Consider the following 116,795-nt stretch of genomic DNA (forward strand, 5'->3'; position numbering starts at 1 on the left):
CTCTTATTCCTAGCTAAGGTTTTGGATTTAAGATGCAAGTTCAAATTTATCTTCAACCCTAGAAGCTCAGGATAACTTGGGGCCAATGAATGTTAGTCTTACTTAATATGGGAGATAGAATATATGCTCCCTTGGAACTCCTTGGAGGGAAGGCAGGCTATGCATCTACTAATGCATAAAAAAACCCTTCTTTATATCAACCTTGTGAGGAATGTCAGGATGAAAGATAATAACTAGTGACAGACTTTATAGTGAGCTGCAAGACTTGGTGAAGACTTAAAAGTGCAACTCTCCAGTCTTACTTCAGTTTCTTCCTCACTCATCTTAGCGGGGATGGTATTAATTACTCCAGAAGTCCAGAACACCATTTATATAGATTAGGTCAGTGCAGTGGTGGTATGCTACCAGTTCGGCCCAGTAGTAAAAAAAAGCCTCTGATGATCACCTAAGAGGAGGGGGGAAAGCCTCCCTATTAGCTGAGAGGAGAAAGAAGAGAAAAAACACAGGATCGGCCCTCCCAGCCACCCCTGTGCTTTTCTCTTCTTTATCTTCTCAGCTGATTGGTGTTGCAGGCCTCAGCGGGTATGTGGAAAGCTGCGCGCATGCGTCAGGTGCACACCCGCGTGTGATCACCAAACCGGTAGTGGAACAGATAGGATCCCACTGCTGGGTCAATGGTTGTCAACCTGTAGTTGGTGAACCCCGAGGGGGGGGGCAATGCCATTCGAGGGAGCTTGAAGAAATGATATGATTTAAATCTTAAGTTAAGACTTGAGGTTCTGTGGCCATGGTCCTTTGGCCACAAAAGGTACTTAAAAGGCCCCATGGTGAGGAAAAGGTTGAGAATCATTGGGTTAGGTAATATAGACTGGATAGGAAGGCAGTGTAGCATCTCCCCATTGTAATACCTCTAGAGCAGAGCACTTAATGATGTCATGGTTCATCATATTTCCACATTATGACAAGTAATAGAACAGGTACTGTTTGCATGATAAAATATGCAACGATCTGCTTGCTTCTAGCCAAAAGCATTAAAGTTTACTCTGAATCAGTGACGAATTAGGAAATATTAAACTAAGACCATATCCCATCAGTGTGTTCCCTTTCCTTCTTTCTCTCTCTCCCCCTTTCCGAGACTACTTTTAAAAGCCGATGGACTCTACAGTATTTTATTGGCCTGTGGCCACTTAGCCATACCAGGCCTTGAGTTAAAAAGTGTCTGACAGTGGAAGATTAAAAACAATCCCAGGAATTTGTTGCAAACTTCCTGGATGATTCCCCACACGCAGTGGCGTTTTCTTGGCTGCTTGGCTTATAATCAGCAGAGTGGAATGTTGTAAATTAAATATTTTTAAACAACTTTGCTCTCTCCCTGGTTAAACATTGCAAAGATTGCTCTTTCTTGTCTGTTTCATGCTGGGTGGTCTCTCTCTCTCGCCCCCCCTCCCCATTTGCTGTATGTCTTCCTCAAATACAATTAACCATTTAGATGTTGCACAAAGGATTAGTTTATGCATACAAGGCCAGCCACTAGTCCTTTTCGTTGGGGGGCTGAAAGAAGTGATGAGTAGCAAAGAACTGGGGACAGATCTTTTACTTTCCACTAAAAAACAAAAGCGAGGAAAATCCACTAAACTCTTCAGTTTTCCTTGAATGATAAAGACTCAACTATAACTTCCCACATGTTTTCAAGTCTGGCTTCATAAGCCAACAACTTTCTTACCTTCCTGGTTAAAATGTACCATTTTTATGACATTCCAGAAATTTTAATATCTTTTCAACCTGAGATTGAATTAAACAAACTGTTTACACATTTTGCAAGATTCCCTAGATTACAGTTATTCACAACTTCATTCATTGTATGGGTATCTTCTATTCTCAGTAACTACCTCAAGTAGCTAGAATATTAGGGAAAAGGGAAATATGGTATTTCTTAAGATATGGTGATGAAATTAATGTTTACACTTGTGTACTTTCTCTGTTAAACAGGAACAACAGCTGAAGCATGGGAGTTTAGGCTAACCATGAAGTTTTGCTTCTTCAAGATTAGCCATATTATTAACCTGAGTTACCAGCACCAAAGAACAAAAGACTTCATAGGACATTATAAAAGAAAGGTGTTTCTTTTCTAGAGAATTTGACAGTAGCTGATAAATCTTATCCTAACTTTGGCTTGGCATTAGTCTGCAGGCGGCAAACAACTAAATTGACAGCTATTGTATAACGAGTAAAATCTTTACCTAATACTCTGTGCAGGGCAGGAAAATGAGAACGCTGACAAAACAGGTTGGCTTACATAGCATTCATAGATAATGGAATTCCTATGAAATCATGTGGGATCTACATTGAAGAGGATATCATTCTAGTCTACTGGCTTGCTTAAAGCAAATGATATAAATGTATGAATGAGTGATACCCAGGCAAGGCTTGCAGAAGTGCCCTGCCCAAGCATGTGGGAATAGAGATGTGAGATGAGTCATTGTTGGCCTCCATTGTTGATTTGTATAGGGAGACACACTGGAATTGTGAAGGACAGGAGGAAATAAGGCAGATGGCATTGGATAGGCTGTTGCAAGAGAAAGAAGACTTGTATACTGATGAGGTTCTGTTCTTCTAAGCCCCTTGTTCCAGTTCTGGGAATTAACAGGTGTCTTGGTCCCCAGCTACTAAATGCCAGATGAGTAACCAGATTGTTTCTGTCTTATGACATGGTGCTAATTGAGTGTACAAACTTGATTGGAGAAAACCTAAGACTTTTAGTTTTGGATGATTTAAACATTCAAGTCTTGATGGAGGGGCCAAGTGCACCTCCTGAATTCAGGGTATCCATGTTGATCATGGGTTTGTCAAACTGCAGCTCCAGAACATGTTGCTAGCATGCAATTAATCTGGTCTTTGCTTTGGAGTAGATATGAAATACATTAACATTTTCCTTTTGCTGTAAGTAGGTCACTTGCTTTTCCTACTGGATGCTCTTTCATGGATGCCCTAGACCAGGGCTGTCAAATGCGCAGGCTGCAGGCCGGATGCATCACATGCTGGCCATGCCCACCCCCAGTTTAGCAAAGGGGAAAAAAGTCACGATATGTCATGTGACGATGCTATGACATACGAGTTTGACATCCCTGCCCTAGACCTATAGAAAGGTGGTAGGCTTATTGCAAAGGTTTACATAAGGTACCCAGTAGTTTTAGAAGGTTTTTAAAGCATGCTTTGGTATTTTCCCAACAATTGGGTGGACAATTCCTTCATATCTTTGGTTGATATCTAGAATGAGAAGATGGTCAGGATATTGGATCAGGTTGTTATCTGCAAGATTTATATCGGCTTGCTGATCACAAGCAACTCCTTGTACCATAAGAAATGAAGCAACTGGAAAAATGTTAGAACAATATTGTACAAAGCCACCAGCAGACATGTCCAAGCACTGCAGATACCTACTGCTTAAAGCAATCTGAAGACTTTTTTTTTTAAAGGACAAAATGTTGCACAGGCCCCCAACAAAGTGCATAATTTGAAAGTTTCTTGTAGATAACGTTGCTCGTGCCTTTTCTGGTCTGCATGCTAGCTGAGCAGAGTTGATTGTGTTGAATTAAACACTGTGACCATTTGGAATTCTTTCAAGCTTATGAAGTATACTTTGAATATTGCCATCTGTGAGCTGGCTTCTTCAGGCAGTCAAGTGGAATGTGAGTGGCAAGATTTGGGAGAAAGTAAACATTTATTTGAGGGAAAGTACAATGCCACCTGCTTTGAAGGAAGTAGTAGTGTGAATATCTTTTCTTGAAAAAAACAGTCTATGGATGAAGGAACTGTTGATAATTTTTGCCTGGTTTCCAAACTTTTGGTGTCATCAACCATGCCATTCTTTTGGACCACCTGCCAAGTCCAGAGCATCATATTATGATTATTCAGATCCTTCCTGAATGAGTGATTCTAGTTAGTAATCTTGGGGGTGGGGGTGGGGTGTTTAAAAATATTTTTTAAGTAAAAAAAAGTGAGATTAATATTTGAGCCCTATTTATTCCAATGTATGCTTCCACAGGGCTTGTTGCTCTCTTCTATGTTATTTAACACCTAATTGAAACTCCTGTGTAAAGTGCAGGATTATCTTGACAGAAAGAAAGCAACAGATAAACATGGCTTAAGCTCATATGAAAATAGATAAGTACCCCCTTGATTTATTATTTTATTATTAATTAAAGCAGTATGAGATGATATATAACCGTGTTTCTCCCAAAATAAGCACTAAAGCTTATTTTCGGTAGGCATCTCCCTCCTGTATGGGAGGCCCATTTTTTCTCCTTGCTTGTAGTGGGGCAGGAGGCCACACGGTATGTCAGTGCCATCGCCATGAGATTGGGGGTGGCAGTGGAGTGCCCCATGTGCCTGCACCGGCTTACCTCAGGGCCCCCACAGCCAGGCCACTCACGCTGCGACACCTGCCTCAGCCTCGTGGCAGCAGCTCCAGCAGCCTCATCCAGCAGGACCCCACACAGCCATCAGCCCACTTCTTCTGCTTGCTCATGGTGGGGCAGGAGGCTAAGTGGTGCACTGGTGCCACGACCATGAAACAAGGTAGGGGGGGTGGAACTGCCCCATGTGCCCCATACTGGCTTACTTCAGAACCCACACAGCCAGGCCATCCATGCCTTGACACCTCCCTCACCCAACAGCCATAGCACCAACAAACCACTCTGCCTCCTGCCCTGCTGAGCAAGCAGAAGTGGGCTGGCAGCCATGTGGGCTCCTGCTGCACATTGTTGCCGGTGCTGCCATTGTGAAGCAGGTGTCAGGGCATGGACAGGAGCCTTGAGGTAAGCCAGTGCAAGAGGTGTGGGGCAGCTCCACCACCAACTTCAGCTTGCCTCGTGGCCATGGCACCATGAGCAACCAGATGGAATGGGCAGCCAGCCAGCTGTGCAGGCTCCTAAGTAGGGGTTATTTTTGCGGTGTGTGTGTGTGTGTAGGGCTTATATTAGATGCACACATAAAACATGCTAAGACTTATTTTCAGGCTAGGTCTTATTTTGGGGGAAACAGGGTATTTATAAGCCCTAAGTGCTAAAAGAGGGAGGATGAGAAGCACATTCAGATTGTAAAATTCTGTTAACTATAGCCATTGTAATAAAAGTAGGCCTAAACAGTGTCTGTCTCTTGATTTGGTCTACCTTGTAAGGCTGACACCTGAGGGAGATCTTCTGTCACTTCTATAACAGTTCAGCGTCCAGGTGCCTGGAGAAGGTTAGGGACTGGGTGGGGTAAAACAAGCTGAAATTAAACCCTATCAAGACAGAGTTGTTAAGTGGTAAACATCTGGCCAATCTGGTAACACTGGCCCTGGTAGTTACTCTGAAGGTTTGTGAGCCCTCTGAGGGGAGGTAGTTTGTTACTTACTTTCTGGATTTGTAGTTCCTACTTAAACAGCAGCTGCAAATCCAGAAACATTAGTAAGTCACAAGGTACTCACATAAACCCTGAGCACAAAAACCCTCAGAGCAGCCAAAAAGACTGTTACTCAGCTCTAGCTGTGGTATCATTAACATTCCTACATAGGTCATTCATTTGGACAAATGTAATACACTTCATGTGGGTCTGCTTTTATAGGTGACTCAGAATTGCACTGGTACAGTGGCAAGAGTGTTGGTAGTATAATCCTGTCACTGTAGAACCAAACAAAGGCTCTATACTAGAAGCCAGTAGACTTTTGGGACTAATTCATTACCTGTGATACCAAGATCCATCTTACCAAAACCAAATGTTACCCATCCAGTCCAAGCATTGATTGAGGACCTGTAGAGAATCCTTTTTAAGAGATAAATGGAGTGTGGGCTAGGTAGTAGGTCATTTAATAATGGCGCTGAACCTGTAGTATATGTTTCCTTTAAATGTATATTTGATCTCATCCCTTATTATTATAATTTTTCATTGTTTAGTTTGTACAATTGCTTTTATTCCTGCTTAGTTGTTCCCCACCTAGAGTCTTAAAAGATTAGGCAGTTTAGAAACATTGTAAAAGTGAACAAAAATATATGGACACATTTGTATTTAGATATGTATATGAAACTTTTGTCATTTAACACAAAATATGTGAATTTGGCAATTGATGCTGCAACCTTATTTTGTTATGCATACTGTAACTGTATATATCTAATTAGATTTTGTGCAAAATCATTAGATTGTTTTTTGGAGGAGGCTAAAGCTATGGAGATTTCTAGACCTCCAGCTATAACTTAACAGTAATTAAAAATAAAAAACCTACATCTCCTCAGTAATTAGCCTATTTAGAGAAAATGCTATTTAAATGTACCGAAATTACAAGAAGTAGTTGGCAAGGCTTTGGCCACACACCTGGTTAGACCAAAATCACAAGATTTGTCTTGGATCAATTTTTTAAAATTACTATAAAAATGTTGCTTTGTATTCAGAACAATTTTTAAAATTAGCAAATAACTTTTTGAGATGGAAAATTGACATTCCATACAATATTGGTGTCCACATAACATGCTAACTGCCTAACAGAAATAGAAATCACAGCCAAGAGCTCTGACACAATATAAACTGTAATTTATTGCAGTTCGTAAGAATACAGCAATCTAAGCCAAGTTATTTTTTTTCCCCATTTTCTGATTATTAAAATATTAGACTCTCCAGATACCAACAAAAACTACATTACAGGATGAGTCTTGGGGAGGGTGTGGCTGGAAGACTGGAGGTTAGGACAGAACAAATCAGATGAGGTAAGTTACATTTATTCAATCCCCAACCTGATAATCCCATTTGGAGATGTGTTTAGAGGGGATAATACAGTGCAGTTTTGGCCTGATGAAAAGGAAATGTAACAGGATTTGGACATGTTGTTCCATGGAAAGTACAGTCCCTTATACAGATGAGGACAAAAGGTAATGAGTTACATAGAAGAAAAATGCGCTTAAATTAGATATGTATTTGAAAGAAAAAACGATTAAGCCTGTATGAAGAAGAGATGTGATAATAGCCAAAGTCGTATTTTGCAAGTAAAGGATGCTATTTTCAACCCTGGCATCTCTAATTAAAAGAATCAAGTAACAGGTTATGGGGGGGAGGGGAAAGCTTGAAGAAACCCTACCTATTAGAACAGATAACCTAATACTAAGTCATAATTCGAAGGAGTGGTTTGTTATTAAGCACAGAAGTCTACCACAGCTTGTTCAACGCAACACCAAATGAACCATGGAAAAAATCTCAACTTAGCTATGTACAAATAGAATTAAACTAAATGGCCAAAACGATCTTGTGTAAGATACCAATCAAGGAGAATATTTGTAGCTCAGGGTTGAAATGAGGGGTCCTTGGTCCTTGCAGCCTGTTAGGAAGTATGGGGTATTTTTGATACTTGCCAGTTATATAAACTTCAGGAGAATTGGGATGTATGAGATATATTGAAGTTATATGCTTATGCTTACACCCCATTTCTAACTATGGATCAATTTTAAATTTTAAGTACTAGAATCCTTTGTATGTAATAATTCACATAGATATATATTTCTAGAGGGAGGTTGCTTGAAGCATATGGCTTCTGAGGTATAGTAATTATATATCTGTAGTTAGTTGGCTTGTGAATTTTATAAATTACAGAGTAAACCCAAGTCTGCCACCTCCTATACAGTAAATGGAACTATCCGAGGACTGCCTTTCTGATAGCAACAGACATGAAGGAAAATGCTTGTTCAGAACAGGGTCCAGAATATCCCATACTTCCTTACTACCAGACCATTCAAGGGTTAAATTCCTAGCTATGATCCTGCAATTTCTGAGGGAAAACATTATTTGGAGATATTTTTCATAATTGCAGTACTGCCACACACGATGTCTACATCAAGGATGAATCTTTGCTTTGATAATCTACTTTTATCTTGCCCCAAACACCTGCAGGTTATAAAAGACAAAAAGGAAAAGCCAGTACCACTTGCAAGCTGTAGAGTGCATGGATTAAGGGCCTTGGTTCTCATTTGCACACTTCATCTTTTTATGGCTTTTCATCATACTACAAAACAAGAGCATAACGACAGGATGACTCCTCAGATATGGGAAGTCAGTACAGAAAAACATTATAAAAACTATGCAAGCTTCCTTGTGGAGGCAAAAGGAAGCCATTACTTTCCATCCTCCTAATGCATGGAAAATAGGGATTACATCAAAGATTGCAATATCTTCTTGAAGTTATATTCCAAACTTTCATCCAAAGGTGACAAATTAAATACAGTCTATACACTGGATTCAGCCCAGGGGGTGGGATTCTACCAGTTCGCACCTATTTGCTAGAACCAGTTGTTAACATTCTAAGCAGTTCGGAGAACCAGTTGTTAGAAGAAATTACTGGCCTAATCCTGTAAGGAAGGCAGAAAGGAAACATTCTGGTGTTGCTTACAGAAACTGCCTCTCCGTTAACCCTTATTACATTCTTGGCAGGACTAGACTTCCTGTCTCAGGAACCTCTCTGGAGTTTTCTTTCCCTCTTTTGCTGGTACTTTGCTTGTGTGGAGTGACCATTCAAAGTTACAATGGCACTGAAAAAAGTGACTTATGACCATTTTTCATACTTACGACTGTTGCATGACCCCCAGTCATGGGAGGCTAGGCAAGGAGTTGCGTGCCTCAATGTGAGTGATATTGAGTTGACCACGCCCAGCCAATAACATGACAACCAAGCCACGTCCACCCAGTCACGTGACCAAGCCACACCCACCAATTAAGCCATGCCCACAAAACAAGCTGTTAAAAAAATTTGAGTCCCACCCCTGATTCAGCCCCTTCACTTCTTCAGGTTTATTACTGCATATATATTTTGATCTTGGGCCCAGATACTTGTACAAATGTTGGCCACCTTGTATCATGTGAGTGGCAGTCCTGTTGAAATCACAACTTTTCTAGGCAAAATTAACATGTATTGCATTGTATGATGTTGGCATTATTTTGTTTGCTGAATAATGTTAAGAGTATTAACCAAATCACAGAATATACAAGATGAGACCTAGGTCATTTTGCCAGTGTGAAGTGGGTTACAAGGGAATAAAGAAAGCATGAACTAGAGTCTTAATTTGTAAACTGAAATATGTAAGGCATCATCTAATATGCTAGTCTAAATTTAAAATCTTATGTTTTATAATAGCAACTGGGTTACGTAAAGATCAAGACCCCCAAGTGATAATATTCTTTTTCAGTAATAGACTTCACTTTATGAGAAATTCAACATGAGAATGCTTTGGAAACCTTAGTTTTCCCTTCAACTGAATAAAGAAAAGGGGATGCAACTTCATTTGATGAACTTTTTTTTCTGGGAAATTTAGCAGATTTTCCACTTAACAAATGTCATGCAAACCAGGCACCAGAGAAGCTTGTGAGGTTAATTTGGGCTAGCACAAGTATGTACAGTATTACATTTGTATACACATACACACATGGAGAGCTAAGAAACCTTTCATCTGAGAAAGCTGCTACATCACATTTTCCCAGTCTAATCCAGTTCTTTAATGTGGTTTATTTTTCATTTATGAAGGATTGGGCAGGGCTGGTTTATAATTTTGACGCTCCTGTGTGAAACAAAGGGGAAAAAAAATCCCCTCTGGGAGGAAAAAGATGAGGAAGATGTTTATCACACCAACTAATGAAAATGAACCAGTATACCTCTGGGTCAACAGCTGGAGGCCTTTACAGGTGCAGATATGTGTTTTAGAATCCTACTTAAAAGATCCCTGCAAGCCAAACATTTTAGGGAGAAAACTATGTGTTTCCAAGAACCTTTGGTTCATCATGCTTCAGGCATATTTTACATTGTTCATTCTTGTTTTTCATTATTTTCTTCTAATCTACCTGTTATTGACTAGAAAGATAAAATGTAATTTCATTGTAAATAAAATACTAAATATAACTCAAGACAGGGGTGGGATTCAACCGGTGTTATTACCGGTTGGGTAAGTAGAATTATTGCACTAGAATGCCTGTGTAAAATGTGGTCCAATGTAATATTTTAAATCTAAAGAATCACTCTGTGTGTTGAAATACTATAAAGGTAATTTGGATCAAGACTGTTCTCTTACATGGGCCCCCAACCCTAAAGTTTTGGATTATAGATTCAACAACATAACTGCATGGTTATATTTTTATACAGTGGACTTCAGAGTCACAAGAACTACCAAACTGACCTGGGGATCTCAGAAAAGCTGTGCAAAAACCAACAGTAATTGTTTCCAAGTAATTATTTGTCTATTACAAGTAACTGTCTTAGTGGTCAGGACACACTTAATGGTGATCAGATAATGGTTATCTGTGTCGTTATGTGCTTGCCACAAGTTGGAATGAAATGGCGTTTATTATACATTTTTGGCAAAATCTAATACTCACAGTTGGCTTACACATGCATATTGTCTACAATGATTTTCTCCTCTTTTCCAGACTTTTTTTTTAATTTTTGGAATTACAGACAACAGAAGCTGGTTACTACTTCCGCTCAAAGAAAAAAATAAGCACTATATTCACAGTCCAAACTGATAAGAGAGTATTTTTCCGACCCTTCCTCACTTTGTACCCCGTTTCTTCTCCCCTTATATGATGTTTTTTAACCTCATAGGCAAAGTTGAACCAACATGCACTGCCTTCCTTTTCTAATTAGTGGTACTCAGAGAGCTGGCACTTTCATTGCAGATACTTTGGCTCAGCTGTTCTTTTGGCGGAACACAATCTGTGTGGTCCTCGCTCTTAGCTTGGTTGGCAATAAAATGCGTTCACTGAATTTACAGGAACCCATATCACCCTCTGCAAAGCAGCCTGCCTGTCAATGAGAAGAGGAGCGGGGAACTAGTTAAATGGAGGAGACAGACAGATGCCATTGTAAATATTTCTTTATTAAGAGGTAAAGAAGAAGTCTGAGCAGGAGTGGCTGTCAGCGTCAGTGATGCCAGGAGAAATTCATGTAGCACAATCTCCAGCTGAGCTATTGGTTCAGGTTGCCAGAAATCCATCCTTCAGTTCTGCCAGTCTCAGATTTCCATCAGCTGTTCCGTGCCCATAATAACTTCATTTGCATGTTTAGCTGCAATAGAGAGGGAGAGAGGAGGAGAAAAAAAGGTAGCATTTGGGAGAGAGAAAAGTTTAAAAGTTATGCTTTGTCTACTGTGACACAAAAGGGACTATATGGTGTATGTGGCAGTGATGGGGGTAATGTAAAAAGGCTCACATTTAATATTCCAAACAGAGTCAAATACCTGGTTTCAGAACTCGAATGAGAAAATGTTCATGTCTGTATCTCTGCGGCGGTCAAGTAACACAGCTGGGATAGGAGAAGCAGTTTTTGCTGGCAGGTACAAAATCACATAAGCACAAAAGGAAGGTAATGCTCTCCAATCCTAAGCACCGTTCAACTTTCTTGGGTTAGCCCTACATGGAAGTGGGCCGAGAACCAGTTTTCAATCCCTGGTTGACAGGCAACGCTTCTTCAGCTGGCTTCATTCTGTTCTCAGAGCCAGATAGGAATTTACAAATTCTTCCACCTCCTCAGAAATTTTTGACCAGGCTGTCTTTTATTTGCCATTGGCAGGGCTACAGATGCATTCAAACCACACAGAAAAGAGGGATTAAAGAAGGTACTTTCAAAACTGTCCTAGAATTTGTTGGCATGACTGTTTCAGACCAAGAGCATCTCTGCCAGACAGATTCGGAGCCACATCAGAATGTGAGGGAGGCAGGATCACCTGGCCCAGAGGTCCCAGGAGCTCCCACCTGAATGGCTTAGAGAATGCGGTACTTAATTTTATAAGGAGTGCGGGAAGAATCAGACCTTGGAAAATCTAGGTGTGACAAGCTTACAGAAAATCTGGGCTCCTGTAGTTTATGGATTATAGTATTGTATATAACAGTGCAATTTAAGTAAACATAAGGACAACAATTACTCTGTTCCCACAAACTCCCCCAATGGATAGCGGATATCTTCTGGCAGCATCTCTCCTTGAGAACACTGCCTTGGGGGGAATATGAAAGCATCTCCTTGTTATTTGATCAATTAGCCCCAGACAGATTGCTGCTGCTGGTGGCAAAGCTAAGCCATAAAGGAGGAGGAGGAGGAAGAGAAGGAGGAGTGTGTGGGAAGAGAAGAAGGGGTTAGGGCCAAAACCCAGGACCACCACGAAGCTCCAGCCCTCAGGGGCTCAAAAATATTCAGTTTATTCATTCAATTACACACAGTTTCATAAATCCTTTTAAATAAAATACAGTACAGTCCCTGGCACTAAATTATTCTTCTATTACACACCACTGCCGAAAGACTTTGCTGAGTATGAACACTTTTTAAAAGCTGGAGATACTTTTAATAATAGCATTTAAAAAGAATCAGTGTGTTGAGCATGGGCATGAAGCAACAGAAATGTAGACATATGCAGGATCATGTATGCATCTCCATCAATGTAACCTTGAAGTGCAAGTCTTTTGGTCCCTAATATTCCAATGAATATTAAGGTAATAGAAAGCATAAGAGCCTTGAGGACACTAAGAGCACATGCAAGAAACACATCTTTATTTATTTATCAAATTATGAAATTGCCCATTGCACTCACAGAGTGCCAGGCACAAACAACCAGATCCATATGTGCAGAGTTCAAGCTAACTATGCTATTTTATTATATTTTCCTTATTATTCAAGCATTTCCACAGACTGTTCTGCCTTCCCTTGGAACCAAATAGACAAGGTTCTATGGAACTTTGGGGATGGGGTGGGGGGAGGGGAAGGTCAATCCTGGATTTCTTGTGGTTGCATAAGAATTCAAGGCTAATTCCCCACTTGAGACCTCCTCACTGCCTGGCTATGTCCCAACACAGGTCTCTGGGTGGTATACTAGGAGAGAAGGGTTCTGGAAAATATGTAGCTGGAAGAAAAAAAGGAAACAGGCTTTTTAGCACTGACAACAGGAACGTATGGCAAATGTGTTCCACTCATAGATTTTATTTTGACAATAGATGGAACTCAGGGCATTTTCCTATTAGCAGCAAAGCAACAAATATTGGCAGTTTTATTGTGGGTGCAATTTGGCATGCTTTACCAACTATTCTGCTGATGTCACAGCCAGTGTTTTTTTGGCCATGGGATCAACTCATCACTGTTTGACCAGTTAAAGTTGGTGTGGACATAGCCCCACTCCTCTGGCCCTTACCCTCCATTGCTTTGGGCAATAGGGAAGTTTAATTTTTTCAATCCACGCCAAACCCTTACACTGGTCCTGAGACCCTGGATCAGCCTCCTGAAGAGCAGCTGACCAGCAGTGAAGTTGGGGCAGCCGGGTTGTGCGGTGAAGCAGAAGAGAAAGAACCAACCTTTTCTCTGATGTTTATGGCATGGAGCCAACCTCTGCCCTTCACATGCTTGATGGCTTCCAGAACAGCACTAAGCCCATACCCCAAATCTGCTCATTACTTATCAACTGATAGTCAGGCTCCCTTTGAACATACCTGCATAAAACATTTCTTCAAAACAACAGTGAGTCCTGATGGACGCCTAAACCAGCCAGACCTTACTGTATATTTTGGCACCAAGCAAATACTTTTTCAAAATTCTCCCAAGCCTCTAAATAATGTGTTAATGCTATCATGATTTTAAATTTTTCATTCTTTTATTTGTAAGTTTCTGTTCTTTGACTGATTTGATTTTCTCTTTGTTCACTGTTTATATAGTGTCTAGAGAGCCAGTTTGGTGGAATGGTTAAAACATCAGATTAGAAACCAAGAGACTCTGAGTTCTAGTCCTATTTTAGGCACAAAGCTAGCTGTGCATCTTTGAGCCAGTCACTCTCTCAGTCCTAGGAAAGAGGCAATGGAAAACAATTTCTGAAAAACTTTGCCAAGAAAATAGCAGGGATTTGTCCAGACAGTCCTACTGGACAAGATGGAATAGGAAAAAAAATACAGTGCCTTAAATTATGTTTTTGTTAAATGTTTTAACCTATTGTTTAAAGTTAAACTGTAACTTTTGATTGTAAACCTACTCAAGATTTCTATTTCTGGAAAGCAGTAAATAAATGATTTAAATCAATTAAAAAACTTCCTCTGACATGAGGAATAAATACCAATTTTTCTAACTATAGCAGGAAACCACTGGCTCTGCTCCAAAACCTTCACTGTCACACCTTCCCATACTTTTGACATGATATCTAGGCGCTATAATTATTATGGACGAAAGAACAACTACAGTAACCATTTGCTGACCCAGACTGCCTCCCACATACTTCAAAGCCAAGAAAGCATGAGAGGCTTTCGGTGGGAAGGAAGACCACTGCTTATGTCTACCAAAGGTCTGATGTGTCTTTCTTTTGTTGAGAAAGAAAACATTCAGTCGGTGCCAGGGCAAACTGGAAGATTAATCCTCTCCAAGGATTGCAAGCCAGGATAGAAGGAAAGAGAAGCAATATTCTTAGGAGAAACAATCAAAATGGAACAACTCACTGGATTCACTAGAGAGGGGAAAGGGGAAAAAGAGATTTCTTACAAAGGGGAACTTTCATACAATGCACTGTGAGAGGGAAGAAGCATATGTATTTAAGATATTTTCCCACAAACTCTCTGATACCTTGGCTTGAGGAATGTAGTTTCAACTCCAGATAGTTTGCACTACAACTTCCATAATGTTCACCCAGGAGGGAATGTAGGATATTATAGATTTTAGTCTATGATATCAGGTGGTCTGCATCAATCTAGGGGAAATGTGTCTTTCTGTGTGGCTACTTGGGAATTAATATCTTCTGTAGAATTTTGAGTCCTGATCAGTCATAAGTTTATCTTCAGAATCTGAGCAGGGAAGCTAATGTTTTAGAACTCTCTCTTTCCAACCGGATAAGTAAAATGGATATTTTTTTAAAAAAAGAAGTTACTGAAAATTGCTGTTTTTCAGAGTCCCCCCACCCCCGGTTCTTTATTTTAATTATCCTATCATTTATAGTTTGCATTTGTAACTGAAGGCTATCACTTTTATACATTATAATTAAATATTGTATTTTAATGCGGGAGTTTTTGTACTATTTGCAATATGCTAAATTAGACTAAATGCTGCTTTGCAGATAAAAAGCACACAAATATATCTCTGTATATAAGGAGCTGAATAAAAGACGTATTTGTGGATACATTTTAAAATTAACTGTAGTGGTAAGCAAGATGAAGAGAAGATTTTTGCATATCAAATATCTCTTTTATATCTTTTTACAGTTATAAAAGATTGAATAAATAGATTGCTTGCTGAAGAGTCTTACTGAACTAGGAAGAATTATTTACATGCCAGAACATAACCTATATTTTTGTAATGCCTTTTCTTTGTCCTACTTTAGTTCGCTTTCTCATAGGTAGGTGCCACTCTACAGCAAAAGTACTTCTATCTTGTCTGCCTAACTAGTTGGTCTTTGTGAGGAACTTTCTAAATGACGTCATGGCAGAGAAAAGAAAAAAGCAAGTTGTGCAGCAATGCTCTAGAGTTGTTACTAGTGAGCGTAAAAGCTGGTGGTCTGGGAAAACTTTAATGGTTCTCCTTTCAAATGCATGTATGAGAACACGCACTTGAAGGGCTCCCGGGCCCACCTTAGAAGGGAAAGTAGGAAGCAATAACAGGAGATGTATGCAACTGCAGATTCTTGGCGAGGGCTGTTTTCATATACAATCAGAGAGTCGGGTCACATACAGATGCCACTTCATGTACACAGCCAGTTCCCTAGAGTTAAATTTCTAAGACCTTCCAGATGCACAGTTGCTATTATACAAATGTCATATGGTGATTTGGACAGCTAACAACAAGGTCTCTGACTCACATAGGCTGTTTACAAAGAATCTCAGGCCACACAGAACAGTTTCCTGTTATGGTGGATTCTAATCCAGGATAGACTTCTGCATTCAAAGCAGCTTTCTCTCGACCTCTTGACTAAAGGATAATCATTATTTCAGAAGAATTATGAATTTTAAATCTCTAGGTGACAAACAGTTGGGGCATGGTTTCTGTTGGAATTTGGATTAGGACTACTGACAGCTACTAGTTAAAGAGAATCTGATTAAACATAATGTAGAAGCAAACTATGTATGTTTGGACATCAGAAAGCAGAATATATATCAACATGAATACCATCAATTTATCTTGATTATTATGTTTCTTTAACTTACAGTGCTGTAATAAAGCAACTTCTCAAATGAGCAACGATGGTTTATGTACAATACTTATTTCTTTTTTTAAAAAAGATCTTAGATCTTCATTTTTTAAAACTATTACATCGTAAAAGGTGTAGTAACATTCGTAGTTCCAGAAACACTTTTTTAAGGAGGCAGTGTTCCAGCCCCTTGGAAAAGAAGGGTCAGAAAAATGTATCAGAATATAAATGAGAATTTGCAATGAAAAGATTATAAAGTGGCAAAGTGAAGTGATTTAATTAAACATAAAATAATTAAATAATAAAACATAATACTACAATTTTGTGATACTTTAGCTAAGTAGGAATATTCTGAATATTTTAAACGCCAAAAAAGAAAAAAAAATCCAATAGAAGCCTCAAAGGTAATTCAATTTTGTTTCTGGCTCATATGAAGACAATAAAAACTGCTGATGCTTCATAATTTGAGATATTGTTTATTATAGGGAAAAAAGAAGGGAAAAGAAGTTACCAAATATTTAATTAAGAGAGAAAACATATGGGGTAAAAAGACAAGCTGTAATTACTTTTATAGCCAAATAAAGTGAAGATAGAAAATAGTTCCTTCTAGCTATAAAAATAGCCCAGCCACCAACAAATTACTCTGTAATACTAGGCCTATATTTTCCTGAATTAGCATCCTTTAGGTCTATATTAAGCCTTAAGGATTAAAGAAGGTTACTTTATTCTTGAACGCCGATGTTTAAAGGAAAAGAGAGACGGAAGCAAGCTATACTTTGATGGCATAGCACACTTTCAATATCAAAAGAAATGATGACAGCTAGACTTCCTGGGCACTCTGTATGTTTGTGTGTGTGCTTGTGTGTGCACATATATGACTATCTTTCAAAAAGATGTTACTAATTGCTTTAAAATATTATCAATTTCTAAGTTTCAGACCCACAAATTTAGGGATCAATTTGTTCAAAAATCCAAGATACAAAAAAACCCTGCACAGGGCTTGTTCATACTCTGGAGAGTTAACTGCCTTAGTGTCCATCCAAATTAAATGACAAAACATAGTGTAAATACTTCTGCCATAAGCGTAAATACAGTGTATATACAAACTCAGCCAGTCTTTCCATTACAAATTTTGAAGACCTTAGAAGCGCATCGCTTGCGGGGGGAAAAACATTAAACATTCTCTCCACCCCATAACTAGCTAGTGCTATAGTTTTTTCACAGGCCCACATCTAAGCAAAGGAGAACACAACATTTCAGATATTCCTTACAAAGCTTCAGGGTGAGAACCAGATAGTTTAGATAGCTGTGCTTTGTCAAACTGGACCTCATCAATTCACATGGGACAGTTGCCAACACTCCTTGAAATGTAAATGAAGGAAATCACTTAATCCTTAAAATAAGACTGTTGTGGGCATGCTTTTAATCTGAATAACTCTGTTTCACCTTGATCCTAGCATGAACTGCTTAGATCCCAACACAGAGCATCATGTTGATCAATGAAACTATGCCACAGTTGCTAAGGCTGCACTGCGTAACTTGGCAGAGCGAGTAATGTCCGGGCATAGGCTCACTTATATACACAGGCACACACATAGATTAGCACAGGATTAGGCAAAAAGTACACGTGTAAGTGATTTGCAATACATTGTCAAGAGGTTGTCTCTTGATTTTCTAACAATAATAATTAAACCAGTCTGCTGAAAAAGAACATTGGTAGACATATATGTTTGAATCTGACCATGTTCTCACTTGAAATAATGTTTTGCTCTTGGCTCCAGCAAGTACAGTTAGTAAACAGATTCTGAAAGCCTGAATGGCAGGTATCATTTCATAAGGGACTGGCATAAACTATTGGAATTAGCTTTAAGACAGGGTTTTAACAATTAAACTCTCTCTGAAGATCTATCCCAGCCTTCTTACTTTCTGCAAATATTCAAACTGTCTCATAAAAATGGTTAACTACCAATATTTTGTGCAGTTTACTACTGTCTACTGTCACACTCCCGGCCTGTGGGCCAGATGCATCACGGGTTGGTTACACCTACGCCTGCTTTAGCAAAGGGGGGGGGGGAAGTCCCAACGCCGCCGTGACGACATCAGTTTGACACCCCTGGTCTATATGATATAAGTTTTCTCATTTTTGCAGTGAGTGAGTAAAAGTGCTTCTACTATTTTAATTTGGGTTGGACTTCTAAAAGTTTTGCTTCTGGCAGTTCCTTCTACAATTACTGTCTTATTAAATCTATAAAGTGGATTAAAATGGAACTAGTTCATTTGCATAGCTTCAGAGGGCAATCCCAGGAACACAGATGGATTACAGCAATGTTTCTCAACCTCAGCAACTTTAAAATGTGTGGACTTCAACTCCCAGAATTCTCCAGCCAGCATTGCTGAGGTTGAGAAATAGTGGATTGCAATACCAGCCCTTTTAACAATCACTGGTGAGATTCTACTTACATTTAGCTTCTAGGTGCTGCCCATTTCCAATCAAACAGTCCTTGAGGTCACTTCCTTTCTCTATCACTGCATGATGGCAAACAACACAATTCTGTATGCTGCACCTGTAAAGATAAATGAGGATTTAAAACAAATGTAGAAATTAAACTAACCATCATTACTGTAACCAAGTAAGTGAGGAAGTGATGGGGAAGCAGAACGTTTGCAGTGGATCAGAAAGTCAAGATAGCACCTGTGACTTTGCAATTGAAGCCCCTCCCCTTTTACATATGGTGAATCCACAGTGCATGGACAAAAGGGGCCAGGCTTCAATCCCATGGCTGCAGCTGTCATCTTGACCATTCCCATTGCCCCTGATGGAAGTCCTGTGGGGAAGAGATAGGCAATATATTTAAGTGGCAAAGTATAATTATGGTTTACAGAAAATTAAATCTTTCTCTCCATTTAAACTAGAGGTATCAAACTTGTGGTCTGCAGGCTGGATATGTCAGGGCACTGGCCACGCTCACCCCCATTTTAGCGAAGGGGGGAAAAGTCACAATACGCCACGTGACGACATGACGATGCAAGCTTGACACCCCTGATTTAAAAAGTACATAAACGAGAGTATGAAAAATCTTCTATCCAAAATTCTGGTCAATCACAATTGACAGCTTTGGTGGGCACAGTTAAATAATTTATATTTACAAGAGATATCATAAAGGAAGCACACAAAAGGAAAGCTCTATATAAAAAATATAGTGGGGAAGTTTAAGGAAATGCAGAAAACTATTATATGGGTTTAGAAAACCTAGAATAGGTAACACTGTGGGAGAGATCTATAACCTGCAAGCTGTGAACCTTGTTTACTTTTCTGCCCAAAAACAATGTAAACTACCTCCCAAGAAAATGGAATTTTTGCCTTCTGCAGGAAAAATATTGAAGGAGATTCAGGTATTTTTCTCTGTATGACCCCCATATACTGGATGAATGAAAGTCAGGGAGAAGAGACACAGGGCAAAAAATAAGCAAGATCGCCATATTTGGACTGCAAAAATCCAAATGGTGAAAAAATGGCAACAAAGACCTACTAATTGTCATCTGATGTTTGCAGTCCAGATATGGTAGCCCAGGAATTCAAGAACATGACACATGAATCAAAACAGTTCGGGAGGCATTCAATGCCATTGGAATTCTATAGTAGTATCAGGTATCTTTATGAACCTTGATTATTTGCAGATAATAAATCAAGAAACGCTAATGACAACACTCAGACTCACATAGAAACACAAGTGTATTGATTATCCCTCACATAAGAGGAATGAAGGCATACCCATTGCAAACATATCCTCATGACTGATGTTTGGTTTTTCAATGCCTGTATTCAACGATGTGAGTTAACACAAACAGCTGAACACTATTCTTTATAGCTCATCTATGTTGGAACAAAAAACATGCATATGAAAATTTCTAAAATTTATGAGGTTTGAAGTAGGAATATTGAGGAATTAAGAGTTATTAGCATGTTTTAATTATTCCTTTCTAGAGAACAGAAAAGGAAAGGGTAAAGAAAGGGAAATCTATCTGGGTTCAAAGAGGGTATCATCAACAAAAAATATTTTGGTAGATCTTGATATCAAATATGAGGGGTTCCTTCAAAGTGATGGGGTATAAATCTAAAATATTGGAAAAGTACTTTTATAATTAACAATATTGGTTCCTAGGAGCCAACATTGGTTTGTCAAAAATAAGTATTGCCAGATTAAACTCAACCATCTTTTATTGGCAATCAATAATTTGATGGGTACTGAAACAGTAAGAACAAAACGTATTTCCTACAGTATCCTTATTGAACTAGACAGTAAGCATAATGAATGAAGATTGAATCTTGGAAGATGAAGCAGTAGCTTGAAACTAAATTAGAGAATTGACTATCTCAATAAAATGAGACTAAATTAAACAAATATGTAACATCTAACATTTAGATATAAAATATCAAGTATTCACATACAGATATAGCAGCATAACCAAGAAGGTTTAGGTATTTCTGTGGATGACAATATGGAATAAGAATAGTATGAAAGTGAGTCAGCCACACAATATGAAAAGCTAATGCAATTTATCCCAAATAACACCAAATGACTGTTTTACTCCACTTTGTGTTAGTTATGCTACATCTGCAGAACTATGTTCATAACTAGGTGCTGTATTTTAAGAATACCATTGACATATCCAAAAAATAGCAGCTTAGGAAAGTTGGATGTCTACAAATCCTATTAAAAACAAGAACTTTTGAATGTTTTACAACGCAAAAGAATTAAGGAGACATGTAAAAGCAGCCTTCCAATACCTGGAAGTCTATCTTGAGAAAAACTATTCTTTGTTGCTCTAATTCTAAAGACAATGAACAGGAGTGGCTGACAAACATATTTTAATTAAACATTAGAAAAAACTTCCCTTGAATAAGAGCTATTAATAGTGAAACAGATTGTCCATGTGGGCAGTGAATTCTCTTTCTCTGGAAATAACAATTAACAGGACAGCTATCTTGATATAGAAAAATAAAAAATCAATTCTTATTCACATAGATCATGTTGTATCGTACTGTCTACAATCTTGCGTTTCTAGTCCACATGGAAAAGGAGAGCTTTTGTTCTTTTAATCTGCAGGCAGAAATTCAGAACTATAAGGGGTTAATGGGTAGCTTCCAGTTGGCCGGACCACAAAATAATTTCACAGGCCTTCCACAGGGGTTTCATAATGATGGACCACAAGGCTACTTATGCTAATACTCCACATTTTCCATCTGAAAGCTCCCAGAATAATTAAAAGCAGGCAGTTCTGTCTTCAGGGTTATAATCTAAAAAGACATGGTAGAGAAGGAAAATACAATGGGAATGAGAAAGAAAAACAAGGTACAACTTTTTGCAATGACTAGAATGATGTTCTGGAAAGTCCTCCTATTGGTTGCTATGGTTATTCTTCTACTGAAACATTGCTGATAAATTAGGCAGGTCATCCATAGTTGGTTTCAAATATCACAACAGAGATCTTGACTTCTTAAAGCTTCAGAAATGCAAATGGATTTTGATAAGAACACCAATTTTTGTCCTACACCTAGAAACTGGTCTTCTATGATCACAGCCAAATTGATGTCTCCTACAGACTAGGGAAGAGTAGGTCTATGGTATGAAAAGGAAGAAATACTTTGAACAGGAAGGACTTACTCAATCTTAGGCCAGCAGCCTCCCCTTTCACACAAGATAGATTTATGCATGATGGAGTCATCTAGCTCAGGTTCCCTTGGCAAAGCCTCTTATTGAGATGTTAATTCTGAGGGGGAGTCTGAATAGACAGCTCTTTCCGTGGGTTTCTTATTCCTGCTGCACTGATACAGCTGTTACCTTTCCAACTGCTCCAGCAGTGATAGCAGGAAGATTAACCACCCCTTCACATGGGCAACAGGATAAAAATGTAAATGATCCACTGGTTTATACACATTTTCTAATCTAATGTGTCCAATAAATGGGAAAACACCTGTTGAAATTATCTATTCTTATGATTGGTTGATTTAATATTCTATTCAAAATAATATACATTTGGAATCAACCAACCAAAACAAATTTCAGTGCTGATAATAATTCAGGATAGAGATGCTGCTAATGCATTTTGAATAAATTGTGAAAACCAATTATGTTTGATTGAGTATACTGCAATTTTCTATAGTTTTGGACAATCGGAACATCTCTTGCAGTAAGTTGAATGGTTTAAAACTTGGCTAGCTAATTAATATCATTGTTACTACTGAATTTACAAGGGTATAGTCTTCAAATTTCAGACTCAGATTTCCCAATGTATAAGTCTGTCATGAGAATATGAGTCAAAGTTACATTTACATCCAATGTTTTCCAAATATGCCTTATACCATGAAATAAGAGTTTTGACTAGAAAATAGGAACCAAATTTCAGTCATATTAGAAGCTCCATAATAACTTTCATAATTATGTCCACTAGGATTCTATAAAGAAATAGAAGTCAAAATGTATACATAGTAAGAAAACTGAAAGTTGGAGAAATTAAATCCTCATTATTACATTGTATTTCTTTACCTGTAATTTAGATAAAGAAAATATTGGGTGCTCTCCTCTTAAAAAGTTTCTTGGTAAACCATTTAGATGAAATACCTTACAGGTATTACCATGGGAATCATACTAATACTTATATAAATCTTGAAATAATATTATTTTACTACATTAATCCTTCTGTAATAAAGTCTCTGAGATTTATTTATATAAATATTAATCTAAAATAAAAAAAATTAAGAATTACATCTAAAACTAGGAATTGGGGTGGGGGGAATAAATATTCAAAGATATTCTAAACACTAAGTAAATACATTTTTTTAGATTTCCGTGGATACGTTACAGTTTTTAAAAAGTATGTGAAACTTACTTCAATGAATTGAGTAACCTGGTATTTAAGAAACTGATGGACTATGTCTATAAATCTTGATATAGAACCTTGATAATTATGAGTAAAACATAATATTTCATCAGTATATAATAGTGATTTGTGTTCATCTCTACTTTTATACCCAGGATATACTTCAAATCCTAATAAGAGAGGCCCAGGATAAGTGAAATTAAACATAAGAGGAAAAATATCTTTGATGAGTTCCATCTTGATAATTTACTTTGTAATAACTCTGTCAAAGGAATAAAAATTTTAATCCGATTAGCAGGAAGGAAATAACCAGTAGAAATCCTAGAATGGTACATCTTAAATATACAAGTAAGCAAGATTTCTCACCCTTTTTCTGATACTTGATAGTACAGGATGGATAGTGAAACATGATACAATCTTATCTGCTAGTGCTGTTGTCAGATTCTGAATTCAACAGTTAACTAGAATATCTGAGAACAGTTTGTACTAAATTAGCAAAATTTTTACCAACCTTCAAAAACATTTGAAAAAGCATAACTATAAACTTCCAACAGTACAGGAGCAAATCCTATATATTAATAGTGTATAGATTTTTTTTGTCATTTAACAGGATAGCTATTAAGATTCAGCTTTTTTTCTAGTTTGACAGATGACATAAGGAACAATGATACACATAAAATGCCAGTATTTCGATAGGTAAAAGGGGGGAAAAAGAACTTTCATTCACCTGAGATAAACATTTCAAAGAACTAAAAAGAAAAAGATAAAAACCATAAATAGAAAAAAGCACCAAAATAATACAGTTAAAATAATATAGTCCCTCCTCCCCTAAAAAACCCTAACACTACAGGAATTTCTCGAACACATATGCCGAAAATACAGTGCAAGAATTTCAATAAAAATGGTATGGAAGTAAACCACTTCTTTTTTGTCACTGAAGATTGGCCACAGCTGTCTCAAAGCTTTGACAATAAAAATATCCAAAGTTACTCCTGAATTACATATTTTGGGTGCATAACTTTTTTATATCAACATTTTGACTGGCAAAACCAATCCTAATCAATCTACAAGTTAGTTTGAAATCATTGTGAAAGGGCTTGTAATATAATAACCTCTCCATCTTTTTTAAAACACTGAGCCTATGGAACTTTTTTTTTAAAAAAAATATTTCAATAGCTATGTCAAAGTTGTGTGAGTTTCAGTTTGTTTTATAAAAACATACAGATCATTATTGTGTTAGGAATTGCTGGAATTAAAAAAAATCTATAACTGCACACATTTATTGGAGTTGAAAGAACCATTCCTCATTTGGAAGCTAGCAAAACTGGAGTAACATCTTCTCTGACAACAGGATGATGGAAGCACATCAGGGCTGGAAACAGTTTAGAGTTCAATCTCTGTATGTAGGATTTCAGGCACACATTGATAATTCTAGCTCCCGCTATGGCTCTGCCACACAACAGAGCAATTTGGCTAGTATTTACCACAAGAGCAGAAAACAAATTGAAGCACATTTTGTGGGTGTTCCTTCCACTCACTGACAGCTGTAATACAGGCATTTGGAAATTACTTGCAAATGCTTTTTTTGTGCACTTTTTGAAAAATCAAACCATAAAGACTGCCAACAGAAGAACTGTATGTTTGTTCAATTTCAGCCTCATTTCTGTTCTTCCCTACCATCCAGAATAAAGAACTAGAAATATTTATATTCTATACAATGTTTATATTCTTATACAACAAGCACTTTGTGTTGGGGCCGTCTAATTTTCAATTTTGAGCAGTGCAGCTTTATAAAATTACAAATATTAAAATTTGTTAGCTGTTGTAAGTGTGTTGATAGCAGTTATCTTTACAATAATGTATTTGAAGCAGTAGTTTCTAAGATTAATAATATATTATTATAATAAAGTTTTAACAACTGAAAGGCACACCCCATCATAAAGTTTAAGAGTTTATGTTTTGAGCACCTCTGTGACACATTAGCTTTATAGACAGCGTATTTTGCAAATAACTTTTGGGTATGACTAAGTCTGCCACACACATCCTGCTGTGCTCTGCCAATGGAGCAGCAGGGACTACTCCAAGGAGGGATAAGTGGAGAATGCCAGTAGTGCATGCCAAGAGTATCTCCTTGGGTAGGAGTATTGGGTAGGAGAGTATCATCTTGGGTATCAAGAGTATCTCCTTGGGTAGGTGTATTCAACTCCTACCCTCAAAACGATGCTATAGAGCATTATACACCAGAACAACTAGACACAAGGAGTTTTCCCCCGAACTCTGCTAAACAAATAATTCCCTCAACACTGTCCAACTATTTACAAAGTCTGCAAAGTCTTACTATTAACCTTCTCATCACTCCTTATCACTCATCCCCTCCCACTTGTGACTGTATGACTGTAACTTTGTTGCTCATATCCTTACAATCTATACTGACTGTTTCCTAGTATGATTTGATTGCTTATTGTTCCCTATGAAATATCATTAAGTGTTGTACCTTATGATTCTTGACTCTTGACGAATATATTTTTTCTTTTATGTACACTGAGAGCATACGCACCAAGACAAATTCCTTGTGTGTCCCATCACACTTGGCCAATAAAGAATTCTATTCTATCTTTCCCAGCAGGATATACGGAGGCCAGAGAAATCAAATTGACTATATTATTGGTAAAAGAAAGTGGAATAGATCAGTTATAAATGTGAAGTTATATCCTCTCAAGTATGGAAAGCAGATGTGCCTTGGCATGACTCCATCAACTGACAACCATAACAAGGGACCAGAATTTCTGTTGCTAAGGAAGGCAGTTTTAAAATGACTTGCACCCGATTTTACAACCCTTTTTTGCATGGTTAAGTAAATTACTCTGACTGTTAAGTAATTCACACAAGCGAATCCATTTCCTATGTTGAGTTTGCTTGTCAGACGCTGGCTGGGAAGGTTGCAAATCATGTGATCCCAGGACACTGTAACTGTTGTAAATACATGCCAGTTGCCAAATGGCCTGAATTTTGATCACATGATGTGAGGATGCTGTGATGGTCGTAAGCGCCAGGACTGGTTGTAAGTCACTTTTTCAGCTCTGTTGTAACTTCAAGCTTTTGCTAAACAAATGGTTGAAAGTCAAGGATGACCTATAACCTCCATCCAGCAAGAGTCCCTCAGAATTATGGGATTTATAGCCCCCAATTTACATCTATATTGCAGTAAAATATGAATTCTAAAACCTCAGTGTAAAATTGATACATGAAAAAGAGAAATATATCCAACAATATTTTCAGCCCAAAACTTCTCTCAGTTGAGAAATGCCCCCCCACAAGGAACTACTTTAATCAATATGGAACTAATTTTAAAATGAAATATGAAAATGTTTGGCAAGACAAAGAGTCTGACTGGGTTTAAAGCCTTCTTAAACGTTTGGATAATTTTATTAATATTAATATGCAAGAAACAGTTGTTTTACTTGATCTTTTACAAATGAAATAAAGTGATAATATTCATAATGGTTTTATACATTCAATACATGTTATAGTATGCTCTTTTAGGGTAAGCAAAAGTATGCAAAGTGCAAAAAACAAACTAGAAATAGCAATTAAAGGAAATTATGCATGGGATTAGAAAAAAGAAATATTGCTAAATGTCATTTATACCAATACTATTCACTATATTTCTCCATATTTTATCAATTTGCATTGTCTTGATGTATTCAATTTTTTTTGGAAATGTGATCAAACTGCCTCAACATATTTCTTACTTTACATAGTGATCACTCAATTAGTATTCAATCCACAATAATTCATTATTGTTCATTTCTGGCATGTCTCTTTTTGTTGTTGTGTTTATGTGCTCTAGTCCCACTGCATACAATTTAATTTTATGCTTCATCTAACATAACCAATTCTCACTAACATATAAGAAAATAGGCAGAGAGGTACTCCTAAATGTTGCCAATTTTACTTCCTGACAAACATTTCATCTGTCTTTATTAAATATTCTATTATGGTACATAATTCATCAACTTCTTTTAATTTTTTGCCATTTTTCCATAAGCCATATTTCTTATACTGGTATTTACACATGTATATTACCTGATGAGAAACAAAAATCTGCATTCCCCTGCCCAACATAAAGCCTTACTGATGTTCACAAATTTTCTTTTTTTCATTTGTACCTTTTAATCAGAATTCTGCCAAACATTTTCCCATACACATTTAATAAACTTACCCCTGTATTTTTTGTATTTCTTTTTGCTATCTTTTCCTTTGCATATGATATTAAATGGTATTCTTCCAGTCATCAGGCATGGTTGTAGTCTTCCCACACTTGTTAAACTAAACAGTCATAAGCAAATCCCATCTATAGTTTAGCCTTTCTCTGTTGCAGTGTCTACTCCTGCAATCTTACCATTTTTTAACATTCACATAGCACTGATGTCTTCCTGTTTGTCATTTTTTCCTTAGGCCCTAATATTTGTAGCATTTGTTTCCATTCCATTGTATGCCATGTGCCTATAATTCCCATACATAAATATAGCTTTCAGCGTTTTTCACTTCTGTTTCATTTCAAATTCTTATTTCTTTTATTTTTAATTCTATTCATTCTGCTGGAGGCTCCTAGTTTAGCTTTTTTTCATCTATCTCCAAAGCAATAATTTCCATCAAAATTTCTTTGCATTTTTGGTCTGTGTTAACTTAACCATTCCTTGCTCTCTCTAACATTCTTTGCAACTTTCTCTATAGAAAATCTTCCTCTCATCTGCATTTTTTGCACTCATTCTCAATTTTTAATTCATTCACATGTGCCCTGACGTAAGCTCTTAAACTATGTATTCAAAACAAATAAATTGTTTTTTTTAAGCACATCCTCACCAATTATCATTCTCATTCGTTCTTGGATATCTGAATGGCCCAAATGATCCATTTGCTTTTCCTGTCCTCTCTCATCTTGTTCCCAGCATCCATGCCAACTAACAGAATAAATTTTCCCTGGAATGTATTTATTGAGAGTGTTGTGCAACTTTTTCCAGAACTTATCTCTGATTCTTCCAGATGTCACTTGTAACGTGATCTTTTGTATATCTAATGGAAGTATTCTAACGTTACAACATACTGGCTTGAATTCAACTGTGTCTACTGATCTACATGACTGATAATGTCGTTACACTACCTTTTTTCCCCCTCCTGTCTAGTTCCTAGGGACCCACCAATGTGATCCTAAAAATGGGGGCAATAGAGACCTGATTTGGCAGTGTGTATAAAAGAGTTACACAGGAAGGAAAGGGAAAGGAACTTCGATCCTGTGAACTGAAGTATATGTAATTCATTTGCTTTATTTTGTTGAAGCATGTCTACAAACAGAGGGTTGTGAAAAAACATGCATTCATTTATTAAGCAGCATGATGTATCTGCCAAAAGAGCCAGTTGGCATCCACAGAATTGTGATGTCAAGTTCACAGGAAGCGATAACATTGCTCTATGCCACACTGGTAAACCACAGCTGGAATACAGTGTCTAGTTCTGGTCACCACAATACAAAAAAGAAAAAAAAATGTTGAGGAATTAGAGAGTTCAAAGAAGAATAGGAGATGGTAAGGGACTTGGAGGCTAAATTCTTCCATATATGATGGAATAGCATTGGACACAGGATGCATTTATTCTCCAAAGCACCCAAGGATAAAACATGAACAATCAAAGGATGCTCTACAGAGAGAGATCCAAAGTTGAAATAAGGATGAGTTTCCATTAAAAAAAACATTTTAATTAAGTTATAAAATACTATAAAATACAACACAGAAAAGTAAGTAAAAGAGCAGTGAGGAGGGAGGGGAAAGGGGAAAGAGAAGTGAAGAAAGGTAGGGAAAAGAAAAGAAAAAGAAGCATTGACTTCCGACTCTCTTTGCTGCTGTAGACTAAAGCATTAGCATCAAATCACAGCTTTTTGTTTTTCCATAATAATATGAACAAGTCATTTCTATAAAGATCAATCAATCTAATCCATAAAACCCAAAGTCAAAGTTACATTCTTTTCTACATCAAGCACAAAATTCAGAAGCAGTTTCCATGTGGAAACAAAAGTACTTTATGCTCTTTTCTTTAATCAGAGTAGTCAGTTTTGCCAACTCCATCAACTTTTGCAACCATTCTTCCATGGTAGGTATTGAAGTGTCTTTCCATTTTTGCACATACAATAGCCTTGCTGCTGTCAACATATATAGTAAGAATGAGTTTCCTGACTGTGAGAGCTATTAAAGCTCTGTAAGTAAGTCCTGGACGCTCTGTCACTGGAGGTTTTTCCAGAAAAGATTGGATGACTATTTGCTCAGTATGGTATGAGAATACCTGCAATGGACAGGAGGTCGGACTAGAAAACTTCCCAGGACCCTTCCAACCCTATGATTCTATGATTTTTTTTAACTCAAAATTCAGGTATAAACCTTAAGATATATGTATATAACATGTTGAATATTTGTTCAATGATTTCAATTTTTGAAGAATGTAAAAGTTCATTTTAAATTTGTTTAGAGCAGAATTAAAAGTCGACAATCTTTTTCATTCATAAGAGAGAGAGAATATATACCCACTTTTCGGTTAGAAGCAAAAGCATAGTTAGCATATTGTTTAGATATGATGAACAGAAAGAGGGTTTGGCTTCTCTTTAACTGAGGGCACATGGAGAAACGATGACCCAGAAGACAAAAGGGAAGGCAGTAGATTTAAGTCTTTAAAGCACAGACCACCTAACAAGATAACTCTGAAATGCTTCTAATTTCAGTAAGGCTGCAACTTGCACCTCCCTCTCATTGTAAACAACTAATCCCAGCAGAAAACAACAGAGAGTAAAATGTATACTCATTCTGCAGCATTCCAGACCGTGCTTTATCTTTTATTTATTTTTCTAAGAGGTCAGAGATTGGGGGGTGGGTGGGTGGGAGGAAGCCAAAGACACAGGCCATCTCTTGTGTGGCCTTAAAGGAAGCTGTTTTAAAGGCAACGTCCAAGAACACACAATCTGGAGTTTTTATAGCAGAGCAATTCCAGGCTGCATTCTCTCCTCCCCGCCACTCTTTTTGTGGTAAAGCTACACAGCTTTAAACCAAAGGACAGGGTGGTCGATTGCTTCGGAAAGAAATGTAAAGAGTTGGGAAATAATTCCTTTTCCTGTTGAAACTATAAATAAGAAAAGCTGATTTACACAGTGCCAGGACTGCTGACTTTCAGAGCATGCTATCTATCTATAAATCAAGTGTATTGAGCAAAGTTAAGGAGAGTGGGGGTGCTCTTTTGCTTAAAAAACTGCATTTTTTGCATTCTCTTTAGTCCCAGAAAATAGAAATGGACGAAAATGAACACATAGGAAGAGTCAGAATAATCAGGGAGGCTGAAATATGCACTGTTCGCATACAAGAAAGAGAGTTCAGCAAGGCAAAGAGGATCCATAATTAAAGGCTATATTCCAATTATTTAGGATTCATTGATTCACAGCCCTAGGTGGGTGATCAGTCCTTGCCTTATAGTCAGTCTGCAGATATTAAGAGGTAGAATATATCTGCTACTCTATCTGGGCATCTAAATGCCAATCTGGAATATCAACCAACTCTTAAACTGCATTTCACAGGGAAAATATTCTGGTCCACCTACTTATGGTTGGCTATGTGATAAAGCATTTGCTTGAAAAGGCAAAGAGAATTGGGGTTAACCAATTTGTAAAACTGAACCTTCCTGGTTGAATATTGTGAATGTGAAATTGTTATCTTTTCCATGTTTGGGATCTGAGACAGTTTGGAGGTCTTGTATGAGATCTGATACTCATAGATTTTGGGTTGACCTCTCCTAGAGCTGCCGCCATTATCTTCTGTTTTTCTGACATTACTGTTTACTCTGAAAAAGAATTAACACTTGTGCAATGCTACTCTCTCTAAAGCGTATTAGGAACTGTTTCGAAGCAGTGAGAGGGGTAATAAATAGAAATGACTCAATTTTTCATGCTGGAATTTTAGTGTTTTGGTAGGATAACAGGGAGACATGCTATCATAAAAAGCAACACATTTCACTCAGTGGGCATTTCCATTAGGTCACAGGGCACAGTGCCATAGTCCTGGGTGGCCTGCTTACTTGGGTGTTCCATAATGGCGAAGGACACTTAAGGTGTCAGTGACCGACATTGTCTATTAGTATAATGCAGTGCAGAACTCATCCTGGAGCTCCAGAAGCATAGCTGTCCAGGCCCAATGCCAAAGCAAGCATCTTGCTGGCTGTTTTTTGTCGGTCTCTGGCAAGAGCTATTGGATTTAAATATAAATCTTACAAGGAGAATATTTTCTGTATTGGGGCCCTTTTTAAATAACAACCAACTTCCACACAGACTATGGAACACACCTTCATATTCATGTGATGCCGTATCTTCTCAGAGTGGCTAATTTGAGATCCGTAAGGATAAAGTTAGTATCTTTGTTTAACAGAGTTTCATCTAATTCTTTATATTAATTCTGAAACACATTGCTTAGTAGTGCACATTGCCTACATTATGAGAATCTGTTCTTTTACAGGATCTAGTGCTCATGGTCCTGCACACTGGGATAAATGTGGCATGCATGGCTAATATGAGAGGCATTCAGCAAGTCCTGTGAAAGGAAGATACCATCCCAAGAGTATAATATAATGTATCTGATCATCTCCACATGAGTGCCACATTATTTGCAGCTTTGCAAACTATGAAGTTGGAAGCAAGCCTCTTTTCTCCTGAGGGAATGTCTTGTAAAGTCTGTTATGATGGTACAGTATATAAATATCACCTTGGAACCGGTTTGCTGTAATGCATGCATTATATAAGATGGACAGTGAATGAAAGGTTTTGTGCTGTAGTCTATGAATCCCAAACTGCCCCCCCCCTTGGGATTAATTACAATTTTTTTTCAGCTCTGTACATCAGGCAATATTAAGAAAATCACCTAATCACTTCATGATCCATCTTCAACTAGTTCTATTACTTTCTTTTTAACTTCCCCTTCACTTGGACATATTCTCACAAAAAAACAGCATTAAATTGGAGACATGTGGTAGGTGGCAGCAGGGTTTAACTAGACACACATGCTCTCCCTCATTCATAATCTTGCTGCAAGAACAAGACTGTATCATTTGCTAAGGCAAATTCACCTGGTTTATGCATGAGGTGCGGAACAGCAGCTCTTGTTTAAGGGCCCAGATTTAACAGGTTCAGCTATATGTTTTGTATTCTTTACATTGCTATTTCACATATCTATACCGTTTGTGTTCCAAATGGCTTACAAATTTGTGCTAAAACAATTCACAATAATAATTTCAGCAGCAGTGATATCTCTAGACAATGTGAAGAAATAATGTGATGAACTTGTATTAAGTGACTATAAGAGATCTGGTAAATCAACTTAATTAAATATCTATGGAGATGCTCAGTCATCCAGGTCATGGTTGTCCCAAAGGTGCTTTTTCAAAAGGCAACTGGACTTTCTGGTTTTTCTTTGAAGACATTTTGCTTCTCATCCAAGAAGTTTCTTCAGCTGAATTAAGTTGCATAGAAATCTTGTAGTTATTCTTCTTCATTTCTTTCAAAATCCACCATTATTATCCAGGATTGCCATCCAAATTTGGGTGACCGTTTTTCACCTCATTAATGGCCATTCATAGCAGTCCTCCCAAGGTGGAAGGTGATGTGACAGTTCTAATTCAAACTTGACTTGGGGCTGGAAAGTAACAGTTATCATCATCATCATTTTACCCACTATCTATCCACTGCAGGATGAAGGCCTCTTTCACATGTTTCCAACATCCATATGGACCTGAGCTTTCTTTTGCCTATTGGGTCCATCATGCTGATGTTGTTGATCCATCTTGTTTTAGGTCTCTTTCTTTAGGACACTTTTCATCAATTGGGATCCATTCTATGACTGCCTTGGTCCACCTGCCATCAGTTCTTCTTGCTATGTGACCAGCCGATTTCTATTTCAATTCTTTTACTCTCTTGATATTGTATACTTTCATTTGTTCTCTAATCCATGTGCAGGTGTTTCTATCTTGTCTTTTAAAAACCGAGCATGTATTTTTCCATAGCTCTTTGCGCCATCTGTAGCTTTTCTAACAAATATATATGGTACTATTAGAAACAAATGCCAGTTGAAAACAAGTTGGTCACTCCTGTTAGGATTCCCACCCTTTCACTGCAGTTGACCTGGAAGAACTTTTCCATGGATTATGACATTAGGATCCGCTGTTACAGGTATCAAAGTTTCTATTGATATTGTTCTTCCATCTCCATATCTATTCCCAAAAATCTTGCACAAATCCTAGTAGTGGATCTAAATGAGTCCAATTGAAAACCTTAATTTGACAGACACCTGGATCATATTACCATATCTGGTGGACATGTACAGAGGCAAAAAGATATTGGACAAAAATCCACACACGATAAAGCAACACATAGATTTTAAACCTGAAATATTTTTATTAGGAATTATACCTGAAGGTTACAGCAAAGAAAAAGTATATTTGATTATTCACATATTAACAGCAGCTAGGATTGTATTTGCTCATAATTGGAAAAGTGATAAAATGCCGGCATAGGGAAAAGTGATAGAGAAAATATTTGAATGTGCAGAGATGAACAGATTAACACTGGCAATTAAAGAAAAAGAAGAAACCAAATATTGCATGGTATGGGACTTATTTTATCAATGGTTGGAAAATAAAACAAGTTAAAACTAAGTAGATGAATATATAGAGGAATAAGTTAAGATTATTATAAAAAGTAATAGATATAAGAAATAATGGCTTATAAAGAAAATGTGATTATTATTATATTGGTAAGAAAAGTATTAACTATAATTGTTAGCACAAAATATATGTACCCAGTCAACACACTGTATGAATGAAAGATGGAATTATTGTAAATATAAAAAAGAAAAAATAATTAAAAAAAAGAAAACCTTAATTTGAACGGATTATGACATTAGGATCCTCTGATACAGGTATCAAAGTGTCTATTGATATTGCTCTTCTATCTCCATACCTATTCCCAAAAATCTTGCACAAATCCTAGTAGTGGATCTAAATGAGTCCAATTGAAAACCTTAGACCAGGGCTTAAAGTCATTTGAGACTTCCCTGTCTTTAAATGTTTAATATATTCCAATATTACTTCCCATAAAATAATTTCAAAGCTCTTTACAAAATAAACTCTTTAAGCTATTCTTGAGGCAATATGGCAATGGCAATTTACCAAGCAGCATTGTTCAAACTGGTGTGAACTGGCAATGAATAGCAACAATTGCCCTAATTCCCAATCAATATGGCTTTTCAATACATCTGAATGATACAAGTTGAAAGTTTGTCTTAATTATAAAAAATGTCCTCTTATAAAAGAGTAGCAGCTTCTAACTCACTGTATATTATATCTTACTTATGAAGCTCTGCCATAAATAACACCATATATCAGGAAGAACTTACTTATTTCTTTGATGGTTTGAAGTGCTACAAAAAATTTGGTCTCCTTCCAAATCATGTAAATATAAATCAAATATCATCTTCAAAGATAGTCTAAGAATAATATCTTGTCTTATGTTGGCAAGGTGAGAATTGAATTAAGATGCTCACAGAGAACTTATATTATACTTTAGCAAGTGTGTATTTATGTGCGTGTATATCTTTGAGACATTTTACATCCCATAAATCGGAGTTTAATATCGATTCTATCAGTATTGATTGGTCTAGAGAGAAAACTATATTACCATTAAAGTTAGATCAGAAAGCATTTTGTTGATTTTATCCATTTTATCTTTAACACAATGGACTATTCACACAGATACAGAAGCAATATTTTCTGTGCAACTCAACAAGTTTAAATTCATGGCTTCTGGGAACAAAACTGAGTATATACTCAAAATAAAGAAGAGTAGCAATCTTGCCAAACATGTTTCTATTACGAATGACATCAGTTTTACTCTGACATCCACTGCTACTTTAAGCTTGTCATCTAGCCAGCTAACTTTCCAGATGTGCTATGCATGCTATTAGATACATCAAGCCAACTCACTGCTGTGAGAAATGGATTGACACTTCTAGTGAAAAGCTGTGTATTTCTACTCATGATATAGTAATAAACTGAATATATTAAAGTGAAGATTTTAAAAAGATAATATTATAGAGTACCATGGCGAATAGTAACACAATCTCTTTTGAGGGAGTTGACTCAGCATATGATTAAGACATCAGATACTCCTTAAAATGTATACTGATAATCAATTCTTAATCTGTCAATTAAGAATCCTGGAGGTGTTTTCCCTACATTCATTTACTTGTCAAAACCTGGTAAAACATTGATGTTTGTTTTTTTAACTTAAACAAAACATAAAATTGGGGACTACCTTATAAGAAAATTACATTTGAACTAATCTATTAGTTATAAAATGTATAATAGCTATAATTTACTACTTAAGCTCAACAAACTTATGATAATATTTCACAACCAAAACCATATTGCCTTCCTTGACTTAAGTGTATTAATATCTTTTTTCTTTCCCTAAAAAATATCTTAGGGATATTTTTCCCTAAAAAATATCTTTTTTCTTTCCCTATATACTCAAGGCACTAATACAGAGATTATATATATTTTCCATGGGAATCAGTATACATGCATTAAATCTCACTTATTTAAATTATTAAGTAGCATTCATCACAGGAAATCTGCCATTATGTTGTCACAGCAACTGTTATGGAGAAGATTAGAAAAGGAACAATAAACATGCTTTTTATGGTGTTTTCAGTGGTGAAGCTACTGGAGGGAGAATGGGAAAATATTTAGTGTTTTTTTTTTTAAAGCAGCTATTCAAGATTAATATGCCATCCTGTTAGAAGTATAACACTTCTATTTCTTTTATTCAAAAAAAAATTGCCAAAAATTGATGGTGTATTTCAGCAGCACAATTGGGGGAGCATTGAAGGTCACAAAACCAGGGAAGCAACACATGCTGCCTACCCACCTATTAAGGGGTTAGGGGGCAAGGAAAGCATATATCTGGTTATATGGTAGTCTTTTCTTATACAGCATGAAACAAGTTCTAGTAAGTGACATAAATAAATGACACCCAATGTAGCATGGTGGTTAAGGTGTTGGACCACAGAAGCCCATAGTATGGCTTTGGGACAGTCACTCTCTTTTAGACCAACCTATCTCACATGGTTATTATTATTCTGAGGAAAAATAGGAGGAGGGATGCAAGGCACTTGCCCTGAGCTTCTAAGAAAGGGTAAGATATAAATTGAATGAATGAATGAGGTGAAAGGCAGTAATATTTTTAAAATTAAGATGGGGGGGGGGGGGAACCTATATTGGTGAAGAAGAATCATCATCTATGTGTACTGAAATCAACTTTAGTACAGAAATTTTGGTTATAAAAAAAACATCCGGTTCCTGAAAAAGCCAAAGAGGAACAAGTTCCAGGATGGCTATTTGATGTAACTGATACTCCTTAATTCGTTACATATGAACCAAGAGGGAGCAAAAATGAGCCAAATATAGACAGAAGATACATAGTCAGAATTCTCCCTTCAGTGCTTAGATGCCATCACTCACTGCATGCTAAGCAGCCTGAGACCTGAAATTATATAACCCCGTTCTTGCCAAACTATTACGAATGTAATGAAACCAAGGCTCACTTTCTGCTAGATTAAAGGAATCCAAAAATTACTGTGCAGCATAAACAGATACACCTAGATGACAATCAAAGGCCTCTGCAGCTTGATTAATACAGCATGGTGATTTCTTCCCAACTATACATTTTGATGTGGTGATTTCTCAATCGATCAAATCAATCAAAGGTTTATTGTCAATGCACAACATGTGTACAATGAAATTGAAATGAGCCTCCTTGGTACTGGCCCTGCAAGTCTATCATATTAAACCTAATTGTGGTGTTTATTTGCGTTCAGAAGTCTGACAGGCCAGGGATAAAAGCTATTTTTCAGCCTATTTGTTCGGCTGGCTATGCTTCTATATCTCCTGCCCGATGGTAGAAGAGTAAAGAAGTGCTGACCAGGGTGTGAATCATCCCTGAGGATTTTCCTCACTCTGCTGAGGCAGCGGGTCCTGGCGATTTTGTCCAGTGGTGTCAGGGGACAGCCCATAATTTTTTGTGCTGTGCTCATCACTCTCTGTAATGCCTTTTTGTCTGCAGCTGTCAAGCCAGCATACCATACTGTAATACAATATGTAAGGACGCTTTCTATCATAGACTTGCAAAAGGAAGTAATCGGTCATTGTTTCACCTGATATTTCCGCAAGACTCTAAGGAAATGGAGTCTCTGTTGAGCCTTCCTGACCACCTGGATTGTGTTATTTTTCCAGGTGAGATCTTGGCTAAGGTGGACTCCCAGAAATTTGAAAGAGGACACAAGCCCCCCTTGATGTAGAATGGGGCAGGTTCCTCTCTCTGCTTCCGGAAGTCTAACACCATCTCCTTTGTCTTGCTGGGGTTTAGATGCAAGTTGTTTTCTGAGCACCATGAGGATAACTTCTGGACTTCTTCCCTATAAGCTAATTCGTCTCCTCCTGTAATAAGACCCATACGGTGGTATCATCTGCACACTTTATTATCATGTTAGATGGACGAGAAGATATGCAGTCGTATGTGTACGAGTACAGGTAGGGACTGAGCACACAGCCCTGAGAAGGGCCAGTGCTGAGCTTCAGGGAGGAGGATGTGAAAGACCCGGCTCTCACTGTTTGTGGCTGGTCTGTCAGAAAATCTTTAATCCAATCACAGGATTCTCACTGATGCTTGAGAATTTTGTCATAGCAATAAAAGTTAAAAGCAAAAGATAATAAACATAATTACAAAAAGCAAACTAAAACTAAAACATAAGATTTATAAAATTAAATAAAAGTAGTATAGGAGATCTCTCTGGTCTACTGAGTAGATATAAGGCAAGGCTCTACAAACTCCAATACATTTTCAATCCTAAGACTAAACAGTTGAGAAAATAAAGAACAATGTATTGCTCTTTATAAGGTCATTTATCTAAATATGAATACATGATAGGCCATTTCAATAAAACTTTAATTGGGCCACTGTCACATGAAAGTCTCACTCACTCACTCTCTTAGCAGAGACTGTTGAATTCTGCTTTAGAAAATTAAATTTGAACACTCTTACCTCCTAAATTCTTCACTCTTTGCAAAGAGCTACTCCTGTCTTAGATGAATCTCAGCAGGAGTATTATTTATTGTTTTTTATAACAGCAGAACTGGCCTTGTCTGAAGACGAATTGGGAATTACCCTTCATTTTTATGGCATGGGAATTTAATGTATAGTATGCTGGCAATTAAATGTGGCAATTATATTTACCTATAACCTAGTTTTGTAATTGCAATGTGCTTCAGAAAACTATTCTTTTTCTTCACATTACACAAACATGTGACTATGAGAATCAACTTCAAGGAACAGTTGTTTTTAATTCATTGTTTAATGTTTTCAATTTATTGCTACCACAAATTGCCTGCAAAGGGAGGTAGATCCCTTACACAACAGCCAGCACTTATATAACACTTTAATTCTTTCAACCAATACAAGAAAAGTATGGAACTAAAAGGACAAGCCATTGAGAAAAACCTTGCCAAAATAAGGTTTGTGGGAGCAATTCCTATGTGAAATAACACATATAAAATATGTTAAAATAAATAATTATGTAAAATTAATCAGCATTAATACCACTATTAACTTAGATTCTATTATTTTAAGAAAATTAAAACATTTTCCCCATCTACTTGATCCATGCTGCATACAATTTAATTTTTTTCCAATATGACCCTATCATTAACCTTTTGTTTAAGTTAAACATTCCCAATACAATACTGTTTCCACATAGGACAGTTGCCTCTAACTCTTCTGGTTGTCATTTTTTGACTATCTACATTTAAAAAAAAATGCTACAGTAAGAATTAAACAAAGATAGTTATGCCATAGTTCTGGAAAGTTCTAGAAAAGTATTATGATATCAACACTTGCATTTTTCCATAATAGAGAATTTACTTTTTGAACAAGAGTCTCAAGAAAGAACCAAACTTTTCCTGGTCAATCAATTATCAGCTCAAATCTACAATTAATCACCAGCAGCTTTCTTTCAAAGGGAAGTCAAATAAATATTTGAAGATACTGACTATTCTTCAGGCAATTTTATTTTATTTTAATGAATTATCTTCCCACCAATTTATCCAAAATAAAGCTATTCTGCTTCTAATTTTCTAAATGTTCTCTGAATCATATTTAAAAAACATGGCATTACTCTTATTTTTAGCTTCCCAGTAAGCAATTTTTTTAGCATTAATTTTATGTATTATGCATATCAGGCATATTAATATTTCTCAGATAGAGGCATCTGCAGGAATGAAGGCTTTTATCAAAATGATAAAAAGAGAATTGCACAGTCATGATACAATACATGCACAAAAGGGGTACAGTTTGCATCACAATGGTATAACGTTGCTTTGTACTCTCTTGTGGCCCTCTTGCGATGCCTCTATCCTCACTCATAATTCTGTTTTCTCCCCAGGAAATAAAGAAGTGGCATTCAGAGGGTATGCTTTGGATATTCCATAATTAGTTGATTTTAATGCTACGATTCTCTATATAAAATCACAAAAGATTTTTCAAAAAGCCACCTACCCTTCTTCAATTCTGACAGAATTCATGATGATGCAGTTAGTAATTTTAGCTTTGTCTTTGATCAAACATGAAGTACCAATGACAGAACGCTTGACTGAAGTCTTTTCGCCTATTTGAGAAGATGCACCTACAATGCTGTCAGATCCAACCTACAGGAGAAGAGAAAGAAACTGAACCACCAAGTATTAAACAATATCTTCTCCTTGAGTTGTTGATAGCTGCCAATTAACAGACTGAATAGACCCAAATATGAAGCCTCAATAATCTTTTTCTTTTTTTCACATGACAAAGGTCTACTTTTTCTGTCATATATTGGAGAATACATCGCATTCTAATAGTAAAAAAAGAACTGGAAAATTTTTGAATATGTACCATAGCTACTAAATTGATGTTCTAGTGATTAAGGTTTTTTGACTACACTTTTCAAGAACATAAAAAGAAATAATTCTGTCATCTGGCACTTTTTCTGAAGTTAACTGTTTTTAGCCTACTGGAATAAATAGTATGCATTATAAACATATATGATAGTCCATTGCAGGGAATTAGCGAACTCAGACCTAGACTGATGTAAATGCTACTTTTATAATTAATAAAAATCAATGCACTTCAGCAATATCAACCCAGCAGATCAAGTGTACAGTAGGTCTTGTTCCCAGATGCTTAACTCTCTAGGAGTGTTCTAGGAGAAGCATGTTCTACACAAACACAAGAGAAAGTGGATAGGATTTTTTTGTGTGCTATGTGAGAAAACCCGACCTGATCAAATTAGAATGTGGTCATTTCACACAATCCTACCTGCCTTGTGCTCATACCCAGATCCATGCTCTTTCTCAGCAAGTCTGAATGCAATGCACAAATCTTTTATGGACCTTGAGATTTCCTGTGCAATTGCCCCTGGTTTATTCACCAAAGAGTGTTACCCTCATAGCATTTAAAGTTTGTTAGCATCTGTCTTTCTTAGTTTGCCTAAACTAATAATTTTTTCTTACCTGCTCTAAAACTCAGAATCTTCATCTACTAATTGACAGTGATACAAGATCCTAGTTGTTCTGAAGCTGAAAACCACTGCTTCCTACTTCAGAAAACAAGACAAAACAACACTGGAAACTATAATTATCTGTACATTCAGATGTGCAGAGAAATGGTTAAAATAGAAAGGTATATTGCCTGAAAGCTTGAAAGAGCTTTCAGTATAACAATATTTACCAGGAAACAAGAACCAGGAAATCAAAATGCTGTGCCATATTTATTTACCTCTATCTCCCCATTATCTCCTTCTTGTTACTCACCATACACTTATCAATAATCTGTGCAGAACTATGAATCAGAGGTTCTTCAGGACAAAGTGAAGGCAGCATTTTGGGAACCTGAAACAAAAAAATATTGAAATCATACATCAATGCCCTACCAAACACACACTCCTGTTTGTAATATAAAAATTACTATTAGTTTACTCAATTAAAATAATTATGTTCAAGTAACTAAAAAGGCCATGCATAAAAATTAATATTGTGTGTTTAGGCTTACACACCGAGCAAAAAATTAGAAGAGAGATAAATTATAAATAGATTAGGACTGATAAACCCATTTAGAAATGAACTGAAATAAATGTAGTCCCTTCCACCAGTATCTGCAAATAAGCAGGTCACTTACAAAGAAACAATTATTAAAAATTGTTTAGAACACATGCCAAAGGGCCTTCACGGGTAGAAAATGACAATTAAATGTTCAGGAACAACCAGGAAGTTTTTAAATTATTCCCTGTCCCATGTTTGTAATGACATTTTGTTCTTTGTCATCCCAGCAAGATACATCTAATTTGGGGGATGAGCCTTTTGTGTAGCCTCCCTTAAGGAATAGATTGCGCTGTATCCTGAAATATGGATTTAATAATAATCTTATTGCAATCTGGGATGGTGACCGGGACCAGAGATTTAGTCTTCTGAGCTTTCGGTAGAGAGAAATTCAATAAGGATGGGCTCCAGCACAAGTCTGAAAGCTTGGAAGATTAAGTCTCTGGTCCCAGTGACCAACCCAGATTAAATTTTGCAATAAGATTATTTGCCAACAATCTGATTCTTGGCAACCACTTTAGCCAGGCCTTCTCCAGAATGATCTGTCTTCACTAAGGAAATATATTCACCTTACTGTTGGCCATTTCTTGTTTGTGCTTTTCCCAATATTATAGATTTCACAAAAGTTAGGACTTTGCAAAATATATCCAAAATATAATAATGTGATCCGGTTATTTGTACATCAAAGGAAAAGTCTGGATTGATTTATTCTATGATCTATTTGTTTGGTTTCTTGGACATCCATAGAGTTCTCATGAGTCTTCTCCAACAGCAAAGTTCAAAACATCAATACTGTATCTTGTTTTTGATTCCATAGAATGTCTTAAGGAAAACCAACATCTGCACAATTCTGTTCTCATCAGAAATATAAACATCACAGCATCGGAATATCTTTTCCAAGACCTTCAGTGTTACCCTACCAAGTGCTAGTCAGTACAGTAGAACCTCTGGTCATGACCATAATTTGTTCCATAAGTTTGGTCGCAACCTGATTTGGTCGTAACCCGAACCTAATTTTGGAAATTTGGCGCTTACAAAAAAAATTGAAGAGGAAATCGGCTACGGGAAAGAATTGTGAATTTTGGGGTCGGAACCGGATTTGGTCATGGTCAGAAGCATTTGTGTGACCAGAGGTTCTGCTGTAGTTTGTTTCTTGACTGATTATTTTAATATTACTAATTGGTTTTTAAAGCAGAACTTTAACTTTTAACTTGACAGCTTTAAGACTTGTGGATGTCAATTCCCAGAATTCCTCTTCCAGTCATGTTAGCTCAGGAATTCTGGGAGTTGAAGTCCACAAGTCTTAAACTTGCCAAGTTTAAAGACCCTTGGTGTAGCCTCCTGTCCTATGATAGGGACGGACAATTAGTTAATCTCCCTTTCCACGTAGGGCAATAATCTGCCCTGAATGACAGCATGATTTACCAGGATATGATTTTTAAGGATAATGTATAATACTTCATACACTCTGTTAAATTTCCTCTCTTTGATATAAACTGATCTCTTCCAATCTGTTTGAGTTCGTTGTTCTCCAGATTTTCTGCCATAGTTCTGTTAAAGCATTTACTGGTTTTTCTTTTGTTGCTTGCCATATTTCTATAGATCTACAGATTCTCCTATAGTTGCTTGCCATACAGTTCCTTTAGCCTTCTGACCTGATAATCACCTGAATAGTGATCTAAACAGTACTAGAAATTCTTGTAAATAGGAAATACCTTTCAAAAAATCTTGGGTGTTGGTGTCTTTACTGTACAATATTTCAGTATACTCCTTTCAAAATTTGATCTTTTCTGATCGGTTACTATCTATTCATTTATGTTGTTAACATACAAAGTTGAGATTGGAACTGTCTTCTCAGTTCAGAGTTCTTTTGGAAGACTTTCCTTGTTTTTCCATCTTGTTTCCATCATCAATGTCTTTACAAAGGCCATTGTGATGCTACTTTTTGTCTCTTCTAAACAGCTCTCTGAAGTTCTTTGTTAAGTTTCTTCCTGAGGTCTTTGTCTTTCTTAGCTAGGCTTGCCAATTTCCATCATTTCTACTGGCACCAGTTGATTTATTTCATTTTCTGGTCTCTTAGTAACTTCTTTGATTTCATTCCACATTTCCTCTAGTTGCTTGTCAGTGAGGTTCAGATCTTCAAGTGATTCCTAATATTCTCCTTTAAAAATGATGGCTATGTACTCAAGATAATCTTGTGGAAACTTCTGGTTGTATTTTTCCACTTTAGCTTGAACTGAAATTTGGATATAAACTGTTGTGAGTCTGCTTTTAGGATTGCAAAAAGGCCAGAAGGATACCTGTTTTCTATCAATTATAGGACAGTTTGAATAATTTTTTTCTCTTGGTCTTAAGTGTTTTGCCATTGGAAATCCCATTAAAATAATTATTTAAAAATTATACTGTATATACTGGTGTATATGCTCATTCATCTCTTTATTATTAACTGGCTTAAATTGTCCTTTCAAGGGTAATACATGATATGTATGTAAGATTTCTGTTTAGAACATAAAATATATATGCTTAAAAGCTTCTCTCTCCCTCCCTCCCTAGCTTTACATATAATAAAAATATTTAAAAATGCAGTTATATGGGAAGCAACTAGAGAGACAAGCAGTTGCATTACAGAATGTTCAGGGAGTGCCAGGGGTAAGGAGAGGTTTAGTTTAACTTTTGGGTGCTTTTTTTCTGCAAAGTAACCTACTTCCTATTCCTAAAAAGTACTCCCTCCTGCTGCCACCTGCCCACACAAAGGGAGCAGCAGACTGAAGAGGTCAACTGAAACAAGTGAAATATTTCCTAAGTACAAAAACAGGGAGCTGAAGGTCTGTTTCTGCTGCTAATTCTAATGCATTAGCAGCTGTTTCACAAGTTATGGACAAAAATATACACTGTGCTCACACTGCCACATTTGTACACCCATCTGTTGGATGACATGGCCGTATATGATGATGCTACAATTAGTCCCTTCTCCTTTCCATGTATAGAAATAATGGGACACTCAGATGAGACAGAGTGATCATACTCTCAAGCTGTAAGACATAAAGGAGGCTGAAGAAAAATCATGCTATAAACTGTATAAACTTCAGTGAATGAACTTCCTGAATAAATCCCTGACTGATAAGATATGCTTTCAATGGAACCCAGTTGCTTAAGCTCACAAGCAAACTAGAATAGATGAATAATTTTTCACATATTAAAAATGTAACAGAAGTGTGAGGAAGAAAATAAAATATCCACAAATCAAAACATTACAGAATATTTGGAACCCAGAACAGCTTAAGCAAAACAGAAAGCATAAGACTGTTAGAATTCTCTTTAATGTGAAAATTGTCTGAAAGACTAATACTTTTAGCTTAGATAGTTTGCCTTATATTGCCATTCCAGAAAAGTTACTATTGAAGAAAATTTGTCTCTAATCACTAATATACGGTATATATTAGTGGAATTATTACACTGGGAAGAGGGGTGTAATTTGGAATACTGACTCCAAATGAATAACATATTTAGACAGATAACTCAAGAATTTGTTCTTCAATTCACTCTTGCACCTTCTACGACTGTCAAAACACACCCATTTTATTGCCTTCTTTTAAACCCTTGAAATTAAAATATATCCCTGTTAGCAATTGTGTATTTTTCTTTTTTCTGTCTACAAAAATGAATCTTCCATCTACTATTCCTTATTACAGACTCCAAAATAGCTCCTTTCTCATATGGCAAAATAATATGAAGAATGGCTGCAGGTTTTGGGTTTGGCTAGTCTAAAGAAAAGAAGAATTAAAAGTGACATGAGAACAGTATTCCAGTATTTAAGGGGCTGTCACAAAGAAGGGCGGGGGGTCAAATTATTATCCAAAGCACCAGAGGGGAGGACAAGAAACAATGGTTGGAAACTAATAAGAGAGAGAAGCAATCTGGAATTAAGGAGAAACTTCCTAACAGTGAGGAGAATTAACCAGTGGAACAGCTTGCCTTCAGAAATCTTGGGTGCTCCATCACTGGAGGTTTTTAAGAAGAGACTAGGCAGTCACTTGTCTGAAATTGTATAGGGTCTCCTGCTTGAGCAGGGAGCTGGACTAGAAGACCTCCAAGGTCCCTTCCTATTCTAAGTTTTGACCTACTATTAATGTTCCCTAAAGTCAATTCACACAACTATGTCATCACTCCTAGAAAAAGACTTAACTTTTATAATGAACTTGATAAGGAATACATCCAGAAAAGATATACATGCTACTGATAAACAATTAAAGGCTTTTATGACTCTAATTCAGTCTATTGTGGATGAGGTTTCACTCCTCCCGAAAGACCAAGTCTGAAGTTGGAAAATACTCCTCAGCTGTTATTGTTTTAATAAATGACAGTTATGGTGAAGATGTGTTCTTGCAAGCACAATTAGTGTACCAACTGCAACTGTCCCTGAGCAATTAGATCTGAGAATTATTTATGCCTGGGTTAGCCTTGAAAAGTGTCCACAAGGTGCAAGGTAATGGGCACCAAGTTTTCCAGAAGCTATGTGGGTAGGTTTCAGGGATCACTTGATCTTTAAATAAGTCAAAGCCTAGGTGAGGCTTTTTCATTATGGGTCTGTTTGGCCAAGAAGCACCGCAGGAGAGGCCCTTGTGAAGATGTCTCCAGGGTCGGGGTTTATTTATTTGGCATGCAAAAGAGGGTCTTCACTTGCATTGTTCCCAAACTTCAGAACATACTGATTTGTTGTCACTCTATTTTTTTTAAAAAATGTTTTAATTCATGGTAAATGATTTCTGACCAGAAAGATAGGATGCAAATACTGGAAAAATACATGAACAAATATACTTTGGTCATTCAGTCATTTCCCTCTTCATGATGTAACCAAGATAAATATACTTCAATCTAATCTCCCCATTCTATCCCTCTCTTTATTGTCATAATTACAAAAGTACTAGTCCCGAGTTAAAAACTGCTTTTTTTTCTTACCTGCCTGTTCGCTTCAATATAGTGTCCGAGAGTGTTAACTCGGTAACATAGTCCATCTTTCATGATGTGAACATAGCAACGAATGTTTCCTCCATGGAATGCCTCTTTTACATCTCCTCTGCAGTTGTTCCAACACATTTTGTCTGTACCCAATTCAAACCAGCTATCACCCTTCATAAAGCTATAAATGTCTGTGGAATACAAATATATAAATCATAAACCTTTCAAATGGAATCAAAGTGAGCACTATACCTGGCACATTCACATTTTTTTTTCTTTTGAACAGAATGAACGGGTAGGTAAAGAGTGGTTGAACTTATCCTTTACAAATGACATTGTATCACATTACTCAATATTCTAATCTTTGCCATTGCCCAGAAAAACAATGGTCTCTGGGATTGTTGGCCCATTGGTAAAATATCACGGCAATGAAAAAAAAACACCACAGTGTGGCCCCATGTACTAGCTAGAAAAAGAGCTGCTTCTGGAAGAAATATCTTGCTAACACCCAAAAGATGCCTGTTTTATCTGGGATGAAAGAAACAAAGAATAGAAGTACCAGCCAAAAGAAAATGCTTTGCTTTTTCCTCCCAGAAATAAGACTAATTTCTGCTTCAAATTGTAAGAGAATAATGTACTTTTGTAATATATGAACAAGGCCCCATAAGTTCCTGTCTCATATATGGCTGTCAAATGAAAGGGGTTTCTTTCTTTAACAGATCAAAACGCCCTATTTCGGCCAAATTCAGGAACCCAATGTTTGTTTAAACTGATCTGTTAAACAAGCCGACTGCCTTATTATAACAAATGATTCCCAAGTTTGGATATAATACAGAACACTAACTTACTTCTGGCATTATCACCCTCATTATCTTTTCCTTCACCTTTTCCCATGTTGTTTCATTTCTTTTTAAACCCTGGTGGCAACAATGTCTTTGTGTTTATTCCTATATGGCTCATACTATCAACAAGTATGGTAGTATGGCTCATACCACCAACTGACAAACTGTTTTATTTATCAAGAAGCAGGCTAAAAAGAGCTTATGAATTGGGAGATGATTGCATCCCCTCTATTGGAGAAATATTCCCCAAGTGACATTCATTTTCTCCACCATGGGTTGGGTTTTTTTTTTTTTTTTTGGTACTAACCTGTTTTTTGGTCCTTTTTCTTCTGGTCTTGCTCTTTGTGGTTTTGGTCCTGTTGAAACTGTGCAGGAGAGGAAAACTGCTTTCTAACCAAGTATGGGATCAGTTCACTTCTGATTGAAGTAAATGTCCTAAGGAAATTAAAATAATAGCACTAAAAGATAAAGATACTATTTACAAGTTCCTATGGGGAAAAATGGTTTCTTTCGTGTATCTGATGTTCAAATAGCTGTTCGTGAAATCTAGATTCTGAACAAGAGCAGAACATTTCAAGAATAGTCTAAATCAGGGGTGTCCAACCTTGGCAACTTTAAGACTTGTGGACTTCAACTCCCAGAATTCCTCAGCCAGCTTTGCTGGCTGAGGAATTCTAGGAGTTGAAGTCCACAAGTCTTAAAGTTGCCAAGGTTGGACACACCTGGTCTAAATCACTAGACAGTAAGTTTGTAACTAAAATATAGTACTGGTCCTCCTCCAAAATCAACTCTTGAATTCTGTTGCCCAGCTGTAGTTTGTGTTTATTTCTGCCTGAACTGCAATGTATCCAGCATGGCAAAACCTGTTCTAATAGCCCTGAAGCTGAGCAGAACCTGTGAATGGTCTATTTTCTCTTTGCTGGGAATTCTTGCCTTCCACCTGCCTCTCAGCTTCAGCAGCATAACGTCCACAGTCCATTTAAGGGGAACGGTGGCTTGACACATTCTCAGCTCCCTCTTTGCAGCCAATCAAATGCAATCCAACCAGCTGATTTCACTACAAAATGGGAGCTGTCATTGACATTTGGCTATTTTTATTATTTATAAATCCTTTTAAATGTTTTTGCATGCCCAGTAATGCAGGCATAAGGGCAAACAACCGTGGGTATGCTGCAGCTGCCATAATTTTAAGAGTATAATCTTGAATGGTTATGTGACTGGTTTTAAGTTAAGGATGCCTGGAGTAGTAATAAAGAAAAAAATTCTTGTCAATGATTAAAAACATCTTATAGATTTAATTCTGTTGTATTTCAGAAAATCAGGCACAATAGTAAAAACATAATGGTGATGTCAGGGGGAAATGTAAAAAAGATTTTTCTAAAAAGTAAAGGAAGAGGTGAAAGGAAAAAGTTATTTATGAATCTTATAGGTATAAAGTAAATTCAAATAATAAAACAAGTTATTTTTCCCAGCTCTCTACTATTCCAGACTAGAACAATCAACTATCATTTCTTTCCCCTCATCCCCACTGATATAAAGAAAAGTCAACTCACTTTAAAGAATAAAAGCAAAATAATGCCAAGAACAAGGGCACTAGGGGAAATGATATTTATATTCCAGCCAACATTAAAATCTCAGTGCAAAAGCAGGAAAAAATTCCCTTACTATATTTTCTCCTTGCTTGTATCTTCAGGGAAATGGAAGAGAACTGAAAAAGAGTTAAAGCCTCTAGTTCAGGGCCACCAAACACCTGGCCCACGGGCTGGATGTGTCATGCGCTGGCCACGCCCATGCCCGGTTTAGTGAAGGGGGAAAAAGTCCCAAAACGTCAGGTGACACTTCTTGATTTTAGCGTGCTTGATATTATCAGTTTGAAGGAAGCCTAGGTATAAGTAGTAATCATCTTCATCCAGAGTCTTGACATAATTTCCATAGGACATCTTGATTCCTTCAGTTTTTATTATTTTTCCACTGTTGATGATGACAATGGCTCATCTGTCCAATCCAAATACCATTACAATATTTTGGCTGTATATACAAAGTGCTGAGTAGTGATTCAGATGGTTTTTCATACAGCTTCAGATTATCCATGTAAAGGAGGTAGGATGGCTTGGTAGATGTTTTTGATGTTTGACAGCCATGCCCTGACTAGTTCAATATTGTTGACAGAGGAATTAGTGCAATGACAAAGAGTAAGCCTGATAGTAAATCTCCCTGAAAGATTCCTCTCTTGATATTAATCTAAGTCTATCACCAGTTATTAGTAATTGTGTCTTCCACTGACCTTTGCATAAAGCTTATGTTTCTACTAATTGTTGTTATTTCTAGGCACTTAATTATCCAACAATGTGACAGAGAGTCAGATGCCTTCTTGTACTCAATCCACCTACATTCAAGTTGGTCTTCCCTCTCTTGCAGTTTTCCAAAATAATCTTGTCAATTAGAAGCTGACCTTTTGTTTGGGTAGCAAGTCCATACATCTAACATACCCATAGTGGGGAATCAACATGAATGAATGAATGAATGACTGAACATTAATAGTATTGAAGTGACTGGTCACTGACAAAGTCCTATTATTTCCCTCACTTAATTTTTCTATTGTCAAGGATTGGTGATCAGAGGTTAAATCTCTTCTCATGCAATTAAAAATGTGCAAAAGGAACTTTGGAGCTTGCAAAATCACAAATATAACACTTGTTTGCAATATCCTAAAACAGCTATGTTCACAATATGATTCCAGGAAAAAAATGCAATTGCTTTAAGTGGTGCAGATAGATAGCACATAACATCTGCATTCCAAATCACTTCTTGAAAATCAAATGCATAATGCTGCAGAGCTCCATCATATAATTAATTTATTGAAATTAGCCTAATATATTCAAAATTTAAAGGTACAGGCATCTTTGAGCTGAACATGACTTCTGGGGACCGCATAGACACCTCTACTGAATTTCCTGGCAACAGTACAAGAGTGGCTTTTTCCAGGAAAGTTTTTTTCAACTTAAACTAACCTGGGATTTTCTGACAGGTTCTCATCCATGTACTAATCCTTCTGCATGCACAGAAATTGGTTGCTTTCCTTCAAACTAAACCAAATTGCACCTAAAATGGCACTCAATAGAAGCATTCCTCCTGGCTTGATCATATTTTAGCTCCAAACCTTCTGCAAAATAGATGTTTTGCAAATTATGCAGGGATATTCTGGCTATCATGTGCATTGCATATCTTTGTCAAAACAGAAGTATTATATAAACACCAAAGAGCTCAGGTTTCAATAAATTAAACATGGAAAAATGAAATTTTACAATTCATAAAACTTAGCCTCTGCTTCACTAAAAAAATAATAGTGTCAGACTGATCACATCTGAAATCATGCCCTTCTGACACCTGAAAGTGCAGCTGAGGTGACAGAAACCAGGAGAAAGTCTGGACAAAAATAGCTGACTACTTCCCATATAATTTCCATTCTATTCATGGTTTATTCTCACTTGCTGCAAAAACAATTTCCAGTGTCAATTGTTTCCTTCTCTGAAAGATTTCTCTTTGCATTTTGTAGTCACTCCGGGAATCTGTAGCCTTTTCGGAAGGGGGCTACATTATTTTTTTTAAGTACCAGATGAGTAGTCTTGGGTTCCTCTGAGATCTTCATTGAAGCTGGAGAGCTAAGTGGCCTCAGTGTCTTAACCTTTTATCAGCTGACAGCAAGACAGAATAACCCTCGCATTAACTATTATGTTTAGATCAGAAATGCCCTATATCTAGGCTTGCTTTTAAAAACAAAGCAATGAAGTTTGTTGAAAAAAAGGCAGCTCATCCGCAAACTAGGACTTACAGATACATTCATGTTATGCCACTGTTCCATAAGAGATCATTTGTAAGTTCCTTCGTTCAGTGCTATTGAATGAGTGGTCGTAAGTTGAGACCATCTATATACTATGATTTTTTGGTACCACTACTTATTTTCCCATGACAATCAGAAATCACTTTAGAACAGTTTGCTGTTATTTTATTGTAATTGTAACTGCATATTAGTCTGACTGCATTGGTTTTACTTTATTCTGCTGTTTTACTCCTTGTTAGTGATTGTAACTGAACCAATCTCAGTTATTAAACGAAGCTGTCAATAGGTGAAACTGCAGCTGTGCTGATCTTTAGCTTTCCCTTGCTTTACAGAACACAAAGATGTAAATGTGAGGACCGATCAGAGAATTTTCATCACTGTGCATTTGCTAAACAATACAGTTACTAAATAAGAACTATCTCCTTTTAAACTATATATTTTAATGGATTTGTAGACACCTAGTAAGTTATTGGTGCTTTAAAAAAGAATAACATAAAATAATGCAGATGTATTACTAAGTTAGATATGGGAAACAAGGAGCTAGAATATCTTCTTTTAGCAATTCAATAGGCAAGAGTTCTAAATGATATTGAATTTGTAGTTTTTGTTCTAAAAATGTGATGAATAGAACAAAAAGTTATTTTTCACATTTTCAGGACACTAAAAAGGATATTAGCAAGACTATATCTCAACTCTATGCTGCAAGCATAATTTTACAGAAGACTCATATTTTGGGCATATTCTACAGTTGTACTCATTTGGTTTAATATTTGTAAGATTTTTAATATGGTGTTGGAATAAGAAAAAAATTTACAGATGTGACTGTGCTGCTAAATTATATATGAAACATTTGGAAGTGAAGTATGAAGAATTCTAGATTTACAGTGTGTGGTCTGTGGCTAGACAGGCTGTTTTACTTCGATGGAAAGACTTTAGTACACCTGCTTTAAAATCCTAGATTAAAGACATATGTTCATCCTCCACATGTGAATTGGTTTCCTATCAACACAGTGAAAAGGTTCATTCAACATTATTTTTATGTGACCAAGATTTACCTCACTGTTTGATAATTTCTTTTTGTTTGTTTTCTATGTATTTCATAATTATAGTTTGCTTATTCCTTTATGGTCCACTTCTGTTTGTGATTTTTAATTTTATTTGGCTAATGTCTTTATGTATAAGAGCAATAAAAAGGGGGGAATATTACATTTATAAATTATTTCTCTCTGAAGCAAACTAAAACTTTCTGTGTGTGTGTGTTGTGTATACTGGCATGAGGAAAAACAAACACTTGACTTGCTAGTATTGCAAAAAGTGATGCTAACAATAGGAGTGTTTTACTGTGATGCTAACAATAGGAGTGTTTTACTGTGACTATGGCTAATTGTAAACAGCGATCTCACCAATCTGTACCTCAAATTCCTTACAGAGCACGACAATTGTATACCAAATACAAAACAAAAAGCAACAGTTATATTTATAGTGTGTATTGCACATTAACACTAATCACAGGTGGCTTTGGCCACCAACAGTTAACTGTATAGGAAGAAAGGAACAGAAGTGGAGGACACAGCAGGAAGACTAATCAGGGTATTTCAGGTTGTGGAAAAACCCTTCCAAATGGGCTCCTTTTATGTCATAACAAGCTGGAATTTTCAAAGAACTCCAAACAACAGCTGTAGATGTAAATTGCTCTGCCAGCTGCAGATTGGACACAAGTAGCATTAGAAACATGCAAAGCAAATTCATGTAGCAAAAATATCCAAAGGATTTGTTGCCGCTGCAAATTCCCACAGTGTGGGGCTAGGATTGGATGTGGCCACAAAGAGAATGAAAAACAGGTGAACATATAACTATGGAAGAGCAGTCCCAATGCACTTACATCTAGTTCTAGTCCGTTTTTATTAGCGATTCCCCAGCTTCTCCATAGAAACCCACAGGATAGATACTATCCTCGGAGCTACGACTAATATTAAAAAGCATAATGTAACTGTCCTAGGTATACTACACAGTCTAGTCATCATGCCTAGTAGCCACTGAGAACTAATCTCGTTTTCTTTTAAATGCATCTAGGTTTTTATAATAGCTACTTCACAACTAACTCTGCAATGCAATGAAAAAATATTTTGTTTGTCTTGAATCTCCTGTAAGATAGTTTTATTACATGATTCTGGAAGAATTTTTTTTTCATAGAGTGTAAAAATTTTTGAACACACTGGCCGTTTGTGGATTTGTATTCCAATTTATTACAAAACATATAGCTGACTTTTCAGTTTTTATAAAAAATCAAGACAGCATATATCAACTTTAAAAAAAAGGGAAATCACTACTATTAAAATCAAAATCACTATCATTAAATGTATACTAAGTTGGATTAACACAAGTACAGAGATAGCACTTTTAACATTTATTATTTGCCCTCCATTAAAAGCATGCTTTTTGCTTATATACCTCTGGTACAGTCACCTTACTGTTTCCCCTTTAGGGCTGCGATTTTTTATTTATTTTTTATTTGGCACCATGACTCTAGAATAGTGTTTTTCAAACTTGGCAACTTTTAAGATGTGTGGACTTCAACTCTCAGAATTCCCCAGCCAGCAATCCACACATTGCTTTAAAAAGTTGCCAAGTTTGAAAAATACTGCTCTAGAACCAGTTTCATCCTACCCTTTGCTCTTCAAAGTTAGTTGGCTTTTAAAAAGGTTTTAGGGTTTTAAAAAGGTTTTAGGGACATTTTATTATTATTATTGGGTCCTGGTTATTTTGCCCTATTCCCATTAAGACTGGTAATTTTCAGGGTGTTTATTTTATATGATTTCTGGATATATGTGTGCTCTGCAATATCATAGGACACTCTTTTAATAAATAAATAAGCTATAATTAATAAATAAACTATAAACTATATATTATAGTTGCATTGTAATTTTAATTGTTGGTATTATTGATAAATTATACATTAATTTTATTGAGTAGAATTTTGTAATTATTATGTAACCTTTTTAATCTGCACCATCCCTTAGTAAAAGTGAGTACAGTAATATAATCCCAAGGGCAGGATAAACTATAGAATTGAAGATGAATTGGCAATTCATTTTCAAAAAGTTTATTTATACTCAATAATTATTGTATTAGTCATACTGCCATTGAGATGAGAATTGCAATAAGGTAAGCTTACAGGAATTCTGTTCCCAGTTGCAATTGTAAATCGAGGACTATTTGTACAGCCAATGCATTATTATTGTGCATAAATAAACATTCTGAAAATGAATTACCAGTTTATCTTCAAGATAACAATCCAGGCAGTCCTGGCTGGTGTTGTAACTCCAAATGTGTGGATCACTATGTGGAAAGCAGAGGCTGCCCCAGGTAAAACTATGAAGGTGCTGCAGCAGGGTAGGGGAAGCTCTGGGAGGTCCAGTGCAGGTCGCACACAAATTTGAGATGGTGATGGTAGTATGGGTGCAAGTTCAGACAAGAGGATGCAAAGGAGTGCAAGGACAGGGAGGCCAGTGAAAGAAGGTGGAGGATTTGTGTGAATGCGGGGAGGCCAGGAGAGCCAAGAAAAGACAGCTGGGATGCATGCAAGCAAAGGAGGGTGTGGTGCACACAAGTGAAGAAAGCCAATTACAAAACCTTCCCCATGATCCTTGCTTGTGGGAAGACAGCAAGGAAGGTTGCAAATGGTAATCATATGACCAAGGGATGTTGCAATTGGTTATGAGTGCAAGCTGGTTGCCAAGCATTCAAATTTTGTTCACATGACTACAAGAGCATTGTAACAGTCAAAAGTTTGAGAACCCCTTGTTATTCACTTCGTTCAGCACCCACCATGGTTATAATTTGAGGGATACTTGAAGTAAATGCTAATCATCCCTAAATCTTTTCCTGTGACACCATTTAAATTTTCAGTAAATCTGCAGGAATGGTCTCCCTTTAGCTGCATCTTTTATATTTTTTCATTTTGTTTGGCCATTTCATCTATTTGTCTGCATTTTAATTCCTAAATTGTAATCTGTTCCATTTCTCTTTTCACATGGAAAATACTCACTATACAACCCGAACATTATCAGGAAGAAATCAATCACAGAACTGACGTGCTCTCTCTTTGGTATCTCTCTTCAGCATCCACACAGCAAGCTCCCTTTTACAGGCATTTTTTTCCGGCAGGCAAGAAGAAAGAGAGAGGGAGGGAGAGAGCATGTATTAAGCCAGAAGAAGTCTGACTTTGCCAGACCTCCCTCACAGTCCATAGGCCTTGCCAGGAAACACAGGTGACAGTGTGAATGATAAAAAGGCATTGAAAGGGAGAAAGCAAAACTACAGAGTGGTTTAGTCTGGGCAATATCTTAATGTAAACCTGCAGGGGCCTCTGTGTACAACATACCACAAAACAAATCAAGCAGAAGCCCGTGGACAAAATTTACTCTCATCAACCAAAACACAGCTTCTACCCTCTGGCTATTCATGGAAGGTACAGAACTTTGAAGTTTTTTCTTCACAGCATTCCTTTTGGTCTGCAGCTCAGATGGGAGAAAAATAATCTTTTCTGGAACAGCTTTCCAGAAAAGGTCACCATAGAGATCTTGGAAGACTGGCTGAAAAGAGGAGGAAAGGAACTGCAGGGGAAGTGGCTTATCAATAGCCAATGTTTTCAACCACCCATAAAGGCTTTTTTCTTCTTTCCCAAAACTTATTTGATACTCTGCTTCTCTGAATACAACCAAGCCAAGAGTTTCCACTTGAACATTAAAAGCTTTTTCTGAAAAGCAGATTAACTTTGCTCAGGAAACTGCTCCATGTAGGGCTATTAAATTTGGCATTTATGGGTTCAAAATAACAAAATATGACAAAACTAATTATTTAACTTATTACTCTTTAGAATGTATTCACAAGAGTTGTTCTTAATCATCCTCACATCATTTCTTGTAGCTCAAAGTTCTATTTTGTCCTTGTTTCCATGTTCTAGAGATGGGAAAGATATAAATTCAAATCTATAGCCTTCAAATTCACCATCTTCATCTGACTTCTTTGTGTTGTGATGGTAAAACCAGAAAAGGAAAGAAGTGGACATTGATTTGAATTTATTGGGAAAAGGGAGAGGCATAAATATAATAACAGATGAAAACTGAAAATGTAGTTTTCATATTTAGATTTACATTTAGGTACCTACAAAAGGGGATATTTGTAGCTCAGAGTTGAACTTGGAGTTTCATGGTATCCTCTGAGCTTGACTGTTTTCTTGCAGACATTTCATTACCAAACTAAGTAGCATCATCAGGATTTAGGTAGAACTATGAAAAGTAAAAAATGTTAGAATTAAAAATCTTTAAATTTGTCTATTGCTGTCCCATTTGATAAGTTGGACAGACTATAAAGAAAGTTTCTTTAGCCCCGAAGGCTTCTGTTTGAAATAATCCACTTTCTCCAACTGGAAAGATTCTGAATCAATCTAACGGTGCTTTTTCCAAAAGGCAAAAACTTTCTTGTTTTTTTTTTCCCTTGAAAATGTTTCACTGCTCATACAAGAGGCTTCTTCAATTCAGTTCAGAAGGGGGGGCGGTATAGGTAAATATATCAGTAGAAGGGAGCTACAGGTCGTATCAATAACAATTGGGATTGTAAGATGTAATGTCACTGGGCCACGCAGTCTTTTGAAAGCAGTTTTGCCACTATCAGTAGCTGTTGTTAGGCAAATCCTACATAGTCACAGAACACCATGCTCACATGATCACCATTTGCAACCTTCTGCTGGCTTTCCAATTGATTTTGCATGTTGGAAGCAGACGTTGAAGGTCACAAATAGTGGTTCTTGGGGAACCTTATCTGAGAGAGTGAATGCTATGACAAGATATAAGGTGCCTTTCCAGATTCTAAACAGATGGCAATCTTTAACTGAAGGAATTTGGAGCAAACTAATCCTGCTGGATTGAAGTGGCCAGGACAATACTAGGGGAAACAGATGGTCCCTCATGTAACTGGGCCCTGTGCCATTTAGGACTTTGTAGGTAATGACTAGCATCCTGAATCACACCTAGAAGCAAACTCACAACCAGTGCAGCTTGTAGAGCAGAGGGCACACCAAGGCATGCTCATTACTACCCACGCTGTCACATTCTGGATCAGTTGAAGGTTCTGGTGATCTTCAATATTAATGAGCTGGCATATTTCAATAAAGAGAAGCCCAACTGACCATGCCATTACAAGAGAACTAAGAGGAAAGCAGTGTCTTTTCTTCTGATTTGTATCTCAGGAACTAGTAACTTCTTTTCAAACTGCAGAAACCTAACTGCCTGTCTCATATTGATAGCAAAGAATGTAGCAAATTAAATCTTTGCCTTACATCCTGTACAGATCTACCTTTCCTATAGCTATGGTTGGCATGCAGCCAATGGCCAGCCAGTAGTAGTTGTAACAACTTTACCATGGATTTATTACAAAACAGATAAAATAAATCAGCAATACTATAACATGCTATCTAATCTAATACATCAAAATATAAAATAAATAGCTTTTAAACTAAATGGATGATGAAATGCATATATGTAAGAGTTGTTTTTAGAATGATTTTATTTATTTTATTTATTTGATTTGCCAATTGTTTACAAGATAATAAGTATAAGTGTATACATAGTTGTGAATACATGAAATGGGTACATATAAGAAAAATAAAAGAATAAGAGAAACAATAGGACAGGGACGGTAGGCACGATGGTGCGCTTATGCACGCCCCTTAGGGGCCTTGCAAGAAACATTCCAGGACTATTTTAAAAATTTTATTTTATAAAATTTTATCATCACCTGATCTGTTTCTGCTGATCTGTCCATGCTATAATCTGTCAAGAATTTTAGGGGAATAGGGAATAAAAATAGGACCTTACTACAGAAATCTATTTACTTGTAGGAAACTTTTTTTGTACATTGGTCATCCTTCACCTCCTTACTTTTACTAATGCACAGGTAAAATTGTCATCTTGATTTATAACACCTGGTTGTAACATTTAAACTCCATCCTTAGCATCTCATTTTTTTTCTTTAATTGTCATCACCTGTGGCTTCTGCAGTATTTCAAGGGAGCAAAAATGTTATGGAACACAGCTGTTTCAGCCCCAGCAGCATCTGCAGCAGGTGGGACTGAAAGTTATGCCTGGGGTTCAGCTTTAAGTTACTTCTAGTTTGAGGTGAGTACATCGCTCTTCATTACGGCTAAACCATTATAGCCAGAATCTCTCTCTTCTTCCATAAAAGGATGTCTTTCTTCCTCTCAGTAGGTGGTCTCAATTTCATATTAGGAACACCACAAGATACACAGGATGTATCAAAAATAGCCAACATGATTTATCCCAAGAAGGATTGGATTCACAAATAGACAAAATAATGTACAAAAAGAAGACCCATACAAAAGGAATAGAAATACTCATATTACCACTGAACAAAAATGCTTTAATAGATACAAATGAAGACAAAGCAGGCACGTATTAAGTTTCGGTATGAAGTCAACAAGTTTATTAGTTCAGTGTGGTAATCCTCCATTGTCTAATGCTACTGGGTGGAAAGTTACCATCATATACAAAAAGGAGTCAGGGGAAGTAATGGGTTGGATTTAATTTCCAGTGTCCAAACAACTTGTTTAGGTCTTGTCAATTAGAGTTAATTGTCTAGCATTCATGTTGAATAAACTTGCCCCTCACTTGATATATTCCAGAGAGCAGACATCCTGCAGATAACTCTCAGTTAAATGGAATCTGTCACTGTCGCCTTCCTCTTTAAACTGATTTCCCACTAAGAACCAACAAAGTTTGGGTGGCCTTGATGGCTAACAAAAAAGTGTGGTCACTTACACATGTCCCAACCTCTGTAGGACAAATAGAAATGATCCGTAGCATCTAAGGAACAGGAAAAAACTGAGTGATCTGTTATGCAACAAGCAGTGAGATAAACTTTGTATTTCCCCCTTCTCTTCTTCCAGCTCAAAATGAGTGAAATGCAGTAAGATACAGTTGGGTTATCCTTAAGAAGCTATGTGGCAAATCAGAGCCGAGAAAGAGACCCCTGCCTTGCATTTTTCATAAGCTCTTGCTTTTTCAATGCAACTGGTTGGCAGAATCTTCCTCTATCTATCTATCTATCTATCTATCTATCTATCTATCTATCTATCTATCTATCTATCTTCTATCTATCTATCTATCTATCATCTATTATATCTATCTATCTATCTATCTATCTATCTATCTATCTATCTATCTATATAATATTAAAGATGATGCTTCATTTGTATGTTCTGCTATATATATATATATAATATTAAGATGACTCATGAGCATAAATGAATGGTAGCAATAATGATGGTGAGGAGCATCTTAAAGAATAGCGTGTGAAATGAAAATTTCTTAAATTTTCTCAGGCACCCTTGCTCATTGTTCATCTGATTTCAGTGCTAGAAAGGCAAAGGAGCAGGCCCTGGAAAAACTCAAAGTTTTTGTTTTTAAATCCTGAAAACAGGATTGGAATAACCATATGCATGTGTTCAAAACTGAAACATGATCTTAAGAGGAAGTAGGAAGCTGAAGGGGTCTTCTCAGTATTTCCTGCTTCTCTTTCACTTCTTTTATACAAGTGAGAGCCCATAAGCAGAAAATGAGGTAGAACTCCTGCAATGCACTGTACATCATTAAAATGCATGGTGCATCCCTTTATATCCCATGAGCATAAAAGGAATGCTCAGGAGATATCAAGGAATTGCATCCATATTATCACAAACAGAAGAGGGTGTTATTATATTTAAAGCAAGAAAAATACTAGCTGTATATTGTAATCCTGTATATTAACAAGGCCAAGGATTTTTCCAGTGTGACATTCAAACATTTTTGAAGCGCATTTGGGTTCTAGATCCTTTTCCTTACCTGTTCTCCACAAGGAAGTCGATGACACACTTCTTCAAACAGTACAGATGAGCATCCATCAAACCTGTCCTAATGTGAATTCGTGAATGCCTGGAGGGAAATAACAGAATGAAGTCACTTAGCTCTGCATTCCAGAGTTACTTTAAGAGCTCCACTTTAACATTTCTTGATGGTAAAATTTTACAAGGGCCATCTGTGTTCCCAAACCTTTGCTATGGGATTAGTGGAGAGGTGAATTGTGATGGCTCCCATGACTTTAATTTGTCATCCAAACACACACCTGCTTATCCAGTGTGTCACTGATCCCATTCTGTAAGTACATCAGGCTCTAATCCATGAAAACTGATGTTACATTAAATCTATGCCACAAATTCTTCTGCAGAGACTTCTGATTTAGGTTTGGTATCAAAGGGAAAGACTGATATGAACTACAGCAACAATTTAAACTAGAAATACCAATATTGCCTGATATTATTTCTACAAGCTATTTGCAATGTTTCCTTTGTAAGATTTTCTTCTGCTTCCATACAAATACTTTTTTTTTCTTTTTTTTTTTTAAATAAATTTTATTAAATTTACAATTAAAAACATATCGACATTACATACACAAAAGGAAAAAAAAACGCATCTTTTTTTCTTTTTCTCTTTCTCTTCCTTTGTTTCTTTCTTTCTTTTACATCTCCTCTTCTCTTTTCTTTCCAGTTTGTAAGACCGAGTGTTCTTTTTTTTTTTCACAAATACTTTTTTTTTTCAAATAAATGTTACCAGTTTAATTTGTTTACTTCTTTCTTTTTGGAAAATACAACAGAACATGACATTTACAGAATATTATTTCAGTAACAACAAATATTTCTAACCATGAAAGGTACAGGTTCCTATTGGTTGTTTCCACTGAGTTATTTTCTAAAGTTGAATGTATGAATTTTAGAGAAAGCTTCAGGAATTGTGATATCGTGTATTTTGTCCCTACAGATAAGTGTGTTCAACTTGTAGCTTATTTAGTAACAGGAAATGTAGACTATCTATGATAGATTTTTTTAAAAACCCCAATATCTACCTATTCTTTTAATCAGTCTTACCCAAACTAATGTTATTATATTAGGAAAGCACTAAGTTGGAGAAAGCTACTTTGAATCTCCTAAGAAAACTAATGAAAGGAAAAGAGAAATGCAAATTTTTTTGATGCAACTTAAGATTTGTTTATGGGAATTCTAAACATTGGTTCTAAGCATATAATATCTCTAAATAAAGAATGTACAGTAGAGCTTGCTTAATTTCACTAATTGTGACTTTTAAATGAAGTGGTTGTTAGGTGGAACATCACATGGCGGCACTACTTAGCAATAGCAGTTTCAGTAGTTCTGGTTGTGGTTGTTATGGAAGGACTGTTCCATCATTAGATAAGGGCCAAACCCTTCTCCTGCCTTGCTGCTTCAATACTCCTAACCGCCTAACCCTATCTCCTATTTCTGCCCTTTTGGCTGCCCTGTACCATCTTTTCCCCTACGAGATGACAAAGGTCAGCTAGGGCCAGTAAGAGGAGGTGGGGTAAGAGGCCGGGCAGTCAAAAAGGACAAAGATGGGGGAGAGATAAGCGGGTTGGTGGGTGGGGAGTTGAAATGCCCCTGTGGATGTAAATGATAGCAGGCTGCAAAGAACTCGCATTTTGATCTCCCGACTGCAGGGGTGCTGCAATAACTGTAACTTTGAGAACCGGACATAACTACCATGCCTTCAGCACCACCATAATATCATAATATTAATTACGATATGAATAGCTCGTAAGCAAGAAATATCCGTGCTAGTTTTTCAGAATAGAACAATTCAAAATTGAAAATTCACCAAAGATCTTGTAGGTATTTAGTTGTAGGAGAGCAAGTGGAGCTTTAGAAAGCAAGTCTACCTTTTAGAGTTACTGACTCAAAGAGATTAGAATGGAATGAGAAGTGCCTCTTCAAAACCGGAGAAACATTTTCAGACCAGATGATCTCTTTAACTTCTTTGAACATATACAGTATCTTATTTTTTCCATTAAACCCTCTGTAGTTTAGTAATTCTAATGTACAGAAAGAGATATTCAAAAATAATAAACCCACAAAAATACTTGTACTGACATTCATAGACTGCTATCAAAAGACCCCAAAGAGGGCACATTGTATCATTCTCAGCTAGAGTTGGAAGTGGCCGTAGATTAAAAAAAAAACCTATTTCCTACCATGTACCTTACCTCTCGCCACAAAAAAAGTTGCCTGCCTTTGCAAAATACCAATAGCAACACACTTAAATAGCTATTGCAGATTTGATCCTACTGTAATTCTGTCATTTACATCCCTGATCAAAGATGAAAGATCCAATATGCACAAGTATATGGATATATCATCAGAAGCAAGCCCTTTAAATTTTAAGGGGATTTTCATCCTAATAGGCATGATAATTATCTAGAGGTATTGTTGAGCATAACAACACTTACTATTTTGTAAGAGTGTTGAAGAATGTTCCACAAATCAAGCCTCCTCCATTACCTTCAATGATATTTGTATGTTCTGTATGTTCCTTCCATAACAAATGCGAAGTTCATGAAGCAAGTAAATTTTTTTGAATTTTAATTTATTTATTATCTGCTCTAAAGATTTATAAATCAGTGTCTGTATAACACCTATTTGTTTAGTCACGTATAGCAGCCACTGCCTTTGAAAAAGCCCTTAGAAAATTCAACTCTTTCTCTATCTTTCTTAATTGGAAAAGACATGCTACATTCTGAAATTCTCATTTGTTTGTATCCAAATCCAGGGCAACTGCAGTTCACGTTCAACAACAAAAGCCCCATATGCATTCCATGATAAGCACAAAGCAGTAAACACCCCTTCATCTGGGCTTGTACATCACAAAAAATAACTGGGTTTTTGTTTATATCTGAGTTTTAAGAGAGCAATTCCAGAAACTGCAAGTTCTTACATGTTAATATTGATTTAATTATCCTGCACATTTTTTGTGTGTTAAAAAGACCTCCAACACATTTATTAAAATGGAGTCATAAATGTTAACTGCTTGCTCAACTACTTAAAGATGACCAAGAGAGAAGATATTTCAAATCATTTGAAAACTTTTTACAAGTAAATGCAACATGTTTTAAGTGAGTTCAGTCTGCATTTAATTAAAGAAATTATCCAGACAGTCAGTCAGATCATACAAATATTGCAACCATGCCAACAATCAAATACAAATTAAAGTTATGAAAGAATTCTAGAAATACAAACCCTGCAGCACTCCGGCTCTATTCCTGGCAATGAGAACAAACTTCCCTGTTAAAACAAATCTAGTCACCAACAGGATTTTAAAATAATGCCCCATTTAAGCAAAAGTGGCTTCTCCCATTTGGAGGCTAAATTAAGATTAAATTTTGCAATTTAACGAATAAATACTAATTGAACAATATTAAAATATTCACAATTATTCTTTAAATGTTTATTTGCTTAGTTGTTACCCAGATCAGTTATAGATACATTATCATAAAGCATAAAATATAAGGCAACAAGATGCCTAAATTTAATAGATTAATAGAAAATTCTTTCAGAAAAAGTCATGTTCACATGGCTACCGATCATGATTTAATAAAGTATGAATGAGCAATATACTGATACAGGCAATCTGTTCATTCACCTTACTCCTCATTTTCTACAAGTGACTAAGGGTTGATCTACATGACTAGGCTACCATGTTAAATGCTTCTTGAGAGCAGGAACATACAATAACAACCGTTACTCAATCCAGCCCCCTGCCTTGCATCCAATGTAGTGTTTTAGGATTTCTACCATTATAAGCAGCGTGTCCAATTTCCCTTCTGTGTACCTTTATTACAATTCATCACTGTGTGCTGTGGTAGGAATGCCCCCTATCATTCAGTTACTGGTTGAGCTACCTTCTAGGCCCGTGATGGCGAACCTATGGCACCAGAGGTGGTATTCAGCAGGTTCTGACCAGTTCTGGAGAACCGGTAGTGGAATTTTTGAGTAGTTCAGAGAATCGGCAATACCACTTCTGACTGGATATTTACAGTATCCTTCCCCTGCCAGGCCCACCAAGCCACGCCCACAGAACCGGTAGTAAAAATTTTTGAATCCCACCACTGTATATCACACGTGCCGCAAGTCACACGCAGAGCCATTTCTGCCGCCACGTGAGCGGTTGCCCCAGATCAGGTCCATTGCGCATGCGTGCGCATGCCTCCCGCCAGTCAGCTGATTGTTGGTTATCTGCTGTGCATGCGGGGGTGCATGTGTGTGGGAGACATGCATGCATGCACAGAGGTGCACAGCGCACTGGGGGGTGCGGGGGGTCACACATGCATGTGCAGAGGCACGCAGGGGGATCGCGCACGCATGCGCAGAGGGGGTCGCACACGCATTGCATTATGGATGCAGGCACATATGCACACTTTCAGCACGTGAGGACGAAAAAGTTAGCCATCGCTGTTCTAGGCTAAGGAACAGTAAAATAAATAGTAAAAAGGTGTTTTTTTATTTTTATTTTTCCCAGTCCATGGATTGGTGTGCAGTTTGAGGCAGAGCCAATACAGAAAGGTCCATAGAAAAGAAAAGGTCTGTCGATGGAATCCACATGTTCTCTCCTCAAAGACTTACTCATGGAAAGAAAAACCATTGTTGCTTCATTTCCTGATATGGTCCATAGGAGTTTTTAAAAAACCAAAAAACAGAGGCGGCCACTAATTGGAGGCCACAGTCCAGAGAAAATACCAGGCCTTTATGATGGTCAAAGCAGAGGAAGTAGTTGAAATCTGGGACAGGTTTCTTAAACCAATTTTATTTCTGGGAATCAAGCAGCTTAAGAATGCGGTGTGTGAAAAAGCCCTGAGCAAATATGAAAACAAGACTGGCAAAGTCCTAACTGAAAGTTTACAAGGGATTCTGCCCAATTTCATACAGTATTCATTACTGGCTAGTTTAGGTATAATAAACCACTCTCTCAAGTTTAACAGCCAAAGATTATACAGTACTTCCCTAATTGCCTTATCCTGTTATACAGACCAAGAACAAATGAACCCATTCATTAGTATATTGCTTAAATTTCAGTTTACTAAATTGAACTTTATGACTTAAAATCATATGTGAATATCACTAAGGTTTCTTAGTTATTTTCTCTTTTATACCTTTTGCATGGCACTTAGAGATTAGGTTTTAAGCTGTTTTGAAGTCCATGCATGTGGCCGTGGACAGCTAGTAATGCAACTTCCACAAGATCATAAATTAATTATATTATATATTTTATATATGGCCCAAAACCATTCCTCTTCATTCAGTGTGGCCCAGACAAGTCACGAGGTTGGACACCCATGACTTTAAGTCTTAAAGTCCAAATTATGGCTGCCAGTTTCACTGAGCTAACTAGAAAAATATTTGGGGGCATTGTCGCGAGGCTGAAGAGCAAGTATACAAGGAAGATGAGAAAATCACTGATAGAAAGTGGTCTTTTGAATCTAATTTTATTTAATGGTCTCTCTCGCGCCAGCCAGCCAGCCTGCCTGCCTGCCTAATCTAATCTAATCTAATCTAATCTAATCTAATCTAATCTAATCTAATCTAATCTAATCTAGCCTAGCTACAGAAGCAAGATAAAAACGTTTAAATGTGTTTAACTAGCCACTTAAATATTCAAAAAGGATAAAGGTTACAGTAGGGGACTACTTGTTTAGGTTTCAAGATTCTGTAACTCATGGTGCTATTTTGTTTGAACAATACATCATAAAATGACAATCAACTGAAACAATGTTTTTTTCTTTATCAACAGGACTGTTGGTAACAGGAGCAATTTAGAGAACCATATCATGAAGCCAAGACACCCACTGAACTTCTGCTATCCAAAGGACATAGCAAAGAAGTCTAGCACTGAGGTGGTCTGATTGTTGAATTTACAGCTGAGACTATTATATTATAGACATCTCTGTTACAGTACATACCAGATAATTGGCCATTTTTATAAATATTATAATCTGTATATTGTAACTTTCTGCAAAACATTCGTGCCTACTTTTGATTGTTTCTGTTTTTATATTGTCCATGAGGAAGGAATACACTTCCTTAAACTCATTGGGTTCTAGTAAATTTTATTGGAACCTGGGATTTTTATTCCTCTTTTTCCTACCCAGGGATCCACATAACAATGGAAGCTGTCCTATATTGCGTTTTTCCATTCAGGCTCTGTAAAAACTTATTGAGAACATTTCTAATATACAAGAGTAATTCAACAGAGATTATTCATACATTGTGCTAATTATATAATAGTAGCATGAAACATGTTGGTCTAGTGGCTAAGACACTAGACTAGAAAACAGACTATGAGTTCAAGTAAACTATGAACATGAACAATATAAACAATAGACGAGAAGAAAAGTCTTAAAATGAGGCAAAACTCATTTAACAACTGTCTTGCTTAGCAACAGTAATTTGGGCTCAATTATGGTTCTAGGTCAAGGATTATTTATGTTGACAAAATCTTAAAAGAATGAAAGGGTATATTAGTCAAGAAAGAAGAGTTGTACCAAAAGAAGCTTCATATACTTTAAGTCTAGCTTTTGTGGAGAAGGCTTTCAAAGTTATATAAATGGAGATTGAGATTTGGCAGATCTATGAGGAAAATATCTTCAAGATCAACGTCACACTTAGAAATTTCACATCAAAAAGCAACATTTGCAAAGGGAAAACCTAACTTTTCTGTAGACATACTGCTGCGTCTCACTAATCAAACCAGAACAAAAGAAGAGATATTCCACCACTGACAGGAAAATAAAAACATTTTACTATGAAAAGATGAAAAAGAAAAAGGAGAAATCTCTGCTTCCAACTACACATTGTTTCTTAAGGCAAATTCAGACATACAGTATTAAACAGGATATGCTTTCTACTATTTCCAACTTGCAACAAAACAAAACAAAAAATGTACAAATGCCTCCAGCAAAAAAGTAACTCATTTATTTTTCTCATAGCAAAAAGACTAAGTTGCTATTTCAGATGTTTCCAAAAACTGAACAAGAGAACACGAATCACCTGCACACTATTTTTTGGCACTTCTGAACAATATCTGGGACCCTCTCTGATATTGTTGAGAAGTGCCAAAAAGGAATGTGAAGTTGAGTCATTCATTTAATTAATTTTATTGGTATCATCCAAACTGGCATTATAAATTAAGGCAGAGGTCTCCAAACTTGGCAACTTTAAGACTTGTGGACTTCAACTCCCAGAATTCTCCAGGCGAGAATTGTGGGAGTTGAAGTCCACAAGTCTTAAAATTGCCAAGTTTGGAGACCCCTGGATTAAGGACTAAAACTGTAATGGAGCTGTAATGTTCACAAAACTCTTTTAACTGTAAAGCTGTGTTCAAATACTTTGCAATACAGTATATATCCACAGTATCCATGCACAATAGGTAGCAGAAGGAAGTCTTTTATTTGAGGATTAGAATTTGGTATCTTCCTCTCAGAAGGCCACAATGTATTTTAGTTGTGTGATGAGTGAAGACAGAAAACTGCCAAAGGAAACAGGATTAAGAAGCAACATTTCTCCTTAAAGATTTTTTCCTAGCTTTCTTCTCCATCTCCATTTTAGACAGCCATCAATTACACAGAACTTTATTTTATTTTTTAAAAAATAATAAATTAGTAAATTGCAAGTTAAAACTAGTTGATATTAGAATCATTATTTAAGGATTAAAAATACCTTATAAAATGATGAATTATGAATGCTGGAGTGTGTTACATAGGCTGAATTTCTGAGTTAATATTTTTGTGATAAAAGAAGGTATCTTTCATACAGGTGTAGTTTCAAAAGAGTAAGGTTGTTTTTTTTAACCGAACTCTCACTTTTGTTTATGTTATATTATTTTTGTAACAAGATGAGCCATGCAGCTGTAAGATTCATGCTCACCTTTCAAAAGGCCTATTTCATTTCCAATATCCTTTAATAGCTACTAACTTAGGACTTCATTATCAAGGAATAAGATACATCACAAAAATAAGCTGGGATAGAAAATAAGAGCAGAGCATTAGGAAGCATTATAATTTTTGTGCAGATGATACATTTTCCCATTTTGCAAGTATATTTGCAAAGCGTTTCCCAAAACAAAAATACCCCCATATCTCAAATACTCACATTTTTGTTAAGAATACTTAGATTAAAGAGAGGACCAAAAGCAATGTTAAAGCATAGAAATAAAATAATTTCGACACAACTGCAACTCAGGCACTCTTATAAGGATAAGAACGCTGCTGAATGGAGGAACAAACCATTATTCTTTCAATAGAGTCTGGTACAGCTAAATATGTGCTCACAGATTCTTCTTCCTGAAAAGCTTTAAAAATTCAATAGCTTTTTGGCCTGGGAAAGAGATGTTCACTGAAATCCTAAGGCATGGATCAAGCATGGAACACTACATTTACCTGAAGAACAATATTTTCAAGTGCTCTTATAAACAAAGACTGTGGGAAGAAAGAAGTCTGAAGAGACCCTGTTCTCAGGGTTGTTAGAGTGGCTTAAGCAAATTATATCTCATGGCCACTATTTAGGGGCAATTCTTCAGCCATAGTCCAAACCCCTACAATGCAAAAATGGGAAAAAATTATGTCCTTCCAAAAAAAACAGAAAACTTGCCAAAAGCCCCTTTTCACAAATGGTTTTCATAAGAGTGCATACAAAAATTGGCATTTCACCTAGATTCTAGATGAAAATTACCAAATATTATTTACTACTTAATACAATTCTACTCTGGTTGAGATACAGTGCTTCAAATAGGAAACTCGTTTTCAACAACTTCCCGTTTATTCGACCATCCTGAACATCTAGACTTCTGGAACAAAAGCTCAGCAAATTGACTGGTGGTCTTTAAACTTCTGCATTAATAATTTCTAAAGCACTATGGAACATATTGCTATCTTTATCCTTTATGTTTTGATAATGCCAGTTGCAAGCACATTTTTACAATATTTATCCCTTTGCATTGTTACAATAATTCATATAAAGTAGCCATCCCTCCCTGCACAACATCTCCATCAAGAGAGAGTATCAAAATTGACACAAATGGATACAGTACATATTGGATATGTTGTATTACATAACATAACATAGGAAATCCTGCCTAGTTTCTAACTTTTCTACCATATCATTAAGCAGCTATATGAAGCCACAAGGAAGGATATGGGTTCTAAGCTATAGTAGCCTGATACTACCTAGCTGTATTTTGCCTTTCCTGAAAGCTTACTAGTAACTCACTGTTGAATAACTAGTAATTGCTCAAACAGTTCTACTTAAGTTATTTGTCCAGAATCAATTCATCATATCACTTGGGCCCAGACTGTTTATGCCAATACAATTTGCCTTGCATTCTTACTGTAGATCTTAGCAATGGTGTAACAACTGGTTCGCTGAGTGCGTGCTTTGCCCGCTCCAAATGTGCACTGCACGTGCACGCGGTTCCTTTGAAAATAGCTCTAAACTTACCTTCAACTGCAGCCCTAGTGCGTAAAACAGCTGAGGTACTGCAATCCACTCTGCCACGCCTATCAGCTGGGCTTCAAACAAAGGAAATATAGGACAGACTAGTGCAGGGGCAGGTGGGCGGGGCCAACTGATCGCCGGAACTACCGGTTCACCCGAACCAGTCCATACCAGCTGAATCCCACCCCTGGATCTTAGACATATTTTGCAGATACTTCTACAAAAGTTAATTCTACTTTTTTCATGGCAGGATCCAATCTATGCAACAGTTTGCTACTAGAGCCACCCCTTCCTTGTTTTCTGTTTGTTTGTTTTTCTTTTTATCATTAAGAACTTAAAGTGTTTAATAAATGTATTTCTTTTTTAGCATTAGTTTAGATAGATTTCTTCCAATGTGCATTAACAATGAACAGAACACACATTATATTCCTAATAGTTTATAGTAAATAATCTGAAATACAACTTCTTGAAGTAATTTCATACACCTATCTATCCCTGACTTTTTCCTCCTTTCTTTCCTCTGTAAGAATATAAATTCCATGAATATAGAATTTATTACAATTTTTATAAAGCATCGTGTATAACAATTATGTTACCTACAAACACATTCATTTTTTTACACACAGCTTTACTCGAAGGGCAAGCAAACAATACAGAAGCTGCAGTATCACGGCAATGATCCAATAAGGATAAACCACAACCAGGAATGCAGCCAAAATTCCTTCCTCCCTTTCCCCAACCTCTTTTCTTTTTAACTTTTTTGAAGTTGCTTAACAAAATAGGTGCCCTGAAAATCTGCTCTCTGAGAGCTTTGCCTATTTTACTTCTTCTTTTGACCAAACTCAAAATATGCTTTTATAATTGGCAGATTGCTACATGAAATATTGACAATTTCTTCCTTTTCTCATCCTGAATTATCTAATTTTAAACTTGTTAAGTTAAACTGGTGTTATATTATATACCAGCATGCAATTGTTCACTTAGCCCATTTTTTTGCTATCAAATGTGTGGTATCAATCCAGACCGGGATTACCATTATTCTTCCCTTTCCTCTTCTCTACCATTGATTGATGGTTTTCTGATATTTATTTCCAATATGAAGCTTTTCTTTCTTTTAAACAGTAATGCAGGAGAAGGTAAATTTCAGAAAGCAGCAAGATGAGAGGAGGGAAATATTTAGCTCATAATTTCTCTTATCTGAATCTAGGAACACATGCTGCCTTTGTCACTTTAAAAGGTAGAGGCTGCTGTATGCTCTAAATAAAATTTTTCAACTTTGAGCGGTTTGTAGGCAATTTAAAATTAAATGAGCGCTCTTACAAAATTACTGCCATGAGGAAGGAGAATAAGGTCTAGGTTGGGATTAGATTCATTCATAAAATAGCTGCCAGCTGGTAGCAATCACAAAATACATTCAGGAGAAGGCAAACTGGGGAGGAACCTCCTGCCATTTTTGCTACCCTCTTAATATGTTCTCAGCTACCCTTAGCTTACCACGTTCTGGGCAGGTGAGCATATTTCCAATAAAGCTTTGTGTTGCCATCACTCAGCATTTCTAAATTCTAAGAACACCTATGGGACCTGAGACATTTGTAGCATGGCTGATTTCTACTTCACTGTTCCTACAAAATGAAAACATTTTTAAAAAAATTAAGTCAGCCAATCAAATGCTCTGAGGCTTAATTGTGTCCTCTGATTCCTTTAAAATAAAGAACAAAGAAAATATTATTTCTGGTCTTCCATACAGGTAGTCCTTGAACTTATAATTACAATTAGGACCAGAATCTCAGTTGTTGAGTGAAGTGGTTGTTAAACAAGATGCCCACATGACCACTTCATTCAATGGCCACAATCCTGGTTCTCCCAGTTGCAGTTGTTAAATGACTGTGTGGGTGACTTAAATGGATAGAGCAAAATAGTTGGGCAAGATTCGGCGTGGGTCGCTGAACCGGTCGTAACTTCTGGCTGGCCACGCCCCCGTCCCGGTCGCCCCTCACCTCCCAGTCAGTCCTTATCGCACATGCACAACATCGCACACATGCCTGACATCACTGACTGTGTTCTTCCCTGCCCAGTCACTCCTTAAGGTATTTCTTTTTCCCCCGCTCCTGACAATCAGCTGTTCCTATGATCAGCTGTGCCAGGATCCCCCTCGCTGTCTTACTGCTTCGCCCAGGAGTCTTCCCTGAGGCCCAGGAAGGCAAAAAATGGAGGGGGGCGCAGAACCTCCCCATGCCCATTTTTTTTCCTTCCTGGGTCCCAGGGAAGCCTTCTGGGAACAAAAACGCCCCCCCAGGAGGCTTGCCTGAGGCCCAGAAGGCCCCAAAATGGAGTGCAGGGGGGTGCTGCATGCCCACCCTATGCTCGGCATTTTTTCCTTCCTGAGCCCCAGGGAAGCCTTCTGCCTGAGGCCCAGAAAGTCCAAAAAAATGGGGGAGGGGGGTTTGCTGCAAAAAAGCCATGCCCACCCAGTCACATGATCACGCTCACCTAGCCACAGCCACCTAGCCACACCCACAGAACTGGTAATAAAATAATTTGAATCCTACCTACTGATGGAAGGGGACTCCTGCAGTAGAGTGTAGGAACAGAGCTTGGATCTTCAGGATCCTCCATTTATTCAGCCCGGTGCTGGAGTTCCTCTCCCCTCCATGAGCAGACAGAAACTCCTGTACTGGGCTGGAAAAATGAAGCTCAGATCTTCATGATCCTTGCTTTGTTTGTCCAGCCTAGCGCAGAAGTTCCTCTCCCCTCCATGCATGGAACGGAACTCCGAAGCGGTGCTGGAAAAACAAAGCTCGGATCTTCATGATCCCTGCTTCGTTTTTCAAGCTCAGTGCAGAGATCCCCAACGACTTCCTGGGAAAGCCAGCAGAGAAGATCACAATTGGCAATCTCATGGTTGTGAGACACTTGGCACTGGTTGTAAAGGGGAACAGATTGTCAAGCAATCAAATCATGATCGTGTAACTAGGGGTGTGTGTTTGTGTGTGTGTTACATTTTACCATGGCTGGAACTCTGTACATACCATAAAGCAACCTTTCTGAGCCACCATAACTTCAAACAATCCTCAATGACTGGTCATAAGTCAAGAACTACCTATATAGCCAATCAGTAATTGCTACAGCAATTCTCTTTGCCTACAAACTCGAAAAATTACAGTTCAGAAGACCATTCACCCTTAGGTGACTTCACAATTGGCCTATTACTTTGTAGTCTCATTCCTGCTGGTATTTGTTTTTTTCAGCTTCCTTAGCCAAATTGCACCCCTGTGAATGTGCTGGTTATGCATTGTTAACTCAGCAGCCAATGCAGTAAGTGTAGCAAATTGTCATTATGTAACTCCAATTAGTTCAATCAGTACCAAATGTAACTACAATTCTGAAAACACATTCACTTATATGTCTTTTTAGAAAGCATATTTCTTCGAACTAAAAGATAGGGTTGATATAAGAGCTCTTTCAAGCTAGCATTTCTTGATGTACGATAAATCAATTAAACAATTCCCATAGCTATTTCCAGATAGAAAATCCTCTTGTACTGCCCCTTGTTAAAGATTGACTAGACAGTTTAAAATAAAAAGCTACAGAAGGCTTAGGCTTGGTTATCACCGATTGACCAATGCCTCATGTTACTCTTGCAGTGCTTTATGTAATATTTTCTCTCTCTTCTGCTTCTTTACATTTGCTAATATATTTACAACCCAGACTGGGGTGTTAACTAACTGCTGCATTCCAGTCTGGTTTGCGTCATGGAGTTCCACAGCTATTGATGAGTAACATATGTCTAACATGTGGCCAAAAAACTCTGGACTGTGTTCAAATAGGCATGGATAACTCCACTGACCTTAGACTCAGTCTTCAATGCCACCTGAACAACACAGTAAAATGATTCTATGAAGCTAAACAAGTTAGGAATTGTCCACTGAGAAAGATCCTATAAACATTCAAAAGACAAGGACATTACCTCTTTTATGGTCTGGTACTAATGTGTTGGATTACACTTTCATGGTCTATTGTCTTGCTGGTTGGGAAAGATGAATTTAAATATAGCTAGATGGTACAAAATGGAGGACGGTTAATTTATATAATTTATATGCACAGACACATACTGAGCTTTGACAAAGTAATCTGAAAAGAGCAATTAGATTCACTAACTATTTTTTTGCTTCTGAACTGAAATTCTAATGTAAATCCCCTCCCCCAAAAGGAGCAAAGTAGATTATAATTAAAAACCTACATATTTTTTAGAAATAGAAATGCCCACTCAGAAAATTTGATTTTCCTTTGAAAGATAAGAGAGAGAGAAGCTCAAAATACAGGAATGGATGCACCAAAAGGTCAGTCTCTCCAACTGCCCTATAAGGAGCCAGAGCTCTTTACCTTTGAAATCCAAAACCATATAGTTTTACTAAGAGGGCTATAAGAGTAAAAAAAACAAAATCTATCATTGACAAAATGTTGTAAAACGAAGTAAATATAGCATGCTTCTCATCTCACAATAATAAGCAGGTAAGCCAGAACAGAAAAAGTTCAAATTCAGTGACTAGTCTAGCTTGGAGGATTGTTTTACTGAATGTGTACCCACAGAAAAGCAACGGAAGCATCTAGAACAGTGTTTCCCAACCTTGGCAACTTGAAGAAATGTGGACTTAACTCCCAGAATTCTCCAGCCAAAGTTGCCAAGGTTGAGAAACGCTGATCTAGAACATAATTTGTAGGCTCTGAAGTACTTTCCTACCACAAAGAATACTCAGCGTGTATGTGGCATTATTGCATGTCATATTTTTCCTCAGAAGAATCTACCCAACATCAATTTTTTCAGCTTTGGATGGATGATAACATGGTTCACTAAGCCTCCAATTCCTTAAAAACTATGTGGCCAATTTAAATTTTCAATTGCTTTTTATATATAGCAGTTTAATTTATTACAGTGAGTTTCTAGCTTATCCCAGATTTCTGCTAAGGTTTTGCATTCATGCAAACCTAGAAGTCTTTGTTAAAAGAAATTATTGTAGCATGTATTAATTATTCCTTTGTTAGAGTATCAATAAAAAGAATTATTATAGGATTCAGTGGACCTTCTGCTTCAGGTTCTTTGGTTACCGGTATATGGGGTTTTAGAAGTATGCGTGCATAAACAGCCATCATTTAAATATGTTTAGACAGCGTCCTGCAGTTCATACATGATGAACACAAGAGCTCTTTGGCCTCTAGTGTGATCACTTTTACTGGATCTAAATCTATACAATAATTTTCCATTGTTTTTATTCATGCCTTGGAACTCTCTCTTTTTCACTCTCTTCTATCCCACCTCAACCTAAAGAATCTCGTCAGTTCTAACAACTTGCAAGTATTTCCTGAGCTCTTAATAGTGTGTAATTAAAATGTAAAATTAAAACAACAGATTTTCAAGTGCAACATTTCTCTATCATTTGTCAACCCCAACAACCCTGCATTATGAATATAGGAAGTTCTCAACCTACAACCACAACTGAGCCCTACATTTCTACTGCTAAACAAGAGAGTTGTTAAGTGAGTTTCATCCTGTTTTATGGCCTTTCTTACCACAATTGTTACATGAATTGCTTCAGTCGTTAAATTAGTTAAGTGAATCTGGCTTGCCCATTGACTTTGCTTGTCATAAGGTTGCAAAAGGTGATCACATGACACCAGGAGACTATATCCGTCATAAATATGAGCCAGTTGTCAAGCGTCCAAATTTTCATCTGACCATGGGAATACTGCAACAACTGAAAATGTAAAAAATGCTTATAAATTGCGGTTGTAACTTTGTATGGTCAGTAAATGAATGGTTGTAAGTTGAGAATTGCCTGTATACTAGCGGTAGAGTAAGTGATAGACTCAAAAGATTTTGAGTCAAATCATCCCTCAGTCGAGATGTTCCTTGGGCAACTTTATCTTTCAGCCCAACTTATTATGTATAACTCTTGAGTTAATGAATTATATTTTCACAAGATCCTTGACAAATGACTATTTAAAGAACAAAGATGTATCAGGGGAAGACAAAGCAATTAAAACTGCAATAATGTTCATTCCGTTCTATTTTTGACGCCTGTATTTCAGTCATCTAAGCCAAAGATGTGCAACTGTTTTTGGGATGAGAACTGCCCTGGGCCCTTGAATAGCATCTCAGGCTCTATATTCCACACAGTAGGAAATGTGGTGAGACATCAGTGAGGCCAGGACACAAAATGAAGTTGATTTCCTTTAATTTTAAATTAATTGAATTAATTTAAATGCAATTCATATGATCATGTATTTAATATTTTTCACTCTTACTTTAAAAAGTTAAAAATCTGGGAAGGCCTCAAAGGGATCACATTCAAGGTTTTCAGGAATGTATACGACGTTTGGATCTCAAATTGGAAATCTCTGTTCTAAGGCCTAGTCCATAGCAAGAATCCAGAAACAGGCTTTTCTTCCTTTTCTTTCTGCTTCCAGCTAGTTTCCCATTTGAGTACCATATTTAGGAGCATAAGCTAGAGACAAGGTAGGTAGACAACAAATATGGCTTGGCTCACTTTAAATTTCATATCCACTCAAGGGAAAAGACATATAGCACATCATGTTACACCTCACTTTTTTTTTGTTCAGTGCAATGCAAACGAATGTAAAATTCAAAGATTAATTGATTGTAAAAATAAATTTGTAGTTCTTCGCAAGCAAGGCTTTTTCATGGCAGTTTCCTCAGTATATTATTGTGGTTATCTGAAGCCAAGAGCATGTAAAGGCATGTGCATGTGGACATTTGCACAAGCATTGTATAGGCAGCAATCAATTTTATTCAGAGGAGTTCTCTCTTCATAATATTTTGGGGTAACAGCTAAACTTTACCTACAAAAGTAGGGAAAAATCAACTGACTCTTACAAAAAGAATATTCTCTTAGCTTCTTAATATGCCGTTCTCACTAGGTAGCCCTTTTCTAATCATGATGATTTACAATGCCTTGGAGGTAACTATAAAAAGCTCAACACTGACATATAATCCCTAATTAACCTGAAATATGTACTAACTTTATAGGAGGTATGCAATGTTAAGGAATTATACTGTAAAAAGTATAATAGAGGTTCATAGAAACAATTTCACGAGAATACCACACTAACAAAGATTATTGTATTAGTATAGGATCCATTCCTTGTTGTTGTTTAAATTAACCTCCACTGTAAATAACAAAAATGACATAACTTTGTATTCTCTTAATATTTTAGAGGTGCCTAATACATTTCTGTGCCTGAACAATTCTTTTAATGATTCATCTCTGCACTTAAATAAGCTTTTCCTCCCACAAAAGGAATTTTAAAGAGGACTAAGTAAAACCACAATATCCTTTTCATACATAAATGGGTTAGGTCTTTTGAATAGAGACTGTATTGTCGCTTCAAAGCCATTCTTGCCATTACATTCGTATAGGAGGTATTCCTTTTTGTATGAGGTAATGAGTAGGCTTGATTGTGGCTGTGATTTAGTGCATCCTCTTTGGAACAGCACTGCACCTGCATTTACAGAGATGGGACACCCACGAAGGTGGATGGTTTACTGGGGACAGCTCATCCTCCAACAACCCACAGCATTTTAAGGGGAAATGATCCAAATTTAGACCTGCTCTAACAGGTGTCTTTTAGAATACTTTTTTAAACAAGTGTGTGCGTGTATGTGCGTATATATACATATACACACACACACACACATATGGATATGGTGAGGCAAACAATTATTTGCTTGTAGTACTCACTCCATGAAAAGAAGTATATTAACTCCACCACCACCTTTGAAGATGAGAGAGAGAGAAAGGGCAATAGAATTATCATTATTTTTCAATGCTGTGGCTTGCCAAATGCTTAGAAAGATAGAGCTTAGTGAAGTGAGACTTCAAAGTACATACCAAATGCACAGATACAAACTTCTATCCTTAGGATAACACAAAGATGGAAAATCTATGCCTCTCTAGAAACACTGCCTATAGTGAGTGATGCTATGAATTATAGTTCAGCAAAATTTGAAAAGACACAGATTTCCTATCCTGGTTTAACATAAAGATAATTCAACATTTCTTCATTTGGCATAAAATATGACAATGTTTGGATTATCGCAGCTAACATTTGAAACCTGGCAAATGATGATGGAAATGAACAAATCCAGTGGAAATACAAAATCCACTTTTCTTATAGCATTTATTCCTATACCAGCAGTCTTCTCCAACTTGGCAAATTTCACATATATTTTGCAAGCTCTACATATATTTCCCATTCTCAGAATTCCCACATCTACTGTTGAAAATTATGGGAGCTAAAATCCACATATCTAAAGAATATCCAATTTGGGAAAAGCTATCTCCAAAACTGAATTTTTATTTGACTTTGGTAGATGCATGCATTTGAATGGTCTTTGGTTACCATGATACTAATAGCTTTATTGGTCAATGAAAGAGCTGACTGTATCTTCCTAGGTATTTCAACTATGAGTTAAAGAAAACACTTGCATTTTTTTTTCAGAACCAAATATAAAAAGTTAAGTATTTCCTTAAGCAGGTTCAACTCCTGATGTTTGTACATTCATATAGTTCACAGCAGTAGAAAAGTATTACATAAAGGCAATTAAACTTAGTTTCAGAAGCTAAACATTTTTGGATTATAGTGATAAATAATATTTAAAATCGAATTAAGATTATCTAGTAAGGGCTGATAGCCCAATTAATTAAGGTTTTAAAATTAAACAAAATTATTGTTACTATTTGAATATAAACAATTTTCTTCCCTGTGTAATATAAGATCTAATTCAATGTAAGATACAGCTCCTTGCTAAGAGTCTACTAGGAATGGGCAGGCAATAAATATGGTGAAAGGAAGGAAAGAATTTGTTATTACCCAAACCTGTACACTTCAAAATTTAATTATCCTAATCTCTTATCTCCAAATAATTTCTAGAAATCATTTAGAATCATTCATTTTTTATGAACCAATTCCTACAGTAAAATAATTTTGAAAAGTCTGGTTCCACATTCCTGTTCTAACAATTTAAAGTACTATAAAACAAAGGGTCCCCCCCACACCAAGTAGTGATGCTTAATTTTATTCTACAGGGTAGTTCGATTTGATTTACTCTCTGTTTGCTTAGCACCATTATGGTAATTTTTTAAATTCGTCATTTGGGAAGTTTTGATAAGCAGCATAAAGAATCATTCAACATGTTTTATTCATTTTAGCTATATAGCCTGTTTCTTACTATTCCTCTTAGTGATTTTATTGCTTTGTTTGCTAAAAACAAAGTAAAGCATGTCTGAGGTATAATTAGAATTACAGAGCCCCTACACTGAAATATAGGAGCAGAAAGACTGTTATTTTTGAACCCTAACCTAAATCAAGTAGTTGGCTGTGTTTCTTGTTATATTTTTAATTTTAATTCTTGTAATCAAGTGGCAACTTAATGATATCACAGTGATTCAAGTTTATATCCTAGCCACCCAAGGTCAATTTAAAGTTAAGTGGCACCTAAATTGAATAAAATAGATACATAAATACATACATGTACTCCATTTATTTTAATCCTACTTGTCCACTTTATAAATCTATAATTTTATTTGTTTAGTGATTTTATTTTATGCTAGTTAATGACCATAATAGAGAATAATGATAAAGCTAATTCTGTAATTCTACTTTATTCGGTTAAAAAAGAAAATGCTTAGAAAACGTTCTTATTATTCCAATTAATGTTGTCAAGGAAACTGAATTTGCAACTTCACATCTGTGTTGCACATAATCTCATTGCAAGATTAATATTCAATGTTAATTGTAATGTTAGAATATAGTCTAGTAACACCACCTTTGAAGGGAGCATTAATGCAATGCTTTTTTAGAAAATGCTTCAGAGGATCAGATTTTCATACTGTGCCTTATACCAAATTAGAAAAATAACAAGAATATATAAAATAATAAATAATATATGTATTCATATGGAAAATTCAGAAAATATTATTTTTATATTCACTTACTGAGATATTCCAGTTTGCACTTTTTCTTAGTTCCTCCTTCCCAATTTCACTTTATCAGTTTGAAAAAATGAAAATAAATGGATTCTACTGGCTTTCCATGTTAGTACTACTTGAAAAATGATGAAACAAATGGAAAGCAAAGATAACAAAATTGCAGTAAAAGGAATGATCAGTATAGTAGCTTATCTTTTGTGGGAGACAGTTAGAGGCTGTAACGTTCACCCCATGTTCTCCTGGATTAATAATAAGTTATGAACCTAGCTATAGGAAATAAATAATTAAATTGCTCAATTTCACATTGCAATTTTATGGTGCATATTATTATGAATTAGCTGTGAAAAACCCATATAACAACTATAAATACACATCATCACAAAACATCACACAAACTTAGAATCTGGGTGAAATGGAAAATTTGAATATTCGTAGCAGCTAGCCTTCATCTCCATAATTACTTGTTTTCAGTATATCTCATAAGATTTAAACATGTTAATTTGGAAAGAGGCAAAGTCCAAAGCTTACTTTTGAAGGATAGATCTCTTAATGACAATTTCTTCATCCAGATCTGCTTCATTGGCCATGAAAAGCAACCTCTTCTCTGAGTCATCTACTCCAATGAAGTCACGCTGTTCCACTGAAATAGAAAATCATAACATAACTTCTTTACAATTCTTGTCTGTAACCTAGTAAGGGTATGGCTAGACACCTGAAACAAAGCATATACAGGTGGTCCTCGACTTATGACCACAATTGAGACTAGAACAAAGCAGTTGTTCAGTGGACCCTATTTTATGACTTTTGCCACAATTGTTAAGTGAATCACTGCAGTGAAGTGAATAATGGGTTCTTAAGTGAATCCAACTTTCCCATTGACTTTGCTTGTTAGAAACTGGTTGGGAAGATCACAAATGGCAATCACATGGCATTGGAATGCTGCCACCATCATGGATACATGCCGGTTGCCAAGCACCTGAATTTTGATCCTGTGGTGGGGGGATGCTACATTGATCACAAATGAAGTCAAAAATCACTTTTTTCAATGTCATTGTAACTTTGAATGGTCACAAAATGAATGTTTGTAAGTTGAGGACTACCTGTATAAATGTCAACAAAGTTTGCTCATTGAACCTGAAATAATTTTCCTGAAAATTCTAGTAAGGGTGTTCCAATCAGGGAGGAATCAAAGAAACATAAAGAAGTTCCATGAAAGATCCTTTAGCTATGTGTGGTTGTAATTTGAAAGATACTTGTCTTGCCACTTTACTGCTTTACAATTTGAATTATTGAATCAGGGATAATGAAGGCATCTGGGAATAGCTGTTTTCTTCTTCTCACCAAAATTTTATTATTTTTGGCACAGCTAGCAAGTATTGAAAGACATACTGTTTCATATAATGATATTAATTAATAGCTAGACTCTTGGACTTATGTAGAAATAAAGAGTAAATTTTCTAAGAGATTCTAAAATCGAGGAATCATTTCTAAAAGAGACATTGCCAAAGTTAATGAATACAAACAGGAGAACATAAGCACTGTAGCAGCAATTTTATTTAAGAAACTTATGTTTATTCTGCCTAAACAGAATAGTGATGGAATGCCACAAACAACAAATATTTTGAGTACGTGAATTGTAAGGTTTACAAAGAAAGTCACCATATTGAGTATTGTAGGAAGAGAGCTGTGTTAGTCTATGGTGGCCAAAATCAGACAGAATCTGGTAGATTCTTTTTGAACTAATAAATTTTTATTAAAGGAATAATCCTTTAAGTCAAGCATAGTTTATTTGGGGGTTCTGATTGAACAGTTTACCTGATGGTATATATCAAGCTGTTTCAATATAATTGCTAAGTAACCCAATATTATGTGATTAGGAATAGAATTGCTGCTACAATCTAACAGAAAAATGACAGACTCTTATATTGCATGGCAACATCATAATAGTAATTATAATAATTATATGATTATCAGGAATTGGAAGAGAAACTGCGATAACATTTCCGCTTGCAGTTTGTGAAAACTGTTACATTCTGCAGAAACTACCAAACCTTGTGAAACTACCAGGGGTTCAAATTCCAGAATAAGGCTCACTGAATTACCTAATTTTTTCTTTCCTTTTTGCCCAGGTCCAAGTTCTGTGGGTTCATAGACCTTCTTCATTAACATGGAGAGTGTGGCATCATGAGTTCGAAATAAATCTACTACTTCATGAAGAGCAACATCTGTAATTAGATCACAACTCAGCACCAACAAATCTGTCTGTCAAAACATAAAAGAAAAATATTGTTTCCTTATAAACATGTATATGCAACTGTTCTGGAATATGAAGAGAGTACACCGGAGGGCTTCTCAGCAAACCCTGCTAAATTTGTTAACACTCTATTATCAATCCTACAACAGCTTTTTATTATTTTATAGTTATTATTTATTTATTTCTGCCTTTTAAAGGCATTTTATGTGCTAGACATTTATTTTATTTCCTTCTTTCTTATTAAATTTATTTGCTGTGCACCTTGCTGTGGGACTATTCTGGGCAGCTTACAACAGTAGAAAGTTATAAAAATGTAAATATAAAAATAGTAACACAATTGAACAATAAAAATAGATAATGAAAGTACAGCAATATGAATTTTAAAAAATGGGGAAGGAGGGAGCAAGATGGGCAGCAGGGGAGGTGGGGTCAGCTGTTTGTCCAATAGCCACCTCCAGTGTGGTATTCTTGCAATGTCTCTGCCAAAAAAACCTAAATAGTACATATTACTTCAATATTTCTGTTATTGCCATATTTGGTAAGGGCTAGTGGTATTTTATTTTAATCCTCTCCTCGCCATATAATTCTGGATTGCAGAATGAGAAAAACATGCACAAGTTTATTATTTATAGTGACAATCCTGAGATTTTCTTATCCAATAGCATATTGCCTGACATTAAGCGCACCATTTGGAAAAGATATTCAGTCACAGAGGTGTATCTATATCCAGCAAGATTAAAATAGTGCAAGAAATAGTATTCCTTGTGACAATCTATGGAAATGAACGTTGGTATCAAGAGTATTGATGTTCTTGAACTTTAGTGTTGGAAAAGATGCCAGAGAATATAGTGGACAGCCAGAAAACAAACGAATGGATCACTGAAGACATCAACCCAGCCTTGTTCTCACTCAAGGCACAAATTTCCAGGCTCGAATTATCATATTTCAGAAGATGGTGACCAACAGCAAACTGGATGACCTCAGTTGCTGTATTCATGATTGCACCATTAGAGGGTCTGAAAGACCAGTTAGGGGAAAACTGTCTGACCAGTTAGGGGGGAAAATCTATGTGATTGCTAACAGTCCAAACTGACTTGATGGGAAATTATTATTGTTAAAGTCATGCTGCATTAAAGCAGTTGACATTTTTCATCCTCTTGTAAGGTCGACCTCTGGAATTCCCAACAGCAACTATTTATTTATAAATACCCCAAATCCATTATGCCAACGTATGTACTTTATTTAAATTTAACTGACACAAAATTTAAGAATACATCTAGTTCAAGATAAGATTAATTCAATAAACATTATCAACGCAAGTTCAAATTAAAGATTTGATAATTCTAAAAGATTTGCTATTAAAAGAAAATGTTACAGGCAAATATCTGGAATACTATAAAGCATAGTTCAACTTCCATTCCTGCTTTTATTTCCAAGAATGCTACTGGGTCTCATAAAGTTTCTTAGAAAATAAAAATGGAGGGCTGTTACAGCCCTGTGCTGTCTTTGGAATAATGCCCATCTATCCAGAAAAAGAGAAGAGGGGAAGGTGAGCAGTAGGGACAGGGAACATCTTACAGAGGAAGAAGGCGGCTGATGCAATGGTGTTTTTAGAATGTCTACAAAGTAGGATGTAGCCCCCTTCTGAATGGGTCAGCCTGCCCAGGCAAACATTATAAATATGCAAACAGCCCAAACTGGGCTTTTTTGCTCCAGCAAACTGAAATTTATAAACATATTATTTCTAACATGAAAACTATGATAGTTTTTTGCACTATTGTGCCAGGAAAATATCTGAAAGATAGGGGATATTCTGTTAATATCAACATTTAGGTTTTCTTTGCTAGGAAATACGTTTCTTAAAAATATTAATTAAAAAGGGGGTGAGCTCTCATTATGCACAATGAGCATGACATAAAACATTCTCTGCAAATCAGGTATCCAGGTTTCTGTCTCTGCATCACTTTTATATTAATATGTATCTTGCAAGGGCCCTTTGTACATTTACAATACTTGTAAGGGAGCAGGGAGCAGATACAATACTCTTCTAAGTGCTGTAAATATTCAACACTGTTCCCTATAGATGTAATTTCATTCTACTTATTAAAAACCATGCTTTAGATTTCTTCTCCCTACAGATTGCTAAGAGAGCCTTCGACCTGTGAGAATGACAGAAATAAGAAACTGTAACCAAAGATTTCTTGCCATTAAGCCACCTTCTTCAATCTGATGTATAAAGTTTCAACTCCAGTAAATCTTGACTGAGGTGGCCAAGGACACATGCTGGAGAATTCTAAAGCACTTCCAAGATTAGATCACTTAGATATGAATATATAAGTTTAATAAATGTATAATTTAATACATAATAATTACTGAGACCTTAAATAAATAAATAAATGAATATGAATGAATGAATGAATGACTAAATGAATGATTGATTGATGTTGGGCCAGCGTTTCTCAACTCTTATTCTATCCCACATAATAAGATGTATACTCTGAAGGGAAGGCAGAAATGAAGCTATAAGCCTTCCTAGGTAGACCAGATAGGGAACAGGACCAGTTCAGCTAGTTCTACGTTATTATGAGGCTACATTAACAGAACCTTACAAGTTTGATAGCGCTAAATCTCCTGCTGTCTCTTTTACAGGCTGAGAAGTTGGACAGCTTCCTTTCTGAGTCTCTTTCTCTGCCCATTATGCAATTGTGGGCTATGCCCTCTCTCATCTGATCGTTCCCTAGGGGGCATCTTTTCCCCTTATCTCCTTAGTCATTCCCACATACCGAAGCACACTAACCAATAAGTTCAAGACATTCAAGTGACAGCCTGGTATTTTCATTTGAGAATTTTATAGTATAGTGCCTACGGAGGGAGAGCTGGTGAGATGGATTACAGTGAAGCAGCAGGAAGAAGGGAGCACATTCCACAAACAGGAGGAGGGGAGCACAGCCCGGAACTAGATAGAAGACAGAGGAAGAGAGTTAGAACTGCCACTCCCTAGAATCCATCAGGTTATATCCACTAGGGTGGGAATAGTAAGGGTTTAGTTTGTATTACGTTTAAGCAAATAAGGAACTGAAGTGTGGCTGGATTGTTCTACATTCTTCTTAGGCTGAGCCTGATTCATATGAATGCAATAAAGAGAATAAGGAAAACAATTTCATTACCTCACACACTTTTTCAATTTTCATTATTTTATCCTGCTTGCAAGTACTGCATTGAGCCTGAAGGAATGGGATAGGATAGGACATCAGCTAAAAAATTCCTTCCTGCTCTGCAATTCTATATTTTATGTAGAGAATGCTTCTTTTTTACATAGCACTATATTTTTTATGAATCTTTAAATGAAAATGAAAGAGAAAACACAGGAAAGAAATCTAGATAAAAAGTTGGTTTGTAAACTATTTTTTCCCCTAATTCTACTTCAAAAGCATTTTTCTTTTTTAAAAGATTGAAATGGTTACTATACTAACGGTTACTATACTAAAGGTATTGCTGGGAACAATTTTACAAGGTGATTTATATTATCTAAAGAGAATTTTTCCCCAGATCAAATGTGTCATTTTCGCAGAGGCACATTATAGCATGTTATTAACAAAGATGATCGATGTTACAAAAAATAATTCCATCATGATTATCTTTCAAAACTTTTTAGACAGGTGACTTTAACATTAATTTTTCATACTGTGAAGTAATTATAAATAAAATAAAAACAATTTATTTCATCTTAAACTATTACATAAATTCTATACTACTCACAATATTCCTTAAACAGAAGTCATTTTAATTCCTCTTCCTTTAGCTTCAGGCAAAATTCTGAGCCTATATTCCTTTAATAGAAGAATATGAATATAGCTCCTTTTGAAAATAATAATTGGTCTGGAACAATAGTCATTGTTCTCCTCCTCCTCCTCCTCCCTTCCACCACCGCCACCCACCATAAAATCTCCAAAGAATGATGTATCAGTTTCACTATCTACTGAGTAATAATTTAATACTATTACAGGGTTAACTAGAAAGACTAGGTCACATCTAGCAATGGGTTAAGGTGTAAAACTTAAAAAGAAAAGGAAATAAACTACAAAATTTATCCCTTTTTAAACCAATTCATCTGCATATAAAGCAGTTTTTCAAAGATTGAAATATTCTGAAATACTAAGAAAAACTGATTACACATAAAAATTTATCCACATATTATAAAATAATCCCACTTAACCTGATAGAGGCAAAGAAAAAATAAAATTCCACACCAACTAATAATCTGAATAAATATTCAAATAATTATTGGTTATGCACACAAGGAACGCTTAAAAGCTATGAAATGTATCTGTCAAACTTATTTTGACAATAAAACATTTTGTTGAAAACCTGGAGGTTACAGTTTGGTTGCTTTTAAAAACTAGATCTTTTTCTGATAGGATACGTCCTTCTTGTCAATGATGAAAGCCACCTCAGGTCCACGGGCAAGCCTTCATTTTGGACTTGTTAACTCAATCTTGTAATTATTTAGCTACACTATTTTAATCTGTCACCCTCATAAACTGCCAACAAGGCTTTCATAACTGCGAACAGCCTTCTCATTTTTTTTTAGGATGAACTCTGGCAAAGGCTGAATACAAGACCCCTGAGGAGCGAAAGGGAACAGAACCACCAAATGTCTGGTTGCCATCTGTTCTACCCATTTACTCTTCAATATGTAAATAAACGTCAGAGAGCACAGGGACCAGTGAAACACACGGTTGCTAAGTGAAGCCCAAATTTCTGCCTCTCCTCCTGATGAGCAGAGCAGTGGCCTCAGATACATGCTGAGAGTACACCATGAAAGGCTCTTTTGGGATTCAACAGCCTCCCCTTTGAAACACCAACACCCTCATAAATAAAGTCCTTACTGTATGATGGACGTCCTTTTTCCAGTATGGAACCCCTGAAAGAATAAACTAATGCCTGAATGAAAAATAAACTAGGCAAGCACCCTAGTAGACACTTCTATTTTCCTTTACTTTCAATGGTTGATGTGGCAGAAAGAGGGGGGGAAATATGGTCAGTACGTTTGTAAACCATATAGTAAGAAAAGCTCATTATGACCAGTGATTGAAAAAAACAAACTATCCCACACAGATCCATTTGATTAAAAGGGCACAGTAGTATTAATTAATTTTACACAAAATTGATTTTATGCAAATGCAAAAATAATAGCTGTGAAACCAATAATGAAATATATAGCCCATCTAAATTAATAGTTAAGGCTTTCTGATGTAAGATTTAAGCCAAAAATATTAATTGATTTAGATATCCCAGAGAAAATCCCTGAAGACAGATGATCTAGGATCACCTAGACCACATAAAAGAGACATGTTATTCTTATTTCAAATTAGTAGTCAAGCCATTTTTTTTTTAATCCCTAAAAATCGTGTGCTGCAACCCTATGTGCACTTAACTAGGACACTTTGCTAAACTCAGTAGGGGATTTTTGGAGTAGGTATTTAAAGGATTGCAGTGTTAAATTGCTGAATACGAAAGAAATAGTATATGATGAAAATAAACATATCATAACTACACAGAGTTTGTGGGTTAAATTCTGGCCACATAAGATTCTGTTATATTGCAACAGAAATACAGGTAGTTTAATTTAATAAAGCTCACAATAGTCCCTACAGTTCAGAAAACTGCACTAACAGTAGATCCTTGTAATAATATATATTACTGTAGATCTTTGTAACAATATATGTTACTATAATAGTTTTCTAAACATACAGCAATTTTTAGTGTTATAAAATTTATTTTTATTTATCTATCAAATTTACATACTGCAATCTCATTCTTAGAGTGACTCAGGGCGGTTAAGTTAAGCAGTGCCACAGCTGCTCTCTTAGGAAACCACTTTCTTAAGTGGATAAGAGCAACTCAAAGAAGACATTACAGAGGCTTATTGAATATTTTATCAGACATATTTAATGCTTGAGTATTTTTTTTCTTTCATAATATCAGAATGCGGCTTTATCCAATTAAGCTGGATATCAGAACAAATCAAATGAAATATTTCTTTACATAACGTTAAAATCATGGGATTTCTTTCAAAAAAATGGTAACAAACCAAGGGTGCTTTAGGGTGTAGTTCTTATTGCATAAAGATCACCTGATTTATAATTTTTATAAGAGGTTCAAGCATCTTTTCCATTTACAGTCTCCTGTGCTTTTCTCAACATTCCAGCTTCTGTCTGAAGACCTCCAGCAAGGCAGAACCTCTTCCCAATTACTTGCTTCTAACCTTACCTACTGATGCAGTAGTTATTTCTTATTGTTCAACTACTAGTGCATTAAGTCCTATCCACCCCATCTCTTTGGAAAATGTAATCTAGGTATCTACTATCTGAAGTCAGTTAATAGATCCCTAAGGCTAAACACCTGAAATATGCAGTTTCACCCAAGACATTAGCATGTAGGATTCATTCCAGTTTTATAGTAGTTAAAGCAAGCCATAAAACATTCAGCTGCAGTTGTAGTAGGTTCATTTATCCTTATTCGCTGTTTTTAAATTGCACTATAAACTTTTGCTATATTGTATAAATCCAACAGACTATATATTGGTTTAGGAAACCAAAACTATATAGCTTTTATGCCCACCACCAATTTCAGAATTTAGCAGTATCATGTGCCTTCCAGCTTTTAATCCTGGTAATTGTCTGGACAGGTCACTGTAGTTTTCTTGACAAGATTTTTCAGAAATGGATTGCCATTGCCTCCTTTTGGCAAAGAGTGACTGGTCCATGGTTTTTCTATTTTCCATTTTCTAGAACTAGAAAACCTTGAATTACGCCGTCTTCGGTCTGATTTAAGCATGGTATATAAAATCATACATTGCAATGTCCTACCTGTCAATGAATACTTCAGCTTCAACCATAACAACACAAGAGCACACAATAGATACAAACTCAAAGTTAACCGCACCAAACTTGATTGCAGGAAATACGACTTCAGCAATAGAGTGGTCAATGTCTGGAATACTCTACCCGACTCTGTAGTTTCTTCCCCAAACCCCAAAAACTTTAACCTTAGACTGTCTACTATTGACCTCACCCCTTTCCTAAGAGGTCTGTGGGGCGTGCATAAAGCGCACCAACGTGCCTACCGTCCCTGTCCTATTGTTTCTCTTATTCTTCTTCTATTTTTCTTATATGTACCCATTTCATGTATTCACAACTATGTATACACTTATACTTATTATCTTGTAAACAATTGGCAAATCAAATAAATAAATAAAATAAATAAATAAATAAATGGTCACATAACTGGCTTTGTGGCTGTGGCAGGATTAGAACTCATGGTCTCACATTTTCTAGCCTGATACCTTAACCACCACACCAAAGTGGCTCCCTTAATAGCACTGTTTACAAATGTTATATAAAAATACAATTTTCTTTCTTTCTTTCTTTCTTTTTCTTTCTCTTTTTCTTTCTTTCTTTCTTTCTTTCTTTCTTTCTTTCTTTCTTTCTTTCTTTCTTTCTTTCTTTCTTTCTTTCTTTCTTTCCCTTCTATTTGAATAAAACATTCAAGATTATAATTAAAAAGTCTGAGTTTAAAAATGGCTATTTCTTTTTATCTCATCTTGCCAACAACTGGATGGGACACACCTTCACTATCTTTCCCCTAATCATTAAATTATAGATGAAAAAAAAGTGAAAAATTGCCAAATTGGTTTTGAAAGATGTTCAGAATTTCTATGAGTAAGCATTTAAATTAAGTCCCAAAGATACTTTTTCAAGAGGCAACTGGAATTCTTAGTTTTTCTTTGAAAATGTTTCCCTTCTCATCCAAGAAGCTTCTTCAGAATTGAAGAAGCTTCTTGGATGAGAAGCGAAACGTTTTCAAAGAAAAACAAGGAAGTCCAGTTGCCTCTTGAAAAGGTACCTTCAGGACAACCATGACCTGGATCACTGAGAATCTCCACAGACATTTAAATTAAGCTTTTTTTTCCTATATCATTCAGGCAAAATGCCAATATTTCAAAGTTACCTACCAATATTAATCAACATTAATGTGATCCAAACGATTACAGGTGGGACTCTAAACCTATGTACATATTCTAATGTTGTGAAGAGAACAAAAGTATAGTAACTGCGTAAATTCTGTGAGAATCTGTGTAAATAATTTCAGGTATTACATACTATTAAATTACAGCACAGGGAGTAAAGCTGCCTATATGGAGGAGAGTGGCAGGAATCAGCATGAGGGAAGTAGCCAATTTAAGAGCTTTCTCATGTAACCATCTTCTTTAACAACAATATGTCAACTTCATATGTATTGATACTGATATATTTAAATAATTTCAATATGGTCTCAATGAATTGATAAGACTTATTCAGTTTATTATATTACTTAAAACAATCAGTGCCAAGAACACATTTTTTTCTGGAGCTCAACTTCAATCAAGTATCTTATTTTATCAGTTCCTACCATCTAGGAGACCCAAATCTTGCCAACTTTTTACTACTTTCATGACCTTTTAAAAGAGAAAATAGTCCCCATTTCTTTTCAAAACCATAATGGTGTATACCAATAAAATATCTATTCTAAAGAAAGAATAGTAGCAACCTAATTCTCAATTCTAAGATTTAAGGAGAACTTTTGAGAACACACCCACAAGAGAGGCAATCCTTCCTTTCTACAACAGATGCAAAAGTGCTTCCAAAGGTGCTTTTTCCAAAAGGCAACTGGACTTTGTTTTTTTTTTCCTTTGAAAACATTTTGTTTCTCATTCAAGAAGCTTCTTCAGTTCAGATTCTTGTATGAGAAGCGTAACATCTTCAAAGAAAAAAAACAACCAAGAAAGTCTAGTTGCCTTTCGGACAATCATGACCTGGATGATTGAGAATCTCCACAGATAACTTTTCTAATTACAGTAGTGAACAGATTAATTCTGTTTTGAAGAAGCATCATTAGTGTTTAGAAATTATAAGACATTTCATTCCAAGTTTTGATGGGGCACATTGCATTATTTTATAAGATGGGCCTTATAGATGAGTTAGCTGCTCCACATGTTTTTCCATCCTCTTCCAGAACTAAAGTAAAGGAACAGCAAATACACATAGTGACCTTCGGCAAGACGAGCAACTTCCCTACCACATATGTGCTGGAAATATATTTATTGCTTTGACTAGTCCATAGAGGAAAAATGTTTATGCAAGAAAACTGGATTACCATAACCTTAATTGAACTTGATTTTGATATTCCCTACAGCGGTCCTCTCTGTAACCATTCGTTTTTCATAATAGGATCCAGGTTTACAAGAGAACTTCAAAATGAATTCATGTCTAAGATGAGCAAAATAATAATTTGGGGGGGGGGGAGTTGCAGAGCGGGCCTACTAACTCAATTGAGGAAGAGACCACAGAAACCCCCATTACCATCTATGTTCCTCACAAACGCCAGATCCCTCATAAATAAAGTGGATGAACTACAGCTGCAGATCTCCCACAATCACACAATTCGTGAGTGCTGTCTGCTAATCGTCACAGAATCCTGGCTGCACCCGTAAATCCCTGATGCTACAGTGGAGCTAGCGGACCGGACCTTGCACCGTCAAGATCACAATATAGCCTCCGGTAAGAGAAGGGGAGGGGGCCTAATTATTTATGTACGTAAAGACTGGTGCACAAACAGCAAAATAACACACAGCCATTGCTCACCAGTTTTATCTGCCACGGGAGCTAACATTAGTTACCATCACTGCTGTATATTTACCTCCAGATGCTAATGTTAGCATGGCGCTTAGTCACCCTCAAGACATAATTACCACGCAACAGAGAGCTCATCCTGAGGGCGTTCACATCATTGCTGGGGATTTCAACAGAGCATGCCTAAAAACTATGTTCCCCAAACTGTACCAACTTGTTAAGTGCCCAACCAGGGGAAAAAACACACTTGATCATGTGTATTCAAATATTAAGCATGTTTATCGAGCAAAACCTCTTCCCCACTTAGGATAATCAGACCATCTCACCCTGCTTTTACTACCAGCCTACACTCCCCTTAGGAAGAGAACAAAACCTAGCAGTTAAACTATTAGATGCTTGCCTGAAAATGCCCTCTCCCAGCTTCAGGACTATTTTGCCCACACAGATTGGAGCATCTTCAAACAACAGGACTTCGAGTTATACACAGAGACTGTGCTTTTCTACATGAAGACCTGTGTAGAAAATGTCACTGTGGACAAACGCATACGGACCTTCCCAAACAGGAAACCCTGGATGACCAGCGAAGTCCAGACTCTGATCAGGGCCCGTGATCTGGCTTTCAGAGCAGGTGACACCTCACAGTACAGCACTGCCAGAGCTGAGCTGAGAAGGGGCATCAAACATGCTAAGGAGATGTATAGGTGGAAGGTCAAAGGCCACTTTACTGACAGTGATCCACGGCAGATGTGGAGGGGAATACAGGCCCTGACCAACTATAAAGGCCAGGGCCCAACAAACAGCGAGAGCAGTAGCACTCTGGCAAAGGAGCTAAACAGCTTTTTCCCACGCTTTGAGGCCACCAAGAACCTGGACATACTGCCTCATGAGGACCACAATGCTGCACCTCTTTCTCTTCAGGTGCATGAGGTGAGAAAAACACTGAGAGCAGTAAATCCCAGGAAAGCTGCTGGGTCTGATGGCATTCCTGGTGCAGTAGTTAAAGCACGTGCTGACCAGCTGGCGGAAATACAGACCTGTTCAATCTATCTTTAACACATGCCACCATCCCACAATGCCTGAAGGCTGCAACCATCATCCCCGTTCCCAAAAAAATATAAACACTCTCAATGACTATAGGCCCATAGCGTTAACAAGCTCCATTATGAAGGTTTTGAGCGACTAGTTTCACAGCACATCAGAGACTGCCTCCCGCCCTCCTTTGATCAACATCAGTTTGCTTATTGAGCAAAGCGATCTACAGAGGATGCTGTGGCCATCACACTTCATAGAGCGCTGAGTCATCTGGAGAACAAACAGAGCTATGTGAGGGTGCTCTTTGTGGACTACAGCTCTGCGTTTAACACTATCATCCCAGATATACTAGTAACCAAACTGTATAATCTGCAGGTCCCCACCCCCACGTGCTCCTGGATTAAGAACTTTTTGACGAACAGACCACATTAGACTTGGCCCCCACCTTTCTTCCACTATTACACTCAGTACTGGTTCCCCCCAGGGTTGTGTCTTGAGCCCCCTGCTATATGCCTTGTACACCTTTAACTGCTCACCAAGCCACGCAACAAACACCATCATAAAGTTTGCGAATGACACAACCATGATTGGTCTCATCTCCGGAGAGGATGAGACGGCATATAGGGCAGAAGTAGAGAACCTGTCTATCTGGTGTTCACAGAACAATCTGTCACTGAATGTCCATAAAACCAAAAAAACGATTATGGACTTCAGGAAACATGGACAGGACCACGCCCCACTCATCATCAATAGAGAATGAGTGGAAACTGTTCCTACGATCAGATTCCTTGGCATCCATATTTCAGCTGATATCTCCTGGTCCCCTAATACTAAGACTATAGTGAAGAAGGCTCAGCAGCGGCTGCACTTCCTGCGGGTTCTCAGGAAGAACAATCTGGATAAGAAGCTGTTGCTGGCTTTCTATAAAGCCTCTGTGGAGAGCACTCTGACATATTGTCTGGGTGTGTGGTATGCAGGCTCTACAGTTGAGGACAGGAAAAGTGTACAGAGAGTGATAAACACAGCTCAAAAGATCATTGGTTGCCCTCTGCCCTCCCTGGAAGACTTAGTCAGGTCGCGCTGCCAAAGCAGAATCAAGGCCATTATAGAAGACCCCTCACACCCTGGCAATTATCTTTTTGACCTGCTGCCCTCTGGACGGGCGTTTTAGGTCAATAATATCCCACACCACTAGACTAACAAATAGTTTCTTTCCCTGGGCCATCCGAACCGCAAATAAACATGAAGTCACTACCTTATTAAGATGTGAAAAGATGTGAAATCTCAATACCCCATTCAGATGTATAATAACATATTACAGTACAATCTATCTCTTGTGTCTTATACTCGGCTAAGCGTTACAGTCAGTGTTGGATGTATATTTTGTGTATATTCGTAGATATTGTACTCTCAAATTGCAAATGGAGACGTGGGTACTCTATTTTTCTTATCTTCATTTTTAAGTGCTTTGGTTTTATTGTATTGCGAACGGTTGCTGGGGTACATCCAGTTTCATTGTACTTGTACAATGACAATAAAGTTCTTCTAATTCTAATTCTAATTCTGGATTGTGCATTGTGACCTAAGGATTTTCACATAGATTCCACTATGAGACAAAGATCTTACCAAAACTCCTGTGATTTTCTCTTATTTATTCCATTGTCAACCTCTTGAATTATTATTATTTTTGTCGTACAGAAGAATCTGTAGTGTTGTTGAGAGGTGAGTGAGGCAAAGCACTTGTTATTTTTATTTTAGAAATATACACAGTGCTTTAGAGAACCTTGGTTAAGCCTCAGTAAAAGAAGTCTGGTAAACTGCTTTAAGAAATGAAAAGCTCTATTTATTTATTTCAAAATTAACTCATAAGCAAAGGAATAAAACATCCCATTTTTCTCTATGCACATTTTTCACAGTTGTTTTTAAATCCACCAACAGTCCAAAAACATCTCTGTTACAAGTTATGATTTTTTTCCATGGTCACCAAACTCATCTCAACTGTACCAGAAGCACAGATTTCACCTCCCAGCCATTACAGTGAGCTTTCTTATGTCATGTATTTGGAAAGAAGGTTTTTCAGCAGAGGAAGTGAAGCGCTAAACTTGTCTGTCCAAAACTACATGGATCACTGACCCTCAGCAGCATACAGACCACTGCTGTGACATCACACTTTCCACAATATGGCTCCAAAAGATGTACCCAGCATGCAAATCTGGATTGCTTAGCTCTTCCAAGAAATTACTGCTTTCTTCATTGTTTATGGAAAGATCATGGGTACATTTTTGTAACTTTTATTCTGAAAGACTTAGGAAACACTAGGCAGACCACCTATCATTACTTCATAGTCAAAGTCCTACTAACAATAGTATTTAACTGTACGGTTTAGTCAGGGGTTCCATTAAAATAAGTAAACATTTATTAGTTCAGGAAAATGTACATTTTTCCACTCTGTTATACTGCTGGAATACTATATTTTAATAGCTGGTTGGAATATAGTTACTGACATAAATTGGAGAAGATTTTTACAGGAGAGGCAAAACAATGTGTCAGCTTTCATCTTCATATTCCAAACCAACATAACATTATCTATGCACTTGCCAGCAAAAATGGTTAGTCTTCTTACCAAGGCAGTTTTGGGCTATATCTGTGGTTCTGTATGTCTCTGGCTCATACTGAATAGAGCAAGAGCACTTCCCATCATTAGTCTTAATTGCACAGGGCTTTTCCTTGTAATTTTATAAAGAAGTGAAAGTATGTAGGAAGTGCTGACGGTGGGCTTCCTTCTCGTGCCAAAATTGCTTCTATTCCCAAGAGAAGTAATAATAGCATGGGAAGCAGCTATGCCATGCCGCATAACCTGAGTCTACAGATCTTGCTGCCAAACCTCAGGAAACAGACGAAATATTGCCCAAATTCACACATTGCTTTCTGCCAGGAAACAAAATATTGCAATGAGCTGGATGCAAAGCCACCAAAACAGAAGACATTTCCCCCCTTGCTCAAGAACTCCAGTCAAATAGCATCATGTTGGTTTTATAAAACACAGTAGCAGTGGTGATAAGATTCAATTGCTCCATACCAAATGTGGATACACAGCTCAGACTAAAAATTTATTGCTAGTGTATCTCATACAACAACAGGTTTACTTCATGACCTAAGATTATCACTTTCTCCGTTTTTATTTCATTGCCTTTTGATATTAAGTGATGTGGATTTCAAATTATTTAAATTACTGATATGCTTTGATAAAGCATATCAATATAGTTAAACTTAATTTTATATTAAGAAGTGATTGAATTAAAATTTTAATTCAGCATCCAAATAATTTATATTGGATCAAGGTACCTCAGAAAATACTGAATATTAACATTAAAAACATGTAATCATAAGAAACATGAAAAACCAACAACCTTGGCTTGAAATATTCTAATGAAATTTGATTTACTTGCACTTTAGTATATCTGTAAACACAATATTGTTTCACTAACACATTGGATAAAGAAAAATTGGATCATACTTAGAATATATAGGAAGTTAGTTGTTTTTGTTCCTGTGTTTCAGTTCAACATTAAGAGTCAGATCTCACTGAATGTAGAAATAAGCTAGATCTCTTAGAGAAAGTCTATGATCCATAGTGATATAAATAAATTTATATTTATTTATTTATTTGTATCCTGCTTTTATTATTTTTAGAAATAACTTAAAGTAGAGAATATACTTTGTATTAAAATTAGCTAATATAAATAGAGATATGAATCCATTTTTAAACATTATTTAGCAAATGGATTTCTCTCTCATATTTTCTCAAAGATATGTAATATGGTAAAGATATTACATTATTGTTCATTGGTTGGCTTAATTTGTTAATCTTGTCCCTAAAACTGAATTGGACACAGCAGCGAATAAGAGTTCAGAAACATATACATGCTTTGTAAAATCTAAACAACTCCTAAGATGATGATTTATCTTAGCTGCCCAGAATCACCTTGTAGGGGAGATGGGCACCATAGAAAGAAAATAAATAAATAAATAAATAAATAAATAAATATGTAATAGCACTATATATACGTATAGTCTGAATAAGATCAATTTGAAGCAGCCAGTGGAAAGAACAGTAGAAATTTATCAACAATATTTGTGTACGTGTATTTCTTTAACACAATTATGCCTGAAGTATTTAGGAATTTTAAAAGTTTGCTCAATTTCCTTAATGAATACAGATCTGTTAAATTATTTCTATATTTTACACATACACATTACTCATATTATGATAAAATGATTTTAAATACTTAGTATTACCTTTATTTTCTCATGAATATGCCGTAATGAGTCTGCAGTTCCCATATCCGCATCATCAGCAATACATACAATATCCAGCTTCAGTTTTGTCTCCAAGTTTAGCACTTTCTGAACATCTTTCGTTGTAACCACAATGACTTCTGCAGAAAAGAAAGAAAAGTAAATAGATCTATGAAATAGTTTAAATTCTTCAGAATGGATCATTTAATTTTAGATAGTTTAGAATGATGTAACTTTTAAATGTAAATGTGAAGTTTAAATGCAAAGTTTAAATAGTTTACATTCTTTTAAAGCCATAAAACTTTCAAAGTCCTTACAAATTACAAATAATTTCATCAACTTCTTCAAGATTTCAGAATTCTCATTATATGCCAAAATAATTTACTGATCAAAATTGCATTATTTCTGCAGAACAATATTTTATGCTATTTTAATGAATGTAATTTTGTTTTTGTAAGATAGAACTCCAAAGCAAAATATAAGATTATTAGTTAAGATTATTAACTAAAATTATTAAACTGGCATTTCTGTCACTATTATATTCTATGTATTTAACACAAAGCTAGACATTAATAAAGATATGGAAATACAACTTGAATAATGGAAAAGTTGGGAGGGGGGAAGCCTCTATTAATGTTAAATGTCTATTAAATCTAAAAACATGTAATTCATACTAATTTACATCATTTGTGTAATGTCATTGTGTAATGTAGTATAATTTAATTACACAATTGATATACATTTATGCAAATAACATAAATGTAAGTACCTCACCAAAGCTTTTTTGGTTGCAACCAGCTTGTCCTTTATTTTAGGAGACTGTCTAGATCACGGGTGTCAAACTCGCCATGTCACATTGCCGTCACGTGACGTTTTGTGATGTCATGGGCTGGGCATAGCCTGCGTATGACGCATCCAGCCCACGGGCCACCAGATTGACACCTCTGGTCTAGATGGATTTTTGTCTTCTGACTTCAAATTCCATTAAATCAGGCTCTTGAAAAAGCACATATGAGCCTTCCATGTAACATTCAGAAGAGTTTAAAATACTTTTTCATCTGATTTAATTGGTTTTAATCTAAGAGTTCTTAAAAAAAAGTCTCACATGTAAAATTTCATATTCCTAAAATCAGCAAATGCAGATAAGATGATCTTGGAGAGAAGGGGAGGGAGAGAAAAAGAGAAAGAGAGCCAGTGCAATATGAACTTTTTAAAGGTTTAAGAAAGCACAGACTTTTCAGGATAACATTTAGTCCTGGTATATTTGGGGAGAGGGGAGAACTGAAGTCCGTCCACATGTCTTAAATTTGCCAAATTGAGAAACACTGTTTTAGAGAGTCCCAATGTGGATGTGGATAGTAGTAAATTCATATGCACTGTTTATTTGGATTCTCAAAATACATTTGATAGATCTCTCACCATTTTTTCTGAATAAACTAACAGTAGAGTAAAAGTTTCTTTATTCATTTGTAATAATGTAATTGTTTGATGAGCAGAGACCTTGAAATATGAATAAATGGCCAACTTTCACAATAGCTGAAACTAAACAATAGGACATCCAGGGAATTGCACTGAGACCACCACTGTTTAAATTTATAATGAATGATCTAGAACAAAGACTGGCATAGTAATCTCCAAATGTTTTGAACTCCCACAGCCTCTGCCATTAATCATGGTGTATAGGATTAATCAAAACATCTAATCTGCATTGGAATTAAATCCAAAAGGAGTTTTGGATCAACAAGGGAACAGCTAGGAAAATCCATTCATAATGGAAATATCTCAGAATTAGGTTGTTTTAAGCCTAGAATCACTTCACTGAGTATGGAATGTATTGCCAGTAATATTTTAAGTTTGAGCTAATGTCTATTTCTCTTGGGCAGTAAGAGGGAAACTTCTGTTCAAACAGTATAGACCTCTTTGGAAATAACTCATTTTTTATTAAAAGAATTTTATTTTGAAATGGGATTGGGTTGTACAGTTTTGCAAGTGGTTTCTCATTAACTCAGTTTTCTCTTCCAATCCATATAAGACCAAATAGAAAAATTCTTCTGCATTTTTTTTCTGTTTTGAAGTTACCTCAAAGAAATAATTTCATAAAAATTGTTGTGGCTGGAATCTGGTGTGTTGAAGATTGAAATATTTTGTTTAGCCACTTGAGCATTATTGAAGGTAGAAATCTGACCTAAGCAATGCTTAGGAAAACAAGTTTTATAACTAACAGAAAGGAAATTTCTAGGAAATGCATTATATGTATAAGCAAAATCTCGCATCTACTTAACTACGTTTTGCCAGTTGCCAAATATCCTAAACTCGTGACCCTGGGAAGAAAAGCAGAAGGAAATTATTTGAGATTAGCCATTTGTTAAACAAAGAACAGGCAGACTAAAAGGCAGTGTGCTAGTATTGCAAATTAAACTACATTTTCATAGCACTCTAATGTGTTCTGGAAATTAGCCTAAAATATTGCTCTGGTTTCCTTTGAAAGAAATGGAATGGGAATGGGAAAAGTAGAATGGGTTAACTCAAAAGAAAACAGGATCTTTTAGCAGCTGAAGGCCTTTGTAATTTTTTATTCTAGTCTCTGTGCCAGAAATCATTTACTATTTCTCTCTTTATCCTTTCTCCAATGAAACTACATACTAAACACCAATATTAGAAATGGTCAATAATCATGCCTCATAAAGTTTTGTTTCATGGATTATGCAACTAGATTAATTTCTATATAGAATAGACAAGAAATAAACATATTAAGTATTTCTTAACATATTAAGCATTTCTTGATATATCTGCTTTGGAATTAACTATTTTCAAGAATGGACCGCTTTCTGCGATCTGCCATTGGTGTATTATTTACTGTTGCAAGGACAAAATCATCCATTAAACAATTGATGACACGGCTCATTCTCTGTTCTAGTTTTAAAATTGCCTGAAAACTTGAGAATACATTTAATATTAAAATAATTTATATTAAAACTTCTTCAGTTCAGACCTTTTCTTAGAAGACTGTAAGTGTAGATGGTAGATATAATTCATCACAAACTAGTTATGAACATAGGTGATATGATGGTCTCATACATTGGATTAAGCGAAGAATTGTTAAAAAATTGACCAGCATAACAGAATTGGAGAGGTAGACTAAAATGTAGAATTAACTATATTATAGTCAAGCCTAAGTATACAATTATATGATCTGCTTTTTTCTGTGATTGTACAATTTTTCTGTACAATTCCAGGAAAAAGCAAGCTGCTTTACAAAATTACACACATTTGTGCATTCTCCCAAGAATCCATTTTGCTTTGAAATCTGAAATACTTTATTATAAACCATATCAGCTAATTCAAACTTATTATATGGAAAGGAAATGTTTAAAATAACTTACTATCACGTATATAGTAATGAAAATTCTGAATGGAAAAATATATTAACGAGTGAAGTGCTTGGAGAAAAAACAGTAAAATCTTCTAAATTGTGACTCTACAGGTTGCATATTATTCTCATATAAAGCCTTTGGAAGGAAAGAGTGATTTACACTGCCTTTAAATATAAATATGGCATTAATGCAATCTCTCTATCTCATCCACACACACAATTTGCTTCTTGGAAGCTTCCAAAACTACTTTAATGTTCTATGAGCTAGACTAGAACTCATGCCAGTTTCATAGCCGGATGCTTTAACCACTACACTGAACTGATCCTATTTTGTTGATAAAAAGGGTAAAGGTTTCCCTGTCCAATCATGTCCAACTCTATGGATTTTCTCTGTTTCTTGGCCAAGGGAGCCTGAGTTGTCTGAAAACACTTTCCATAGTCATGTGGCCAACATTGCTATACAACAAAGGCACACAGAATGCTGTTATCTTCCCACCAGTCGTACCTATTAATTTATTTGCATTTGCATGCTTTCAAAGGGCTAGGTGGACAGGAACTGGGGCAGAAACAGAAGGTCACCCCATTGTGTAGCGCTTGAGTCTTGAACACGGGTTGTCAGCTTTCCAGCTTTAACTGTTGAGCCATCGTGCCCCCTTATTTTGTTAATATTCCTATCAAATTCCCAGAAGAAAAAAAGATAAGAAAAATTTCAATGTGTGCATTGTTTATGTAGAGCGCTTGTATATGATCTCAATCATATAACCTCTTTCTAAGTCAGTCTAGAAGTCAAATGCAACATTCTGAATTAACTGGACTTCCAGCTATGGTGCCACATACCTTGACTTTATTGACAAGTTCATTCCCCTATAGTGTCCTTGATTTTTTGTTATGTCATTTCTCCACAGAGCAAATGACCATATTCAAGGCTGCTTACCTTCAAAACCAACTTGTTCCAATAGGTTGAGTGGATACCATATCAAGGGTTTATTACCAATAGGAAGAAGAGCTTTAGGGATATTTGAGGTCAGATCCATCATGCGGGATCCACCGCCTACAGCCATCACCACAGCTTGAAATTCCATACCTAAATCTGAAAAAAAATGAAGTAATCAAAAAATTCAACCAATAAGCAGACAATAACCAATAAGCAGGAGGAAGAAGTGCAGAACTAGTAACTTCCCATAGTACATAGTAAGACTTTAACAATCCTCAGAAACCAGCATCCTTAGCCTTCTGTTTTTCCATTTAAGCATCTCCCTTGTGTTAGATAACTACAACAACCTGTTGCTGTATTACAACCCTAGCCAGTGTAGCCAATGTTGGCAAATGGTAGGTCAGCCTCTGAAAGATTATAGTACTTTTCCCATTCTTATGTTAAATCTTTGTTTTCTGAGTTAAAGCAGCTGAAGACCTGGTCACTTTGAGCTGCGAAGATATATTCTTCTCTTGCTCATAGATTTTATTACATCGTTTTTCTTTCAATTTTTATTCTAAAATCTAGACCAATCTGCTGTGGTCTTAAGCCTTAGCACTGCCAGGCAAGTAGACAAAATATGCTCCATATGAATGGAAACCCCCCACCCAGTATCAAAAAACTTTTATACTTTTAGACATCAATTTTATACCTAATAAGCATGCGAAGTTAATGATGCCCTTCTTTACCTTCCTATCGCCACGAAAATAAATAATAACTGGCAGGCTACGCGGGAAAAGGATCGGCTTCTCTTCCCAACGTCCCACCAAGCGCTTTGGCACCTGAAGCCTAAAGGCTGCTTGGTTTCACCGTGACAAGTGGGAACCAAGGATAAGAGCTTCGCTTCCCCTCCGGTGCACTTCCACGTCTGCGCCACTAACAAAACGTGCACACGCTCCACCGTGCCGTGTTTATACGCGGAGCGAATCGATGAACAGCCCTGACGAAGAGCACCGAATAACCGATCTACTTGTCACTGGTAGGGGAAAATAATCAAGAGAAGGGGAATACCGAGCTATCGATTTCCGGAGAACAGGAGCCTTACCAAGAGTTCAGAGATATCGATCTCCTTTTGGAAGAGCGCTGAGAAAAAAGGGGAGCGAGAAATAGGTTGCTTTATTTCCTTTTTTTTTTTCTTGAAGGGCAGAAGTTCAGGGTGAAAACATATCCTATCATTTCCCAAGTATTACGTCAACGAGTAGGGTGCTTTTGAGTTTAAGAAACAAAAAATGGTGATAGGCATTGAGAAAATTAATGCATCGTAAGATTTACATAGAATAGAATAGAATAGAATAGAATAGAATAGAATAGAATAGAATAGAATAGAATTCTTTATTGGCCAAGTGTGATTGTAAACACAAGGAATTTTTCTTGGTGCAAATGCTCTTAGTGTACATAAAAGAAAAGATACATTCATCAAGAGTCAAGAATCATAAGGTGCAACACTTAATAATATTCATAGGATACAATCAGTGGTGGTATTCAATTTTTTTTACTACTAGTTCTGTGGGCATGGCTTGATGGGTGTGGTGTGGCTAGGTGGGCGTGGCAAGGGAAGGATACTGTAAAATCCCCATTCCCTCCCCACCCCACTAACCTGTTTTCCAGCTCCGTTCTCCTGTGCAGGGCAACAAAAGAAGACCCAAGCGATCAGCTGGGACTCAGGAGGCAGAGAATAGATGGGGGTGGAGCCAGTCAGAGGTGGTATTTGCCAGTTCTCCAAACTACTCAAAATTTCCACTAGCAGTTCTCCAGAACTGGTCAGAACCTGCTGAATACCACATCTGGGTACAATAAGCAATCAAATCATACTAGGAAACAGTCAATATAAGTCGTAAGGATACAAGCGACAAAGTTACAGTCATACAGTCACAAGAGGGGGGGGATGGGTGACAAGGAGTGATGAGAAGATTAATGGCAATAGTAGTGCAGACTTTGTAAATAGTTGGATAGTGAGTGTTGAGGGAATTATTTGTTTACCAGAATGATGGTGTTCGGGAAAAACTGTTCTTGTATCTAGTTGTTCTGATATGCAGTGCTCTATAGCATCATTTTGAGGGTAGGAGTTGAAACAGCTGATGCCTGGGATGTGAGGGGTCTGTAAATATTTTCACAGCCTCTTTTTGACTTGTGCAGTGTATAGGTCCTCGATTGAAGGCAGGTTGGTATTGTTTTTTCTGCAGTCCTAATTATCATCTGAAGTCTGTGTCTGTCCTGTTGGGTTGCAGAACCAAACCAGACAATTATAGAGGTGCAGATGGACTGGCCAACTGACTATTGTATGTCAGATGACAGACATACCATAGTATGGTATTGCAAAAGTTTACATTTAAATATTGTTTGATTTGGGCTGATATTTTGTTGCAGAGTGCACACGGTGGGTGTCCCCCCCCCCCATTGAGTTGAGGCGCTGACCTACCTTGCAGGAAACTCTTGCTGCTTGAAGTGGGTTATCCCCAGTGGATTAACAGTGTTACCTGTTTCAAGTCAGGCTAGTCACCTCTCTGCTGCCCAAGGTAATGCGTGACAGATCCTAATGAATTTGATGTACCGTACTTTGAGGCTGGCCTAGGACTGGGTCAGAATAAGGGAATGATATCTAGCAAAGAATAAGCTATCTCTCATTCATGGACTGAAAATGAGATGGAAGTCAGCATCATGCGGACATGGTAGAAACAAAAAGGTGTTACCAGGACAGGCTTGTAGGTTAAGTGCCAGTGGATAAAAAAAGTAAAAAAGAAAGAAAAGCAAATTCTATGCTTGTAACCATCGGCAAACCAATAGAGTTGCCAACACAATATTATTATATAAATCTATAGTGCAGAGGTCTCCAAACTTGGCAACTTTAAGACTTGTGGACTTCAACTGAAGTCCACAAGTCTTAAAATTGCCAAGTTTGGGGACCCCTGCTATAGTGAAACTACATCTGGAGTGTTAAACCTTGTGTAGTACAGATCATTAAGCTTTTTTAAAAAAATAGAAAAAATGCAAAGAGAGAAAAGTGTATGAACAATACAGCACCTTCCCTATAAGGAAAGATTATAGTAATTGGTCCTTTTAGCCTAGAATGGAAGGTAAAGGAAGATTTGACAGATGTTATAAAATTGTGCATGTTGGAACTTGAGATTTTGAAACTCATTGAAGACGGGCCTGAAGGCCTCAGTCTGAACTTGGGGTAGTGTGCATGGCATGTCGCCAGGAAGAAAAAAGGACTGTTGATACAATGCAGGTTGCTCAATTTTGTACCACCTGAACTAGCTGAGGACCGTAAGAGACAGACCTCCCCCAGTTTTGGGTAATCAGTGTCAGTTGGCCAGTTACATTTCTTGCCTGCCAACAGCATCTCAACTGATAAGATGCTGTTTTCTAGGGAAGATAATTCATGACATTTTGTCATTCAGATCTGATTGGTGAAACAAATCTGTTATAAACTTATTTTTATGGATTTCCTCAAACAGCTGTTTACCATACCCACCCAATTGCTGACGGCAATCTGCTCCATACCTAGATACGTCCAATAGTGAAGTGAAATTGCCGCCTCTAAAATATCAACTCGTGCATCAAGCCTGTTCCATTGACCAATGACTAATCTGGTCAGGAGAAAAAGCAATACTGGGATAATCCCTGTCCCAGTCACCTGAGAAAGGTACACTGAGTAAGAACCATGTGGTTCATCTGACTATCCCTTTCAATCTCTCTGAGCAAACACTGACCGAATGTATAAGTTCGATCTTATGTGGAATAAGCTCCACATAAGCTCTTATCTAGCCCCTGGACCATATGAAAGCAGTAAGATTCAACTAAGATTCAACTCCCATCCCTCCCAGACTTTCCCAAGTCAGATTCCCATGACTCATCTATTTTCAAATATAGCCTCAATACCTGATCATCCTGGATGTAAGACAGTATGAAGGTGATTTCCAGAAGTAGGCCACTGTTCCAGTAGAAATCAATATTATTTTTTCTTTTCCCAAAAAGTTTTAAGCTGGTGGTGTGCTTTGGTTCATTTGGATCATTTGGATTTTTTTAGATTTTGGTGACATTGATTCATTTTTGCATTCTGTACACTCCATTTTCTTGCCTCTATTATTTGTACAGATTTCACAGTGCATTTTAAATTCAGAAAAGCCATGGCTGGTTGGCCTGCTAAGCAAAGCAGAAACAGGTGGGAAATGTTCATCTTGTTCATGCTTTTTTGTAATATTGATGGGGGTATTTTCCTGCAAAGGCATGCTTGCCCTTGAGTTTTGACCTGTACACTGCAGTTTATTTTATTTTAGCACTTCAAGTATAAAAAGAAGAGTTGTTTTGCTGAGCAAGGATGTATGTATCCCTCATGATCACTCTTCATTTTGTATGCTATTGAGGACTATTGATGTAAATGTAATTTACATTTAGGATATAAAAGCTGGCAGTTGGGCAGAAGGAGATATTTGTGTGGTGTGAGGATTGTCTTCTGGGGAATAGTACCTCCTGTCACTAATTGTTAAGCTACCAGATAGAAATACCTTATTTTGTTTTTTGGCAGCCTGCTGGGAAAAATAATGGGTACATTTCAGATATTTTTTAAATACAAGAATGAACAGAGGACTTCCGGTTTGAGCTTCTTCAGCGACAGACTGAGACCTCGTCTCTGTGAGGCTTCGATCCGTGTGCGCCGCTGGAGCGCCCCGAGCCAGCTGGTTTCGGGGCTAAGCCACCCCGTAGAGGTGGTGAAGAGGGGAGAGACTGCCAGCAGGGTTGAGGAGAGCCGCATCTCTCCTCCCCAGCTGGCCATTACTCCCTTTCCCGAAAGCGGTTGCAGCGGTGGTCAGAAATGGCCACCACAAAGAAGAACTTGACTGGAAAAGAATGTGCAGGAGGAAGATAAGAAGAGAAAGTTTTGGTTGACCGGGTCAAACAGCAAAAGCAACAAATAAGGTACCCTGGAATTGAAACTGTTAAAAAACAATAACATTGTTCCCTAACAAGATTTTTAAGCTGCAAAGGAGAGAGAAAAGGGAAAAGATTTGGTTTTCTCTTTTTCCTATACTGACAGCTAAGAGACTTAAGCAAGAAATTGGAAAAAAAATCCACTTTGACATCAGTAGGCATTTAATGCTGAAAATAAAAAGTCAAAGGGATAATAAAGATTTCTGGATAATTAAAAGCTTTTGAAAACAGGAAAGGAGAGAAAAAGAATAAAAGGGTAAGAACTGGAAGGGAGGAGACTGCCTGGAATTAAAAAAGAAATTATAGCAAAATCTCAACAAGACTTCCAAAAGATACATTCTAACTGAAATATCGCAACAAAAACCCCAGGAAAAGAAAGTCGAAAAAGAAATAAGATATAACTCGGGACTATCTGGATTACTTGATGATTTCTGGATTCTTGGTTATTGTTTTGAATGACTAAAATCAACCGGGTGGTTGTTTAAAACTGTTTAAAATGGCTCCACTTTTAGAAGAACTGAAAATGGAACTTAAAAAGTACAAAGAAGATACACAAGAAGGGAGAGGTTCTTTTGGCTTCATATTTCAGTTTTTAGAAATGGAGATTTGGAATTATGAGAAACAACAAGAAATGCCTGCAGAACAAGAAGACTGCGACAAAGAAGAAGCCACCTTTAATGAACAAGTAATCTTAGATGGTGGGGAAAAAGGAAAGGGGGGAAAGAGAATGGAAAGTTTAAGATTGGAGAAAACAACTCCAAAAAAAAAAAAAGAGTGAAAAATAAGTATAAAATCAGAAAGCAACAGAAGAGGGAAATGCAGAAGAGAGAATTAGAACTAGAGAGACAAGGGGGTAAAAAGGGGAGGGAGAAGATGAGAGGGAAGAAAGAAAGGAAAAGAAGTTATAAAGGACAGAAGCAAAATATAGAGAAACAGGACCTATTTAGAGATAATGGGTGAAAACTTAATGGAAAAAGGGATTTTGCAAAGGTACATAAGATAGTATGGTTATATTAGAAGCAGAAATAATTTTAGAAAATATGAAACAATTATGATTAAAATGTCTGGTAAAATAGCTATCGTAGTTCAGTGGAATGCTTGTCAATAAATAAATGTAACAAAAGGCATATTTAATGATTTATATAACATATGTGAAGAGAAATAAGGGAAAAATTAATTATGGAGATTATATGTATTTTTAAGGAAGTATGATATTTAATTGAAAAGAAGTGTTAAAGATGTTAAGATTTTAATGATTATTAATGATAGAACTGAACTGGAATGGAATGAGGGTTTATAATTACATATATTTACAATCTTTCTTTCTTTTTTAAAGAATATAGTGTGTATTATAGGAATGTACCAAGAAGAATTTGATTGGAAGTTATGTATTATGTATTATATTGAAGGTCATAAACTTAAGGTATATATTGAAGTTTAAATAAGAGTTGAATGGATGTAATTAAAAAATATAAAGGTGTCATACTCCAATTAGTAACTACAGGAGAAAATTTGTTTAATGAGAAAAGATAATATGAAATTGAAACAGAACAGACAAAAGTATAAATATAATTATTTGAATTGAGATGAGATTCAAAATAAAATTGAGAAAATTAAAAGAGGGGAAAAACTGTATAGAAAATGTAAAATAGTATAAGATATGGAATAGAATACAAAAAGGAGCATGAAATTGAGTTTTGTGTCTGTATAAAGAAATTCAACCCGGGACCATGCTATTTTCAAAAAAGATGTTTTACTTGTATTTTGTGTGTGAAAACCCAAATAAAACTTTATTTAAAAAAAAGAATGAACAGAGTTATCCCTGATTGTCTGCAAGATTAATTTTAGATGAAGGTTTAGGGAAAAAATAGTCCTTTAACTGGGACCAACTAGAATTATTATTTTTTCTTTCAGAATATCCTTCTGTCCTTAAGAGGTAGTTAAATGAAAAGTTGGTATCTTGTATGAGAGATAAAACATAGAATCAATGCTTTCTGCTTACATTCCTTGCTGTAAAAATATCTATACCCAGGCACAACAAATGTTTGTTCTAGTTTCAAGGCACAGTATCTGCACTGCAAAAATACAGATGACCACTAGATGGCAGCTGAAAATGTCCTGTAATGTTTTGCTGCTATCTGGTGGTTATTCAGTTTTTTCCGGCCCTTCCAGATCTCAATTTTCCATGCCAAAAACATCCAAAACTGCTCTGAAAGTTTTATTTCTTCTGAAAGTGGATTCATTATATTAATTCAGATTTTTTTTCTGCTTGGGGTGCCTGTGGGGTATGGTCAAAAAAATCAATATAATGGAAATGATAGTGCCTGTGCCTGGTTTTTTTTTTTTTTTTTAATGTGTTACAAATTTCAGTTGCGCTGCCATGGCCGCCATCTTGACTTTTTGACCAAAATTTACAGACACCTCTGTTTGTATGAAACCAAGACTGGCTTGAAATGAGGCAAATTGACTTCAGGAATATAATGCTTTGTTTCAAGTTACAGACGGAACTCATTTTCTGTTTCATGCACACCCATGATGATGAGAGGACATTTGAGATACTATAAAGGAAAAGAGCCAAAAACAGAGAAACGGGAATACTGTTTAGAATTTATTTGGCAGGGTTAAGTATGGCAGTTGGAATTAATTCAGTGTTACTTATTTCTGCACTTTATTGTTCTTGCCAGGAGAGGCTAAAGATACTGTACAATATTTTAAAATTGAAATTTCAAGGTGGAACTAATTTTGACCGGTAACATCACATTCTGGAAAACTGGTTTATACAATATATAGTTTTGCATGGGTGTACTATAGCCCATTGATATACTATAAATCAGGGCACTCTATATATAACAATATTTTAAACCAAGACTTTTTATAGCTGATTAGGTCCCATATAAGAATGCTGAATACCAATATACTGTGTACTCTATTGTAATTATTTAAATTATACAAAACTCACAGAAAAAAGCAAACTCTATTTATGTTGTATGACCACAGAAATGGAAGAGCTCTTTCATTTTACTTCTGTTGAAAGAGTTGAAAGTTTCAAACAAAATGTCTACATGTCTGCAGATGTTTGCACTTTCCTGTATCATGTAGCCTATATTTGCTATTGCTTTGCCAACTTAAAAATTTCCATATTTAATTAGTCAGGGAGGAAAAAATCAGGATTAAGGAACATTTTAGGCAGCGGGTGAACAACAGTGATGTGTTTATTAATCATGGCAATCATTCTTTAATATTTCTCCTGAGTGAACACTTAACTTATTGCTGAATACTTTATTTCTTAAATGCGTTTTCTACAATCCCACATCTGGAAGCTTTCTCAAAATATAAGTCTCCTGAGCATGCCTGGACTAAATAAAGCCAAAAATGGAATCTCCATTCTCACATAGCAGTCTGTGTTTCAAAATTCAGTTTGAATTTGTATGAAAAAATATTTAAACCTGCCTCTATTTAAAAAAACAAACAAACAGAAATGTCAAAATATATAGGTAGCCCTTGCTTAGCAATCACAATTGGAACCAGCAACTTGGTTATTAAACAAAGTAAACCTCAACTAAGGTTATGGTTTTACTTTAGTTATCCTCTGCTTTACAGATCTATAAAGATCATAAATGTGAGGATTGGTCATAAAGTTAGTTTTTCATCACTATGGAACTGCAAATGGTCCTGTATAAGGTAGCTGCTAAACAAGGACCAGTAATACCAAAAAAATCATCTTCATTAATGCACCATTCTTTTGTTAGAATCCACTGGTTCTGATAGCATAAAGTTGGTTATTTTGGATTGATTCTCTAGTGATTGATTCTCTAGTGATTGATTCTCAGTTCTGCTATGATCTCCTCACCTGGAATATTACTACATGTCTCAGTACTCTAGACATGAGAACACAACCCTACAGACTACCCCTTTCTGACTACAAGAGAATTCTTGGATGGATAGAGGATAACATATAAATAAACATTGCTACCAAGAGTGCCTGAAATATTTTCTCCCATATGAATTACACCTTTTCCTCTGTGTGAAAGCTTTCTCTTGCTACATTGTTGTAAAATTCCATTGGGTCTTCCATGCAGAGGCCGGGACATCCATATGACTGGGCTATCATGGGAACTCTTGTCTTGCAACATCACAAATTGAATGCACCGAACAGAATGAGCTGACCTGCACACAAACACTGCTCCTTAGAAGTACCAAAAGAAACTAGTTGTTTTCATTCATTGTCATTGAAATCTTCTCTCCCTTCAGGTTTGAATATTCAAGTGACACTTTTCCCTTTTTTCAGACACAGTCTTGTACAACTGCCAGTTACACTTCTTTGTTCCCTTCAGTTTTGTTCTCTGTACGCTAATAGGTACAGCCATCGAAGCTAATAAACCAACTTGCAGATTATGAAGGAGATTCATGACATCTCTAACATCTGTGGCCAGGATGCAGTCAGCTTCTCCCATTGGGGAACAAAATGACTGTGCACTTATCCAAGTCCACAGAAACACATTTCAGAATGTGATGCGAAATCAGGGAGGTCAGTGGTTACAGCTTGGGAAAAAACTAGGTAGGCTCAAATCCTCCCACAACCATAACATTCCTGTACTGTACTGTAGTGTCTTTAAGCTAGTTTCTTTCTTACATCAAGGTCATTCATTGTGCTAAACCATCATTCATTCATCGAAAATACTAAAAACATCTTAAAACAATAAAAATACTAAATAAACACCCAGATTAAGTATATATAGGAGCAAGGTACTTGGCCAGTTAGCACCAGGAAATTGGGCCCTTAACATAATATAGTTGGTGTGTTTCATTTTCACTTAGCACATTGTAGAAATTCCAGCTAGTATGCTATTTAAACTAAATTTTTATAACTTAACTCAGTGACACCCTAGCCAATAGTGATTTATCAAACAAACCATAATTAATTAAACCATACTTTATATCAACTAGGTCATAGATTCAGACTAGTAGAGTTTACGAAAACAGGTCCTTGCATGATGTCCTATGTGCTTGTAGGAGTGATGAGATTAAAATTAATATAATGATATAAATTATGCAAATTAAGTGTAGCTTGAATTTCCACAATGTGAGGCTATTCCATTTAATCTTTTATAAACATTTTGGGTACATAAGTGGTTGAAGATGGGCTGAATTGTCCCATACCTAATATTATCACTGGAGACATTGCCTGTGACAATATCCTAATTTTTATTTTGTTATTTTTACTATTTTTCTGAAATGGCATGAGCATGATTTTGAAACTAATGAGAACATAATTTGGAGGAGGAGGAAGACGAAACGGCAATGGTGGTGGTGTAGAGGAGGAGGGAAAGAAGAAGAAATTATTGCTGTTGTAGTTGCTCTTGTTGTGTGGGCTGGGAGGGGAGGGTAAAATCGCAAATGAAGTGTTGCAATGCTAGCTCTACTCTTTTTGTATTATGTCAACTTCACATGACCACCATTGCTGCAGCTAGGAATCCATAAACAACAGAAACTGAAATTTATCCAGAATTACATCACTCAGCGCAAGTAACAGTTGTTTTGTGAACTATTGTAACTATCAAGAAGAAATTATCAATTCTCACTAAAGATCAAGAGAGCACCAGTTCATTTGAGAGTTTTTAATATATTGACTTTGTTTTTTTTAGTTATAACTATAAATAAAGCTGGAATTTATGAAGAATTTTATTTTAGTAGTAGACATAAATGGAGCTTGGAAAAATCTTATCAAATAAAATGAATGTTTACAATTTAGTTTTGATAAAAAATAACCCTTTTGGCTGATCATGTGAAAACATACTGCTACAAAAGAAAATTGGCTTGTTCTCTAAAGAGTTAGTACAGAATAACAGCATCTCTGCCTATAATACTAATTTGACTATGGAGTATTAAAAGACCTACTTAATCTATACCATATTTAATAAAACATACTAATTTCTATGTTTCAAAGATGTGTAAATGATTTGGCATCCAGTTGGCAAAACAAGATATATATATATTTTGCAAGAGTTCTTTTTCTTGATCTCATGAAGTAACTAGGATATATAGGGCTTTTTCCTTCATGAGTTCATATCTATATAAATGTTTATTGTTGGAATCTTCGCCAGCTATGTCATCAACCATGTTGTATAGTCATCCCTTTTAATTTTAATGATTTCCAGCTATATTATATTAAGATTGCTTTCAACAGACAGGTCCTAGAACTAATAAATATTGCTTTTCTACAGTATGTATCAGAATATGATGATCTTGGACAGAGATGTGCATATATGATTGGAATACATTGGGAAAGATCCAAATAATCAGAACATTATTTTTTTCAAAAATAAAGGTCAGCACATATTTGTTCAAGCATGATTAACCATTATGATACATGAAATATAAAACAAATCAAGCTTATAATGCAAGGGAAAGAGCATTTGTTTTGTATTGTTCCAAGATATTTATTGGACATGGATCTTAGGGGGCAGGATTAAGCATTCAGGTATCGATTGGTATGTGGGAGTGACCTTGGAAAAAAAGACATAACCAAGGAAGAGTCAGATAAAAGGCAACATAGCCCACAGCAGGTATTTGGAGGAGGCAAGAGACTCAGAGATACCCTCCCTAGTTTCTTGGGCTGTAAAGGGGAACTGTAGAGAGAGAGATACTTTCAGTCTTGCAAAATTCTGTTAATATAACCTTATAATAAAGGTGAATGATCTCATCTGGCTATGTCTCCTGTCTGATTAAAAGACATCAAATTATTAAAATGGCAGTTAAAAAGCTTTTTTCTTTCTCTCAAAATTTACCCATAAAGACAAGCAGTTATTTAAAATTACTCTGACGATATTTCAGTTGAATATTGAAATATAAACCTATTTACCCAGACACAGCTAAAACGTAATAATATTCTGCAATATAATTTGTTATGAAATGATGCCTCCATAAAGATTATGGTGAATCTGTGCCTATTGCATCACTTCCAGGCTCAACAGAGTCCTCAAAAACCACAGGAGGGTTACCAACAGATGATGATAACATGAAGAAATTCCATAAAATGTATACATAAAAAATTGTGATGCCACCAAAAAATATAGTGCAGAAGCCACGTTAGCCTTAGCCCCTCCATTCATAACTTTCATAAATTTCTATTCAGATGATTCAAGAGGCCACCTGGGGAAGACTTCCATGCAGTTTTCTTGGCCAGCCCTACAGGAGTGCTTTGCCATTGCTTTCTTCGAGGAGGTTTGATCAATTCCTCCGACTAGCCTAGAATTCCCTGCAGGTTTCCCATCTGAGTATTCACCAGGTCCAATCCTGATAACCCTCCAAGCAAAGCAAGACTGACCAGATGCTGCCATCTGCTGATCCCTGAGAGATCACACCCTGAAAGCAATGAGCAAGTGAAGGCAATGGAGGCTATGGACTCGTCTGTCCGACACTCCCAAGTTTACTGATGGCTGGTTATTGTTCTGCTGGATCCAAGCGGGGTTGCCTGCTCAGCTAATCCCCATTGCTAAATGCGGCCATCCTCTCTTGAGTTGATAATGGGCAGGAGGGGCAAGTTGAGCTGCATCGGTGAGAGAGACGATAGCCTCCCACGCAGACTCTCTCTCCGGTCCCCAAAAGCCCTTTTCTTTCTATTAACCCAGGGATCTATACACATGTCAGAGAGAGAAAGAAGCCTCCTTTTCACTATTCTAATCCTCTTCCTCCTAATTAGAGCCTTCAACCCCCTCCTCAAGTATGTTTTTCTTTCTATTAGGGAAACAGTTACCAACTGAGCAGGAAAACACCCGCCTACCGCTTTATCTCCCGACTTGTTTGCTTCCAATTTATTCCTGGGGCCTCACTGGCTCGGGAAACATTTCTAGTTCATGCCTTCTAAAGAAAAAAAATAGCTGCTAATCAGGGCCATGAGTAGTTTTGGGTCCATTTTGCTCACCTGCTTCTGAAGAAAGAGCTCAGCAGGCATTTGGGTCAAAAACATTATAACCCTAATAATAATTTAAACCCTTAACCCAAAAAGTATATTAGAAAAGAATTTAATCACGATACTAATATAAGTACTCTCTTGGGCCTTCATCTATACCCAAAGAAGGGACTGGAAGCTGTATTTTAGTGCCACATTATTATGAAAGTTACTTTGACTCTCCTAACATTTTCATCGGGTAAGATTAAGAAGGAAAGAAGACTAGAGAAAATTAAAAGATAGGATGCTGTAATCAAAGACAAGGACAAGGTGAAACACATTATTATAACTATTATTATTTCTCTTGCGAACATTATAATTACTCATTGTAGCCTCCAGAGGGAATAACTCAGATTTGCTCTGGGTGTGTGAATACTTCCTAGAGGCTGAAGATGTAGGTACCTTTGAGGGCGTGCACAAATGTGCAGACATGTTCTTGAGGATCACACTGTGGGTGGCTTTCTAATGGGAGAGGAAGACCACATCATCTTCCCCACCCCTCCCCTCTCACCCAGCATTTGACTTCGGAGCAGCTTACTCCCTGCCTGAACAGAACTGGAAGTCTTAGCAAAGCCAGACTAGAGTGTCTCACCCACAGACCAGCTGACTTCCTCACACTGCTCCAGTCTACCAGATGGTTATCATGGGAATACATCACGCTGCGTGTGTGTGTGGGGGGGTGTGTGTGTGGGGGGGGTGCGTTTATGGCAGGGGAGGGAATTTAAGGAGGAAGAATCAAATCCAAAGATGTTCGTAATTACCATCTTTCACAGAACAGCTAAATTACGGTACAGGCAGCAGGGTGGGGAGAGTTTTTTTTTAAAAAAAATACATCTTGAACTTGGTGACTCATTCAGCTGGTGGGCACCCACCCTTGCTGCAGCAGCCTTATTGAAGCCTTGAATCAATCACTGATCATCGGCTGACATGCCTGGTTGTGGCCAAGTAGCACAGTGAAATAGTGGGCTTCTATCTTCTCTGGAGATGGAAGAACAATAGTTTTCTCACCGTTGTTGAGTGAGGTTCCATGCTGAATGTGTGTTTGTCTTTGCATGAGGGAAAAGAGGAGGTTGTTCACTGTGCCACGTTTCTCAGCCAGATCCAGAATAGAATGCTGTCACAACATGAAAGAAACATAATCATGGTTTGTATAAATCTTGCCAGTCTTGGCAAGATCTGTGGATCATTTAATGGCTAGATCCCACCCCTACCTTGCTGTTTGCCAAAAAGATTATTGGATTTACTTGAAAAACATAATTAACACCAAACATGGCTTGAGGAGAAAGAGAAAAAGCAAGCAAGAATTTAAAGCATACTTATTTAGAAGTAAATTCTAATGAGCTATGGGGGTTGTAATTCCAAGGATTAGTATTGAAAAGAAAGAGGAAGACTGAAATAAAAACAAGAAATTCTCCAAATTCCACATCTGTGAAAAGGTTACAAACCAGGCAGAATCCTTTCAATCAACAATATCGCTGAGTATTGCTTATCCATCCTGAAGTCATAGATATTAAGTTCTAAATGAACTAAGGTAGGTTTCATGTTATGATTAATGTCCTTTAGAACTCCCTTCCCAGCAGTATGAACAAAAGTGAAATTCAATGGCCAAAGTCAGATAAACTTCCTCAGGGTTCAGGGAATAAGAGGGAGGGATTCTTCCATTACATATTCATGCAGCTTCTTAGATCAATAGACACCATACCACATTTTAACAATATATATAAAAAAAGCCTTCCAACTGTTAATCTTTTTTCATGTGCCATGATATTTAGAGGTTATACTAATACAGGTAGTCCTCAACTTACAACTACAATTGAGCTCAAAATGTATGTGTAAATGTATGAATACATTTCAAAATGTACATACTCAAAATGTATGCTAAGCAAGAAATTTGTTAAGTGAGTTTTGCCACATTTGTGAAGCGAATCATTGCAGTTGTTAAATTAGTAATCTGGTTCTCCCATTGACTTTGCTTGTCAGAAGGTTGCAAAAGGTGATCACACTGCAAATGTCGTAACTGTGAGTCACTTATCAAGCATCTGAATGTGAATCACATGACCATGGGGATCCTGCAATGGTCATAAGTGTGAAAAATGGTCACAAGTCACTTTTTTCAGTGCCATTGTAACTTCGAACAGTCAGTAAGTAAACTGTTCTAAGTCTACAAAGCTAAGTGTACAACTTTGCATTTATCCCTTGTTTAACAAACCCCCACCTCATAGACTAGCCTGCTTTCAGTAGACAAAACTAAAGCAGATTTCCCAAAACTATTGCTCAAAGGAACAAGGGCTAGGACTGCTATCTAAATCCTACTGGAAGGTATTATGGAAGGAGGGGAAGAATGAATTTGGGACTACTAGCCCAAGTCACAGAATCAAACAATGGAGGGAGTATTAAAGGTCTTTATGGCTAGACAGGCAGGATATTGAATTTGGAGTAGTTTTGGTGAGACTATTATTAAAGTGTGGCAAGTAAGCGCCTCTCTCCAAGTATAGTTTGGGTGCTCCTTCTGGTAATTAGACAAGGTGGGTGTGGACAAGGAATCAATGTCTTAAGACAGGGGTGCCCAAACTTGGCAACTTTAAGACTTGTGGACTTCAACTCCCAGAATTCTCTGGGAGAATTCTGTGATGAGAGAGTCCAAGTCTGACATTAAATGGGGATAGGAAAGAGGGGAAGAGAAATATGTACCCTACTTTTATAATCTTACAGGTATTAGTATCTAAGAAATATATAGGAAAGAAAGGATGAATGTGACCACAGGTGTAAGCATTCTAATTCAGATGTTCAAAGTAATGACTACAGGGTTTTAGATCTTTAGGGCATTTCCAGAGGCTTTTATGGGAGGGGGTTTCCAGGTAACAACGTCTTTCATCTTTTCTTTTTTTTTACTGCTGTAAAGCTCTTGAAGAGGGAAAGTAATCTAGTAGGCATAACTAGATTGGCAGAAGGAGCTGTCCATCTAGA

General features: G+C 36.6%; 1 protein-coding gene across 3 annotated transcripts; it reads right to left on the reverse strand.

Annotated features, from left to right (window-relative positions):
* Positions 1-10,865: 10,865 nt before the first annotated feature.
* EIF2B3 (eukaryotic translation initiation factor 2B subunit gamma) lies at positions 10,866-102,085 on the reverse strand. 3 transcript variants are annotated; one of them, XM_087960180.1, is made up of 12 exons: positions 101,991-102,085; positions 100,907-101,062; positions 96,600-96,739; positions 81,443-81,602; positions 79,869-79,980; positions 59,831-59,920; positions 47,397-47,524; positions 46,248-46,438; positions 41,004-41,081; positions 39,715-39,863; positions 18,606-18,709; positions 10,866-11,071 (listed from the first exon to the last, which is right to left on the reverse strand). In XM_087960180.1, exons 2-12 carry the CDS (start codon positions 101,052-101,054, stop codon positions 11,019-11,021), a joined length of 1,353 nt encoding a protein of 450 aa, XP_087816306.1. In that variant the 5' UTR covers positions 101,055-101,062; positions 101,991-102,085; the 3' UTR covers positions 10,866-11,018. The 3 variants fall into 3 exon arrangements, with proteins under 3 accessions (XP_087816306.1, XP_026521557.1, XP_026521558.1); XM_026665772.2 differs by lacking the exon at positions 101,991-102,085 and adding an exon at positions 101,635-101,880; XM_026665773.2 differs by lacking the exon at positions 101,991-102,085 and adding an exon at positions 101,598-101,853.
* Between the last annotated feature and the right edge of the window lie 14,710 nt (positions 102,086-116,795).

Source organism: Notechis scutatus, chromosome 3 (assembly GCF_049901735.1).
Source record: "Notechis scutatus isolate UNSWTSFEM ecotype Mainland chromosome 3, rNotScu1.2, whole genome shotgun sequence".
NCBI lineage: Eukaryota > Metazoa > Chordata > Lepidosauria > Squamata > Elapidae > Notechis > Notechis scutatus.

Excerpts from the sequence above, each read along its gene's own strand:
- EIF2B3 (XM_087960180.1), bottom strand. The coding sequence starts at position 101,054 with ATGGAATTTCAAGCTGTGGTGATGGCTGTAGGCGGTGGATCCCGCATG. Across the intron at positions 59,921-79,868 it reads AAGAGATCTATCCTTCAAAA|GCATTCACGAATTCACATTA; the intron begins GTAAGCTTTGGA and ends ATTTCCCTCCAG. Across the intron at positions 46,439-47,396 it reads GAAAAAGGACCAAAAAACAG|ACATTTATAGCTTTATGAAG; the intron begins GTTAGTACCAAA and ends TGTATTCCACAG.